Source organism: Megalobrama amblycephala, linkage group LG15 (assembly GCF_018812025.1).
Source record: "Megalobrama amblycephala isolate DHTTF-2021 linkage group LG15, ASM1881202v1, whole genome shotgun sequence".
Lineage (NCBI taxonomy): Eukaryota > Metazoa > Chordata > Actinopteri > Cypriniformes > Xenocyprididae > Megalobrama > Megalobrama amblycephala.
Genome location: NC_063058.1, coordinates 13,529,933 through 13,645,743, shown reverse-complemented (window position 1 = coordinate 13,645,743; position 115,811 = coordinate 13,529,933). Strand labels below are relative to the sequence as shown.

Genomic DNA, 115,811 nt, shown 5'->3' with positions numbered 1-115,811 from the left:
CCACGGGCATCCAATAAAGGTCTTCGGCCTTGTCTCTTACGCACAGAGATTTCTCCAGTTTCTCTGAATCTTTTGATGATATTATGCACTGTAGATGATGAGATTTGCAACATTGATTTTTTTAAATTTTTTTTTTAAGTATTCCACAATCTTTTTACGCACTCTTTCACAGCTCTGCTCATATTTACTCTAAGACATTGGAAAAGTCCCAACTTTTCCGGAATTCGGGTTGTATGTGTGCGTGACGTGATATGTATGCAAGTGATGTGTGTTTAATATAGAACAGTGATTAAACTGACTGGAATTACCCCTGTGCAATAAACAGATTTAATGCACACCTTCCAGCAAATCAGAGTCGAGTATTCAGAGAGACCATGGTATAAATAAATATATGTGCTTCATCTCAATGTTTCATTGATATTAAGTTACAAACAATACAAACAATAAATATTTTCATATTACACAAAAAAACATATCAAAAATATACATGGCCATGATGCCTTTCTGCATAGAGTTTGCATGTTCTCTTCATGTCTGCATGGGTTTCCTCTGGGTGAGCCCTGGACTGGCCATCCATTCAGGGTGTTTCCCCGCCTGTGGCCCAATACGCTGGGCTCCAGCCCCTCGTGAGCCTAATAATGATGGATGGATGGATGGATGAGTTATCTTTGTCTGGTTTAAAATTTAAATTCACTAAAGTTTTTATACATAAAACTAATGATAATTTGAAACTGGCTATATTCTGTTCAATTATTATGTTGAACCAGATATATTTTCTATTTCTCCAGTAGATGGCGTCCCTTTAACATATATTCATCATCATATATTCATAGTCTGTGGATGGCTTCTTGGTGTGAATCTCTTCTTTATCATACTAAATAATGTTTTTACTCTGTAAAATTGCTGCAGTGCCATACATTTAACTATGTTTGTCAACTGTTTAAATAGGTTACACACTCTCCTCTCCTATAATGCCCACTTTCACCACAGTGTCCTATGATGGGACAAACTGAAAAAAAAAAAGTTGTTATACATATTCATTATTCCAATGCTTTAAATTATTTATGTACCAAAATATATTAGTAGGTTAATATATTTTCCTAATATGTCATATTACACAATATATATTCACAAGTGATATCTTGATATTTATATTTTTTATACATTTTAAATTTTTTAAACTCAAGCCCTGACTGTTGTTTCCTTGGTAGCTTTGGAAGAACTTTATTAGGAGCTAAATCATTGGTACACAATTTTAATTGTTATTTTTATTCAAGTTGAGTCAAGAAGATAGTAAATCTTATATTGAACCCAAAAACATTCAGTACTGGTACTGGTAGTCCTATATAGCCTCCATCCTATTTCTGTTGCACCACCCTGCTGGCTGTGGGTCTGAGAGGATATTCTGTTGGTCCTCCGATATATTAGGCAGACTCTTAAAACCATTGCAAGGTGACAAATATCTCAGAAGGGCAAAACAGGAAGTGCACACATTTTCTCTACAGTGTTATTCCCAGTGAAGACATTCAATAACCCATTTCCGCTGCAGCTTATATTTCGGGGATTGCGTTCTTGTCTGCCAATAAGAACCCAACTCAACACTTTCAACTTGAATATGGGGGATATTTAGGTACCATTCTTAAAGGTGCATTCAGTAGTTTTTTTCCCCTTCTGAAAATTAATCATGGTTTTATTATAGTAAAAGTGGTAACACTTTACAATAAGGTTCATTAGTTAAAAATTAGATAATATATTAACTAACATGAACAATACATTTGTTACTGTATTTACTAATCTTTGTTAACGTTAGTTAATGAAAATACAGTTGTTCATTGTTTGTTCATGTTAGTGCACAGTGCATTAACTAATGTTAACAAGATTTTAATAATGTATTAGTAAATGTTAAAATTAACATTAACAAAGATTAATAATGCTGTAGAATTGCAGTTTATTATTAGTTCATGTTAACTAATGTAGTTAACTAACGAACCTTATTATAAAGTGTTACCGTAAAAGTGTAGTAACCATGTTTTTTTGGCGGATTGATTACCTTTTGTATAACCACAGTTTTACTACAAATACCATGGTTAAACTATGGTTAATGTAGCAAAACCATGGTTAATTAGTGGTAACCATGTTGAAATGACGTGACCCGTGGTGTTTAACGTCTGAGAGAATCCTCACACTAATGAGCTGCCACCTCTGCAGATACGCTAGTAGCGTAGTGTTGTTTAGTGATGTGAAGAGCAAAAATTAGACAACGGGACACATTTATTACCGTACTTTACAGCTCCTCAACAACCGTCCATACCGGCATGATGAATACGATCCTCAACTGGATGGAACTGAAATAAATACTTTGAATGTTGCAATTCTATTGGACTTATGATAGCAACCTGAATCGTAACAAAGTAGGCACGTGCACAGGTAGGGCTCAACCTGTGCAGATCACATGCCCTTTTTGTCCTTACACTCCGAAGTGCCCTTTTTTTGGAGGTTTTTTATTTTATTTATTCATTTTCTTCAATAAATCAATGCTATTGGTCACCCTTTAAGCATGTCTGACTGATTTACAAATATATTTAGCCTAATAAAAGGTATTAAAAAGAGCTTGTGACAAAATCGTTTTGGTTCCGCTCAAACTGTCAGTCAAACCTCTTAACTCCGCCCCCTGAGTGCAGCGAACTGAAGTTCCACAGCAGAGCAGCTGAACGTCTTGCAACGTTAAATAAATATCTTGTTGTTTGAATAATTAGGCTACAAGTCGTTGTCTTTACGAAAGAAACATTAGTATGTCTATAAAGTTTCATATTTTATGCATTTGAAGCCTGAGACCGGCGGCGGAGAGAGAGAAAGAGGGGGTTAGCATTTGCCATCTAAGTTAGTCATAGCCAATAGCATACAAATAGCCTTAAATAGCCTGTGTATACAGTAGTATTACATCTTTTATGAATTGAGATTTTGGCCAAACGTATTTTACAACAGGAAAAACTGAGTGCTCATAACCTATTGATGATGACGTAGCCTAATGTGATGATGTTTTTGCACATTGCACATTTCCACACATATAACTGCATTTGACTTTGACACAAAGCGAGTGATCCTCGTCAGCTAGGTAAAATATATTTCTAAGAAATTTCTTATTTGATTTATGATGGCTATCTGCTGATACACTTAATTCATAACATTTAATCATATTATATATGGTCACACAGTATGGTTAATGTTTACGATGTTAAGTATTTGCTCGCTAGATATTTTTTTTAATCTTGTATTGTATACTACTCCCCGCTTGTCTTCACATGTATAAACATAGAAAAACATGGTTTTACTACAGTAATGTTGTAGTAACTAAAAAATATTACAGAATCATCAGGTCACTGTGCTTCTTTATATTTTATCATGCAGAATGTAGTCTGTGTATTAATGTGTGTTGAGAGGGACATCCCAGTGGATCACATTGAAGTCATAAACGTCTTCAAGCACATGGCTCACAGAAGATTGCTGTTGTAATTAGTTTTAAAGAAGCCCTGCAACCCTGTGTGTGTGTATATATATATATATATATATATATATATATATATATATATATATATATATATAATCTATATAACTGTCATTAATAGTGAATAAATATAAAGCTTTTGATACTATTATTTTGTGTTATTTATTGGGGTTGGGGGGGGGGTGCCCTTTTTTAGTTTCGGCACATGCCCCTCAAAAGGTCTGTGCACGGCCCTGTAACAAAGCACTGTTCGCCAGAGGAGAACTGGCCCCCCAACTAAGCCTGGTTTCTCCAAAGGTTTTTTTTCTCCATTTTAACACCTATTTGCCACTTGTTTGCCACCTGATGTAACCTGTTGGAGTTTAGGTTCCTTGCCGCTGTCGCCTTTGGCTTGCTTAGTTGGGGACACTTGACATTTGACTTGACATTTCATAATCAGCAGTGCTTTGATCTGCCTGCATTGACACTATTCTTTAAGAGCTGCTGTGCAGCCAAAATTATGTACCAGTTTTCAACGTAAAGCTGCTTTGACACAATCTACATTGTAAAAAGCGCTATATAAATAAAGGTGACTTGACTTGAAAGACAACTGCAGAATTAGAACCTGTACAGATAAATACACAGAAACACCAAAAAACAACAACAACAACAAAACAAGAGTAACATCGCTACGTGAAGAGCAAGGTGGAAAGATTTGATGTTGAAGAAAATCCTTCAGTGATGCCCAAGTTGCCACTTTTTTGTTAGACAGGTAAAGGAATTAACGGACCTTTTCAATATTTCCAGGGTTCTCAGAAGTCGTCATAGTTTGGTAGTGGTGAACAGGAGATGACAACAAACAATTTTTGTATTCCCATTTGCTCTAATAGCAAAAGAAAAATCCATGATAGCGTTTCCAGGACTTTTCAAAAGAGGAAAAAAAATATCAAGATACTTGATTACAACAGTCAGAAGAGAGAAAGATGTCAAATTTGTATTAGAAACATCCTTGCAGTAGCGTTAATTCGTTTGTCATTGACTGCCAAGGTAATTATAATAAATGTATATTCATTTTTTAAAATGAAAATATGAAAAACTTTACTAGAATTGCGATGTTGATAACTGTGGAAATGCATCATCAGAGTCTGTGAAATGGTCCATTATTGTGTTGACCGCCCTGTCCCAAATGGCACCCTTAACACTCGTGATAGGGAAGAGGAAAAATTGTTGAATAAAGTTATTTTTGTTTTGTTTTTGCATGCAAAAAGTATTCTCGTCGCTTAATAACATTAAGGTTGAACCACTGTATTCACATGGACTATTTTAACAATGTCTTTGCTACTTCTCTGGATCTTGAATGTGGTAATTTCGTTGCTTTTTATGGGAGATAAAAACCTCTCGGATTTCACCAAAAATGTTTTATTTTGTGTTCTGAAGATGAACAAAGGTCTTATGGTTGTGGAACAACATAAAGGTGAGTAATTAATGAAAGAAATTTGTGGGTGATCTAACCCTTTAACCAATGGAGTGAGTTTGGGGGCATGGCTACCTATTTAATTGACCAATGGTTGAAAAAAAAAACTTTTTTACACAAATTTTTACACAAACAACATATAATATTTAATAAAATAAATATATTAAATAAATCATTCAAATAAATAGTAAATGTAACCTTTCTTTGTGTTTGTGTGTGTGGCTTAGTGTGTGGCTATAGTTCCAGAAAAGTCTGTAATGGAATAGGTATAGAATGTGTTTTCCATACGATTCCATTTGCATGCTCTCTCCTACTATAAATAATTTATATTGGGTTTAAGTGGAATTAGTGCAGGTTTTCATCGTCAGCAGAGCCACTGATACTGTGAGAGTGTGGACACTCACTTAAATATCCCAGTGTTTATTGAAGGGTCAGATGGTAGCTACTTCTACAATGACAAAGGTGTGAATTCCAACGCCCTGTCAAACAGATCACATCTCTAAATTGGTGTATTTCTATTTGCATGCAATACACATAGCTACTGCATGCCTATATTATGCATATGGTAAATATGTGTTTGAGACTTAAAGGTAGGGTAGGCAATTTGGGAGAGGTTAGTGTAACCCTTCTACCCAGGTCCTACTCGCCCTGCTCTGTGCGGGCCTCGAACACTGGTCTCCGGCGTGGGAGTCGGACGCTCTAACTAGGAGGCTAAAGGCTACAACCTCTAACGTCAGTCACTAGAGCATCTCTTGAGATCAGAGGAGTGAGGTTTAACCCCACAGTGACTACTAGCTGGCCTCTTTTACACTCAGCCCCCTAAACCTCACTCCCATCCGGGTCATGGCACCAATGTAACCCCTCTACCCAGGTCCTACTCGCCCCAAACCTGGGTCTCCGGTGTGGGAGTCGGACGCTCTAACAAGGAGGCTAAAGGCTGCAACCTCTAACGTCAGTCGCTAGAGCATCTCTTGAAATCAGAGGAGTGAGGTTTACCTGCACAGCGACTACTAGCTGGCCTCTGTTACAATAACAAGCTAGCTTTGAAAGCATGAGATCCCCCCCATCCCTTAAGAGCGTCTCCAAAGCCACGCCTCCTTCAAATCACATGAACACTTACAGCAGAGTCTGCAAAGCACGAGAGACTCTTTAAATGACCTCATGTTTCAAAACACAAAACATTACAATAAAAATGAACATAAACAATTACAGATCTCTAGTTGTACCACCTGACTGCTGCAGATTAATTTCAAAGTTGATATGAGGACGTGAACAGCTCTGGGTAGAACGGCATGGGTTGACATCCCGTAATTATGCTTATGACATGGAGGAACTGTAAAAGGTGTCTTACCAAAAGATTGGACGAACATTTTTTTGGTCCTGGCGCTAGTTCCACAGAAGATATATGTACTTCTATTATTGATTTCTATCAGGATGTGAGGAGAGTTTCAACCAGTAAAACAAAAAGTGTTTAATGAAACAGATTGCTTACCCTACTTTTAAGTGTCACCCCAATATCAATAGAAAAAAATAATACATTTTATTCCGCAATGCTATATTTTCCATTGTGATATTTTCACAGTTAAGCTCATTAACATATTTCATCTGAATGTGTAAATAGCTTACATAATATTTATGTCACGATCACCAGCTGGAGTGCCCTTGAGTTCCACCAGAGGGCACTCCTCTCTTTTTATTTGTCATTCATACATGAAATGAGCCCTATTTGGATGGTATTTTTTTTCTCACGTGGATGTCTGTAAAAATAAATTTGCATGGCACCTCAGTGATAAAACTCATGCGTTCAGATGGCGATTTATTCGTGGAGGAGTGAGTTTTATGATCCTACGAACGTGCTGCTCATGTGGTCGCATGATTGTCTGCTGGAATAATAGAGGGTATGCATCGACGTCACTTTCCCGCCGAAAACGCGCTCCCTCAGCTGGACTGAGTGGCAAAAGAGCCTGCTGCATAACTGGATTAATAGGAGAAACGGCGAAAACGCGAGTAAACGAATTACCCTAAAGGTTGGACTCGAAAGTGTTTCTTACAACTTGTCAAATAAACCTAATCCATGGATATTGACATGCAGCCAGGAGTCGTGTTTCCTGACATTTATATGTGCCTGATTTGACGCCGGGGAAATACGTAAAGCAAATCTGGCTGTGAATAGCCTATTTTATATAACTACAATATCGGTAGGTTTAAATCTGCTTAATCACTTATATCAATGTTATATCGTCATATTGTCCAGCCCTAAAACATATATAGTTTTATAGTATAGTTTTTGACAGTGTTGTTTATTTAAAAACACCCAATTATGCATAATATAAGATGGAAAATATATAATTGATGAGTCGTCAACATAATATATAACAATACAATATATAAGGTATGATTTTACCTCAAAATCCAACAATTCGACACAAAATGGTAACTGCAAATCCATGTTTCTTTGCCTGGAGTCCAGCTGTTTCTGTGACTTGCAGTGATCCATTTGCTTCTTTTTCTGTTGCTTTCTCTAGTTTTTAAATATATACCTCAGGGTTTGTGTCAAATCTATTTGTACAGTCAGCCGCAAAGCTCTTTCCCGTTTTGCATGTGTTTTGTGTGTTTTTCGCGACTTTGAAAACCAATGCTGCTGCTCAGTCTTTTGCCACTCAGCGTGCGTAACCGCAGTCCTAACGGTCGACGGTGACGTCACGTGCATACCCTCTATACGAATAAATTCATATTTCATTTAAGGAAAATAACATCATATTTCATTGTGTGATTATTTAAATCTAGATAGACAGCTGAAATGGTTTTCTGTCTTGCATTTTATCTTTAAAAATCCATTTTAAAAATATGGAAATCAGAAATAAGTTATTGCAGTATTGCAGCTCATTTACATGAGGTAAACATAAAGCTGCCTGATTTATATTTGTATATAATAGCCTACATTTTAAAATTGTATTAATGTAACAGCCCAAATTTTTACTTTTTTCCTCTTTCTTTCGCTGTTGTGGAGATGTGATGAAATATTGTTCATACTTCAGCAATTAAAGTGTACATATTTAAAACGCATGCAAATTACAGTGAAGCAACAGTTATTGTACGGTGTTCCTCAGTGGTCAAAAAGGATTCATACAGTGAATTTTGAATTGATCTCCTCTTGTAAACTCAGAGATGTGGATTCTGACGGCAATTAAATTACCACACGACCTTGGCGTTTGTCAAAAAAATGGCCGGGGATTTTTATGTGGGTGGTGGAAGAAAACACTTACATTCTGGATTCGGAAGGCAATAAAATCACCAACTAGTCCCTGTAATTGCTGAAAATACCTTGCGTCCCACTGAGAAACAATTACTGTCTGAATAGGGCTATGGACTACATTTCCCAGAACTCACTGTACGAACTCCTCATCACTCAGCTGTGTCTCATGAGCCTCATTAGCTCACCCTATATAAGCCTGGTCAATTCAGTCAGTCATGGCTGAAGTCTTGTCTCTTAAGCAGTTCTAAGGCTTTGTGTCTTGGTTTTCAATTCTCTTCCAGTTCCCCTGGTTTTCTCAGTTTTGCCTCCTCCCTGTTTGCCTGTGTTTTGATCTTTGCTTGTTTTGTGGTTTACAATTTTGGATTATCCTTTCAATAAATACTGCGTTTGAATCTTCAACCTTTGTGGCTCAGAGCAGTTCTTGACAATTTGACTTGGGGTTGAATAGGACATGATGTTGACAAGTTTCATAGGATTTAGTCTGCAAACAACAGGCACCTATACCGTAACAAAATGTAAACTTTATTGCAGATTGACATCTCTATTTTTCAGATTAACAGAAGACAGAAAAGTTGAACGGCACAGTCATATGATATATGCAGATTGCTGATTGGGTTGCGGCACCTGATTCCTAAAAAAAAAACTGTCAAAGATTGCTCAGCAGGGAACTTTTCAGAATATCACTTTCATAGCGCAGCATTTTAATATAAAATACAAGCAAAACAAGGCTCCCAAAACACCACTCTATATAAGATCATCACAATTAGTCTCTTCTGTAAATGCTCAACTGAAAAGAGCATCAAGAGATTAAGACATTAACAGTGCGCTGGGGCGTAAGACATTTTCTTTCTTTTGGATTTGATATCTTTGACCTGAGAAACCTGCAGATACAGTAAACAAAATCACAGTGAGGATTAAGAGGACATTCCCAGTAGGCCACACGTATCAGGTGATACTGATCAAGTTCTCCTTCTCTCTCTGCACTGTAGATTCATATGGCGGTGATTGTGATTTAGTGTTTTAGCACGGGGATCAATGCTCCAATGTTGGACCTTGTCAAGGCATGAGAGATTCACAAGCTGAGTAGCAGCAACTCTGTCAAATTATTGTAAAAAATTTTCTGCATTTTGCCAAACTCACTTAAAGTGCCCCTATTATGCTTTTTCAAATATTACCATTCATGCAGTGTGTAATATAACTGTGAATGTAAAAGGTCTCCAAAGGTCCTTAAAGAAAGAATCGATTCTGAAGTGCACTTCAGAATCCCACATTTGCATAACGCCAGCCAGCCTATGGTTTCCATTGGCTGTCTGCAAACAACATCTACTTTGATCGGGCCTCAAACAAGGTAGTTGTAGCTGAGGCCTGGAAAATTTTGACATGTTGAGAAGACGCTGTTTTCTACTTCGCATGTACTTCCAAAAGATGAAGACTCGTCCTGGAATTGATACGGTAAAACCAATGCCATCGTTACTGTTCGTATCACTAGGTGCGTTTACATGTAGCATTGTATTCCAAATACAATCAGGATTGAAAGTCCAATTCGAATGAAAATGCTCCTTGTAAACACCTCAATCGGAACAAAAAAGGGTGTGGGATAAACCTTTTCTAATCCATTCTATAAGATATGTAAACACTTCATCAATCAGAATGTTTTCATTCTGATTGAAACAAAAAGTGTCCACGTAAATGTGGCTATTGTGTATACAAGCCGAAAATTCAGATATGGTAATGGCCGTTTCATTTCTGACATTCGCTGTAAGCTGTAGACTAGTGTTGTCAAAGTACTGACTTCAATACCAAGTTGGTATTGAAATTTTAAAAATGTGGTGGTCTGATTGGTCATTGTGTTCACGCACTCAACAGATATGTCTGTGATTGGCTACAATGATCAACGCGTCATTGATGTCTATTTACAACATGTTTTTGAAGCGTTGATCATTGTAGCCAATTACAGACATATCTGTTGCGCGCGTGAACACAATGGCCAATCAAATCCACTCAACAGCACTCAAAGTGCCACATTTTTAAAATTTCAGTACCGATTTGGTACCGAAGTTAGTACTTTTGACAACACTACGGTAGACTAATCACAACAGACTGGGCCTTTTAGAGCAGAGTTAGCTCTCAGGCCCTGTTTACAGCTGGTATTAAGATGCGTTTTGGTTGATCGGATCACAAGTGGATGACGTTAAATACAGGTGTAAATGGGGTCTAAAACGTTTTTAGCTTGTCCACTTTCGACCACTTCCAAGGTAATTGTCAAAATGAGCATACTGAACTAAATGCATAAACATTATTGGACGCAGGCTAGCCAGATGGGATTTAAACTGTTCAGCTTAAGAACCAGGTTTGGTCTGAAGACGAAAAATGTACTAAGCACAATGTTCTCTCACCATTACTGATTTCTAACACACACTCACAGAGTTCAGCTGGTCTTGCAGCTGTCAGAGCAGAAACGAAAGCTGCTGCTCTCCGTATGTTTTCCCATTGTCTCTGGTTGCGTTTATATGTTTATATGCGTTTCAGACACTAAGAAAAGAGGTGATGCTGCAATGTATATTATGTGAAAATTAAAGTGTTTTTTGACCTTGGATTCATGTAAACCGATTCTAAAGAATTTAGGAGCCTAATAGCATAATAGGAGCGCTTTAAACCACAAACCAAAAAGTGTTGCCCTCAGGCGTCAAAAAAAAAAAAAAAAAACCTACATCTGTTATCCCAAATCATTTGTGATGGTAGAATTCAGCTTTCTAACAATTTGCAACTATATTTCATAAAACTAGGTATTTTAAACTTTGCACAAAATGTACAAATGCCACTACAATCATCAAAGTTTTTCCAAAGTTAAGGCAGACATCGTCAATGAATGATCAAGTTTAGTCTGAATTGATATAAATATAAAACTCTAATTCTACCTTCAATAATATGCAACAGTATGAATTACTTAAGATCTAGAAATACCATATCGGTTAATCTGGTCAATTGTGAGAAGCTAAACAAATTATTAAAATCAGCATAATATCAAAATCTCTCAAAAACGACTATTATGAAATCATTTGTCCTTTGTGTGTTGCTAAGACTGTACAGCTATGAAAAGTTAGTTTGACATTGGCTCATATTCTATTACTATTGACTGATCTTCAATATTATTGTTTTGTAGTAAAAAATAATTGTGCTATTCACATTAAAAGCCCTTAATTTCAGTCTCCTCTATCAATAAGTGCTTCTCTCACAGTCGAAAAATTTGCGTCAAAAAACACCAAGAGAACTTGAGGTACAGTTAAAACATTACAAAGCTACAGCAAATATATTCAGCAAAGTTCAAGTAGAAACCCCGCTGAGATGAGTGATGTTTAAGGTATTTTCATCTTCATCCATTTAGCGCATTGGTTTTTCCTTATAGAGTCTTTCTCAACTTTTTCAATTGTTTGGTCTTTGTAAAATTCCATTGATTGTTTTTAAGCAAAGGGTTTGATTTCTAGCTCCATATCATGATAACAATTTAACTTTAAGAGGCTATAAGAATTTATCAAATGTAAACGGCGTTCTGAAGAAGAAAAAAAATCCCCAAAATATCATGAATTAACAAAACAATAGAGGAGAAAAACAAGAGGGATCTAAAAATCACGAGAATATATAAATCACTTTGATTTTTAAAGTGCAAATGTAAAATTAGCTTCTACCTAATCTCAAGATTCCTTGAGACACAGATAATGGTCTTTATGGAAAGTGCAATTTGAGATCAGCACGAATGAAAATTTCAAAATCAGAAAAAAGTTGTAAGTAAGCCTCAGGATCCCCGTTGTACAAAAACCGGCACGTCCCCAAGTCCGACTGGGTAACTTTCCAGAAACGTCCCTCCATCAAACACTTGAGCATTGTTAGTGTCCTGCCACTGAAAGTCACTCTCGGGCAGGTAAATGTCTCTTTGTAAAGCTCCTTTTTCTGTAACTGGAGCAACAAGAACCTAGAAAAAAAAAACAAAAAAAAAAAAACTTCAAGTATACAATAACAGAGATAACCTTTAAAGACTAATGTAGCTTGGGAGGTATAGCCAAGGATAGACTTGCAGTCGAAAGGTTGTAGGTTCAAACCCCACTAGTGTTTATCTATAAACTATCACTATTGCGCCATTTGGTGATCATGATTTTGCCAGGTAGGTTCATCACCATCCTTGTAGGCCCTGGAACAACATTTGGATTGACTTTGGGTTGGGGTTTAGTAGCTTGAGTCATGATTTTTGTCTTTTGACAAAAATATCCTTTAAATTTAATCAATATTCATCTTGTCAGATTAATTATTTTTAAATGTGCTAAAGTTGTCGTCGACAAGAATAACATTTCAGTGAATGAGAGTGCAATGTGCTAATGTCCTAATTTATCTAAGGCCTAATCCTGGCTTAATCTAAGCCCCGACTGTGAAACCAAGCCTACATATTTTAATTTAAACGTCAAAATTTTACAAAATGTACATAAATTAATCTGAAAATGAAAGCTTTAAAGCTTGAGAATGGGTTTCAAAGCGCAAGTTTTTGAAAATACCGTTATTGTCTCTGTGTAAACTACAAAAACGTGAATTTGTGAAAACGGTGACGTCATGCACATGAATATTATGTGTTATAGGTGCGTAGTGTTTCTTTACAAAGTGACATTGCCATCTACTGGCCTGGCAGGAGTAATACAGCATTTTTAGTCGTTTTCGCAGATATATGAACGGGGGATCATTTTCACAACATTGTCGTCTGTTCATGAAAAACGCAAAGGAAAAACGTTTTTATTTTAGTATATCATTGTCGTGTAAAAGTGAAATGTATCTTTAACCTGCTAGCCAAACTCTTCTTGTTCCTTAACTGTTCAGCTTCAGCTCACACAGCTCTTCCTGTGTTATTTTCTTTTTGTCATATTATCGTCAACACAGTTTTATTTTAACAGTGTGAATCTAGTCTTCATTATCTCAGCTTCTTAAAAACAATTCTTGACTAACATCTCTTCAGAAATTTCGTTGACAGAATTAACCTTGAAAACATATAATCTCCTTCTGATTTTAGGTAAGGGTTGGAGGTTTGGACCATGTTGTTCCAAAACCAACAAATGATCCAGGAACATGTCCTACTGGGTAAAATCATAGTCACTGTCTTTGAGCAAGGCACTTAAAGGGTTAGTTCACCCAAAGATGAAATCTCCGTTATTTATTACTCACCTTCATGTCGTTCCAAACCCATAAGACCTTTGTTCATCTTCGGAACACAAATGTTCACACAATTTCACCAAAAAGATATTTTAGGTGAAATTCGAGAACTTTCTGACCTCCCTATATACAGCAACATTATAACCAATTTCAAGGACCAGAAAGGTACTAAAGACATCGTTAAAATAGTCCATGTGACTACAGTGGTTCAACCTTAATGTTATGAAGCGAGGAAAATACTGGAAAATACTACCAAAACAAAACAAAACAAAAAGAACGACTTTATTCAACAATTTCTTCTCTTCCAGGTCAGTCTCCTACACTGTTAACATAGTAAACACAGTGCAGCACTTCCGAGTTCTACGTAAGAACGCTTGTTATTTTGTTTTGTTTTTGCATACAAAAAGTATTCTCGTCGCTTCATAACTTTAAGGTTGAACCACTGTAGTCACATGGACTATTTTAACGATGTCTTTACTACCTTTCTGGGCCTTGAAAGTGGTAATAACGTTTGTGTTCCAAGATGAACGAAGGTCTTATGGGTTTGGAACGACATGAGGGTGAGTAATTAATGACAGAAATTTATTTTTGGGTGAACTAACCCTTTAAACTCAGGTTACTCCTAAATGGCCCGATTACAAGCAGCTTACCTCATCTCCAATGAGGAACTCGTCATCGATGGTGAACGTGATTGGGTCGTTTGGACTAAGCCACCACAGCGGCCTGTAGATGGGGTTTCCAGCATCTTGCCATTCCTCCGTGTATTTCAGTATCAAAGGAATGACAAAGTCGTGGTGCTTGGCTATGTAGAATCTGGTGAGGTTTAGGACCTAGACGGAAGGTGAGACTGTCAGTGAATGCTTAATAAAACTTATATGAAAGAGGATGTGAGTTTAGTTCGACACTGTTCTCGTCTAGTTCTGCTGTGGTTCGTTTCTAACATTCCTTGAGAGGTCACATCCTTCAGTTAACATCCTAGCCAGCCTCTGGTGACGGAAACAAAGCAAAACCACGTTCATAAAAAATGTATTCTCTAGATGAAAAAAGTTTCATGAGATGAATTTTGAATAACTGCCTGAGTTTGGTTTAATTTTAAATGGGGAAAACAGGCCTGCGGCTTCCATTCCCGTTTTCCTCCTATTTAGACCCAACATAGTCATTGTGTCTCTAATGGGTGTTGGGTAATCGCACAAAAGCTAGTACACACACACACACATACTGCCTGCAGAAGCCAATCAAACAGAATGGAAAATAAAGGCAAGTAAAGCCTTTTAGTATGATCAGCAAATTTAATATTAATACTAATTAATTATGATTTTAAAGGGTTAAGACTGTCCAGATAATATCCATGAGCCAAGATCAAAACCACTGCATTTTCCAATACTATTTTCTCACTGCTGAAATATAAGTCATAAAGTTTTTAAAGGGATTGTTCATCCTAAAATTGTCATCATTTATTCACCCTCATGCCATTCCAAATCCACCTGACTTTTTCAGAATTTTCATTTTCAAAGACCCTCTAGTTTTTGCTAAATTTAACCACATTTTTCCATTTGTAGCAATGAAATCCATTGAAAGATCTACTTCTACCATTGATTATAAAAAAAAGAACCACCCCCTATTCTGTACTGCAAAGTCAAATCACAAATGAAACCTGTAATTGTCTCTGGAAATTTTCTTTTCCTCTTATCCAGCGATTCATTATTCCTGGTGCAGCGGTTCTCATTACAGTTAAGATTGAGAGTCATAAATTTGAAAGAGACACTAATGCAGACCAGATGGACCCTTAACCACAGGTGATGTTGGGGAAAGGCCAAGCAATTACACCCTGAAATGCAAGAAAAATGAGCACCTGGAGGATCCTCTGTGCTGGTCCTAAACTCAAACTGTGCTCTATGGGATCAAATATATCAGTGCTTAAGACTAGATATTCTGGCTTGTATTTAGCTAGTATTTGGAGGAGGGCATTCTCATGATACACCATGGAGTGAATGAGTATTAGGTTCCTAATGTTATGTTAAGAAAAAGAAAAAGAAACCATCTCTCATTCTGAGGCGTTTAACTCTCAATGGTCAACATATTGTACGCTGCTTTTCTATAAGGAAACTTTATTATTTTAAGACCCACTTAGCTCCATGTTATCCCTTCTTCTCTCGTGACCACAACAGGACAAGAACTGAACTGAAAGCTAAACCCGGATGGGGCCAAGGATCCGTCCTTGTTGCACTCACCCATTCCTTCTCAAAGACCCATGGAGGTGTCTGGAAGCTGATGACAGGAAGAAAGGCTGCGATTCCCAGCCAGCGAACGAAGAGCTCGTCGTCGGCAACCAGATCAGCAGAGAGAGAGCCTCCTGCGATTGAGGAATGCAAATGTAAAAAAACTCACATGCAAATATATACACTGATCAGGCATAACATTATGACCACCTTTCTAATATTGTGTTGGTCCCCCTTTTGCTGCCAAAACAGCCCTGACCCGTCGAGGCATGGACTCCACTAGACCCCTGAAGGTGTGCTGTGGTAAGATGTTAGCAGCAGATTTTTTAAGTCCTGTAAGTTGTGAGGTGGAGCCTCCATGGATTGGACTTGTTTGTTCAGCACATCCCACAGATGCTCGATTGGATTGAGATCTGGGGAATTTGGAGGCCAAGTCAACACCTCAAACTCGTTGTTGTGCTCTTCAAACCATTCCTGAACCAGGGAATACCGTTTCCATGAAAGGGTGTACATGGTCTGCAACAATGCTTAGGTAGGTGGTATGTGTCAAAATAACATCCACATGGATGGCAGAACCCAAGGTTTCCCAGCAGAACATTGCCCAAAGCATCACACTGCCTCTGCCGGCTTGCCTTCATACCATAGTGCATCCTGGTGCCATGTGTTCCCCAGGTAAGTGACGCAGATGCACCCGGCCATCCACGTGATGTAAAAGAAAACGTGATTCATCAGACCAGGCCACCTTCTTCTATTGCTCCGTGGTCCAGTTCTGATGCTCACATGCCCACTGTTGGTGCTTTCGGCAGTGGACAGGGGTCAGCTTGGGCACCCTGACTGGTCTGCGGCTATGCAGCCCCATACGCAACAAACTGTGATGCACTGTGTATTCTGACACCTTTCTATCAGAACCACAATTTGGCCCTTGTCAAATTCGCTCAAATCCCTACGCTTGCTCATTTTTCCTGCTTCTAACACATCAACTTTGAGGACAAAATGTTCACTTGCTGCCTAATATATCCCACCCACTAACAGGTGCCGTGATGAAGTGATAATCAGTGTTATTCACGTCACCTGTCAATGGTCATAATGTTATGCCTGATCGGTGTATATATTTAGTGTGTATTCTTAGTGGTGATTCTGACAACTGTAATGCATTTCAAAAAATCTAAATCAATATATTTTATATCTAAAATATTTATACAGTATTCCCAGGTAAAAACAAACAAACAAACAAAAAAAAACCTATACCAAAACCAAAATCTATTTAAAATACATTTATTTCATACTAAGTATACTTCAAATTCATGAACATATTCATTGACATATCACTTAAGACTTACTGATATAAAATTATAATTAAACTTTATTTGGAGCATTTCTTTATTGCACAATGCACATTTCTTAATATTATTCCTAAAAAGTGTTATAAGACCACTATTAATAAGGCTTGTATGATCAGTCTTTAAAAGGCAAGATCTTTAAAGTGTACTTACAGTGCACAGCATAAATGAGTACACCCCCTCTGAACAAATACAAAAGGTGTATTTTCTTTATGATCACTAATACAATTCATGGAAAGATGGCAAAACTAAAATGTATTAAACATATACATAATAAAAACTGAGAAATATATGTCATTAATAGCCATAAAATAAGTAAATTAGCCAATTTTGTTTCAATTAAGGATTGCAGAAATGAGTACACCCTAGATTTAATTCAACAAATGTATAATATTCTAGTACTTAGTATGCCCTCCATAATTTTGAATATACTGCTCTGACCCTTCTTGGCACGGAGTGTACAAGTTCATGACAAATTGTCACATCTGTCCTGTTTAACTCCTGGATGATGCCCTGATCTTTAATGGGGAGTGTTGCTCAACTCGTTTCTACAGAATCCCCCACAGGCGCTCAAGAGTGTTAAGATTGAGTGCAATACATGTCCACAGAAGGTTTTTCACCTTGGGAGAATATATATCCTCATTGTCATGTTGAAAAAACGCCCAACAATGCAGGGAATGAGGAAAGGGTAACATCTTCTGTTTCAAGTTTGTGTATTAAATTACACAGTGGTGCGTGAATTCATGACAGCATTGATAAAGCACAACTCCCTCACACCTTCAGCACTCATACATCCCAATATAAGAGCTTTACTACCACTGAACTTTACTGTGGGAACCAGGCACTTCTCACTGTACTCCTCCTCTAGCAACACCATAACATTTTGGATGCTGTTAGATCCAAAATGATTGATTTGGTCTCATGAGACCAAAGAATTGATTCCCAGAATCTATATTTTTCAAATATGGGCTTTGGAAATGGCTAACTGACTTTATTGTGCTTTGGCTACAGGTAGTTCCCGTGAGAACAACAACCATGCATGTCATTTCTACAGGCTGCATCGTACTCTCTGAGATAAACAGTCACTCTTTTCATAGCTTTTGCTGGTTCTGAGACACTCGCTTGGTATTTCTCCTGCTCATTGTCTAGCAAAAAAAAAAAAAAAAAAAAAAAAAAAAATCCCTCATCACTAAATGAAAGCTTAAAATGAAGGCCTGATTATTTCAGGGACCTTGTCACAAGTCCATTGTTTTTGAATTTTTGTGTTACTTTAGCTATATCTTCAGACTTAAAACAATGATTTGGTAATTCCCTTGTAGCATTGTCCTCTTTTGTGCTAAGAAATAAGTCTCCTGACAGTTTTCTCCCAAGTGGTTCCATTGTTGTCAGCATTAAGCATTCAGTGGGCTGTATAACACTTTTAATTGTCAAGAAATTACTTCTCTTTAAATATTTTGGTTCAACATACTTACCTGTTGATCAAACATTGCCTTAAACCTACACCAGAATTTTTTTATTTCATTTTATTTAGTAACTTTTAGGAGGGTGTACTCATTTTTGCTACACAACATTTTATCACCTTGATAAGAAAATCTTATTTTCCTGAATAATTTTGACATGCTTCTTTGGTAATTGATTAAGCAGACTTGCTGGATCATCATATCTCTAAAGAACCCTCACATGTCTTCTAAGTAATTGAGTAATTGCTGACTTTCAGAAGGGGTGTACTCATTATGCTGTGCACTGTAACGTATACTTGCAATAGTTCCATTTTAGCTCAATACATTTTAGCTATTTGTAAGCATATCTTTAGTTGGACCTCCGCACTACTTCCGCACAGTTAAAGTGCATTAAGTACAAAATTAGCTGTTCCAATTTAGCAGACCTTAATTATACTAGTTTAGTATACCAAAAGTACAATTGCAGGGTATTTATATTTAGCACATAAATATGTAAATTTATTTGTAGTATACTTATCACAAAATAAATGTATTTCAAATACATTTTAGTATATTTTTTGTCACTAGGGTATTATTACAGTAATTTGAGAATTTGTGAGAGAAATGTGCCAAATTGTCAAAGTAAAACAGTCCTAACTGTCCTAAAAACAGGCTTAATCTTCTTTATGCAAAATATAATATTTTTTTCCCTTTGATTTGTAGGTAAAATGTGACCTTGTCAGGTTCTCACACCATACTGTCAACTATAACTGTGTGCCAGTTAGTGGTGAAGATACTCCGTTCAAGCTGATTAAATTATAATGCCTTTATCTATGGTATGCATCATCACAAAAGATAAATGTGTCTAAATGTGTATTTATGTGTGTGTGGGCAGGTATTACCTACTGCATCAGGAATGAAAAAATTATATCCCAGAAGACTGTGATGCAGCAGGGATGGAATGATGCCCTTGAGGCCGGAGTAACTCCAGTCTGACTGTAGTGCGCTCATACGGATGAAGAGCGGCTTCTGGCTGGACCTGTTCAACCAAAATTAGCAGGTTCAAAAACAATTCAACACATTCCAATTTGTTAGAAAAATGCAACAAATATGAGCTGTTAATGTGGAAAGAGGGGATGAAAAACTGGAAATTGTTCCTGTAGTTACACATGGTATATCCACAGTGCTGATAACATGATACATCCTAAATAAAATCTTCCAAAATCCATTTTAATCAGATTTTAAATCACACGTACACACGTGCTTTGGATCAGGTTTGTAAAAATCAGACTTTTTTTGTGAGGTTCAGACAGTAAAACTCCAGATTTGAGACACTCCAAGAATGGATTTTGGTTCTCAGTCTGGACAAAGTCTTTCAATTGTGGTGATCATGACTTTGCCAAATGGGACAAATTTTTTGGATAAACATTTTCGGTTGATCCTTGAACAATGAAACAAACTGAACCCCAGCCCTAAATCTAACTTAAAATCAGATTTTTTTTTAGGACCAACAAGGATATTTATCCATGACCTACTTGGCAAATTCAGTGATTGATCGGGATTATTTAAACAATTACACAAAATACCTTGTTCCTGAGGTTACAATGGTATTGTCCCCTATCTTCTCTGCCAGGTCAGCAAGGAGTCTGATATATTCATCCCCGACCAATGCAAGAGGGGGGCGCAGGGCCTGTTCCTCGAAAGGGTTTCCCTCGCCGCCTTCCAGGATGACATACTCCATGCCCAAATGGCTATGTAAGCTGTCCACTTTGTCCAGAAACCAATTTGTGGCTTCCGGGTTGGTGATGTTGAGCTTCACACTGTACTTTCCTTTCCACTGAGTCAACATTGGCACCTTATGAAAGAGAAATAACGTAATATATGAATAAAAAATAAAAACAAATAATACTAATTGACAGGTAAATTGTAAGTCAATAACAAATAAGAATGTCTAACAAAAAAGAAAAGGAAAGAAATCCTTTGAAAATCTAGTTTAAAACATGCTAAGTTCTTTAAAAAAGTTATGTTGGGGTCATAAGGTTCTGAAAACCATTTTCAAGAAAAGTTTGGGTTAAATGACTCTTAAAATGTCATGTAACCATCAAGTGAAACGTTATAACAGTTTTTTCCCCAATATACCTTCACAAAGTTTTTGAATATATTATTCAGGGTAAAACTATTTTTTGACGGATACCATAAATTAAAATCATGAAAATGTTTTTGAGGAGTTGCACCACATGACATTTTGTAACCTGAACTAACCTTGCCTTCTCAAAACTACTGCCAAACTACTTAATAAAAGAATTAAAAAAGTTCTTTTAATGGGTTTTTTTTTTCTTTATTATTATACCAGGACAGTTGCACCACCCTGACATTTTATTTTATACTGCATGCCCCCTCAAAAATCAAGTAATTGTTTGTCTGAATTTAGTTGTTATTTATTTTTTTTGAATAAATGTATATATCCTGAAAACCACAGGGTTATCGTTAACCACAAAAAAAAAAAAAAAAATTGAAATTGAAATTGAAATTGAAATTGAAATTAAATAAACAATAATAGCAGCTGTAGTTGCTAAGGCACCATTTCTCATTTTGGTTTAGTTTAAGTTCAAGTACTAAATAAATTAGTCACTATGAAATCAAAATGGATAATTCTTTTTTTTTTTTAAGGATTATTGCAGTAAATTCTAAATTATTTGTAGGTGCACATGATAATATTTTTTTAAATTCATGTGCCCTCATAGCCTTAGTAATCAAAATAACTTCCCCTCCCTCTTGCAGCGACATCTTCTCTTCTCTGATGACATGTTTACTGGTGCAAGGGGCGGAGCAACCTGTCACTCACATGAGGTCAACCAATAGCAATCCACAACCAACCAACCAACCCCCAATGGACGGAATCAAGTCCCAATCTACATTTTTCTTGTTCAAGAAGCCATTTCACTAGGATATACGTCACAATACAGAAGAAAAGACTATCGCAACTTTAGTTTCATGCTGACTTTACAACTAATAAATGAAAATTAATAAATAGACAAGTTTTTTATATATATATATATATATATATATATAATTGAAAAAATTACAACTTAATTAACAAAAAAGTTTAATAGCATATCAAATATACTAAAATAACACTGTCTTTACATCATTTACCCATGTACCTCAATGCATAAAGGACAAGACAGACACAGTGCTAAGCAAACAGGCAGTTTTACCATTCGGCCCTGTGGTCCTGAGGGCAGGCTCAGCCAGTAGTCTTCAATGCCTGTTTGAATGGAGGTCTGAAACTGCTGCGAGTCCACGCTCAGGTACGGGGACAGGGTGATGGAAATGTTTAGAAGCTTTACAAAAGGGAGGTCCCTGGTCTGTCTCTTAGACGTCCTTTTCTTTCCATTGAGGTAGCTGTGGTCCTACAAAGGCAAGAAATAATTAGCAAAGATGGCAAAGAGTAGGGGCGGGATCTGTTTGTCTGGTTAAAAACACAGGTCCGGTTCCTGAATCAAATCACTGTGGGTGCTTCTGAAATTACTGAGGGTGCTCTAGTAAAGTACATTCATTTCTACTGCTTCTGTTACACTTTTGCGGGAACCAATCATAGACTGGCTTTATCCACCTTGCTCGCTATTGCCGGGTATAAAACGATGATGATAGAGAAGCACGACCGTCAATCCAATTCCTTTTAACCTCTTGACAATGCTGAAAGACTTCTTTAGTTTAGCAAACAAATCGCTCGAGTAGGTGTAAATACCACTTTCATGTTTTTTTTGCACAACCTGCAAAAATCGCTCGATGCCATTGCTGCTTCTTTAAACTGCTGATCAATGCTATCAACTAAACCTGTCTGCAGTTTTCACGTCGCTCTGCAAAGTACGTCACCTGGATCGTTGACCTGATTGGTTGAAGGACTATCCAATTGCGTGAATAATGCTTGTTGATCATGCCTCTTGTGCAGTAGAAAAAACATAGCAAACTCCTCAGACCATTGTTCAATTTTAAATTGAGCTTGGTCTGGTGATAGAAGGACAACTAGTAAAGTGCAGATGTAGGTTAAGCAATGGCTCCACCATAGGAGATTAGCATGATTATTTAATAACATTTACCAATAATCATAATACTAGAATTTAAAAAAATGTTTTGAATAAAGGCACAATATGTAATTTTTCAAAACAAAGGTGTAGCTTGATGACGCCGAGATTGAGCGCGGAATCTTGGGAGATGTCATCTTCACCTTACAGCCAGAGGAAAAGAATCCCATGGGACTCGGGCAGAAATCATGTTCATGGATGAGATTAATAAAGTTACTGTAGTATGAAGCAGAGCAGGACCGAGTGTTGTGGGATCTGAACGAGGCCGCTGGAGAGATTGATAATGAGAGACGAGCGCGACACACGTCTCGAAAGCAGCGGAACTTTTATTATGCCACAGTCGCCGCTTCCGCTTCTTCCGGTCAAGGGTATGAGGTAACACAGCGCTGTTTATCATATTAGATACATTTGAGTGTGTTGAAAATGATGTTATAACGTTACTCTGTGCGTTCGCTCGGCGACTGCTATGAGACACTTTGATGAGACACATCATTAATAAATGATGGATGGCTTGTATTGATAAATGGCATGCAATTAATTTTAAAACATATTGTATGACAAAGAAAATGCTGTTTTACTGTTACTAAAAATAAAGCTGTGTCTGATTATGCTATGTTAGCTATTTGACAAAATAGTGTTTTCTGTGAGGCATGATAAAAACATGGTACTCATGGAAAATACGATTCAAACAATAAGACTAAACATGTTGAGCTATTTAACAATAATTTGTTTTCTGACTATAAATTTATCCAAACAGTTGTTCCCTTGTCTAATAAAACATATAATATATTAAACTGTCTTTGGTGTTTCCATGGTTTCTACAAAATAAAACCGGAAATCGAGGGTAACTCAGGTGTGATGTCATATATCACTGTTCTAGTGGTTTTTGGATATTTTAATCCAAAAATCTTACATATTGTGCCTTTAATCTATTAGTATGCCTTTACATTGCTGTAATGCGTTACTATTTTAACATAGGCAGAGTGAATCCAGTATTTATATGTAGATGTCACTTCCGATACTTTTCAGCATGCAATTGGCCGTCGGTCCTCTTAGTAGCATGAAAATCAATAATTTTATCCAATGGATTATATAGGCTGTAGCCTCTAAAGCGAGCCAAGACCGCTCCCTTTACAATCACTAAAACGCTTTCGCTCTGTCAGTTCATTGCGATCTCACAAAGTGCCATTGTAATCAATAAAGCTGCAAACAATGCACAAGATAAATCTCTTGCATCTCTTTGTTTGTTAATGAGAGGTTTCACAAGCCTGCATAACTCAGGACTGAAGAAAAATTCAGGTGTTTTGAGAGGTGAGTGGACTCTGATTAACTCAAACACTTCTGATTGGCCATTGCGTTCAAGAGCTCAACAGCTATGTCTGTGATTGGCTACATTGCTCAACGCTGCAAAAACACGTTGTTAATAGATACATTTGACGTTCTCCAGAGCACGAATACAAATATGCACTGGAGCGTTTTCCAAATCTGATTCTCCAATATATTATTACACCCTCCAGCACTCCCCTGGAACCGGGCCTGTAAAAACAGTGGTGCAGAAATTACACATTAAACCTTGCAAATCAAGTTTGATACAGGTGTAAACAGGGCCTATAATACTATGGCAGTTGGCTAACATGACAAGTTTCACTATTGATTTAAAAATGAGTTAAAATCAGGGTCACAATTTGCCAGTAAGTAGCAGTCTGCTTTTGTCAGTTATTACAGAGGTTGGCAGCAGTCAGCATTAACGTCTCGGAATTCTTATTTTGTTGATTATTTTAACAGTACGGAAAATATTATTGTTTTACCATCACTGAAAATAATACTTCAGCCCCTATTAATGTTTTTACCATGACAGTCTCTAAGAGTGCCACGATGTCTGAGAAAATATAACAATAATGTCATTTATATTAATCATATAGGCATAGCGAACGCTGTGCTTATGAGGAATCTGTGCAATAAATAGCGAATACTGGCAAGTGTGTTTATAACCAAATTCATTCCAAGTCAAGCTGTTGGTTTCGCTTATGACTGTGTTATTTCAAGCTAAAATGGAAACTAGCAAAGAAAAAAACACTGCATTGGGATTGTTTCCCAATTGGAGTTTTGTATAACTGTCACACAAAGGAAGGTTTTCCACTGCAATTTAGTGGTAAGACGTTTATTCAGGTTGGGATATGGGAAAGTGTGGTACGTGTATCAGATACACATACAATTATGCGTTACTGACATCTTTGTTATAAAGTCCTTGGGTTTTGTTAGTTTAGGTCATAACATTTGAATTGAATGCATTATAAAACATTTTACAGATAAATCGAGCCTAGCCTATACAGCTACAGTATTTTAAACCTCAAAACGTATAGGTGGAATAGAAGGGAAGACATAATCGTGAAAATGTGGTATTAAAAATTTATAAATATGAAACTAAGAAATTAAAATGAGTAAAACCTCAAAAGTCATGAGTTATTGTTAAAGGGGGGCTGCTCTCAACATTACACTGACGTTAATGTTCTGATAAGCCTTTTAAGTATTTTAGACATAGAGAACATTCTTTTCTTGGCAGAAAGTTCCAATTTTTTCCTCTTTCACCTGCCTCTAATCTTTCTAGAGGAATTCAGCTGTGAAATGAACCACTCAGTGTTATTTATACTGTTTTGAGATCAGTCAAGCATGCATGCTTAAGAACAATGTCTTAGTCAAAAATTTTAAACCAGAATGCGTTTCATAAAACATAATGAACAGACCTAAGACAGACCTAAAATGGAAATTCTTAAGCATTTTTCTGGCTGATACAGATGTCAGTATTTTTATGTTATGGGCGGAAACCAATATGAAGGCCAATACTATTTTACCTATTTTTATTTTTTTTTGTACAGACTCAGCAAGCCTCTCTCTCTCTCTCTCTCTCTCTCTCCTAGTTAAAAATAAATATACTAAAATGTATTTGAAATACATTTATTTTGTGCAAAGTATACTACAAATACAAACCCGATTCCAAAAAAGTTGGGACACTGTACAAATTGTGAATAAAAACAGAATGCAATGATGTGGAAGTTTCAAATTTCAGTATTTTATTCAGAATACAACATAGATGATATATCAAATGTTTAAACTGAGAAAATGTATCATTTTAAGGGAAAAATAAGTTGATTTTAAATTTCATGGCATCAACACATCTCGAAAAAGTTGGGACAAGGCCATGTTTACCACTGTGTGGCATCCCCTCTTCTTTTTATAACAGTCTGCGAACGTCTGGGTACTGAGGAGACAAGTTGCTCAAGTTTAGGAATAGGAATATTGTCCCATTCTTGTCTAATACAGGCTTCTAGTTGCTCAACTGTCTTAGGTCTTCTTTGTGGCATCTTCCTCTTTATGATGCGCCAAATGTTTTCTATGGGTGAAAGATCTGGACTGCAGGCTGGCCATTTCAGTACCCGGATCCTTCTTCTACGCAGCCATGCTGTTGTAATTGATGCAGTATGTGGTCTGGCATTGTCATGTTGGAAAATGATGGGATGGGAGCATATGTTGTTCTAGAACTTGGATATACCTTTCAGCATTGATGGTGCCTTTCCAGATGTGTAAGCTGCCCATGCCACACGCACTCATGCAACCCCATACCATCAGAGATGCAGGCTTCTGAACTGAGCGCTGATAACAACTTGGGTTGTCCTTGTCCTCTTTAGTCCGGATGACATGGCGTCCCAGTTTTCCAAAAAGAATTTTGATTCATCTGACCACAGAACAGTTTTCCACTTTGCCACAGTCCATTTTAAATGAGCCTTGGTCCAGAGAAAACGCCTGTGTTTCTGGATCATGTTTAGATATGGCTTCTTTTTTGACCTATAGAGTTTTAGCCAGCAATGGCGAATGGCACGGTGGATTGTGTTCACTGACAATGTTTTCTGGAAGTATTCCTGAGCCCATGTTGTGATTTCCATTACAGTAGCATTCCTGTATGTGATGCAGTGCCGTCTAAGGGCCCGAAGATCACGGGCATCCAAATTGGTCCTCCAGCTGTTCCTTATATGTACATTTAACTTTTCCGGCCTCTTATTGCTACCTGTCCCAACTTTTTTTGGAATTTGTAGCTCTCATGAAATCCAAAATGAGCCAATATTTGGCATGACATTTCAAAATGTCTCACTTTCTACATTTGATATGTTATCTATATTCTATTGTGAATAAAATATAAGTTTATGAGATTTGTAAATTATTGCATTCCTTTTTTATTCACAATTTGTACAGTGTCCCAACTTTTTTGGAATCGGGTTTGTACATTTACATATTATGTATTTAATAAAAATGTGTGTGAGCAAAAACACGCCATTTTTGTGTGTGTCCTTTTAAATGCAAATGAGCTGCTGCTCCCGGCCCCCTTTCCAGAAGAGGGTGGAGTTTTAACAGCTCATGCTTTGGTTGCTCAACAACAACAAAGCGGGAGAATCTCAAACTCAAAACCTGTATGGACGCCCACAATACATAGCGTACATGTTTGCCAAACAGAGCCATATACACCAGGCTATCCAAGCTAACAAGACTCTAAACAATGTTCTGTGCTCGTCTGTGCAGCCAACGACAGTACCGTTAGCATGCTTTGCTCGAACGTTTGCCATGGCGTTAGAACCGGTACACTGTTTTCAAAATGAAAACAAAATGACAGCGCCGTGGGTAAAAACGTGCAGATTAAGGGGTGGTAATATTATAACATCCCCTTCCTACATCACAAGGGGAGCGAAATCTGAGCGGCTCGTTTTTTTCACATGCTTGCAGAGAAAGGCTTGCCAAAACAAAGTTACTGGGTTGTCCTTTTTCATGTTTTCAGGGTTGGTAGATGCACCAGGGACCCGATTATAGCACTTAAACATGGAAAAAGTCAGATTTTCATGATATAGCCCCTTTAATTCTCTGGACAAAAGCATCTGCCAAATACGTAAAAGTAGCAAAAAGCCATATTATTGTACAAAAGTCTACAGCTAACACAACACAGATGGCCCACACTGGTACACTATATCAGTCTTCATAACAAAGCAAGCATCACATAATTGGAAACCAGTTCCCTGCTGGCATTTCAGTGAACCAGAGATGTGTGTCTTTCTCTCAGGGGATCAGACCCTGCACTTCCCTGACCTCTCCTCCGCGGCTGCAGATCCGCTTAGAAAAATGAAGCCTTTCATGTCCACAACACTGACCAACTCTGACTCTTTTGTTCTGTCAGACTGAACTTAACAGCCCAGCTGGTGGCTTTTAACGTGAGACGTTTCTACTTGAACACAGTGTTCTCGCGTCCCTTGGTAACTCTGCCTGGTATGCGCATCGGTATAAAAACGAAACATGTTCTGCCAGACCCATAGCCTGTGTTTGTGATTATAATGAGTACCTTCAGAAACCTCACGATCAACCGCAAGAAAAGTAATGGCAAAGTGTGTATTTTATACACCACTAGTGGTCACTAGTTTGTTTTGCAGAATAACGCAAGTCATTCAGGTTTGGTACGACATGAGGGTTAGTAAATGATGACAGGTTTTGCTTTCTTTCTTTTTGGTTAAACTATATGTCTAAATAGTTAGGTGAATTATGTTTTATAATTCAGCCTGATAACAACTCAAAATGTGCTTAAACAAAGACCCTAGATCTGTTTTAGTACAAAAATGTTACAAATGCACAGTGCCTAATGCCAAAGAAGGATCTAAATCAGATCTGCATGTACTTTACATAATGGTTGTGCACATTCGCTGACACTGACACTATTTGAACGCAAAGGCGAATTGTAAAATTGAACAATGGCTACATTTAGATGCACTCTCATAATGCGATTATTATGAGATTTAGGGAATAAACTTTACCTCATGTAAACACAATAATCTGATCAAATTGATGTGATTAAGCTCATAATCGTATAGCAACCATAATAGTAATAAAACGTGGTATATACTGATTTTAATCACAAAAACATGCATTGTAAACACTTTAATCGCATCTTTCCACTCTGATCAAAGTTCAGAGTGCTTCTGATGATGCTGTCATGTACAGATTCATAACACAGCGATAAAGAAGGCATCACGTTTTTGAAGAAATGTTTTTGAGCTGCTGAAGAAACTAAATTCATGTTGACAACTTTCCACAATTTGAACATGAATGCAGTATATTGACGAAATGAAGACATTTTAGGCGCATGACCGAAAAAAAATCTAATATGGCCACTTCAGAATACGGTTCCGTCATTAATCAATAACTACACAGAAACAAATGAGTAACACAATATTAACATTCTAGAAACTACTATTAACTAACAAAAAATTCTGATTAATGAAATGCAAATGAGCTGCTGCTCCCGGCTTCCTTTCAAGAAGAGGGCAGAGCTTCAAGAGCTCATGCTCCGGCGTTCTGACAACAACAATACAGGACAATCTCACGCACTTAATGTGTCAGAAACTGTCAGTAGTAGTGTTCGGTTCGAACCGGTGTCAGAGAATGATGCCTATAGAGCCAGAGAATATATGCTGCATGGAGACAGAACAGGCATAGTTTAGTTTAATTACGGTTACAACTCTGATGAACTGTAATAAAGTATGTGCTCTTCCTTTCATTACTGCTGTAACCAGTATCGCTCCGGAGACTATATTCTGGATCACAGACAGTTGGTACTGATCCATCCTTGACTAACAACAAGCTTGTTTGCGCTGTTTGCGAATCTTTGAACTATGTTAGTAACGACGGAACTTGCGATCGTAGTTGGCTAATGATGCTTATGGAAAATGCACCCCAGATTGTGTTTGTGTTTCCATCCAAACATGAAGTGAATCTTTTTAAAAGTTTGCAAAAAAAGAAAACAACAAAAAAACAAACAAACAAACAAACAAATGCAAATTAGGTACGTTTCCATCAAGTTGTTCGGGCGGATGACGGTGATATTGGTAAACTAGTAACCAACATTAAATAAAACACCATGAGCGGAAAAACGTGGGTTTCATTTTTGCTACGTCAGAATTTTTTTGGCAAATGCATTTCCATCTCCAATTATTTGCATTAACTCTTTTTCACACAAGTCAAAAACCACCCCAAGCGAGCGTAAATTTTTTTTGCAAATTAAGGGATTTTTTTTTCTCGAAATTTGGCATTTCCATCACTCATTTCTGATGTGATACTTCAAAATGCGCATAAAAACGGTGATGGAAAATGTTGTTTTAGTATCATTGATTTACTATTATAGTTTTTTATAATATTTTGAATTAGACTGTATTTTTCACTTTAATTTTAGTTAAGGTTTTAGTCATTTTCATTAGTTTTTTACTTGTTAAAATGTGTCTAATTGTCTATATCGTATTTATTAATTTTTATTTATTAGTTTTACTTTATTTAGTTTTAGAAGAACTTAGTAGAACTTTAGTAGAATTTTTTTTTATATTTTATTCTATTTCAGTTAATGTTTATTTTATTTTAAGTAACGAAAATGCTTTCTTATGCATTAGTTTTAGTTAACGACACTGTTACTGATTATTGTTTCTGCTCAACCATATAAAAATATACACATAAAACAAAAAATTAACATATAAATGATCATTTTCAACATGTACACTTGCTTGAAACGGTAGAAAAAGCAGTGCTGTTGGTTCTCTGGACTGTGCGAGCCAGTGGGGTGTTCAGGCGGAAAATGAGGGCCTGAAGGCCCATAGCTACAACAGGTGCAGAGCCTGAGCCGCTGACGGCTGAAGATTAAACTGCCCACACTGAAGGTCAGAGGCGGGGAATATGCTGCAGATCCACACATTCATCAGGGCCAATCTGAGGCTAAATGACTAACTTTCTTACAACCTATTCATTGGGTTTCATTGTTTATTGTTGTTTATTATTATTATTATTATTTATAAGACAATAAAACTATATATATATGTATATATATATAAAATATATTATTATTTTCAGGCTAATAATGTTGATATTTTCAAATATATGCACCATAGTTTAAAAGTAAGATTTTTTTATTCAACAAGGATGCAATTGATCAAAACTGACAATAAAGACATTTATAATGTTACAAAAGATTTCTATTCCAAATAAATTGGTCTTTTGAACTTTCTGTTCATCAAAGACTCTTGAAAAAAAAAAAAGAAAAAATGATCACACTTTCCACAAACACATTTGCCCAGTTTATACCTGGTATTAAGATGCGTTTTGGTCAATCGGATCACAAGTGGATGACACTAAATACAAGAGTAAAACACAATCAGAGTTATATTTAAAAAAATTCTGGCTCTTCCAAGCTTTATAATGAGAGTGAATGGTAACCAATATTTTTAAGCCCAAAAAAAGCACATCTATTCATCCAGCTCCAGGGGGTTAATAAAGGCCTTCTGAAGTGAAGCGATGGGTTTTTTGTAAGAAAAATATCCATATTTATAACTTAATAGACTATAATCACAGCTTCTGGTATAATCTGTCCGCATGTTCACAATAGAGTCGAGTTCTGGCATATGACGTAAGATGTAGGAGTAGCGTAAGCTTAGATGAGAGTAGACACAGAACCTGATTTCACCAAGTGCAACATCTTCCTGGATCAGTATTTTTTGTTCATCCTGGAACAATATTCCAATCAACCAATCAGATTTAAGGTACAAGTTTACAGTTTATATCAAGTTTAGGCTTACAACCAGGGCTAGGTGCTTCTGCTTCAGTGTTATTAACCTATAATTTCCCTCTGATTTTAGGGATAAGTTATGGATAAGGTTAGGTTTGGGAGTAGGGATAGAATTAGGACTAAATTTTCAGACAGGAATGTTGTTCCAGGATTAACAAAATATGTCGACCCGGGAACGTATCTAACTCAGCAAAATCAGAGTAGACGCCTCTTGCGATTCAAACAAATAGGGCTGGGCGACAAACTCAAGCTCCTCCAACATTTCTATTTAAAAGATCTCATTTTAGACTTCTAATTCATGACCAGTGTTTTGTTTTGCTCTATCCTCTGCACTTCCGCATTCGTCAATACATCATGTGTCAGGTTAAACTCGAATACGAAAGCCAGAGATTCTAGTAAATATGGATATTTTTTCTTATAAAAATGCATCACTTTGCTTCAGAAGGCCTTGATTAACCCCCTGGAATCGTATGGATTCCTTTTATGATGGATGGATGTGCTTTTTTGGTCTTCAACATATCAGTTACTATTCACTCCCATTATAAAGCTTGGAAGAGCCAGAATATTTTTTAATATAACTCTGATTGTGTTTGACTGAAAGAAGAAAGTCATATACACCTAGGATGGCTTGAGGGTGAGTAAATGATGGGATAATTTTCATTTTTGGGTGAACTATCTCTTTAAGCAGCACAACTGTTTTCAACATTGATAATAATAAGAAATGTTTCTTGAGCAGCAAATCATATAGACCCCTTAATCGCCTACGTCACTGTGGCATCACCGCTCTAGCTGGAGGCAAAACATAAATAAGAACTCATAGCAGGCGCGCTAAAAGTTTGAGGTTTTGACTTTAAAATGTTGTCTTGTTGTGTTTTTGGCTGCCAGAATAGAAGGAACAGGACTTTTATCTAGTACAAATCAGCAAGTTTCTGTTTTATAGGTGAAAAGTCGCCAACTTTCAGCGCACTTAAATGTTAAACAAACATACAGCGATAGATGTGTGTGCCATCCTTTGAATGGTCTCTTAAAATAATCCACATTGCTAGCCATAATCATAGTTAGCCCAGCGTTAGGTTACATTAGACAATAAGCCTTGACAAAATTCCCGAACCACCCGAAAGTAATTCATATGTTGTCTAGGAAATATCCAAAACTTAAGTTAATTTACAAAAATAGCTGTCACGGTCCCGCAGAGTCAGTGACTGTACATATTCGGACAGTTCTGAACCTTCTTCTGCATCTATGTTTAATAAATCCCTCCTAAAATATGCTAACTTACGCTTGTCAACATTGAGTCCAGCGTCTCTTTTTGCCTCCAGCTAAGCCCCGCCCGCCAGGAAACGTTGCAATGTTTACAAACTTTTAAGGGATCTATTAGAATGATTTCTAAAGGATCATGTGACACTGTAGACTGGAGTAATGATGCTGAATATTGCAGGAATGTTATAATATATTAAAATAGAAAATATTTTTATTTTATTATTTACGATTTTTAATAGTAATAATTGTTCACAACAATACAGTTTTTACTGTACGAGTACAGCCTTGCAAAAACAAAACAAAAAAAAACATAGCGACAATATATGGTACATAACTAGTTTATATACAGAACAGTCCAACTGTAATGTATTGCAGGGATGGAGGCAGAGGGTCATTTTGGTTTGGGAATGAGAGCATCACTCACCATGTTGGCGAGGAGAGCTGTGGAATGTTCGTCGAGGCTGATGACTCCCTCCCCCAGGTGATGCCGCTTCAGCCGGTTTGAGAAGGTTCTCAGTTCTCTCTCTAGCTTGGCCCCAGAGTCCACATTTGCTAGAAGCTTCCAGAAAGGCAGCCTTAAGCAAAATATTGTATTTGTTAGGCTAGAGGTTAAACATCATAGTACATCACGGTCACCGTGATTTTACCAAATGAGACATGTTCCTATCAACATATTTTGTTGATTTTGAAACAACATTCCTGTCCTAACCCTATCCCTACCCCTAAACCGAACCCAGTTATCTCTAAAATGGGTGAATAACACTGATATAGAAGTACCTAACCCTGGTTGTAAGCCTAAACCTGACATAAACTGTAAACTTGTCTCTCAAATCTGATTGGTTGATTGGAATGTTGTTCCAGGATCAACAAAGATGTTTTTAAACTTAATAAACATATTTTATTTCAGCTAGTTGCCAAGACAACATTCCAATTTTCATTTAATTTAAGTTGATGTGTATGTACAGTAAAATCAATGGATCACTTTTTAGCATTTTTGACACTTTGCTTAGAAAAAGTATCTGATTCTAATAATTGGACAGATACTGCTAATAATAATAATAATAATAAAAAACTAGAGATGCACTGATGTATTGGCCAATAATTGGTATTGGCCGATAAAAGCTATTATTTTCACTATTGGCCATCGGTCGATAATCAGGGATGATTATATTCCGTCAATCAAAAGGGGGTGGAAAAACGTGTCAAACTGCGACTCATACTGTGTGTGAAGAAAATCTGTCTAATGCTGAATTTATGGCAAGTTACCACGACAATAACGCATTAACAGTTAAAAAATAGCTGTATAAAAGCAGACTCTATTTGACCCCATGAATCACCCGTAGTTCAAGCCAGGGTTGCCAGGTCCACGGTTTTCCCTACACCAAACATTATTCCATCAAATAATTACAAAGAGCTTTGTGCTTTGTTACTTCTGATAAGAAACAAAGTCTCATTTTTCAAATTCTGTCCATTTTATCATGAACTTCAAACAAAATGCATTTTGACGCTCTTAAATGTGACAAAATCACTGTAAGGCCTCAGTTCAAGCAGCAGCGTGGAGCACAAGTCTTTTCTTCCACATTAATACAAGTTATATCTCAAAAAACGTGCATGAACATCAGAAGGTATGTTGAAAGATACAGTAGAACTTACCAAAATACGTATCATGTCTCATGTAATCTCTCAATCAGTGTTTTAACCGTGGAAAGATGTCAATAAAACAGTGTCAACAATGTCACTTAACGTTGCATTTACCTCAGGAAAGTTATCCGATGTTCACATTTCATTTGTTAGCTATAAAAAAACACTAAAAAGGAGCTTATTTGCTGTTTATTATATATGTATGCTTGAATAAATTAGCCTTCTGAAGTAAATCGATGCATTTATGTTTTAAAAATATCCATATTTAACAAGTTATAAAGTAAAATTATAAAGTTCCGCCGGAAGTTTTCTTCGTAAGTTAAATACGGAAGATGGTATTTTACTGTATAACTTGTTAAATACGGATATTTTTTCTACATAAACACATTGTTTCACTTCAGAAGGCCTTTATTAACCCCCTGGAACCTGTAATTTTTTGAGCTTGTGGTTTCCGTCCATTATGGGAGCATCAGGGTGATTATTAATATAACTCAGATTGTGTTCATCAGAAAGAAGAAAGTCATATACACCTAGGATAGCTTGAGGGTGAGTAAATCATGGGGTAATTTTCATTTTAAAGTGAACTAATCCTTTAATTGTAACCTCTATTATTAAAGTGTACCAAATGAGAGGGTTCCCTGTATAGTTTGCAGCATTATTTGGGAGAGATTTTTTTTCCTTAAGAAAAATCAAGCTATTGGCATCGGCTGATATCATCCTGAATAATCAGCTATTGGTATTGGCAGAGCAATTTAATATCGGTGCATCTCTCTAAAAAAAAAAAAAAAAAAAAGTGCTATTGTGCATACCTAGAAATTCTAAGTTAAAAAAAAGGATGACAAAAAAAAAGGTAGAAAGAAGGTTCGTAAATTTGTGTTACCGTAAGACATCCATGTTTGGCAGCTCTCGTCTGGCTGTGGAGAGCTGTTGCATTGACTCCTGATGGACAGCTTTAATGTTGTGTCCAACACACACAGTGTACTGCAGTGGCATGCGCTCCATACTGGGGGGCGTCTGCAAACAGAAATTCTGTCTGCTTTCCATTCCTACATGTAGTGGGATGTTTGGGGCCACTAGAACTGACACACCTTTAAAAGAAAAAACACAACAACACTGGATTACTAATGGTCAGCTCTGCAAATTTTAAATCCCCAATAAATCAAATTGGGAGTTTTGTTGCTTTTAGTCCATGTTTGTTAGCTGTGAAGACATCTATATGATAGTGTATTCCTAAAAGTTGACGAAATGATTTTTAACAGATACAAACATTTAAAAATATTGATGACATCATCGCGCACTCAGGGGCGTCTAAAAATTTTTGTCAAATCAAATGCTGGTCTCTTGTGCTCACCTAGGCAGCATTTATTTGATCAAAACACAGTAAAAAACAGTAATATTGTGAAATATTATTACAATTTAAAAGAAGTATTTGCTATTAAAGGTGCCCTAGAACTTTTTTTTAAAAGATGTAATATAAGTCTAAGGTGTCCCCTGAATGTGACTGTGAAGTTTCAGCTCAAAGTACCCCATAGATTTTTTTTTAATTCATTTTTTTTAACTGCCTATTTTGAGGCATCATTATAAATGAGCCGATTCAGGGTGTGTGGCTCTTTAATTCTCGTGCTCCACGCCCCAAGAGCTCGCGCTTGCCTTAAACAACATTAAAAAAGTTCACACAGCTAATATAACCCTCAAAATGGATCTTTACAAAGTGTTTGTCATGCAGCCTATCAGATTGTGTAAGTATGGTATTTATTTGGATGTTTACATTTGATTCTGAATGAGTTTGATGGTGCTCCGTGGCTAAAGCTAACATTACACGCTGTTGGAGAGATTTATAAAGAATGAAGTTGTTTATGAATTATACAGACTGCAAGTGTTCAAAAATGAAAATAGCGACGACTCTTGTCTCTGTGAATACAGTAAGAAACGATGGTAACTTTAACCTCATTTAACAGTACATTAGCAACATGCTAACGAAACATTTAGAAAGACAATTTACAAATATCACTAAAAATATCATGATATCATGGATCATGTCAGTTATTATCGCTCCATCTGCCATTTTTCACTGTTGTCCTTGCTTGCTTACCTAGTCTGATGATTCAGCTGTGCACATCCAGACGTTCTGCCCTTGTCTAATGGCTTGATCATGGGCTGGCATATGCAAATATTGGGGCGTACATATTAATGATCCCGACTGTTACGTAACAGTCATTGTTATGTTGAGATTCGCTTGTTCTTCGGAGGTCTTTTAAACAAATGAGATTTATATAAGAAGGAGGAAACAATGGAGTTTGAGACTCAGTGTATGTCTTTTCCATGTACTGAACTCTTGTTATTCAACTATGCCAAGGTAAATTCAATTTTTGAATCTAGGGCACCTTTAAATATATTATAAAATGTAATTTATTTATGTGATGTCAAAGCTGAATGTTTTTTCATCATTACTCCAGTCTTCAGTGTCACATGATCCTTCAGAAATCATTCTAATTTGATGATTTGATACCCAAGAAACATTTTTTCTTACTATCAATGTTGAAAACAGTTGTGCTGCTTAATGTATTTGTGGAAACCATGATAATTTTTTTTCAGGATCCTTTGATGAGTAAAAAGTTCAAAAGATATATATATATCTATCTATTTTCATATATATGAAACCGGATTCTTTGGTTAATTGAAGTAAAAAAAAAAAAAAAAAAAAAAAAAAACAGCATTCTTTTAAAACAGATTTTCTTTTTAATTTTTTTGTAACATTATAAATGTTTTTACTGTCACTTTTGATCAATTTTATGTGTCTTTGGTGAATAAAAGTATTAATTTATTTTTTAAAAATAAGACTTCTGAGTGGTAGTGTGTCCCGCTACAACTTCCTGTTTCAATAGGAAAAATACGTCAATGCAAAAAGAAAAGTTCACTCATAAGTCATTTCATTGGAACTAAAATACTGAACAGACATTTTGAGTTCAATATTCAACACACACATGAGACACTGCTGAGACGTCAGGTGATTTCAGATCACACGTTTACTCCTTTAACTCCATTCGTGACTCTGTGTGAATGGCAGACACAGCATGAACGAAACCAAATACCATCTTTCGACCTACCCCAGTAAAGCAGCCTTTACAGCCTGATGTATCATGGAAATTTTGGGCCTGGGACGTTCGGAACAGGAAACATTGGAATTTATAATTGAATCTTTATATTTTTAAAGCTTTTTGAGAAAGTGGGTGGTATGTGGGGGCTGCTTCTGATGTCTTTCTGCACCTGAAAAGTTGAGATTATGTGAAGCAGATAATTATGTCCGCAGATGTAGCTGCCCTCCCTGGAATTCTTCCTGCTTCTCAGATTTCACCACCATGTCAATGTACCCCAGTGTAGACACACACAGCGCCTTCCATCCAACTGGCCTCTCATCTAACCAAGCCGATTCAACCCACAAACAAACGAAACAATACATCTTAAGAAATATTGTCCTGCGATGTGTACTACATCATTTCAGAAGTTAGCACATTTTTTATTATTCCGATGTGATGTGATTCAAAAGAAATAGACTGATAATCATTTTGACCTGTAATTAATCAGTTATTGATTCTTTAAACTCAGATGCATCGATAAATGGCACCATTTCGTGGGTCTATATAGAAAAGCACCAACAATATTACATTAAGGGGATAGTTCACCCCAAAATAAAAATCACTCAAGGCGAGTAAATCATCCTAGGTGTATATGACTTTCTTCTTTCAGTCAAACACAGTCAGAGTTATATTAAAAAATATTCTGGCTCTTCCAAGCTTTATAATGGGAATGAAGGGGGTGTGAGATTTTGAAGGCAAAAAAAGTATATATAAAATATAAATTCAACGCAAACAAAATATAAAAAAGTAAATACTAAAATACTCTGTTGACTGTAATATTTGATACATCAGGCTTTTACATTAGGGTTTTATTCAGAGGCCCAAAATGAGTAAAAATATGCAATTTGGTGCCGTTGCTGATATTTATATGGCCAAAAAGTAATCTGAAATTCTGATAGCTTGTAATGTAAATTTATCAGTCAGATCTTTATAACAACTTAACAGACATAAAAATGCATATAAATATCAGTTGTCACTCAATATCTTCCAGTAATATCGTCCCCTTGGAATTATAAGGTTCTGTCTGAAATTTTTGTCAAAATTGAGTTATTTACATATTCATATTCTGTGACACCTTATTTACATTATATGATTATATGAGTACATTTTGGTACTTTTTTTAGAAAACAAAAAGGTTCTATCTACAAAGTCACACTCTAACTTGGGCTTTCCGTTTTTTAAACAGAAACGGTGGTCAAGGGTTGCAACTATGGCAGCTGAGAAGGACATTCTTTGTGTTCTTTTTTCGGAGCCTGATGAAGTCGGTATAAAAACGTGTTTAATACTACAAAATATGCTCAATGTTACAGTCACTGATTGCAGTCCACAATAAAAGAGAACATCCCAATCGAGTGAAGGGATTTGTGGAAACTTCTAATTATTGTAATATAACATTTGTCTCGCATTTCAGGATGAAAAGACAAACATTTCAGGTGAAGGATAATCCACTTCTTACTTCAGAGACTGTTTATCTATATTATTTTTATTGTGAGTATTAGGCTTATCATTATTGCTGATCACTGTTGTTGTGCTATTGTAATATTTACCATTATATAATCAGAGGAGTGTAGAAAAGTTTATTAAAGTGTCACTTCACAATACAATAGCAATATATAAAGTGTAGTATTTTTGTTACGTTAAAGGTGCTCTAAGTGATATCATGTGTTTTTAGGTCAAAACATTTTTTGTCACATACAGCAAACATCTCCTCACTATCCGCTAGCTGCCTGTCCCCTGAACACACTGTAAAAAAAACGCGGTCTCTGTAGTCGCCACAAGCTCCGAAAAGGGCAATAAAAACAAACTGGTGCAGCCTGGACCACTAAACATAATAAACATGCTCCAGCCAATAACCGACAAGAATGATTTTAAATGCGCGTTCATGACTGTTTCAGGAAGCACGGAGGGGAGGGGGAGGAGGAGGAGGAGGGAGGGTCTAGCTAGCTTCTGTTTTGTTTGACAACACTTCGAATGTCAACAGGAAGTTACTCCACCCAGGATCACTTAGAGCACCTTTAATACCCATTGTGCGAGCTGTCTCTTTAATACCGCGTGGTTTATATACATCTTGCCACTGATTGGGCTGACATTTCTGATACACCCACCAAACAAGAGAAAACGTATCTCAAACCCGTTGCACACCGTTTCCAGGAAACATGTCGTTTAACCCGGAAAACGTAGCAAAATGTTGCGCACCGGTTTGAGCTTGAACGTGCCCCTTTGGTTCTATAAGGTTCTATCTGCGTGAGCCAATCAGCACTTCGAATGCACACACGAGGACCAATCAGAATCAGCTTTCTTTGTCATGTCGCCGCGGCGCGATAGCGGAAGAGAGCGCAGAAAAACACTAAATCGGTGAAGAGAAGACTAAATAATTTCACACAACGCGATGTTTATTAGAAACCTCATGATGGACTATGTTATTTAGGATCTTGTCAATGACAGCAGCCCAAATTCCAGGGAATTACAGACTTTTTGTGTGTTTTGCTGTATCTGTTTGCTGAGGAGTTGTTTTCAGTTAACGTTAGCCAGCAGCGCTATTAAGAGGTTTTTGTAGTCTATTTGCTTATTTCCAGTCACGTCATTGTCATACGAGTGCAAGTTATGTATAGATTAGGTTATGTTTTAACCTTGATCCATCCTGTGTGCTTGAAGTAAGTTGTATAACGTTAGCTATAAAGCTCTACGCTATGGCACACTGGATTAAAGTGTATACTACATTAAGTGAGATGAAATGTTAAATTTTACATTGTTGGTAAAAACTGAGTTGTTGTATAGTTGAAGTAATTTAAATATTTTAAATGTGAAATATTTTTTAATTATATATAGTCAGTGAAACATTTTTCAGAGTTTATTAAACTTTGTTAAACACCTTTGCTGAGACATTGCCTGTTTTCTTGCAGTTTTTTAGTCTTAAAATGTCTTTTACAATATTAAGCCCCAAAGGTCAACTAGTCAATAATTTAATTGATGGGGTTTTAATTACAACAATAAACATTAGCATGTTATTTCAGAAATACTGATGTCTAGAGAGAAAAAACATTTTACCTGTCTCACTTTCTGTGGAATAAAGTCCTGCTCAGATGTATTACAGTAGCTGTTTTCTGTTTAAACAAAAGGAAAATTAAACTTAAATGGTTCCTGCAATAATGTGTTAAATATTCATATTCCTACCTAAATTTAACATCTGCATTGGACAAAAGATTTAGCACTGCCTTTTATGCTTAAGTTGATCAAGAAAAAATATTCATTTAAAATATGAAATAAATGTCAGAAAAACAATTACATTTAACTTTCTCATGCATGTCAACACATTGTTACAACTAATTTTATGTTTTAAAACAAATTATAAGCAAACTGTTTGTGTTTCTTGAAAATTATTGCTTCAATTAATTTTTTGGCAGATAGAACCTTATAATTCAAAGCAAAAAGGTTTTTTTTTGTTGTTGTTTTGTTTTTTAGAATCAGAAGGTTCTATCTGCATTTGACCCGTTCCAAAAATCCCCATTTACAAATTTGAGAGGATTTTGATATTGTATATTTAGAATACATTTAGGGTCCCTGTCATTTTCATGTTTGAAAGAAACTTGTTCCCCATATAGTTTTTGCTAAATGGAAACTGCTCAGAACGCAGATAGAACCTTATAATTCCAAGGGGACGATATGTCTTAGTAAGATGATATTGATGCTTAGTTGATCAAAACTCTGTAGCTTTAATTGTGGGGGACAAAACATAAAATTCAATGCAAACAATGACTGAAAGACAAACAAATGAGCAGTGTTGGGTACGTTACTTTAAAAAAGTAATTTGTTATAGTTACTAGTTACTTCTCACAAATAGTAACGGAGTTAGTAACCGAGTTACATCATTATAAAAGTAACTAATTACCAGGGAAAGTAACTATTGCGTTACTTAAAAAAAAAAAAAAAGTCAAATAACTTGAATGCTCCCAATATTAAATATAAGTCTAAGAATAAATTATGAACCGACTCGTGACTCATGATCCGCTTTCGCTTATGAAATTTCTCTGTACTGTACAATACGTGTTGGTAGCCATTAAAGAAAATGTAGTTTCATATATATGTTTAAATAGTCCTATGTTATGTTTTAAATTCATTTACTTGATTATGAAAAGTGAACAGCATGAGTAAGATGCATCATAAGATGCGCAATATATCGGGAGACATGGAGTGGGTCAGACATGATTTTGACCACTTCATTAAATTTTGTTTTGTAGAAAGCATTTCTGTAAAGTGAATTTCGTTTTGTAAAAATTGTATCTTAATTTTAATCAATGTTTCATTGACCAGTTGCCTGGATTTAATAAATAAGAAGCAAATATAGCAGACAATATAATCATGGCAGGCGCCGGCGCGATCACTGGCGTGTGAACTGGAGCGCGACTTATAGGCTAAATGAACCGAAACGCAGCGGCTGCTTGCCTCGCAGACATGAGAAATATATCTATAAAAAGCCTGACATATCTAAAAACGAAAAGAAATAGGCTACTCTGATTATGTAGCCTAATCCGAATGAAATGTAGCCAACATTCTCTCTCTAGGCGCGTCCAGTATATGCGGAGATGATGAGAGTCAGCAATGTCAACTTCATCTTCGCAGCCGACACTGATTCAGAAAACATCACTTTATTAATAAACAATTAAAATGTCTCCTTGCTGTTTTGGTCACATTCATAATTATTACTTTTGTCGGTTCTTTATGGCAAGCGTTATGCGTGCGCTTGAGTTACATAAACGCTCATTATTATGGTTTATTCTCTCCAGTATTTAAGAAATTAAATTAATATAAATGTGATTAGTCAACTAATGGCTTAAATGAATTACTACTAGTCGACTAGAAAAACTTATTTCACATATTTTCGATCCAGCATGTCACAAAGGGTATTCTGGTTTGAGCTCACGCTCAGCTCGCATGCTCACAGACACACACAGAGCATCGTTCATTATTATCAGTTTAAAATTAGCCTATATTTGTGTAGGCTATGACTAACCGCAGCACACACCAGAGAAATTTTTTTGTAGGTTTTATGGCTGAGAGAGAGCCTACTCAGATGAAAACCACATCAGTGAGCTCAATTATAGTAACGCGGCATTTTTATTTTTTTATTTTTTTTGCCAGTAAGGTAATGGCGTTGTAACGGGAGAAAAAGTAATTCGTTTGATTACTCGTTACTGAAAAAAGTAACGGCGTTAGTAACGCCACTTAATTATAACGCCTTTATTCCCATCACTGCAAATAAGTGTTCCTCAAAAGCCTAATGTATCACATTTTTATCATGATTTGTCTAAAAAATGATGTATGAATAATCAAGTAAACCTACTTTGCTTGTCCAGTAAGTGTTCATCTTGAAATATTACTATATAATATAAGTTATTCTTATGTTTACTTAAAAATCAGTAAAAAAATTCATAGCTAAAAGACACGTGAGCCACGAGCTGAAGGTGGACATTTTGTAGAATTATACTAAAAGGCCTTTTAACTGCTAAAAAACTATCAATCAGATGACAGAAGGCATGTAGAAAAACAGACTTTATAGGGTTAACAGTTAGACATAGCATGTACAATAATGCTTTATGTAAAATAATTTGATAACTTGACAATGTCTTTTTTCAATGTTTTTTTTTTTGACAATTTAGACTCAATTTAGACATATATACAAAGTTTCCAAGTTTGCATAAATGGTGAAATGTGAAAATGTAAAAAAATGTTTTTTTTGTTTTGTTTTGTTTTTGTACAATAACTTGTCAACAATGTAATATGTGTACAAATTGTGGTAACAGGTTGGCATCAGATACAGCCATTTGATTATGTTTAAAAGTAAATAAAAATTTTAATGCTGTTAATATTTTTTTAATTAATTTCAAATCACTCAGAAATTGCTAGTACATTTCACAAATAACTACAAACTGGCGCTGCGTTCGTTCCGTAAGTTGAATAGGGAAGGCATAGGACATACAGCGCAAGCTTTTTGAAGAATACGGAAAGCGGAAGCATGTACAATGCAAATATTTGTGTTTATAAAGCATATACAGTTGTATTTAATTTTTTTTTTTTTTTTTTTTTTGAAAAATGACTGATCGTTTCTCTAGATAAGACCCTTATTCCTCGTCTGGTATCGTTTAAAGCTCTTTGAAGCTGCACTGAAACTGTAATTTTGACCTTCAACCGTTCGGAGGTTATTGAAGTCCACGATAAGGAGAATAATCCTGGAATGTTTTCATCAAAAACCTTAATTTCTTTTCGACTGAAGAATGAATGACATGGACATCTTGGATGACATGGGGGTGAGTAAATTATCAGGAAAATTTTATTTGAAAGTGAACTAATCCTTTAAGCAGACAGTCTACTAATACACTAATGAAAGTGGACCATCGATATTTTCTTACATACTCCAATAATCTTTGCTTTAATCATAACTTTGAATTTTTTTTTACAGTGTAGTAAATAGTTTATATAACATTTCTAATAGTTCTCACATAAAAACATGGGATTTTTACCCCAAAAGCTTAAATAAAACTAATAAATAAAGCTTGAACAAAACTAAGCGTGTTATGCTTGTTCCTACATTTAATTAGACAAATGAAATCTAAATGGGTTGCCTACCTCAATGTGCACTATTCTCAGATGATTATTTGCACATTAATATTAATATTTCTTTTTGAACTGTGTAAAACTCAGTTACCGACTCCGAACGGAATTTTGTTCTCCATCAAAAGTTATTGTCTCGTTAGTTTCCTTTTCCCTTTTATATTGAGAGACTCAGAGAGAAACATCTCTTAAATAAGATGGATTCTTTGGCAAACTTTACCAGTTCCCTCTATTTATCACTGCAGATTAGACTTGGAGAGATATGAAGGTTGCTGTCGTGGCTAGTGTTTATAAATAATAGCGTGTAAGGGTGTAAGGTCTGCTAAGTATCGTACCTGCCATAGACTTTGCCAAGTGAAGGAAAGAAGCCAGACTGTTCGGCATAAGATTTTGCATATGTTTTCTTAAAGGGCCAGTTCATGCCAGAAATGAAAATTCTGTCATCATTTACTCACCAACATGTCGTTCCAAACCTGTATGGCTTTCTTTCTTCTGTAGAATGCAAAATATTTATGTTTATTTTTTTCATCCTTTCTGTAATTATCCTTCTATCAAGTTATATGATACACTTTTATTATTAATTGACACAATTTATATGAAATAGCACTAAGCATTTGCAAGAATCATTCATTTATTGTTAAAAAATTGTTCCACTCTCTGATCCCATCCAGGCCATATTAGGTGAAAAAAGTGAGATGAGATGCTGTTATTCATCTTTGCTTTAAAGACAGAGTGGAAAATATTTCAGGAAAGCTGGTAGTAGTTACCGTGGGGAATTATTCTAAAAATAAGAGGCTGCTCCCCCTCTTTTTCAACTTCTGTAGAACCCACCTTGCTCATAACTCAAGCCAAAAGTCTCTTAAACGTCAGCAAATGACAGTTATTTATTCCCCTCTGTGCAGATTCCATGTTATACACACCTTAAGAAAGGGGCCTCCAAGCTTTTGAAGAGTAAAACTCAAAGCGTCTGAACTCTGGACGGATACAACATTTTTTACTTTGATTGCCAATCAACATGACTTCAGTCTAGAGCTGCACCATTCTGGATAAATTGAGAATCACTCAATTTATTTATTTTTAAATTAGGGTAAAACTAACCTTGTCTTAAGATGGTCTAATTACAGCTCACATTCCCTATTAGTTAGTGGGTGAACAATCACGATTCTCCCATGATTCTGAACTTCTGAACTAAAAAAAATAACGTTATTTACTAGAGATTTTGACAAAATGTTCATTGCTTCAGTCCATTTAAAAAATAATTAATTAATTTGAATTGATTTTTTTTTTTTTTAAATCAGTTTGAATGAATGATTCAATGACTCACCCATAAAGACTTCACTTGATTTAGCGTTTTTGAACGAATCTCTTGAATGAATGATTCAATGATGAATACTTATTTTAACAATCACTTGTCGCCACCTACTGGTGTAATTATGTAATTGATTCAAGTTACTTTCCAAAGCTGATTTACTCTATTTTGATCGCTACCATAGACATCAGTGTTTATATCCAAACTATAAACTTTTATCCCAGCACTTCTGTGATAACTTAAATGATTGTAATACAGAAATAATGATTCTGTGTGGTTGAAAAGACTGTTTCATACATGTACATGACAACTGCTCTCTCTGGCTCAGCGGCAGTGCCAACGCAGATGTGAATGTTCACTTGATCTTACTTGTCAAAGGTTTAATAGACATAGCCGAATCGTTGTCATTTAGGAATAAGATCGCATGGCTGTTTGAATCGAGATTGCAATTTTTTAACTATTAATCGTGCATCTCTACTTCAGTCTCACATGACACACAACTGTTTATTAGTGGGGTTTTCCAGGTCACGTATCACTATTACTATTGCTTATACTTAAGCTTATACTTAGATTAAAAATCTAATGGACTTAGACCGATGAATATCTATGAAATGTTAAAATGTTGTGTTATTTTTTCTACCCAAGTCCTGGGTTGAGCCTTTTGGGTTATTTTTGGAGGTTATTTTTCCAGTGTTTGGGTAGTTTTTGTGTTACCCAGATCGTGGGTCAGATGTAACAACCCAGTGTTTGAGAGAGCAGTGAAGCGCCGTCAAATTGGTGCATGTCTTTGGTAAAAAACAGGTTTGTGTACATTTTATTTTATCTAAAAATTCGTTATTGTTCTGAATATCGTTTAATTTTATGCAAAGCAACATACAGGGGTGCAATGTGAGTCACCTAAACAAGTGTCGCATCGGTCTTTTCGCATAATAGAAACGCCTGATGCCTTGCATAAAATTTTATGATTTGATTAAAAAAAGATACAGAATATAAATACGTAGGATATTAAAGGTGCCATCGAATGTTTTTTTACAAGATGTAATATAAGTCTAAGGTGGCCCCTGAATGTGTCTGTGAAGTTTCAGCTCAAAATACCCCATAGATTTTTTTTAATTAATTTTTTTTAACTGCCTATTTTGGGTCATCATTAAATATGAGCTGATTTATGCTGTGCGGCCCCCTTTAAATCTCGTGCTCTCCGCCCACGGAGCTCGCGCTTGCCTTGAACAGTGCATAAACACTTTTACACAAGTTTACACAGCTAATATAACCCTCAAATGGATCTTTACAAAGTGTTCGTCATGCATGCTGCATGCATGCGTCGGATTATGTGAGTATAGTATTTATTTGGATGTTTACATTTGATTCTGAATGAATTTGAGGCTGTGCTCCGTGGCTAAAGCTAACATTACACACTGTTGGAGAGATTTATAAAGAATGAAGTTGTGTTTATGAATTATACAGTCTGCTAGTGTTTAAAAATGAAAAGAGCGACGGCTCTTGTCTCCGTGAATACAGTAAGAAACGATGGTAACTTTAACCACATTTAACAGTACATTAGCAACATGCTAACAAAACATTTAGAAAGACAATTCACAAATATCACTAAAAATATCATGATATCATGGATCATGTCAGTTATTATTGCTTCATCTGCCATTTTTCGCTATTGTCCTTGCTTGCTTACCTGCATATAGTCTGATGATTCGGCTGTGCTGCTCCAGACGTTACTGGCTGCCCTTGTCTAATGCCTTTCATAAGTTTGGGAACATGGGCTGGCATATGCAAATATTGGGGGCGTACATATTAATGATCCCGACTGTTACGTATCAGTCAGTGTTATGTTGAGATTCGCCTGTTCTTCAGAGGTCTTTTAAACAAATGAGATTTATATAAGAAGGAGGAAACAATGGAGTTTGAGACTCACTGTATGTCATTTCCATGTCCTGAACTCTTGTTATTTAACTATGCCGAGATAAATTCAATTTTTAATTCTAGGGCACCTTTAAAATATGTTCTCAAAGCCGTGCACTGATTATTTATGGACAGATTATGGAGCCAGTCACAGTATTTTTCGGCTACGAGTGAAACGCAGGACGGCAGTCTGAAGTTATTGGTTTCCCCGACGAACACGAGCCATCTCTGGCATGAGATCCAGTGCCATTATGGTGGAAACAGGACAACAGGGACTGGTCGATTAAACTTCTAAATATTAAATTTTTACTTATAATATTTGTTAAACGAACTTAAATGTAGGCAATTTATATTAAAAACGATTTAAAATATACTATAAAATATGATCAAAAATAAAGGAAATATTATGCAAACCAGTGGTTGTGTGGAGTATTATGCTGGGTTAAATCAACCCATAATGCTGGGTTAAATAAACAACCAAAATTGCTTGGTAAAATTAACCCAACATGTGTTCTGTCCTATATTTACCCAGCCCTTGGGTTAAAAACAACCCAAATTGGGTTGTTTTTAACCCATTGTTTTTTAGAGTGTAAGCTAGCAAGTATCTACATTATCAACCACCCACAAAACCCAAGCAACCGCATAGGCAAAGGCTTGAGCTTTAACCCTATTTTGTTCCATTTTTTTAAGTTATCGAAACTAAAACTGTTGTATCATTCACAAATGTCTGATTTTGATTTGCCAAATACAAAATGTAAACATGTGAGTGTAATTTTGTTGAAAACAATATGTTGCTGCCACCATTTAAAATTCTCTATTTCAACAATGAATAGTAGAAACATATACTGTCTACACACACACATATATACATATGTACAGTATATATGGATCATCATTAGCGTATAGCTGGCCAAGCTAACGCACATGAACAAGGAGTGACAATCATTACTTGGAAACTAGCAAATTCTAAATATGTCCCCGTCTCTTTAAGAGACGATTCGGTCATTATTTTGGACTGGACATAACTTGCCTGGACACTTCAATAATGTCTCTCATCAACAAAGTGGACAAAGCTATTTGACAGACATCGCATGACTGAATCCCCACATCACCAACCTGTTTAAAACCACTATCTGATTTCAAGGCCTAAATGTAAATATACAGTGCTGAAAAGTTTACCTTTGGGTTTGCCTTGGGTCACCGGGGGCTCATTTTACAGGCCTGCACAACAACATGCCTTTTGGCTGCAGAGCGGCAACTCAGGAAAAACAATTATATCCATTATCAACACATCGCCGACCAATAGAAGCTGAGAGCTGCGGCCACAGGCAGCTGCTGGGTCGCCTTACAAATCTGAGCCAACATGACTGTCATTGTTATGCCACTGGGCATTATATACCATGATATGCCTGCGGTAACTTGGCAACGCAAGACAGCTGCATTGGCAGGAAGCTCAACATTTCTGTCTTAAAAGTGAGCCGATTGGAAAGGGGCTTGAGAGGTATCTCCAAAATCAAGGCCGTCCTCAAGCGAGGTGGAAAAGGGATTAAAATCATACGACTGTTTCGGTTAAACTGCTCACGGCGTTACATAACTCTTGCTGGGCCTGTGCAAATAATGATCTAGGAAATCATAAAAGGCCTTTGTTTGTGTCACATGATGAATATTATGTCCTTAGCTGATGGCATGCCCTTTCGCTTTAATCTAATTCTGTTCAGCCGTCTGGGACGCAGATTACCCCTTTCACCTTTCAGCTGCCGAAAGCTCACACACAAAGTTGGAAGACACCGATGTGGGCGCAAACAATGAGCCTGCACGAAAAAAGCAGCGTGACTGTGTTGAGTAAATCGGGTTATTAATTGCTGGATTGTGTGCGGGTGACGAGGTGCTGTGTGAGAGTGTCTCGGCTTTGAGTGGTAACCGTGTTTAGAGACCAGCTGCTCACCCACACAAGCCTCTCATTACAAGAGTGGTGATCCGAAGGGGTCATTGCAACACCCCTTCGCCGACGTTTTTAACCATTTATTGAACATATATCAAACCTAGTACAAAACACAAGAAGTAGTATGTTTGCACCATGAATGTAAGTACAGTGGCAACTGTTTATGTTATTACCAGTGTTGGGGGTAATCCATTACAAGTAATGCGAGTTACGTAATCGGACTAAAAGTAACTAGTAACCCATTACTTTTAAATTTACAAAATATCTGTTACTTTTTCAAATAAGTAACACACGTTACTTTTGTTTTCCCATGGTTTGAACTGCGCCCTCTACTGTACAGGCGTGAATTTGCATTTCTTTCAGCCTGAGGTTTATTTATTTCACTTTTGGTGTGAAAGGGCTTTTACATTTGGCAAAAAATAACTTTTTTTTGTTATTGAAAAACAAACAAGCAAGCCCAGCCCAGGTGAGAAAAAGTAACTCAAAAGTAACGTAACGCATTGCTTTCCATAAAAACTATGTAAAGCGACTAGTTACTTTTTAGGGAGTAAGACAATATTGTAAAGGCACGTTCACACCAAGAACGATAAATATATTTGCGTCCACACCAACGAACAATAACGGTCTGTTTATTCTAAGCCTGTGCGTTGCGGTTTCAAAGTGTGCGCAACATGTTTTTGCTGTTCTTGTTGCATTTACACAGCTTTAACCAGCAGATGTCCTCAGCATGCTATGTTTCGAGTGAATAGCTAGTGTAATCGATCTGATCTAACAGTAAATTTAGCTGACAAAGTCAATATAGCGCGATAAAAACAATGCCTAGTCTTTTTCACTGCAACTTCAAAGGAAGCAAGACAATGTTGTCGAAACTAGCACTAGATATCTGAGGTAATTTTACTTTACACTGTTTGCTAGCCTGGCATAATGATATCATCGTTAATACTTCTCACCATTTATTCAGAGGGTATGACCGATTGTTTTCCATATATTCATTTTCTTTCAAGTACCCTCGAAAAGGGGGGTTGACTTGTCAAACAGTGGTGGCTTTTTCTGGACCTCGGCGATTAAATTCTCCGCAATGTCGCCTGCCATTTTAAATGTGCGAGACCTTAAAATTAGATCGGATACTGATTGTCTCTCAGTGTTTTATCATCCAACAGCTGGAAAAAAAATTATTAGAACTATATCTTTATTGTTATCTTTATAGTTATCATTCTCGGTGTAAACGGGCGTTAATGCATTACTTTTAAAAGTATCTTTCCCCGACACTTGTTTGTGTTTTCTTGGTTTTGTTGGTTTTACCAGCTGTAATTTGCAAAGGTGGGACTGCTACAAAGTACTATTGGGATCCACTGAAATGCTCTGTTTTTGTTTTGTTGTTGTTGTTTCAGTTTAGTTTAAGTTGTTTTTACCAGCAGTTACAGTGCATCTGGAAAGTGTTCACAGCGCTTCACTTTTTCTACATTTTGTTATGTTACAGCCTTATTCCATAAAGGATTAAATTCATTATTTTCCTCAAAATTCTACAAACAGTACCCCCGTAAAGGAATCTTTGTTTTGTTTGAAATCTTTGGAAATGTATTAAAAACAAAAAACAAAACAAAAAATCACATGTACACAAGTATTCACAGCCTTTGCTCAATACTTTGTTGAAGCACCTTTGGCACCAATTACAGCCTCAAGTCTTTTTGAGTATGATGCTACAAGCTTGGCAGACCTATTTTTGGCCAGTTTCTCTTATTCTTCTTTGCAGGACCTCTCAAGCTCCATCAGGATGGATGGGGAGCATCAGTGCTCAGCCATTTTCAGATCTCTCCAGAGATGTTCAATCGGGTTCAAGTCTGGGCTCTGGCTAGGCCACTCAAGGACATTCACAGAGTTGTCCCGTAGCCACTCCTTTGTTATCTTGGCTGTGTGCTTAGAGACATTGTCCTATTGGACGATGAAGCTTCGCACCAGTCTGAGGTCCAGAGCGCTCTGGAGCAGGTTTTCATCAAGGATGTCTCTGTACATTGCTGCATTCATCTTTCCCTCAATCCTGACTAGTCTCCCAGTTCCTGCCGCTGAATAACAGCCCCACAGCATGATGCTGCCACTACCATGCTTCACTGTAGGGATGGTATTGGCCAGGTGATGAGCAGTGCCTGGTTTCCGCCAAACATGATGCTTGCTATTCAGGCCAAAGAGTTCAATCTTTGTTTCATCAGACCAGAGAATTTTGTTTCTCATGGTCTGAGAGTCCTCCAGGCGGGCTGTCATGTGCCTTTTACTGAGGAGTGGCTTCCATCTGGCCACTCTACCATACAGGCCTGATTGGTGGAGTGCTGCAGAAATGGTTGTTCTTCTGGAAGGTTCTTCTTTCTCCACAGAGAAATGCTGGAGCTCTGTCAGAGTGACCATCGGGTTCTTGGTCACCTCCCTGACTAAGGCCCTTGTCCCCCAATCGCTCAGTTTGGCCGGGCGGCCCGCTCTAGGAAGAGTCCTGGTGGTTCCAAACTTCTTCCATTTACGGATGATGGAGGCCACTGTGCTCAATGGGACCTGCAATGCTGCAGAAATTTTTCTGTACCCTTCCCCAGATCTGTGCCTCAATACAACCCTGTCTCGGAGGTCTACAGACAGTTCCTTGGACTTCATGGCTTGGTTTGTGCTCGGACATGCACTGTTAACTGTGGGACCTTATATAGACAGGTGTGTGCCTTTCCAAATCATGTCCAATCAACTGAATTTACCACTCCAAGTAGACTCCAATCAAGTTGTAGAAACATCTCAAGGATGATCAAAGGAAACAGGATGCACCTGAACTCAATTTTGAGTGTCATGGCAAAGGTTGTGAATACTTACGTACATGTGATTTTTTCATTTTTTATTTTTAATAAATTTGCAAAAGTTCAACAAACTTCTTTCACGTTGTCATTATAGGGTATTGTTTGTAGAATTTTGAGGAAAATAATTAATTTAATCCCTTTTGGAATAAGGCTGTAACATAAAATGTGGAAAAAGTGAAGCGCTGTGAATACTTTCCGGATGCACTGTATTTTAAAAACAAATCTTGGGCTTGTTGCAAACTGTATGTCACTGATCATCATGATGCTTTCTAGACCTACAGTAACTATCACATTCCATACTACAACTCTCTGTACAGTGCTTGTGCACTTTAAATATATTCCAAATGCTATACTATGACATTTATGATAAAACAACAACAACAAAAATACATATTAAATTTGTTGGCATCTCTGCCATTTTATTGGTATAAGATGTGACAGGACAAAAAGAGGCAATTTGATCAGGAAATTACATGAGTTGGATTCATTTGGAGCATTTTTAAAAAGAATAATTAAAAAAAACAATAAAAGAAAAATTACAGACCACTCATTTGACATCTGTTTCACCAATCCGGTCTTGAGCTACAGATGCATTATATATAGCTCAAGAATCATTTAATTCATTGTTCAAAGTTGATTCATTAATTGATTAATGCATTATTGATGTCAATTAGAATTATTTTATTTCATTTTTTATTATTCAACTCATGGACCTTACCACTTTACAGAACACAGCTTGGGAACTCCTTCGTCTTAAAGTGATTGACGAAGTGTTGTAGTGATGGGTTGTGACGGGACCACCCATCTTTACAAAGGTAATCTGAGGGTCTTCACAAGGGGCCATGGGGCTCTTCGTCACTTTCTTGACCTTACAGATTCTTAGAATACCACATTTAGCCAGATGGTCAATTCTAGGAAGAGTCCTGGTGGTTTCAAACTTCCTTCACATGTCAATAATGAGACATGCATCTGGGAAGCTTGAATTTTATAGCTTTTTCCAGCTTGAGGCATTGACGCAGTGCTATACTAAAGGTCGACGGTGGTTCTGGTTTCTGCTGTGTGATTGAATATTGTGTCCGGATGTTAATTGTACATATCAGCAACCGGTGATTAACGATAGCGATTTACGTTTCACAAATCTTAAAACACAAAACATGTTTCATTTCGAGACTCTCTGACAGATTCATTGATGATTCGTTAAACTGATTCAAACCAGAAACTATTGTTCAAACAATTGTTCATTAAAGTCATTTCGTCATGAATCGGAGTGCACTATAAATAATAATAATAAGGCAGTGGCTATTTGCAATAAGTGCGAAAAGCAAAATATGCTATTTACACTTTACACATTTACAAGTAAAACTAGTATATTTTCATAGCAAAAATTTATATTGGCAGATATTATTTGCACCTCAGTATTTTTGTACATTAACAGGATGCGATAATATCATAAATTATTCTATTTATTAAAATTATTAAATGGATGCTGCCTTATTGGGAGAATAAAAACCCTCCCTACACCTTCCCCTAACCCTACCCAATAACCACTTTTAATATTAGTAAAAACTCGTTCGTAGTTTATTTCCATGTTTAGAACATTATTTCAATTTTCACTGAAAATAAATGCGAGTTCGGCAAAAGGCAGATTTGAACCTGCGTCGATCGTGTTGAACGGCAGGTTTGCAAGCCTTACTCACTACTGCTGTGCCACTGAAAACATTGAATTCTGTGCATCTTTTTTAAAAGATGAGTGGCCCAACCAGACATTGGTGGGCAGAGCTAGTGTAAATAGACACTCCGTAATAAGAAATTCTGCTTTGGAACTGCAGATCTAAAAACATGCTCAATGAATTTGCCAAATAAGGATCTCAAGAATTATTAAATATATTCAATGAATATGAAAATTAAGTTTATTAATATTATAAATAGGGCTGTCAATGTTAACGTGTTAATGCTTGCGATTAATTCAAATTCTTTAACGCAGTACAATAATTTAATGCAAATAACGTGAATCGCCACATTCCGTTCCTTACATTTAAAGCGGTGCATTTATAGCCCTCCTTTAATGTCCAAATCTTGTAACGTGAGTGTCGTAAAATGCAGTCCATTGCCTGACATGCTGGATATTAAAAAGAGTTATGAAGCAGCGCGTTAACCTGTGAAAAAGAACTTGTGCTGTTCCTCAGGTGGCTTTCTGTACACTTATTTCAAGATGGAGCAAAACACAGACAAGCAAAGTATAGGCTACCTACTTTGGGCATCGGATAAGTGACTAAACAGTCAAATACACACAAAAATATGGCTAGTTTTGTCATAAACACAGTGAGTTAGGTCTTAAGCGAATATAAACAATTGGGAAAGAAATCTGATGCATGTCGTCAGTATATTAGATCTGTGCATTCTCTTAAAGTCTCTTAAAGTTCTCTTAAACAGCCTTATTGCTGTCTGTCATTTAAAATTTTAAATATGGATATTTTTCTTACAAAAAAACAAAAAACATCGATTCACTTCAGAAGACCTTTATTAAACCCCTGGAGCTGTGTGGATTACTTTATGATGGATGGATGCACTTTTTTGGGGCTTCAAAATCTTGAACACCATTCACTACCATTATAAAGCTTGGAACGTCCAGGATATTTTTTTAACCCTTAAATGCATACCTCGGGTCTTTAGTGACCCGGGACGTCATTCACTACCCTCCTCCTCGTTCATTTTTTAAAGTTAGACATCAACCTTCTTGGTATTCCTCAATCAATTCATTATAAAGAATATAACAAGAATAAAAAGAATGCCTATTTTTGTATTAATTTTTTGTAAAAATTGTATAGGGTTGCAAACGACCTGAGGTGTGTATGAGTGTACATATATTTTTTCTGCACAACAATAATTGAATCTTAGTAATAAGTGCAATTCACCTTTATTCCACAAGGTGGCAATGTCTGATACACAATGCTGAAGTGACGACTCATTCAGACAGAAAACGAAATAATAAGAAAAACATGAAATGGCTCAGCGATTTACTGCAGAGCAAGTACTGAACGCAAACAAATATGACTGTAACTGTTACTGGATTGATCTGGTGAAGCTGTTAGCGATCGAAATATTGATTTTGAAGATGTTGAAAATTATATAGTTCTGAGAATATGTTTGAGATCGCGTATGGGCTCCTATTCGTGACCTCAAACATAAAACTAGCCCATTATTTGCTGAATTTACTGGGAAATGAGCTCTGACGAGGATAGTGATGATGGCATAAAACATCTGCTGAAACGGAGCCCTTTCAAGCTCCAAAAGGTAACAAAATATGCTTTATTTTATTCTTCTGTAATTGTTACTCTAATATCAGAGGAGTTTTATATTATCACGACAGGTAGAGATCCTTCAGTGTTAGATATAGATCCGGGTCGATAAAGACCTGAATATGTAAGAATGATTGGCGAAACAGTCATGCATTTAAGGGTTAATATAACTTTGATTGTGTTTGGCTGAAAGAAGATAGTCAAATGGCTTGAGGGTGAGTAAATCATGGGATAATTTTCATTTTTGGGTGAACTATCCCTTTAATGTTAATCAAACAACAAAAGAAAAAGAAAATCACCCACTGCCCTTTAGAATCACCACAGAAATGGTGTGATTAATCACGATTAAAAATGTTAATCTATTGACAGCCCTAATTATAAATATTAATAATTATTATAAATATTATACTTTTTTTTTCTGGATAAAAACAAAACAAAAACTGCATGCACGTTGTCATGGCGCAGTATTTATTGTGAAATAAGTCTTCAACAGTAAAATTTAAAAAATTTGAATTCACTGCATTTGTCTGTAAACATCCCCCACCCTGCCTCAATCAAAATAACAGCCAGACATAAACACAATGGTTATTTAAATCTGCCTCTGAGATTGTTTGCTTAATTAACGCTCTATATAAACATCAAGCATCTGCTGACAAATACCAATGGGTTCAGACTCAAGTCCGATGTCCTTTGTTTGCAATCTTTCACCAAGCAGAAGTAACCATCCGTATTGTGTTACACTCTCTATGTACAGTAGGTCCCCGTGATCTCAGGCCAGAGGCAGTTTTGGATTGTGTACATAGTCACAAGTAAATACATGTTTGGACTGGTCAAAAATGTGTGAAAGGGCAGGGTGGCCAAATTTGGCTGAGGAGGTTAGTGACACGGAGCTCGTCTTTGCTTACCTGAGGATCCCAGGAAGTAGCGCTCTAAAACTGATCCAAAGCCAGAAGGGTTGTCCCTAAGGTCGCTGACTGTGAAGGGCTGCATGGAAATGTTGGCATCGTTTATCGGCCAGTTGAGAGCATGGACACTGGCTCCTCCGTACCACGAAATATTCACCATGGAAAAACAGTCCTGAGAGACAGAATAACTATCCTTAAATGTATCATTACGGTCCATTTATATATAATATCTTGATAGTTTATTGCATGTGAATGTACTATTTATTGATTGAGTTTCTTCATATAGACTGTATAAGGTCTTCATCAGTGAGTGAGCAAAATCTGGATATGCATATCCAGCTAAGAAGCTTTTGGCTCTCATAACACATGAAAACAGGTGCAGAACATCTAAAGTCAAAGGATTGGACTGAACAATGTGTTCTTAGGTTTAAATCTGAAATAACACATGACAGAGCATTACTGATGTAGGAAATGTGGGAAATGAAGGGATTAAACTAGAAAGCTTCCGAACTGTATTAGAACCTTGATGAACAAAGAAAGACTTTGTCTTATCAGATATCTGTGAAATGTATATACATGATACATTATCTTTTCAGTCTGGTGAACTTTAAACCTTGCTTTAAAAATGTATTTGGCAGGTAGGAAGGCAAAGTAATGTTTTTATTAATAGCAATATAAAACCATTAAAAATAATAATAATAAGAGAACCAACTGTACTCTTTAAAATAACATAAAAGCCACTAATTAAATAATACATTTTTAAAAAAGTTCAAAAAGGGGGGGTTTCAAAATAGGGCCTTAAAAGTATTTACATGATTATCCTACTCTAGAACATGTGGAGGTTAAAGCAATTTAGAGAACATATGGGTTATGTAAGCCTATGTTTTAATTAGGATTCAATTTGGAACATTTTAGTATCCACAAAAATTAGATTACATGTTAGTCAGAGCTCGTATTTTCCTCGCGCGATAAATAAACAACCGCGAACAAAAATCGCGTTCGCCGAAGGTAACTATAGCGAACATTATTTAGCAAGGACTGTCATTATCAGTTATTGATTAGCATATTACATATATTTTCACAAAAAATTAGTGTTGTTTCACAGACTTTAAGTTATCGTTTGGTTTCCGTGCGAGATATTTCCTATCGAAGTTTTTAAAAGCCAAACCCCCTTAAAAGTCACTGCACAACAATTTTACCTGGTTCTTGGGTTGGGTAGCCTATAGTTTTTATAGATTTTAAGGAAAGTTATTAAGGTGTTACAAGGTTCTTCAAATCATTTTATAGGTGTGGGGGTTCTTTGCACCAACAGAAACAAATATGATTATTTTGTTTTTAAAAGAGAATGCAAAGTTATTTTTGTGGAGCTCAAAAAAAAAAAAAAAGAGAGAGAGAGAGAGAGAGAGAGAGTTTTCAATGACATCAAGCTATAAAACTCTTTTGGTTCTAATTGTAACACAGCCTATATTTTCAAAAGAGTGAAGTTCTAATGGTATTTTACCTTAAGATCCACATGGCAGTGAATTGGAGTCCAGGTTACACTGTAACACTCAGTATCTGAGTCCTCCTCTGATTCCAAAGATATCCTCACCTCTGCGACCGAATCCCAAGTGTAGCAGAACTCGGTTTTGTTAAGCCAGCACATGTTCCTCACGAACGGAACCTCAATATCAGTGTTCCCCACGTTCTCCACGTCTATCTCTGCAAAAGTCTTGTCCTCAGTCAGTGTCTGTATGACCAGAGTTTGCGTCCGTCTCTCCCAAATAAGCCCACTAAAGCTCCCCTTCAGGATCCAGTTCTTGTTGGGCTGATCCACAACTTGCCAATAAATGATCCCAATTGTCATGACAAAAAAGATAGCAACTCCCAAGCAAGCAATAGCCCCCTTCCAGGTCTCGTTCATCTCTTTCAACCCCGTGTCCCATGTCACCTCTGGGATTGGACTTGGGTTCCTGTTGCGAGTGTGTGGCATGGTGATTTCAGAAAAAAAAAATTTAATCGAAAGTTATGATAAAAAGTAACAATCTTTCTGCTAAAACATGCAGAATCGTCATCATGTCCCGGTCCTTCACGGTAACGCGTGAATGAGATCTAATTGCGTCGTTGCGCGCATCGGCCGCCGGTCATCAACGGATCCAGGTCAAGTTCTCCAAACAGAATCATTCCAGAATAAATCAGAAATGTAATGCATGCTGCTTCTAGTGCAATAGCAAGTTTAAAGCATTGATCGCAGAAGAGTGAGCAGCCTTACCCGGGTTTGGCAGCAATGCCTACAAATAGCTCCTCAGCAGCTTATTTGCTTGGCCTGCACTTTTGCGCGCTGGTGTGACGTAACTCCATACAGCTTCTTCAGGAAGGTAAAAGAGAAAGTGATTAGGCAAGCTTTGCGATTACCGGGGCCCCCGGTCAGGGGCCGGACAGAGCGCAGTGTGTGGTGAATCACCCATTCTCACTATCTGAGTGCACGCGCTTGGAATTTGGAGACGCGCCTGCAGAGTGATTGACTCACATATGCATATGCGCAAGAAACACGCATCAACCGTGCGCACAATGATTTAGCGTCCTGTAACCGTTTAAGCAGGTGCACCAAGTATTACTCGAAAACTTTTGGTCCATTGGAAAGCGGAAAATACATTAATGTTTAATCAGTATTATGTTTTATTTTATTATCCTCAATACAGTTGCACTCCACTTGTGCATTGCACCGTATGTGTACCGTACACTTGTGTTTCTATATATTGTATATCCTGTATATAATATTGTGTGTGTTTGTCGTATTTTGTGCATTCTATGTATGACGCAATGACAAATAAAAATGTAGGCTACTCTCCATGTTGGTTTAATTCAAAAACACTGATACCATTTTATTTAATGATATTAAAATGTCAAGAGGTGTAACCATTAAGTAATAATTATTGGAATTACTTCTTGAGTGTATACACAAAAGATAGTAGATAAATGCAAATTAAAATCAATATTCTTTAAAAAAAAAAAATCATATTTCTAATTGAGTCTTCTCTGTTTACAGTATGTCTTGCCACATGCATATCGATTTCATCACACTGAATTTAGTGGGCAAAATATAAACAAACAAAACAACTTAAAAAAAAAATATATATATATATTAATAAAAGATCATGCTAAACTTACAGGCATAGTTACTGTATGTCAACATTTTTACTATCTTTTAGTAATTTTAATTCAGAAACTGGCTTTCATTAAATAAGATGTGTATTGAAATAAATGTCTGTATGAAGTGCAATTTTAATGTGTGTATATATATATATATAGTATTATAAATTAAGTCAAAAAGAGTGTCAGGGTATACACATACACAGGGACATGAATATAAGCATACACAATGGTGACTTTATTGAACCAATAGCAGGATAAACACAAGGCACGTGACTATTGACATGGATGGCATATCACGGTGTGACCAAACAGAATGATAACTTGAATCTTATCTGTTGCAGGCGGAGATTGGAGCACACACAGGTGTCAAGATTTCCCTGTTTTTTGTGTTCTGTGACTCTTATTTTGAAGTGTGTTTTCTGTTCCTATTGTTCCAGTGTCCTATGTTAAGTTCCTGTTTACCTCTTTTTCTGTAGTTTCCCTTGTTAATTTCCATGGTTATTGATTACGTGCACCTGTGTCTTGTTAGTCTCTTTTATATATACCCCTGTGTTTCAGTTGCTTTTGTCAGTTGTTGACTTTACATGTGTTTTGTAAAGCTTATGCAAATCTGTTTGTTGAATAAACTGCTGCAACTAGATCCTCGCTTCCTCTTCCCTGCACTACCATAACAACACGGAACAGCCAAGATAAGAAGCACAGAAGAGATCACTAGGAGAAGACACGGAGATGACTTGGCATGGATAACGAAGATACAGTATACAGCTTCTGTGACAGTACTCCCCCCTCCTGTACTCCTGATGCTGTGACAGGGGGGACTCGCATAACAGTCCATGGGGGAGTGGAGGGAAGAGATGAAGGAGAAAGGGACCATGGAGTGACCCAAAGCAGACCCAATAGGATGAATGCCCACGGCAGAACCGATGGATGGAGGAGCCAGGATCACGACTGACTGAAGTGGAGCCGGGAGAGGTGGAGATCCAGGTGGAACTGAGTAGAAGAAGACCCAGAGTGACACCGCTGGAGTGGAGGGGCAAGGCGGAACCGCAGGCTTGCGGGGCCGAAATGGAGACGGGGCTCACGAGACCGGGTCGTAGCCAGTGGGAGTGAGGACAATGGTGGAGCTGGAGGGGTGGAGGGAAGAGGTGTAGCTGGAGGGCAGAAGTGATGCCTGACCACGACATCAACCAGGGTGACGCCTGACCAAGGCGAAGCCGGAGGAACGAGCCTGAGGGATAACGGACCATGGTGGAGCATCAAGCACTTAGGTAGTGCTGGTATACGGAAAGCCCAAGGCTTAGCTGGGGAGCCAGGACAGAGGAGGATGTCTTGACTGGACCAGCGAAGGCGGGGCCAAGGAGCTTGAAGGTGAAGTGCAGAGCATTGTGTTTTGCCCAGTGGGAGGCTGGGTGAGAAATGAATCAGTACTGGACTAACTTAGGCTGGACAAGCATTATATAAATGAAAGTGACTTGACTTGACAAAGGAGTGAGGAGATTGAACGGGACCAACGGTAGCAGGCTCTGGCTCTGTGTGTGCAGTGTGCTCATGCTCAATGTCCAATGGTATTTGGATAGCAGTTTCAGGCTCTTGGATGGACAATGGCTCAGGTTCAAGCTCCTGGATGGACATTTGGGCTGACTCACACAACTGGACTGACTCGGTTGGCTTTGGACCTGGGTCTGCAGTAGGCTCTAGCTTTGGGTTCTTGGCAAGCATAGGCACTGGCTCTGGCTCTGCAGCTGATGTAAGGAGGTGTGGGGAAGGACTAGGGAAGAGGTCCAAGGTGGGTTGGGTCACTGGAATGAGGATCGATCATGACTGGATGGTGGTCGTGGGCTGAGGAGGTTGCAGCTGAATGGTGATGTCCTCTTCTTCCATCTCGCTGACAATGAATGGTGAGCCACTCGATCACAGTACATAGTCCTTGTATTGTGCCAGTGCGGCAGTGTTAACTCCCGTTAGTAACAGTTGGAATAGGTGGTTGTCCAGTCCACTCAGGACAACAAGACTTCATCGTTCCACGTACTTCTCCACATAGTCTTCCAGGTGACGGCCATCCTGTGCAAAGGTGAGGAGAATGTCTTCAGGGGAGTGACTGGAAAATTCTGCAGGGTTAATTCTGGTTTGGGTCTGGCCTTCTGTCAGGGTATACACAGATACAGGGATGGAAGAGGCAGAACTGGAGAACACAATGGTGAGTTTATTGAACCAACAGCAGGATAAACAGAAGGCAGGTGAGTAGTGACTTAGATGGCAGATTGTGGAGTCACCAAATAGACTGATAAGATTCAAGTTATCTGTTGTAGGTGGAGAGTGGAGCACAAACACAGGGAGCAGATGAGACAAGGAGCACAGAGGGGATCACCAGGAGAAGACACAGAGACAAGGAGATGACTTGGAGGTTGACACGGCAATGACTTGGTGTGGATATCGAAGATACAGCATGGGGGATCATTCTCACAGGTATATATCCAGGTAAGTGGGTCCTCTTCTCTAGACAAGGCTAGACAAAGACTGTGTGTGTGTGTGTGTTGAGGACTTTTTTACTCATCAAAAAAAAACAAAAAAAAACAAATACAATTCTATTTTATTCTAATACGGTTTACATTAACAATGTTATGATAGTTCTGTTTAATAAACCAAGTAAATATCTCATAAAGTTAGTATTTTTATTGCACAGGATTTATCGCATGAACCAACCATATCCAGTCAAAGCAAGATGGAAGCATTGCCTCCTCTCACGTGTCTTTCCCCCATTTATTCTCAGTTACCCCCAACAAACCCACCACATGCTTTAGGGGATCTGTTTAAACTCAGTGGGCTCAGGGGAGGCAAGAGAGATGCAGACTCCTGCTGTAACTTTACCTGCAGGTGTCGCTGTTGGACAGTGTTACTTTAGAAAAACAAGTGATTTATACACTTTTCACTTTTCATTTTGTAATATTTGTGTTGTTTTATTTTTGTAATATGGATTATTTGCTCACCCATTTTTTTTTACAACTTGTATGTGCAAATAATTGATATTTTGTGAAATGTTTGTTGTGAATATATGGCTTGTTTATTTGGAGCACACCACGTGTAATGTACCACCAAATGTAACTTGGCCAATAAATGTGAATAATTCTGCTAAAAAAAAAAGCCTAGTACATAATTTAATATGCAACATCAAAATCACCACAACTCAGTTTTTAAATAAAACCATTTAAAACCAGTTAAAATAAATATCTGAATAGATCTGAATAACAAATATGATTAATACATATGCATATACACGACTCATTGTTAATTACACTTTAGAACAATAGACAAGACTTTATAGTGGAAGCTATAAAGGATGCCCAGAAAAAAAGCAGCCTTTCCCTTTCAAGGGAACTCCACACTGCGTCTGATGTCGATGCTATGGGAAACGAAATACCCACTGTGCCTCGCTGCTGAGTGGTATGCATTTGTAGGTCTGTATATCTTTGTTTTGAATCTCTATTTACTATCATACCATGTTGTTTATATTGCTAAATATAACTTACTCATCACCATATATCTGATATTGTCTAATATCACATTAATCTGACATCGCATTTTGCTAGCCTGTTAACTTGTCATCCGTTCTTACAGTTCTTACAGCCCTGACATTGAGGTTGAGCTTTGCTAGGCAGGAATCATTCGTCCAAGTGAACCTGGCTGTTCTCATCAAAGAGGGCCAGATGGGAGCGGAACGTTCTCGGTGGAAGACTCTCGTAGTGAGCACAGCCAGCCCCCTCAAGAGCTGACCATGCGCTCCACTCCCATGCAGCTAACACAAAGATTGTTTGTGTCCCCACTCGATCTAAACTGTTTGCTCGCCATGATATAATACTGAATATAATGGCCTACTGGACAAACAAACAAACAACAAATAGGACCTTTTGTCTCGATTCCAACTCTGTTCACTGTGCGCATTCTCTCAAACCACATCATAAGGTACAAACCCGATTCCAAAAAAGTTGGGACACTGTACAAATTGTGAATAAAAACAGAATGCAATGATGTGGAAGTTTCAAATTTCAATATTTTATTCAGAATACAACATAGATGACATATCAAATGTTTAAACTGAGAAAATGTATCATTTTAAGGGAAAAATAAGTTGATTTTAAATTTCATGGCATCAACAAATCTCAAAAAAGTTGGGACAAGGCCATGTTTACCACTGTGTGGCATCCCCTCTTCTTTTTATAACAGTCTGCAAACGTCTGGGGACTGAGGAGACAAGTTGCTCAAGTTTAGGAATAGGAATGTTGTCCCATTCTTGTCTAATACAGGCTTCTAGTTGCTCAACTGTCTTAGGTCTTCTTTGTCGCATCTTCCTCTTTATGATGCGCCAAATGTTTTCTATGGGTGTAAGATCTGGACTGCAGGCTGGCCATTTCAGTACTCGGATCCTTCTTCTACGCAGCCATGATGTTGTAATTGATGCAGTATGTGGCCTGGCATAGTCATGTTGGAAAATGCAAGGTCTTCCCTGAAAGAGACGACGTCTGGATGGGAGCATATGTTGTTTTAGAACTTGGATATACCTTTCAGCATTGATGGTGCCTTTCCAGATGTGTAAGCTCAATGAACTCAGGAACATCAGAGATGCAGGCTTCTGAACTGAGCGCTGATAACAACTTGGGTTGTCCTTGTCCTCTTTAGTCCGGATGACATGGTGTCCTAGTTTTCCAAAAAGAACTTCAAATTTTGATTTGTCTGACACAGAACAGTTTTCCACTTTGCCACAGTCTATTTTAAACGAGCCTTGGCCCAGAGAAAATGCCTGTGTTTCTGGATCATGTTTAGATATGGCTTCTTTTTTGACCTATAGAGTTTTAGCCGGCAACAGCGAATGGCACAGTGGATTGTGTTTTCTGGAAGTATTCCTGAGCCCATGTTGTGATTTCCATTACAGTAGCATTCTTGTATGTGATGCAGTGCCGTCTAAGGGCCCGAAAATCATGGGCATCCAGTATGGTTTTCCGGCCTTGACCCTTACGCACAGAGATTGTTCCAGATTCTCTGAATCTTTGGATGATATTATGCACTGTAGATGATGATAACTTCAAACTCTTTGCAGTTTTTCTCTGAGAAACTCCTTTCTGATATTGCTCCACTATTTTTCGCCGCAGCATTGAGGGAATTGGTGATCCTTTGCCCATCTTGACTTCTGAGAGACACTGCCACTCTGAGAGGCTCTTTTTATACCCAATCATGTTGCCAATTGACCTAATAAGTTGCAAATTGGTCCTCCAGCTGTTCCTTATATGTACATTTAACTTTTCCAGCCTCTTATTGCTACCTGTCCCAACTTTTTTGGAATGTGTAGCTCTCATGAAATCCAAAATGAGCCAATATTTGGCATGACATTTCAAAATGTCTCACTTTCAACATTTGATATGTTATCTATATTCTATTGTGAATAAAAGTTTATGAGATTTGTAAATTATTGCATTCCTTTTTTATTCACAATTTGTACAGTGCCCCAACTTTTTTGGAATCGGGTTTGTACATTTTAAACCGTATTGAGGGACTTAACACATCTATCTATCTATCTATCTATCTATCTATCTATCTATCTATCTATCTATCTATCTATCTATCTATCTATCTATCTATCTATCTATCTATCTATCTATCTATCTATCTATCTATCTATCTATCTATCTATCTATCTATCTATCTATCTATCTATCCCCAGCTTTCCCAGAGCAAGGGAAAGGACTTCTCATAGTAAAGCACCGATGTGTCGAAGAGGCCAATAGCCTAAATGCCTTGAAGATTAGTTGCGACTGGCTCAGATTCTGTAAGTCAGCCCTTTTGCACCTCAGGATTCTGCTGGCAGGGCTGTGGTCATTGGATAAGGCTGTGGGAACCTCACCTTGGCTGTTCAGTCTTCTCCAATAATCACATAACCACTAGACAGCTTCACCTATCAGCTGACTACTGGCTGCCCCCGTTTTCCTTTCACCCATTAGCCTTATTTATTTTGATTAATGTTGAGATTTGGACATAGAAAGTTATTCCAGAATGGCAGCAAAGGGTTGCCAGTTGCATCTTCTTCACTTGTCTGTGGATGTATGTGTGTTCTGTGTGTGTGACTATATGCCAAGTTCAACTTTACAGTGGCCTTGGCTCAGGGTCAGAGTTGAGCGTGCTTTGGGGCCATGTCCAAAGGAAGAGTCTCAATTTACACATCAACTATATGACTCCGTTGAGAAGTGCTATAAATAACAACTTGAATGATTGGTGGCTGGCTCTGCTTTCCACAGACTGTGAGCATGAAGCGTGAAAAATAAACGGTAGTATATATAATAAATGATTCAGTGAATGACAAAATTTTGATTGGTAAATTTGTACAGTCTGGTCCAAAGGCCAGAGACCATCACATTTTAAGATATTTTCAGCAGAAAAATTACTTTGTTTCATTATTTATTTATTTATTTTTACCTCTTAAATAAAGGTAACATTTTAAGGTGACGTAGTTACACGTTAGGCTACTACATGTATTATACACTGCATAATTATAAGTAACTAACCCTAAACCATATCCTAACGTAACTCTATAGTAAGTACATGTAGTTAATTAATATTACTTAGTACTTATTTGAGTAAGTACAATTTTACTACTTCACCTAAAAATAAAGTGTAACCTAAATAAATAATAAATAACAGTTCAATTAAATAATACAACATTTTAAATTATATCAACAGAACATTTTTTATATTTATTTATTTATTTTCCTCTTTTGCACTTAAATAAATAAAAAATAAAATAAATTAAATTAAAATAAACAAATAAATAATACAACTTTTTTCACTTTAAATGATATTATCGGCAGAACAATTATTTTATTTTTTTTCTTCATTGAATTTATTTATTTATTTATTCAAATATATTTTTATTTGTTCAAGTGCAAAAGGGCAATAAATAAATAATTAAGATTTTCAATGTGTTCAGAGATTTATTTTAACCCCACTGTATGTCATTAAAACAGAGAGACAATAAAGTCACAAAGAAAGAGTGCAATATTAAATTATTGAAAGAGTCAGAGCGCTCAACTTTGCATCTGCACATACATCCATCTCTTCTATTCTTATGGAGCAAGTCTTCTGGAATGTTTTGGACCACCTTGAATTTTACAGTTGCAGATCTTTTTCATGTACATTCATGTAACATAATATCCCAGTCAATGCAATAACGGAAAATATGAGTGGCATGGCAGTCCCTCAAGGAAATATAAAATGCTGTTTGACAAAAGAAAAAAAAAAAAAAAAAAACCTACAGACCTTTACAAGCACAAGTATTCACTTTAAGCGAAAAGACTTTTCCATCTTCCTGTCTGGATCTTCAATTTACAATTTCCCTTTGGATATTTAATATAACCCAAGCTGGGAAACTTTCCATAGCTTTTCTCGCGCCTGCACTCCTGGCGTCTCCACCACAGTTAACCCCAATCTTTATTTTTTTATTTATTTTTTTGGTCCACATATTTTATCTTGCTAAACAAATTTCCATTCTGATTGCCTTGACCAATTTTCCATGCGAATAAATGACTATTTTACTACTTTTGTAATAGAATTCTGTTGAACTGTGTGATGGTGGCAGTGCAGTGATACAGAACTGATTAGTTTAGAATTGATTTCTAGTCATTTACTAATTAATTTACAATCGTTTTACACTTTTTTTTTAAATTAAAAATAAAAAGTGTGGACATCATTTATGAATCAATACATTACTGAATCAATTGACTGATCTTTTCTAAAGAGCAAATTAGCAGTGAGTCTAATATTATAAGTACTTTGATTTATAGTAGTAATCTGATCAAGTCCTTATAAATAATAAAGCTAACCATGAGAAATAATCATTTTATATTTTACCCCACCGCAGAACAGGCATCAGTTTCAGTCACAAACAAACTACTTGGTCCAATCTATAAATGGCAGCATTGGAAAACAGTGTGTGAACAGACCTTTGCTTGAAGGTTGAGAGGAGTCAAGTTGCATGAGTATGTCTCCTCTAACCCACCCGAGCCCACCCTTTGCTAAACATTGGCACCTTGACAAGGAGCTCTTGGGCTGTGATTCAATTACAAGAGCCTCAGCCAACTGTCTTAAACCCAAGAGCTCTTTCTAATCTCACTCAGGTACTTGATAAATAATGATATTGAGGACCAGGTAATGTTTGTCTCTGCTGGAAAGAAGATTTTTGATCAATAAAGGTCCCATAAAACAAATGAAAGAACTAGATGTGAAATTACAGGTTGGGGTGAAAATGATCCTGCCATAATAACAGTGAGGAATGTTAGGCTTTGACAAGTGTACTTGTTAGGAGACAGTTATTATAACACCCATAGAAATTTGAGTCAATGTTGGTTCAGGTTTGCAGATCATTGTAGTGTGGAAAGGTTTCCCTCTTTTGTCAGAAAAGGGGATTTACACCACTGACACTCATTTATTGACCTGTTGGAGAAGTCTTCTTCGTGTTGTAAATATTAATAACGTTTTAAATGTGGCATTTTAAACTAAGGTGACCAAATTTAAATTGGAAACACTTTGAAACTGGGGATATTTTCTAATTCAGTGACCAAAATATCACTTGTTAATCTGTGTAAATCTATGAAATTAAATAAAAAAGATAAATTATGTTCTTCAAACATTCCTCTTTAAATACAATAAGTATCAGTTGTTTGAAAAGTCACCCACATTTGGTTTTCAACCATTGAAAATGGGTAAAATTCAACAATTTGCATTGAGATCCCCAAAGGGAATGAACAAAATGGGGCCTTTAAAATTAAGATACCATAATAAAAGTTTCTTAAGAACCAGAATCTAAAAGGATATTGTGATATCTTTAACACTTCTCGAGTTACATGAATGCAAACTTTGGAAAAAGAATGTTTTTGGAACTCAGTTCTGTTGTGAGGATACAAGATTTATTTCTAGTTTCAACATTGTTTGTTCTTCAGACATTCCTCTTTAAGGAAAAAAAGTATCAGCTGTATGGAAAGTTACCCACATTTGGTTTTTGACCGCTGAAAATGTGTACAATTTAACAATTTAATCATGTAGCCACATTGAGATCCCCATATCTCTGGGATTGAACCATAATGGGCCTTTAAAGGTGCCCAAGAATGCTTTTTCACAAGATGTAATATAAGTCTAAGGTGTCCCCTGAATGTGTCTGTGAAGTTTCAGCTCAAAATACCCCATAGATTTTTTTTAATTAATTTTTTTAACTGCCTATCATTAACTATACACTGATTTTTTCAGCACACCGCCCCTTTAAATCGCGTGCTCCCTGCCACACGAGCTCTCAACTATATTACAGCGCATTTACAAAGTTCACACAGCTAATATAACCCTCAAATGGATCTTTACAAGATGTTCGTCATGCATGCTGTGTGCATACATCGAATCATGTGAGTAAACTATTTAGTTTGATGTTTACATTTGATTCTCTATGAGTTTGAGGCTATGCTCTGTGGCTAACGGCTAATGCTACACTGTTGGAGAGATTTATAAAGAATCAAGTTGTGTTTATGAATTATACAGACTGCAAGTGTTTAAAAATGAAAATAGCGACGGCTCTGGTCTCTGTGAATACAGTAAGAAACGATGGTAACTTTAACCACATTTAACAGTACATTAGCAACATGTTAACGAAACATTTAGAAAGAAAATATCATGTTATCATGGATCATGTCAGTTATTATTGCTCCATCTGCCATTTTTCGCTATTGTTCTTGCTTGCTTACCTAGTCTGTGCACAGATCCAGACGTTAATACTGCCTTTCCTTGTCTAATGCTCGAACATGGGCTGGCATATGCAAATATTGGGGGCGTACATATTGATGATCCCGACTGTTACGTAACAGTCAGTGTTATGTTGAGATCCACGTGTTTTCCGGAAGTCTTTTAAACAAATGAGATTTACATAAGAAAGAGGAAGCAATGGAGTTTGAGACTCACTGTATGTCTTTTCCATGTACTGAACTCTTGTTATTCAACTATGTCAAGATAAATTAAATTTTTCATTCGAGGGCACCTTTAAAATGAAGATACCAAAGGAAAGGTTTGTTAACAACCAAAATATAAAATGACATATAATTTATTTATTATTTTTTTGCTCAAGAAACACTATATCTATAAAGGCTAATGTTTTATGTATTTGAAGAGTGGAGAAGAGTCTTTGTCTTATATTTCCTGTGGCCAATATGCTATGCTATAGAGGATGTAAGTTAAATATAGCCTTAATATTAAATGATCAAATTTAACATAGCACAGTTTCATTAGCTCTGGAACAAGTAATAAGACCAAAGATTGCCTGTTTTATGTACCCAAAATGAGTTATATCACATGTTTAACCACTATAAGACACAGCGGCAAATCCCAGAAGCACTGGCTGAGATGAAGCTGTTCTCGGCGGGTACATGAGCACTGAACGCCCGCTGACGGCCTGGGGCTCGCACCTCCAAAAACGTCTAAACAACTACATTCTCAGCTAAAAAACTCTAAAAACTAACAAGTGTAGAACAAGTGTAGTATTTGCAAAAATTACGGAGGATTTGCTCGCTTCAAGCGGAGTGATACAAATGGTGAAAAGGTAGGAGTGCTGTTATCAATAAAATATTGCACGGCTCTCAGCCATACTGTATATATGTAATTTTTTTTTTTTTAAATAGCAGTTGAAAAAAACCATGACATTTGTCTGTAACGTTCTTAAAAAAAATATTCTTAGGTCCTTTGAATTTGTGTTAATGAGGTAGATTACATCTAGAAAACCATCTGGCTTGAAAGTTGCTTAACATTTTAGGCCTATATAAAATATGCAGCATTGTTTAACGGGGACATAAAGTCCAACAAACTGTAGGAATGACCCATCCATTATTTTGTATAGCCTCGATTTGAGCACAAAGTAAGCTACGTGCTTTCCTCAAAAGTAATTGTTGCAAATGAAATTGTTTAGCTGATTATCTTTTAGCATTTATTCATTATTTATTCACCCAGTTCAAAGCCTGTTAAAGGGTTAGTTCATCCAAAAATGAAAATAATGTAATTTATTACTCACCCTCATGTCGTTCTACACCCATAAGACATCTTCGGAACACAAATTAAGATATTTTTTTTTAAATCCAGTGGCTCCGTGAGGCCTGCAGACAGCAATGGTACTTCCTCTCTCAAGATCCATAAAGGTACTAAAAACATATTTAAATCAGTTCATGTGAGTACAGTGATTCTACCTTAATATTATAAAGCGATGAGAATATTTTTTTGTGCAAAAAAACAAAACAAAAAACTACTTTTTAACAATATCTATAGGGGCCGATTTCAAAACACTGCTTCATGAAGCTGCGGAGCTTTACGAATCGAATCAGTGGTTCGGAGCTCCAAAATCACATGATTTCAGCAGTTTGACGGTTTGATTTGTGATCCGAATCACTGATTCGACTCAAAAGATTCATAACGCGCAGTGTTTTGAAATCGGCCATCACTAGATATTGTTAAAAATTTGTTATTTTGTTTTGTTTTTTTGGCACACAAAAAATATTCTCGACACTTTATAATATAAAGGTAGAACCACTGAACTGATTTAAATATGTTTTTAGTACCTTTATGGATCGTGAGAGAGGAAATGTCATTGCTGGCTATGGAGGCCTCACTGAGCCATCGGATTTCATCAAAAATATCTTAATTTGTTGTTCTGAAGATGAACGAAGGTCTTACGGGTGTGGAACGACATGAGGGGGAGTAAGAAATGACATTATTTTCATTTTTGGGTGAACTAACCCTTTAAATAGTATATAAAAACAGTATAAAAAACATTAATAGGCGCATGATCAAGTAATCAGTGTAGTTTGCAGCCCCCTCTGTTGGTGAAAATAATCGCTACACGATTGCTCGGCTAAACAGCATGTTGGTCGGGCTCTTTGCAGTGTTTTCGGGGTGTTTTGAACTGGCTGTAAAACAGGGACATTTCCAGGGACATCTCCAGTCGGGGACAGACACCAAATTATACACAACCAAAATACTTTTAAAAGTGCAATTCCAATAAACAATTTGAACATTTTGAACGCATCTCTATATAGATATGTACAAAAATATTACATGATTCTGGAAATATATTAAATGTCTAAGGAAACTTTCATTATAAGGCGGAAATAGAAAAAAGACATGAAGAAACAGAGAACGGTCAAACGATGACGTCTTGACATTTCAATCAAAATAAAAGTTCCAACAGCATATATATTTTTTAAAGAAAATATAAACGGACATTTATTTTAAAACTACTCTGACTTTTGTCCTTATTTTCATAACCACAATCCACAGTTTGAAATAGATATTAAACATGTATTTATTTTATCCTCTATTATCTATTACAATACTCCACAGTTGTTTATTTACCAGCATTGTTCAATCTATAAACGAGAGCATTGAAACGGTGTTTAAAATAACAGGGCTTTTATTTTGAACATTTTCAGACTCTTGTCATCGCAGTCTTCACAGCACAGCAGTGCTCGAGGACCTTGAGCACATGAAAATAAAATCAAAACAGTACATGTGTTTGTAGACATTTAGGACATTTACAGGACATGGCGAAACGAATATTGTAAGTTTGTTTATTTTATCTAATGGTGTACATCTAAACTGATATTTTATGTATAAAACACAGTAAAATTACATAATGTGTACCTGTGTAGATTTACAGAGCACTTCCATGGTGCCATGGTATTACCATGTTTTGTGGCGTGTACCATGGTAATAATACTATGCTTGTGAAACATGACAATATCATGTTTTGGGACATAACAGGGTAATGACATAATATTTTGGACACGGTATAAGAATTTTGAACACAATATCTTAAAAAAAAAAAAAAAAAAAAAAAAAAAAAAAATATATATATATATATATATATATATATATATATATATATATATACACACTACCGTTCAAAAGTTTGGGATCGGTAAGATTTTTTATGTCTTTAAAAGAAGTTTAGTCTGCTCACCAAGGCTGCATTTATTTAATTAAAAATACAGTAAAATCAGTAATATTGTGAAATATTATTACAATTTAAAATAACTGTTTTCTATTTGAAAATATTTTAAAATGTAATTTATTCTTGTGTTGGCAAAGCTGAATTTTCAGCATCATTACTCCAGTCTTCAGTGTCACATGATCCTTCAGAAATCATTCTAATATGCTGATCTGATGCTCAAGAAACATTTATTGTGTACAGATGTACAAAATATTTGTGTACAATATTTTTTTTTCAGGATTGTTTGATGAATAGAAAGTTCAAAAGAACAGCATTTATTTGAAATATAATCTTTTGTTACATTTTAAATGTCTTTACTGTCACTTTTGATTGATTTAATGCGTCCTTGCTGAAAAAAATATTAATTTCTTTCAATTCTTCTCAAAAAAATAAAAATAAAAATTCTTACTGACCCCAAACTTTTGAACTTTCTATTCATCAAGGAATCCTGAAAAAAAAAAAAGTACACAACTGTTTTCAACATTGATAATAATAATACATGTTTCTTGAGCAGCAAATCATCATATTAAAATGATTTCTGAAGGATCATGTGACACTGAAGACTGGAGAAATGATGCTGAAAGTTCAGCTTTTCCAACACAGAAATAAATTACATTTTATATTATATTCCAATAGAAAACAGTTATTTTAAATTGTAATAATATTTCACAATATTACTGTTTTTACTGTATTTTTAATTAAATAAATGCAATCTTGGTGAGCAGACAAAAAATATCTTTTAATATTTTAAAAACTTTAAAACTTTAGAACCCAAACTTTAGAACGGTAGTATATATATATATATATATATATATATATATATATATATATATATATATATATATATATACTACTGTTCTAAGACTTCAATATATATATATTTTCATGTAATTTGTGTAATTTCTCTTCTGTCATTTCTTCAGATACCCTTTATACCAGCTGGGTAACCCACAGCTGAGAATATTCCGACCCACCTTCAACCTGACCCTGGTCAGACCAGGCAAAGAACAGCCACCTGATACAGTACAGTTTCGCATTCCTATGGAGTAAGTATTTCATGTCACTTACTTCAATAAAACCAACTGTCACTATTGTGTTTTTAATTAGCCTAGTTGATGCATTAAAGGGATCATGAACTTCTTTTTAAATGCTATTATTTATTAGTGTTTCCTGAGGTGCACTTATAATGCTAGTATGATTTTTACATAAAAAATTGTCAAAATTGAGAAATAAATGGCCATTTTCTCCACTGATTTTAGCCATTTCATTTAAACACTCTGTCTGGGGCATGTCTGCTGTGAGACTTCAATGTAAACACCCACTGCTGTGATTGGCTAACATCTTTGCATATGAAATTATTACATGTGGAATATATTTAGACGTACTCCAGTGACATATGAAAGGTTGCAGTGATGAGCATGTATCCCGATGACAGACAGTCTGTTGAGCGCATGAATGCTGTGATCTCCCCAGGTGAAAAAAAAAGTACATTTCTATAATATACTTAAAGTGCTCTATTTTCGTGCACTAATTTTGTACTTAATATACTAAAAATTCTTCTTTAGTACTTCTTAAGATCATCTTAAGAATATCTAAGTGTACTCAACTGTGCTATTTTGAGACAGCATGAAATATGAACTAAAATGTGCTTTTAATATACTATCTCTGTATTTAAAACATATATTTTGCTACCACTTGTAGCACACTATGGGTTCAAATGTACTATAAGTGGTATCTAAATACATTTAACATTTATTCATGGTTTAATGCCATATCAGTAGCAATGGCTATATTCATGGCAATCAGCAGTATCACTTCAATACATTATATGGTATCTAAATACATTTTTTATATATATTTAGCTACCACTTGTAGTACACTATGGGTTCAAATGTACTATAAGTGGTATCTAAATAAATTTTTTAAATACAGAGTATATTAGTATACATAGTATATTAAAAGCACATTTTTTTTTTCACCTGGGTCATTACTGCAACTCAATTTCTGCACTCTCATGAATGCTTTCATCATAAATAACAGTTCAAACATGAGGTAAATAAGAGTGTAGACAGCGTCATTCATTCATTATAACAGGAGTTTTGCCGAAAGTCCAGAACTCAGTCACTGATAAACTCACGCTGTTTGATTGACAGCTCAAGCGATTATAAAGGGAACGTTCGAAAGCCTGCGCCGAAAGAATCTACAGTGAAATGTACCAAACAAACAAATACTGAGACATTCACATAGTTGAAAATAAACAAGCACTTTCCTAGCATTACGATCCTTTTGGAAGGTGATGTTATTTCTAGTCGAGTGATCCTGTATCTCTCATCTCACTAATACGGCAGTGGGCAAAGCCACGGATCTGATGATGTAGAAGTAGGCGTTGATTCGATTCTGCAGAGGCGGTCTTACGTCGCACTATTGCGTCAATGTGAAAAAATCCGAAACGAGTCGTCTTCGGAGTTTGGTTTCAATGAAAGCTGTTTTTGAACTAACTAGGAAGGACTTACAGGATGTTTTTTACAGTACAGTTACCTCTTACATGTCAAAAGATCAAGAAGAATTGGATTTCTCAATTCATTACCCCTTTAATATTATGTAACAAAATTCCAGAATCGACAGTGATGTAGTTGTATTACGTTCCACTAGATGGCAGACAAATCCCACTAATGTATTTCATTCTGACACTGTAAATTGCAGAGTGGGAATCTTATTGCGCATGATGATCACAAAGAATTAAAGCATCTTAAGTGATGCTTAACTATAATTGCAGGCCGGTTAGATGCAACACAGCATTTCGTAACAAAACCTGGGATGACGTTTCCGTGTGCGGTTGCATGGCCGATGATGCCTCGGTGCTCCCTGACTCTCTCAGATTTGTTTACAGCTCTTTCACCTACTTAAAATCCAACATCTCGTGCCCTTTATTGATGACGTTTGTTAAACGTCACTAAAAATACAGCCGTAATTATTGCATTGCTGCGGTGTAATACGAAACAGGCAGTCAGACTGTTAATAATGGGTCTAATCGGAGTCCACACAAGAAAAGAGGACAAAGTCTGCTTTGTTTTCTGTAGAACCTCTGGGCGTACATCTAAGGCAGTGACGGTGGAGCCTCGTTCCTCAGTTATTATTCCGCCAGTATGTGTTCCAAACCACACACGTTTGTAATTGGGCTATATGTTATCACTTGCGCAAGTGCTCAAGGGAAGTTTTTTTGTTATTTACCTGCTCTTACTGCTTTGTTTTTACAGACTGTTTTGTGATCTTAAGCGTCTTAATCTGCACCAGGCATCCTTGTCACCTGAATCTAAACATTTCTTTGCCTGTGCTATCAAAGGAAGAGGGTTTTTTTTCTTGTTTTGTAAGCACTGCTGCCTCGTTGGACATCAAGAACTGTTTTGTCTCCTCTAGAGCTGCGTTTGACACAGTCCCATTGCAAACAGTATGAAAGTAGACAAAGCAACAGAGGTATCATTAAAACATTAAAGACACCCCCTCTTCACTTTCTACTTTTCAAAGATACCCTCCACTTTGGCAAGGAGTTGTTTTGCTTGAAACCAACCTGGTTTGCATAGTGATTATCAGAGCCAAAGAATTTCAAAGCACTTGTTTTTGTGAAAGAGGGCCTCTTTACAAAGTATTTGTACTTGCAGGATTTGTTTAACCTTGTTTATTTACCATCCCATGTGCCTTTTAAGTATTTGATCCATCATCAACATTTGATCTTTTATCTTTTTATTTACTTTTTCTTTTAGATAATTAAATTTTAATGATCTTTTCTTAGTTCATTAAAGCTATTTGTTCGCTCTCTTGCTGCCTTTATAGTCCCAGTGGTGTGAATGTAACCTAGAGGTCACCAGCTAACAAAAGATCCCCCTTTTTTTGGATTTCCTCAAAATTTGGAGTGTTTTGTCCCGCTACCTCTGAGTCACCTACTTGGAAAGCCTTTGAAATGGGCGGTGTGAGCGCACATGTTTAGGGATGAGCGTGGACTGTTTATGTGTGAAGGGTGGGGCGCAGCTCAAACTCACAGTAGGAGGAGAGGATTGAACAACAAGGAGGTCTCTATCTTTATAAGATGTCAGTGCTACAAAAGATAAGCCACAACGGCACAAGACACTGTTTACATCTGCTGAAGGTCATGACCTTGTTGCCCAGTGCTTCATTTAATTGATTCTGTGGAGTAGAACTAATAAACTTCATCCAAATAGACTAAAAGTTTAAGTGATTTATTAAAACTATAATTAAATGGCATGTCACTGTCTTCACAATTTTGCATTTATATGAGGGATTTTTATTTTGATTGTATTTGTAAGAAATTCAAAAGTTCAAATTCAAAAGTTTGGGATCGCTAAGATTTTTAATGTCTTTAAAAGAAAAAAGAAGTCTCTTATTCTCACAAAGGCTGCATTCATTTGATTAAAAATACAAAATAAACTAGGGCTGTTCAATGATTTAATAAAATAAAAGTCTGTTTACACGTAATGTGCGTTTTGTTTATAATTATGTATATATAAAATACACACATACATTAAGAAATATATGCATGCATGTATAAATATAAATAGTTACATATCTATGTAATTTTTAAGTATAAATATTTGATACATAAATATAACATATTTTTCTTGTATATGTTCATATATATAATTATGCACAAAACACACAAATATAATACATTAACACAGACTTTTATTTTGGACACGATTTATCACGATTAATCATTGAACAGCCCTAAAACAAACAGTAATATTGTGAAATATTATTATAATTTAAAAATAACCTTTTTTTTATTTGAATATATTTTAAAAAGTTATTTATTCCTGTGATCAAAGCTTCATTTTCAGCATCGTTACTCCAGTCTTCAGTGTCACATGATCCTTCAGAAATCATTCTAATATGCTGATTTGCTGCTTATGAAATATTTATTATTATTATTATTATTATTAATGTTTAAAGTATGTATTAAGTTATTAAAAGAGTTGTGTACATTTTTTTTTCAGGATTCTTTGATGAATAGAAAGTTCAAAAGAACAGCATTTATCTGAAATAGAATCTTTTGTAACATTATACATGTCTTTACTGTCACTTTTGATCAATTTAATGCATCTTTCCTTAATAATTTCTTTCAAAAAAAAAAAAAAAAAAGATTGACCCCAAACCTTTAAATGGTAGTTTATAATGTTACAAAAGCTTTCTATTTCAGAAAACATTATATCCCCAGTTTGGGAAACTGCTTTATATGATAGATGAAGTAGAACAATTACAAGAAATTATCAAAGAAAAAGGGGGGTGGCCTAGTGTTTAGACTGCATTTTCCAGACACATTGAGCTGTGCTGCTCATGTAGGAGATGTAGGGTGTAACATCAGACCTTAAATCGCTCCAGCCCTATACAGCAATAGAAATGGATAGGGAAGGTCCTTTCTGTTGGCAGTGTGGTGGAGGTCACCAGGGGGGCAAAATTGAAAAAGATCTCAGATTCTCCACTCCAAGATCTCAGAGAGCACTTGGGTCTACTAACTATTCATCTCACTATGGCTCGAGTGCTCTGCTTTCTAGGAACTGCCTCTCTCTTACTTTCACACAGACAAATGTGCGCTTGTGCACTTCTCCTCTCTCACATAAATTACGTGGCCAAAACTCCACTCCACTTCATTGAAATCTGGGCATCATACCCTGGTGCTGACTCTAAGAGACGTGCTTATGATACTCTTTCCGAAGGAGCATCTGTTTGTTGGGTTTCTTGGAAACCCTCTCCTTAACAAAAAAAAAAATTGGTGCTTATTACATGGAGTGACGTGTGGACAAACATCCTTGTTTTTCAAAGCAGTTCAGTATGTTCTGCCTGTTAGCTCCAGCGTCATATTTTCTGAATGGTTCTTGTTGGGATTTTTGGTAACTGAAATCATATTGATACAATTTTGTTTTGTTTGTTCATGAAATGAAAACATGTCACAAATTGCGTTTCACGCCATTTTAGTCCTCGGAAAACAGAACGTTTCAAACTTAAACTAGGGCTTCTCATCCTTGAGGTCATGAGAGATGCAACGTAATTTGCCACTTTTTAATGCATTTCATGTCATTTCAGTCCTTGGAATAACAGAACATTTAAAGTTAAACTAGGGGTTCGCAACCTTGCAGTCACCAGAGATGCAGAGGTGGGGTAGTGTGGGGTTATGGGGTCACAAGAATTTTGTATCTTAAAAAGATTGGGAATCTTTGTATTAAATGTTTCCATATGATGTGCATTCTAGAATTGAACTTTAGAAAGCCATAGAGTTTCATATTTTGTTCTCTTTCTCCATGGCAACTCTGAACCTCTATCCGTTTCAATTTTCTTCAAGAATGACCAAGTTTGATGTCAGAAATTATCTAGAGAAGATCTACAGTGTTCCTGTTGCAGCTGTACGCACAAGGATCCAATACTGTGAGTAAATCTTTGTTTGACATTATATTTGATTACGAATGTTTTATTAATTTACAGAGCTATATATTTTTTTTAAAGCAGATGACAGATGTTCACAGTTTATTCCATCTTTATATAAGCAGACATTTACAAGTAAACCATTTCTTGCTGATGTTTTGAAAATCTTTGAAAATCTTTTTATATTTGGAATATATATAGTCTATATATATATATATATATATATATATATATATATATATATATATATATATATAGTCTATATATATATATATATATATATATATATTATATATATATATAGTCTATATATATATATATATATATATATATATATATATATATATATATATACAATACAGTCCAAAAGTTTGGATCCACTAAGATTTTTAATGCTTTTAAAAGAAGTTTCGTCTGCTCACCAAGGCTACATTTATTTAATTAAAAATACAGTAAAAACAGTAATATTGTGAAATATTATTACAATTTAAAATAACTGTTTTCTATTTGAATATATTTCACAAAGTAATTTATTCCTGTGATGCAAAGCTGAATTTTCAGCATCATTACTCCAGTCTTCAGTGTCACATGATCCTTCAGAAATCATTCTAATATGCTGATCTGCTGCTCAAGAAACATTTAATGTGTACAATTGTACAAAATATTTGTGTACAATATTTTTGTTCAGGATTATTTGATGAATAGAAAGTTCAAAAGAACAGTGTTTATCTGAAATCTAATCTTTTGTAACATTATAAATGTCTTTACTGCCACTTTTGATTGATTTAATGCATCCTTGCTGAATAAAAGTATTCATTTCTTTAATTTCTTTTCAAAAAAATAAAAATAAAAATTCTTACTGACCCCAAACTTTTGAACGGTAGTGTATAATGCTACAGAAGCTTTGTATTTCAGATAAATGCTGTTCTTTTGAACTTTCTATTCATCAAGGAATCCTGAAAAAAAAAGTACACAACTGTTTTCAACATTGAAAATAATCATAAATGTTTATTGAGCAGCAAATCAGCATATTAGAATGATTTCTGAAGGATCATGTGACACTGAAGACTGGAGTAACGATGCTGAAAATTCAGCTTTGCATCACAGGAATAAATTACTTTGTCAAATATATTTAAATAGTATACAGTTATTTTAAATTGTAATAATATTTCACAATATTGCTGTTTTTTACTGTATTTTTAATTAAATAAATGTAGCCTTGGTGAGCAGACGAAACTTCTTTTAAAAACATTAAAAATCTTAGTGGTTCCAAACTTTTGGACTGTACTGTATGTATATATATATATATATATATATATTATGGCTGTTGAGCGATTAAAATGTTTATTCTAATTAATTACATTTTTATTCTAATTAATTACATTTAAATTAATTAATTTAAATTTGGCTGAGAAATTACCCACAAAAGATAATTTAAAGTCATCATTGTGTAAAGCATCAAATAGACATTACAAAAAGTAGCTTCAGAAATGTATATTTTATTTTATTTAAATTTTAGACCATGAGGTTGAGTAAATGATTACTGAATCTTTTTTTTTTTTTTGGGGTGAACTATACCTTTCATGTTTTATTTATTTTAAATCAATATGGAAATCTGAAATTATTTTTTAATTAAATTATATTCTAAATAAGAAACAAAAACTGGCAGTAGGTGGCGGTAAATGTCTTAATGATTAAGTCACTGAGTCATTCATTCATTCAATTCGTTCAAACGGTTGATTCATTCAGGAGCGAAGTAAATGGGTCTTTTTATGAATGGTCGATTGAATTTGTTTAAAACGCGGATTCAGAAATGAAACGGCACTGCAGTTCTGCTCTGGCTTTATATTTTCACTGGCAAAACTGAGTAAAAACAAACAACTGTCTAAAATAACAAATGTATGAAATGTCAGATGACCTACTTAGGTCTGGGGGCGGGGCGAGTGCGTTAAATGCAATTTTTCACTGTGATTAATCAATCTAATTAACGTTTTAAATCGACAGCCCTATATATATATGTGTGTGTATATATATATATATATATATATATATATATATATATATATATATATATATATATATATATATGTGTGTATACATTTGCAATGTTTTATGAAAATACATTTGGAGACACTAGCAGCAACATTTTAAATTGAAAAGACGCACTTACAATTGCATCACATCTCATGTCTTTTTAGCGTCTTGCTCCATAATCGTTACATTTTTAAGACAGCTTGATGAATAAAAAACAAAAAGTGTCAAGACCCCTGCATTCTGTTCCTTTCTCCAGTGTGTTCCAGCCAGCTGTTTTTGAAAGTCCTGTGAGCACCCCCTCACTCTTTTGCACTTCTGCTCACTCTGTTTTGTTGTCTACTCACTTAACAACACATGCTAAACTCAGCTGACAGAGTAAATGCAACAGTGACTGGTCTGTCAACTAGTCTGAACCTCATGAAGCCCTTATACAATAATTCACCAATGTTCTGTGTTTGTCTCTTGTTTTGCGCGCTTGGGGTGGTCGGTCACCTAGATAGGGGTGATACGTATGTTAGTCAATGAGAATGATCAATACTGACAAGATGTTTTGGAGATACTTGACAGCATTTGAATTATATGTATAAACATGCGGCTAACTCAGGGAACTGCGCTTTCGGAGTGGGAGACACTGAGGGAAGGAAGGAGAGGGAAAGGAAGGAGTGGTTTGCGTGATTCCACACACAGCTGCTTATCTCTCTGTCCATTGCTGTAGCGGTCTGATCAACGGTTGTCCTAGGATGCCCTGCCCTGTTTATTTCTTCTCAAAGTTTGCCAGAAGTGTTACACAACCATGTGTTGTTTTTTTTTTTTTTACAGTCATGATTAAAGGAGTAGTTAACCCAAAAATTAAACTTTTGACATTGTTATTCACCATCATGCTATTCCAAAGACAGTTCATAGTGAGCCATGCCTGTCAAGCTCCAAAAATGACCAAGAAAAACCAGAATTCAGAGGCCCCTGGGCACAATGTCTTCTAGGCCTTGACCAATTATCATTATTATAATGATAATATACCAATTATCCAATTATCCAATTATAATATACCAATTATCCAATCATTCTGTTTAGATCATTAAGTGAAAATAGCTTATTTTCTTAGCAATAGATGCTATTTACACTAAGTGAAAATAGTGATATATTCTATTTACACTATATAAAAGTAGCAGTCCTTTACAATAAGTGCAAATACAGTAGTTGTTAGATGCTATTTATACTCATAAATAGTGCCAGATACCATTTGCACCTCAGTATTGTTGTACATTAACAGGATGTAATAATAGTATAGTGTAAATTACTATATTAAAATGATTAAATGGATGCCACCTTATTGGAACAATAAAGCCCTCCCTACACCTACTCCTAACCCTATACAATAAATACTTTATTATTAAACAGTCGTTAGGCACTTTATTTCCACTTTTCAATTTTTTTTTTTTTTTTTTTCATTTTTATTGAAAATAAATGCCATTCCGATCTGATATGTGATAGGAAAAGGGACTCGAGTTGATTGCGTCAAAAGCTTTCATGAGCCATACTCCCTATGGACTATGTCACTGCACACGTTGAGTGGTCCGCGTCTTTTTTAATCTTGTGTGGCATTAAAGGATTAGTTCACTTTAAATTACCCCAAGATTTACTCACACTTAAAGCAGAGCTAAGTAACTTTTTTTACCTTCATAAATAGTTTTCTAAGTCCTTACGATGGTTAATTGACTTGTAGTGGTGTGTTTGAGGCGAGCACTAACCCCCTCTGGCACGTCTACGCCAGAAAACAGCACTTGCAAGTTGAGCTGAATCAACCCGACACAATCTCGCCTCATGTTCACGTTCACGCGAGAGTGACAAAATGCTTTACGGTAATTCAAAAACAATGTATATATTATGACAATTTCGAAAATTACCCACCTCCTCTTTCTTGTACTGTATTTGCAAAACTACTGCGCTGGTGATCGTTGTAGTCCAGAGCTGCGCTTGGAGTATTTATCACAGTGTGATTCACTGAAGGAAACTGTAGGGGGAGCTTCGCAAATCTTACTGAGTTCCGCTTTAAGCCATCCTAGGTGTATATGACTTTCTTCTTTCTGATGAACACAATCGGAGTTATGTTAATAAATATCTTTACGCGTCCAAGCTTTATAATGGCAGTGAATGGGACCAACGAGTATGAAGATCAAGAATGTGCATCCAGCTATTATAAACGTACTCCATATGGCTCCAGGGGGTTAATAAAGGCCTTCTGAAGTGAAGCGATGCATTTGTGTTAGAAAAATATCCATATTTAACAAGTTATAAAAGTAAAATATCTAGCTTCTTCCAGACCGCCTTCAGTATTCAACTTACGAAGAAAGTTCAAAATGCTTACGCTACGTTAGTTACACTTTTTTCATAAGTTGAATACAGAGGGTGGTCTGGTGGAAGCTAGATATTTTACTTCTTAACTTGTTAAATATGGTTATTTTCCTTATAAATCTATCGTTTTGCTTATTAACCCCCCGGAGCCATGTGGAGTTAATTTATGATGGATGCACTTTCTTGAGCTTCAAACTCGTTGCCTCCATTCACTGCCATTATAAAGCTTGGACGTGTAAGGATATATAACTCCGGTTGTGTTCATCAGAAAGAAGAAAGTCATTTACACCTAGGATGGCTTGATGGTGAATAAAGCTTGGTGTACTTTTCATTTTAAAGTGAACTAATCCTTTAACACGCCAATATTGAAAATGTAAAGAAAGAAAAGGAAAAAAAAAAGTTCTTCCCCTCGCTTGCCGCTGGGCCCACGCCCATAATGCCCATTGGGTAATCTGCCACAGCATATGACTTGTGATGTCCCAAAGCCATGTGATGGCTTTGTGAGAGAATCAGACATATGCTGCGTTCACTATGTTTTAACTACCGTAATTTCGAGACGACAACGTGACATTTTACTCTGAGCTGTTCACATCGTCGGACTGGGAATTATGCTTTTTTTTAAGCAACATTATCAACACCTAAATGTACAGCGGTCACGTGAAACAAGTAGGAGCTCTCAGAAAATTCCCAGCTTTCACGTTGAAATTACCAGTTCTATGAGGACGTGAATGCTTTTTACAAGTTGAAATTTTGTAATTACAGTACGACATGGCTAGAACGCACCTTTAAATTTCAAGGCGGCATGAAACTTCACTGTATATTTACTAAATACATGTCATTGATCGTATTGTGAACAATTCATCCTTGCACAGGTTTCATTTACTTTTTTAGTTAACCCTTAAATGCATACCTTGGGTCTTTAGTGACTCGGGACGTCATTCACTATCCTCCTCCTCATTCATTTTTTTTTAAATTAGACATCAACCTTCTTGGTATTCCTCAATCAATTCATTATAAAGAATATAACAAGAAAAAAATCATAAAATTATAAAGAATGCCTAATTTTGTATTCATTATTTGTAAAAATTGTATAGGGTCGCAAACGACCCGAGGTGTGTATGAGTGTACGTATATTTTTTCTGCACAACAATAATTGAATCTTAGATGACGGAATAAGTGCAATTCATCTTTATTCCACAAGATGGCAATGTTTGATACACAATGCTAAAGTGACGACTCATTCAACAGGAAATGAAATAATAAGAGAAACATGAAATGGCTCAGCAGTTTACTGCAGAACAAGTACTGAACGCAATCAAATATGACTGTAACTGTTACAGGATGAACCTGGTGAAGCTGTTAGCAATCTAAATATTGATTTTGAAGATGTTGAAAATTATATAGTTCTGAGAATACGTTTGAGATCGCGAATGGGCTCATATTCGTGACCTCAAACATAAAACTAGCCCATTATTTGCTGAATTTACTGGGAAATGAGCTCTGACGAGGACAGTGATGATGGCATAAAACATCTGCTCAAACTGAACCCTTTCAAGCCCTATTCTTCTGTAATTGTTACTCTAATATCAGAGGAGTTTTATATTATCGCGACAGGTAGAGATCCTTCCGTGTTAGATATAGATCTGGGTCGATAAAGACCCGAATATGTAAGAATGATTGGCGAAACAGTCATGCATTTAAGGGTTAACTTGATCTTCTAGTGAAATGTCAGACCTACAGCGAATTCATTGATTTAATTGATAAAAGTCATTTTATACAACATTACACATTTATTAGGCATAATCAGTGTAAGATCATAGATTTTTTGAGCCTTTTCTTTTCAGTGAACTGGTTGAGCTGGTTCACAAACTGGACAAACAATTAATTCATGAATCTGAGATCTGAACTCAGTGACTCGGTGATCCGTTCGCAAGTTAACAGCCTACTGAGAGGCCTACTTTAGACTTTGTCTGTTCCTCACACAAAGATAATATATGACTTGAGAAAACTTTGAATATAGCGCAATAAGTTGTATCGGCCATGGATTTTTTTTTATTTTTTATTTTTATTTTATTATATATTTTTTTTGAGTTTTGTTTTTGGAGTTTAACATCTGTGGTCACTATGAGTTGTCATTGTAAGGAAAAGGTTTGCAAACAGTTTTTCAAAATCTTAAATTTTTTGTTCCACATAAGAAAGTAAGTCATGGGTTTGGAACAACATGAGATAATATGCTTTTAAAAGTTGAACTATTCCTTCAAAGCATAAAGGTTATGTTAATATATCGAACAATAATGGCAAAGGATAAGTAAATAATGCAGGGGTTATTAAAGGCTTTACCATCTGGTTAACGCAGAGGGAACCACTTTTACGAGCTGCCAGTTGGGTTTACGCCACTGGGATTTTTCCGTGCGGTTTCCACGCCAACGCTGGAGAAGGCCAATAAGCAAAGTGGCCATTTTTACAGCCACAATGTAAAAGCAAAAAAAAAAAAAAAAAAAATGCTGAACACCCATTAGGTGAAATAGACCACGTCAGAGAAGGTGTCCCACTCTGCGTCATGTGTTCCACTCCACTGATGGTTTAAAGGATGTGGAGAAAAGGGGGCGCGGGTGGAACCCCCGGGCTCAAGGCATCTATTCTTTTTCCTACCGAGTATTTTGGAAAGGGGTTTCTATAACTACCCCTCAGGCCTGGGATTTGTAACATAATAGTAGCCAGCCAACACACAACCTCAAAAGAGAGCTTGATTGAATATTTATTTATACTATATAATGTTGGGTGGGAGTACTGGAATGGAAACAGGGTTCGCATACATGAACAAAAGCGCTTCTCACCTGTTTTGCGGGTTGACCGTACTGTTGACCCTAAATGGAGGGAGTGTTTGTGTGTTTAGGATTTCCTTGTACTAGTAAAGGAAGACATTGCAGAACTTTCTTCTGTGGAACAACACACACATAGTGACTACAGCTATTAAAGGGATAGTTCACTCAAAAAATGAGAATTATCCCATGATTTACTCACCCTCAAGCCATCCTAGGTGTATATGACTATCTTCTTTCAGATGAACACAATCAGAGATATATTTAAAAAATATCCTTATTCGTCCTAGGTTTGTAATGGTTGTGAATGGGGGGCCATGTTTTGAAGCCAAAAATAATGCATCCATCCATTAAAAAAAAAAATGTAATCCATACATCTCCAGGGGCTCAATATATGTCTTCTGAAGCAAAGCAATGCGTTTTTGTAAGAAAAATATCCATATTTAAAACTTCATAAATTCAAATAACGAGCTTCCGGCGGACGACCGTACGCAGAATGCGCAAGTCGATTTGTGGCGGAAGAGTATCCTTTGACCTGACGCACAACGTAATGATGAACGCAGAGGATAGAGCAAAACAAATCACCGGCCACAGATTATAAGTCTAAAATGATAATTTTTAAAGAGAAATGTCTGAGGATTTCGAAAGAGGAGCTTTCGAAATCCTCGAAAATTTCGAAATTGCACAGCCCTATTTGTTTGAACCGCGAGAGGCGTCTAAGCTTACAATACTCCAACATCCTGCGTCATACATTGCGTCAGATATTACTCATTTGGCGCAAGTCAACTTGCATGTTCTGTGAATGGTCGTCCCTGGATATTTTTCTTACAAAAACGCATCGCTTTGCTTCAGAAGGCCTTTAGGAAGCCCTGGAGTCGTATGGATTACTTTTTTTTTTTAATGGATGGATGCATTATTTTTGGTTTTATTTTCCTTGGAGGACTAAGGATATTTTTAAATATATCTCTGATTGTGTTTGTCTGAAAGAAGATAGTCATATATAGTCTGATTGAAGATGGCTTGAGGGTGAGTAAATCATGGGATAATTTTCATTTTTGGGTGAACTATCCCTTTAAGATCCAGAATTGACTGTCTGTGAGTCAGTGAATATTCACTTATATTTTGGCCTATTTCTCATACAAAGCCATTGTCTGGGTTCAGGAGACCTGAAATGTAGCACTCAAGTTATATGAACCACTGTTAAAATTGCATTTTGGTGTTAACAGATTTGGTCTGTATGAACTTGTAGTATGAAAACTATTCCTTCAAAGTCTCTGAAGCACCTTTCGAACTTACGTATTGATTAAAAAAATGTCATGTGGTACTGGTAGTCTAATTTAATATCTCCAGTGAAACACATTTTCCAGTGTCCACCGATTATATCCTGTCATGAGTTTTTAGTTATTTAATCCTCATGTCCCCTGTGAACTGTCTTTCATTCTTGGAAGTGACTTTGTTCGAATGAACTTCTTGACATCTTTCTCTGGGTTTTTGTGTATATTACCCTGCAGACTTTGTGCAATTACATCATGGCCAGCTGGGAAAAGGTTAACATGCATTTCACAGTTAACAGGACTAAATACACAGACTTCTTAACTGATAAACACAACCCCTGTAACCCTAAAAGTCATATAATTGATATCTGAGCTGTTGTCCAAAACATAAAAATCTTCTTGTTAAACAATAATATATTATAAAACACATTTGTAGTATTTTCTTTGTAGCAGTATGTTTTGTTAAAAACGTTAAACAAAAATACATTTTGGACAAGTAAAAACAAGTATTAACTGTATTTATGTATGTAATTTGTGCCTCCTCTTGCGCCACCAAAAGATTTATTTCCAAATATGAAATGCTAAATTCAATTTGTATTACGGTATTGAGATTTGGTGCAATTATGCGATTGTTAATTATTGATGTAATAATCTTTTAACTAAATATTAATCACTTCCATTTTTTCTCCTACCAAGGTTCAAACAAGAAAAGAAACCACTTAAACCAGCGGGTGAAGAGGCCAGATTACAAAGTGGCGTACGTTCAGCTGGTGAGTGTTATCCTGTTGAAAACTTGAAAGGTCTGAAATGCATTGTGAAAGTTCCTGTCTGTTCTTGTGGTCTCTTCTGGCCATCTTGATTTTCAGAAAGTGCCCCCATCATTAGCACAAGACAATTCAAAGTGAAGTGCGTCAACTGTAAAATAACCTTTCAAGACTTTTTTTTTGATTAGAGGTGCCTGGATCAGATACATTTTGAGTTGACGTTATTAAACAAAACAAGCCGCCCTTGAGAAATGGGATGCTTGGGCATTTGCATCTTCTTTGTTTTGAGGGCTTGTCACAGCTTATGTTCCCTCAAAAAACCCTGAGGCACAGGTACTCTTTGATGCAAAACCCTCACATTATTGTGGTCGACTCCCCGAGACCTAGCGCTGCTTGTTTAGCTTCTGTCTCTCCCACACATTTGCCCTCCCGAGAAAGATGTTAGTTTGGGTTCTGGCTTCGACCGAGGAGGCAAGAGATCATCTTTGGTTAGATTTTATTTGGCTAGATTTTAAGAGGTTTTATGCAGGAATTATAGTAGAGAGTTAAGTTCCCAGAGAGCTATGGTTATTGTTATGGGCGGATGAGAGAGTTGTTTCTTGGGGCATCAGAACGTTAACGTTGGTCGCGATCCAGTGGCGAACCGCACCGCTGGGTTCACACCTGCATTTGGGCTGAGCCCTGGGCTGTTGATACCAACTGTGTTTGAAGTATGCCGGCATGAAAATACTTGAATCCGATCTTCTTTGATTCATTCGTGAAAGCTTCTTTTGTTTATTTATGGTTTTTAGTTTGCAAATTAGATTTGTTTGCACTTGTTGTACTATTGTTTTTTAGCCATCAATCAAGGCAGGGATAAATAATTAAACTTGTCAAAACCGAGCAGCTTGTAATGGGATACATAACCGAAACACAAATGAATATTTAAAGGTGAACTTCCTCTTGACAAGAGTTGAATGACTTCCTGTGTGGCTTTGCGCCATCAATTTAACCTTCTCATAAACCCAGTCAGGGACTTGGATCTGGAGAATTGCTGCATCCTGTTCCTAACATTTGTCTTCTTTCAGATACATTGCCATATTTCCTTCAACATTTCAGGAAAGAATCACTTCCTTGTTTTCCAATCTTTCAGAAAGTCATGCTTATTTATGTGTGAATAACATGCAAGCTCGAAAATCTCGAGACTGTGGCAAAAAACACTGATATGAAACCAAATTTCCGGCCTTTTTCTTTTCCTCCAGCAGGTCTGCAAAGAGAAAAAACACTGCCCAAGAAAAGCCCTCCTTTCTATTCAGTGGTGGGTAAAAACAAGATTGTTCCTAATTGACACCACATGTGGGGGAGTGTTCTGTGGTTGGATACCCTCAATGGTTCCCCCAGCCGGCCCATCCCCCAACACACTACATCAGCTAATATTCCAGAGGCAATACGGCGAAGAACAACTCCCCTTTCTCTGAACCCCCCAGATTTTACAAACTCCAGGCTCGTAGAAAAAGTTGTGTTAGTACGCTTCCTTGACGGCCACTCTCTCATCAGACCTCCCCACAGTGGGGAGGAGTGTGAAGGAGAGAGAGTTCATCAAGGAGGATGAGGGGGTTGCGGATGGAGTCAACACATGGAGCGAGGTGAGTGAGGGCACCATGGAGCCGTGCCAGAACAGGGAGGTCCAGACAGGGGTCAGGGAAATCTTAAGCAACATACAGTCTTGAGACAATATCAAAGCTTTACGTACGACCGCTTTGCAAGTAACGCTCTAGTTAGATGCAATGATATCCTGTCCTTCTTTTTGCAAGCCCGTGACCTGTTTGGTCCCAGTATAAAGGTTCTGTTTATTGATGTCGCGTCTGTAGTCTCCCTGGCTGGCTGGCACGGTATTGTATAGACGCACCATATCAGAATCACATGCCCCCTGCAACGAAGACTTCACTGTGGTATAAGTTTTCAGACTTTTGACATTTTGCTTTACTACATACCTCATTGAAGCTCTGACTGCCCCACAAAGCCAAGTTTTTGCGGGAGCACTGAAGTTTCCCCGTTTGTTGACAGCAACAGTTTATATTCATCCCCCCTGCTTTTTCCACAAGGGTCTTGTTGCAAGCATCAGTGTTTGGCAAGACAAGGCAACTGTTGTTGGTGCTAATGGATGTTTATTGTTGTTTGAGATCTTGTTGCTGAGTCGTTATTTTTTTCGCGCCATGTTTCGGTCTGGATCAGCTGGTAGCCAGGCTACCTTTCAGATCGGATCGCAATGTTCCACCTGAACTTGTGAGCACACTCTGCTCAATTACCACTGAACAAAACTGACTGAAACTCAACCCTGCTGAAGCATACTATTATTTTCCTATTCAAATGGGTTCCTTCCTGTTACACACATCTCCCTCACTAAATACCCTGCACAAATTAACACCCTTGCAATTTTTGCTGTTTTGAGTTGATGGCTTGTGAAAGTTCACATTGTGATCTTATCAACACTAGATGGCAACGTTTGGCTTCAGTGGTGTTGATTGTAGGACCCTACAATGTTGCCGTCATGTGTTTCTTGCAGTTCAGAATACTGTAAGCCAAAGCAATGAAAGAAGAAAACTGACATGTCTATAAGTAATTCACATGTTGCGTGCCTTCAAACATGTTTTGAAATATTGATTTTGCAGGAGTGAAGTTTAGAATCGTAGAACAGAAAAGGTACAAGGTAAGTTTGCGATTTAGAAAAGGTATGAGGTAAGTTTATCATTGTACTGTAGAATAGAAAAGATACAAGGAAAGTTTGTTATTATAGCAAATGAGGTAAGTTTAATAGTGTACAACAAAAAAGGTGTGATTTATATGTTTGTCATTGTTGATAAAAAGGTACCAGGTAAATTTATCATCGTAAAGTAGAAAAGATAAAATGTTTGATGGCTTTTATTTCGATTGTGGAAAAAAAATGTACCATTTGACTTGCCGGTAGGGCATTTTTAGGAAGAATTTTCTATTTTACTACCATTTTTAATCACAAATGTACAGTATTTCATCCACCACAAGGACTTTCGTAAGGCTGTGTTCAGATGAAAGAAGCACAGCATGAATAATGGAAAGGCCAGCGGGGTCTCTGGCATCCTGTTTGAAGCACACACACACACACACTCAGCTCCCCAGTGTATGTCAACTACGAGACAGCCTCTGTGAGTGCCAGCAGATGCAAGCAAAGGAGATGATATTGAAGTTGTGTGCTGTGTATTTTTTTTTGCATTTCCTTCAAGTCACTCTCATTTAGTATTAATTAAAACACTTACCATCATAAAACCACCTGACCTTTTTCCTCCCCATTACTGTTTTCATCAGTTTGTTAATGTCAGGGCACCACCCAGCTTTATTTCAGTAAAATTATCAAAATAAATTACTCAGATACTAGCAATGCTTTTCCTGTTATGGTACCACCTCCTCAATTTTCCTGCTACTTCTATCTCTGTCTCTGGCTTTCCCTTTCCCACTCTATTTTCTTTTGTGTATTTTGTACACCGGAGATTGAGGGAGAGGTTCAAGACTCGATATGCGAAATTAGGGTTTATCTTTGACTGCTGTTGACAGGGTCCAATATCCCGAGGAACCAAAAAAGTAGCCTGGACTTGGGCAAGTCTCAACAAGTCAAATGGTCGCAACTGTCATCACTGCGAACATGGAATGAGTGACTCAGTGGCTTAAAATGACATAAGGGCTGATACCGCTCTGAATGGAGACTTTGCTGCTCCTTCCTTTAGACTGGCCACTTTATGATTTAACAAGCCAGAGTATGTGCCAGCCGATTGTCTACGCCAATGTGTACGAGAAACAGTTCCCCTGTTGCAGTGGAAACCTGCTTCTGTTTTACAGTAAGGGCACAAAAGCGTCTGGCTTATAGCTGTCCTCATTGAGGAAATATAATATGTTTTGTTTAATTTTTTCCCTCCGCACACTTTTCCTTGGCGTTGAAGATTCATTAGAGTGGTTTTGGGAACAAAGGCTCTGGACCCCCACACATGTTTGGCAGGGTAGCCGTGTCTTGGCATGGAGAACGCATTGCATGAATCATGTTCTCTACTGCTGTGGCCAGTCAGGTTTTGACAGCTGGGCCACTGTACCCATGCCCAAAGGAAGTGTTTATGCACAAACGATGGTCCTCTGCTGGGAGGCAGTCAAGGCGTCAGAGTGAAGCAGGGCAGACAGACAGACTGGCAAAGGCCCAGCTGGGCCTCAGATGGGCCAGATCCTTCATTCTCTCTGAAACACTTTACATTAGCGCCATTGATCCGTGCTGTTTTTCATAGAGGGAGCAACAACTTTGGACACAAAGACTGACCAGTGCTCTTTGTGTTATTTATCCCATTCCATACCTGTAGTAGTCATTGTCTTCAGTTTCCAAGACAAATAATTGCTTCTTTGTTTTGTCATGACTGTCAAGTTTTATTTTTTTTGTGCTCTTATGTTACATTTACGAATTTGGCAGATGGTTTTATCCCAAGCAACTTACATACATTTTTTAAATTCATGTGTTCCATGGAAATCAACGATATGATTTTGGTGTTTCTCTGACATAACATACAACGCAAATTCAGATCAAATATAAAATGCTAGAATAGACCCAAATAGTCCCGTTGTCTATGTTGTCTACGTGTTTCTTGGATTGTACATAGGCTGCATTCCACTTAAACACAATCATACTTTTACATAAACAAACCCATCCACATAGCATTTTGTTGGTCACTGTGGTTTAAAGGTTGCACCAAATTTGCGGGTTTATTGGGAATGAGTAGAGGTCAAGCACTCATTGAGAACATCCGACTCCTCCCTTGTGGTCAAGTCTGGGAGTTTTCCATTTGTTTGTCCCAACCTGGGTCTTCGCTACTCAGACTAGCCTTGGAATTTCTGTCTAGCCATATAACTGCCCTCAACTTACCACTGTGAATCGCAAGACCCATTAAAGCTACAAATCATCTTTTTATCAGGAGCATGTCCCCACTGTCCCACCATCATTGTCTCTTTTGGCTTGATTCACACTTTTTTTTTGTATAGTGTTTGTCAAGACCAAGAGATATGAGGTATCTTAGAGCAGCCAAATATCTGTGGTTCATGAGTATTGGTTGTCAGCTAAGACTGTAGACTCAGAGGAAGTTGCAGTGTGGCCCACCCAGTGAGACTGGCAGAGAGAGCTGTTTACAAGCATCTCCATGTATTTCCTGCTCCCCTGTATGGTAATGAACTTGTTAATAGACTTCCAAAATAATGCAAATATGCTCTCATCATTAAACATCCTAAAAATGCAGTCACATAGATAAAATGGATTTATACATTTTGTCTGGAATTGGTGCAAAAATAAATCACACTTGTCATAGTTTCATTCTTGCATCTGTGATTGGCTGAAGAGAAATATATATAAATGTGAGAAGAAAATTTATCAGGATATAGATATCAGGTCTTGATACTAGTCTGGCAGAAGGATTTTGTTAATGAACTCTATAGTACATTTGAGTATTACAAACTCTTAGTTGATATTCCCTAACCAGTTCATTCTGTTTTATTCTTGTTTGCAGTTTTTTTTTTTCTAGAAGTAACTTGTTCATTTTCTTCTCCTCTCATCTATGGGAATATGAAGAGTACACATTTTGGAAAGCCTGCTTGTAAATTGGAGCTTCTGCTTCTGTCTAATAGCTCAGCCATCATTGTCAAAGAGCAAACAGTGGAGATAAGGCAGTGACTAAAGAGGAGAGGGTGGTGCTTCATGCACGGAAACCCCATCTACTGCTAATCCTTTCAGACTGGCCCAAGTCATGCCAGCTGTTCCTGTTTGACTGATCGTGGAAGTGATTGTGGGATGTGAGTCACTAGAGTTCACCAAGAGTACTAGTGTTAGGGTGGTTACTTACTCTAAGAATCTTTAAAGGTGGGCCATTAATGGTTATATATATATCAGATGAAAGTTGAAGTGTATGATTTCTATGACACTGTCATCACCAAACGGAGTTGCAAAAATAGGGACTGCTTTCAAAGAGGTTTCCTGAACACTCCCCTTCCACCTTAATAATTTCTAATAGGTGTTCTGAGTGGTTCGTAAGTTATTCTGGGACAGGATGATTGCTTGGATGTGGTGTTCTCAGTAATTGCTAGGGCATTATTAGGTAGTTGCTTATGCTTGCAGGCCCAAGCCCACTCCCAAATTTAAATATTTTAGTTGCTAGATTAGACTGAAGTTCCACACTTTAATATAGGTCTAATATTAATAAGGGGCTTTCGCACCAGGTAGTTCTAAGAACTTAGGGTGGTTCCCCTAGCGCCGTTTTCCTAGTTGCATTCCCACCGGCCGTAGGAGCTATGAAGTAATGTAAGCTGCGCTTGTTGTGACTTTTATTTTGACGGAACGGCGGACCTTTATTTTGACAGCGTTGAGAACACCAGAGCTTGAGCACACAGTGCTCACATTCTCAGTTTCATTAGTTTACTATTTGTTTAACAGCCTGTCTAATATCAGGGTATCATCCGCGGGGCATTAAAAAGCATTAAAAGTCATTAAATGGATTTTGCGAAAATTAAGGCCTTAAATGGCATTAAAAAGCACTAAATTTTATTCCGACAGGCATTAAATTGTGTAGTTTTGAAGAAAAAAAGTACTACCAGTTTATTTTGAATATAGCCTTCGTAAGTATTAAAGGTCCCGTTTTTCGTGGTTTTTTGAAGCTTTGATTGTGTTTATAGTGTGCAATATAACATGTGTTCATGTTTCGCGTGTAAAAAAACACAGTATTTTTCACATAATTTACTTATCTGTATACCGCTGTTTCCACTGTCATAAAAACGGGCTGATGACTTCCTTGTTCTATGAAGTCCCTCCTTCAGAAATACGTAACGAGTTCTGATTGTGCCAGCGGTTCCTGTGTTGTGATTCGACAGCTCTGAGCGCACCGTGCCCGGAAAAGTCACGCCTCTTACCATAACGTGGAGATGCACGCGCTCAGTGTTATTGTAAACATGTCTTTAATTTTACCCTATCAATTTGAGCCGGAATCAGACCCGGTGATTGGACTGCGGGATGAAAATAACAGCGTTTCGACAGCATGGCGACAAACACACTCTACAAACGCAACTCTTGTGTATTCCTGTGGGCGGAGGTTAGTCAAAAAACTGTTTTAGTGACGTCATTAAAGAAGGAAGTAGAGGGATGTAGTCCAAACTGGCCGTTCGATGTAGGCGACTTCTGTTAAATAAAATATCTCGCTTGGCATTGAACTTTGAGCTTTAAAATTTTACAGATTTTATTTATACTCTAACAACAACATTACACACTAACTAAAGTTTGAAACATGGGATCACGAAGAACGGAACCTTTAATAACTGAAATCACAGCAAATGTCTTTATCTTATGTGTATGGTAATTTTACAAATCAGGATAATAACATGTCAGGGCTCGACACTAACGCTTGTCAGTTAGTCCGGGATAAGTGGATTTTTTGAAGGGGCAAGTGAAAGAGAATGAGCCTGATTAAATCGTCAATAAAAAAATAAAAATAAATAAATAAATAAATAAATTTAAAAAAACTTGGGAATCAAGTTACATTTAGTGTAAGTGGCGATCGATAGTGGATAATAATAGGCTGTATAATGGACTGACGGTTACAAGGTTGCTCGCGCAGCCTTGTTTTCATTAGCCTACTGAATGATTCAGCGTTTTGAACGAATCGGTTGAGTCAAGCATCCCAATGTGCATATTATCTGCCCTAAATGGTATTGAATATTACTAATGTCACATACTATTTAGGATGGATAGAATGCACATTGAGACTCAGGCAATGACTCATTCATAAACAACTGCCTCATTCTTGAATGAATCCGCTATTGGAATGAATCATTTGAATGAATGACTCACTTATTAAGACAGTTACTTGCCGCCACGTACTGGTGGTTTAGGTTAATTTTTAAAAGTATCACTTCCCCCCCCCAACATTTCTTATTTGAATTTTCAAAAAATATTTAAAAATATTTTTTTTTTTTAATGATTTAATTTGATTGGTAACAGCCCTTAGTGTCTCATTCTAATTGAATTTGAGCAAATTTAATAATTAAAAATAATCATATATTTTACATGGATCATACAGGATTGGGTGGGGGGAAATTGCCCGTTGTAAAGGGAAAAAAATGCCCTCAGTGTAAATATCACAAATATGCAGATTTATATATGTCAAAGCTGGAATATTCTGAAAGGATATTGCTTCAGAATAAATTTATATTTACACCCAAAAAAAAAAAAAAGCACATGACAAGGCTTAATGTCAAGCCCTGTATGTAGTCTTAATGGGCCGCATTTCAGTCACCATTTCATATTGTCTGACAACAAAATAGAAAAATAAGTAGATGAAATAGTTTTATTGTGAATTTGGCTGTATTAAAATACATTATGTGAGCACAAAGGTAGCAGCAGAGAAGCAAACAAATGTAAAGGGCTGACACTTTGCAGAATGCGAATGCAACTTAATGTAATAATGAATATTCTAATTGCCGTATGACTTCATCTATTGACATTTAGCGATATATATATATATATATATATATATATATATATATATATATATATATATATATATATATATATATGTATGTATGTATGTGTCAGTTGGAAGAAAAAGTATGTGAACCACTTGCAGAAAATGTGAATAATTTTAACAAAATAAAGGAGATAATACAAGATGCATGTTATTTTTTTTATTTAGTATTCTCCTGAGTAAGATATTTTACATAAAAGATGTTTACATATAATCCACAAGACAAAAAAAACATAGTTACATTTTTTAAAATAACCCCATTCATAAGTATGTGAACTCTTGATTCTCAATACTGTGTGTGGTTACCTGGATGATCTATGATCTTTTTTGTTGTTGTGTGATGGTTGTTCATGAGTCTCTTGTTTGTCCTGAGCTGTTAAACTGAGCTCTGTTCTTCAGAAAAATCCTCCAGGTCTTGCAGATTCTTCAGTTTTCCAGCATCTTTTGCATATTTGAACCCTTTACAGCAGTGACTGAATGATTTTGAGATCCAATTGAAGGACTCAAACACAACTATTAAAAAAGGTTCAAATATTTACTGATGCTCAGAAGGAAACACGATGCATTAATAGATGGGGGGGTGAAAACATATTATATAATATATATAATGCCATTATATTTAAAAAAAAATTTGCATTAAAAAACTTTAAATTAGATTTGATGAAACCTCTAGAAACCCTGAATATGTTTTGCTTGATCCCCTCAAAGTTGCGTTGGATTTTCTCCTTAACTCGAGAGGTCCATCTATCATTGTTTTCCATGTGGGTAGATTTAGTTTGTAAAATAAATATATATGTTATAAACTGTGTGTACACAGCATTTTTAAAAATGGTGGGTGCCGGTGTTTTGCGTGCATTTGGCCAATCTACATACACTTACGTCACTGGTAGTTCCTATAGAGCTGGTTTAGACCCTACTCTGAAGGAGGTGCTAATGTAGTTCCTCCAAAAGGAGGTCCTAGAACTAAAATCGTTCCTAGTTCCTGCAGTGCGAACACGGCAAAATACAGGTACTTTTGCCAATAGTTCTAGGAACTATGAAAAGGTTCCTCCGGTGTGAAAGCCCCTATACACCTTTATGTCTTCAAACCATGGTGTAAAAGATTAAAATGAAACTCTAATTCAGGGATGGGCAACTGGCAGCCCTGGACCACTTGGAGGATCAATTTTAAAACATTTGAAAAGCAAGTTATGCATTCAGATTATGATAAACGTTAGTGACGAGCAGGGCGGGCGAGAGCCGTGAGAGAACGGTGCGAGGCCGGTGACGCAAGCTGGGCCGCATTAATGCACAGGCTTACCTGGGCTTATAATGTGATGACTGTCCCTTTAACATCGCTTTGCTTTGAATACATGTGCGGTCCTGCACGTGAAGTGCATCAAAACGCACCGCGTCTAGCAGCAAGCAACTCGCAGTAACAGTATCTGGACAACGCGGACAGACCGAGTGGCGCTGCTTGTGTGCGTACACTCATAGGGCTCGTTCACGCAGAACACGTTTTTGCTTCGAAAAACGCGAGATGCGGGCGGTGGAATGGGGGAAACCGCAAGGTCTAGGGACACTTTTTAATTTTTTTTAAAAACTGATTTCAAGCTTAGCTGAACTGATTCATGGCTTTATAACGCCATGTCATGCGTGAGATGCTGCAAGACTCGATCGCAACGTTTCTGCACGTGCTTCTAGCGCATGCTTACATAGAAAAACAAAGAAAAAGTAGCGCATTGCAATGGAAAAGCGCGTTCTGTGTGAACTGCCCCAAAGAAAACAATGTGTTCGAATGTTAAAGACGTGGTGCGGCACTACGCTTCTCGACCGATGTGCGACACTTCACTCACTGAACCCTGCAGTCGTCAGTAGTCCAATAAAAATACAAATCATACAAAAATACAGTTTCTGAAAACGTTCAATGAGGTACTGTACTTAAAATGTTGAAATTAACAATGAACAATACTTTTATTAACCTTACAGATGGAATCTTATTATAAATTGTTACCATTTCATATAAATCCAGTCATTCTTAAAAAGGACTTTAAATATCTATACAAAGGCCATATCATTGACATTAGACACATATTGTATGTATTTGCTTCCATATTACCCTTTATTTGCTTCCATTTTAGAACACTGATTATTATTTAAATAAGATTTGTATTGTATTACAGTGATGATAGAAGAAAACTGAAATCGAATGTATTTCTGATTTGTTTATATATGTCTGCTGCACAACCATACAGTTTGCTTTCTCATGACACTAGTTTTAATTATGCAACTTTGCTGCATAACCCATGAGAATGCGTATCAATAGTATGTGTGTGTAATCTCGTAGAATGTATACGCCAAAATGAGTTTTGCCGTACATATGATACGCACTTTATGGCGCGTATATGACACGCTCTTGGGTAGGATGGGGGTGGGGGGTTCTTGCGTATAATACGCCATAAAGTGCGTATCATATGCACGTGAAAAACTGCGTACCATATGCAAAAACTCATTTTGGCGTACCCATTCCACGAGATTGCACACGCATTTTCGTGTGATCGGGCTCGCATAACGAATCGATAAAAGCGACCAGCTGGATATAAACAAATAGATGCAAATAGATGGTAATTACAATCATGACATTAAACATTTGGGTTGAACTTGCGTGTGTTTTTGTCAATTGTTTTAAAGATCAAAGTGCAGGATAAAAAAGTGATTTTTGCCTTAAAGAATGAATTGATTCTGAACTGCCGAAATGAGTCTTCAGCAATTCCAGTCTCACTTCCTGTTACAAATCTACATAACAATGTAAAAATTTGCGTAATGGCAGCTGGTTGCTCACGAACAACATCTATTTTGACCCGCCTTCAAACACTGAGACTGGAAGACTGAGACTTCAAAAAGCTGAGACTGGAAGAGTTTGGTTTGTGTTGTTGACATGTTGACATGACATCTTTACGGTGTAAAAGCAAATCCACTTTGCATGCACTTCCAAAAGACAAGGACTCTGATACGATAAAACTGACAACATTGTTACTGTTCGAATCTGCGTCTCATTTCAGAGGCTGCGTCCTCCGGAGCTCACATTTGAAGGCTGCATACATCATTAAGGATGTCTTATTTAAGAAAAGTAACCATAATAAAATTGATGGTTATTCCTCGTGAGGTGCAAAATGCTGTTTTTTCTTTCTTGCTTTGCAATCCAACAGTTGTTTTTCTTAAATGAGCCGGCCTCAATGACGTATACAGCCTTCAAATGCGACCTCCGGAGGATGCAGCCTTCAAGATGAGTAGCCTGTACATATAGACTATATGCCAATATATGTGCCAATATTTAGTTCATGCAGTGATATTTATATTTTATAACAGACCTATAGGTTCGGATGTTTTGGTAATGGCATTTATGCAAAATAAAAGGCTGATAATTTGCACTTTGTGATTAAGAAGATTGAGTGAATGTAGGTAATAGTTCTGGTGGATGAAGGGCCCCCTCAAGAGGTAAAGCCCAGGGGCCCCTTGTAGTCTTAATGCGGCCCTGGACGCAAGTGATAATGAGCATCACCTGCGAGGCGCGCCGGCCTCGAGTCTCTCACGGAGGAGCTATGGAGGCATAAAAGGAGGAGCGACGACAGTGAAGAACGAGAGAGGACCAGGCCTGGATATTATTTTATGTTTTATTATGTTTGGGTGGCCAGCAGACATCCGCGAGGGTCTGCCGGCATTACTTTCGTTTTGTTCTTTGTTTATTTTGGAATTTAAGTTTTGTTGAATGTTCGCCGGTTCCCGCCTCCTCCTTCCCGTATCTACGAACTGTTACAATAATACTAAATCAAACCAGAAGAGGTCGCTATTTCCAGCCAATCCCCGTATTAATTACAGCGTAGGATGTGCACGCTAATGTGAAAGTTTACTAAAATTAGCAAAAATAAACGAAAAATCGACAATAAAAATCGTGTTTTCAGTCAGGATGGTTAATGGATTATCTTTTTATCAAGTTCAAGGGGTCATCCATATGTTTGGGTTTTTTTTGGAAACGAAATCTGTAATTAAAGATTTTAATGTGAATTGCCATTTCACCACTGCACTGCTCTCAAAATCCGCTTCTCCACAATCTGGCTGAACGGTTCTAAGAATGGTAAGGAACGGATCCAGTTGTATTTCCACTTGAGTCTGGTACGGCACGGCACGATTACTAACCATTCTCGGCCCTGAATTAGCCAATTGTGCCAAACCGTAGGCTACTGCTAGAATGCTAGTAGTGACGTCGTCGATCAGAAACGGTCACTTGTCTGTTATCTGGCTGCCAGTTTCTCCGTAGCTTGCTAAACATGATATTTGAGCAACATGTACACAAATTAATCATACAATTAAAAGAAATAACTGATCATCCTACATTACGCGGTCACTATTTACATCGCATATCGTATGTAAAATCTTGCGTTACTAAGGCAACGACTTAAGAGCCTGTTATCAGCCCCACAGTGGAAAACAAAACCATATTGGTACGGGCTGAATCGGATCGGCACGGAATGGAACGGGAAAGCAAAGATAACGGTTTGGCCCGACAGTGGAAAAACAGCTAACGAGAAGTAAAAAAAAAAAAAAAAAAAAAAAAAGATACACGACGCCAGAGTTGCATTTGTCTTAGATCTGGTCACTTGGTATGAAGGAGAAAAGTATTACAGTATAACAGAGACAGATTTTGGGTTGAACCCAACAACAACATTTTTGTTCCATGCTTTAGTCTTCCTTTTTTCTGTAACTTTTCTTTTTTACACATTGAGGTTGGGGGCATTTCAATCGATGCTTCCAGCACTTTTCGGGATAATATATTACATTCTATTCCTAAAGACTACTTGTCCACATTTCCGTAATATTACACAATACACATAAATATTGAGCGCTGCGTTAACATTTGAAATGATAATATTAATGCTGTTGTCTTTGTCTCTTTGTTATTCAAAAAAAGAGCTCTGAAAGAGCTCGCCATATCCTAAGAAAAGAGTTCAAACATGCGTGCTGGCCATAAGGCACTTGTTTAAGGTACATTAATGTTATTTTGATCCGAATATGGTGGACAGTCATGTGGTGAGTTGTTTTTGTTAATCCGCCTTCTTTCTGTCAGGGCTAGAACATCCAAGCTTTTGAACTCCACTCTTGGATTGTCATGCGAACGGGTCCCCCTGCCAGTCTTCAGTCACAGTGTCTTTATTTAGTTTTTTTTTTCAAGGAGAGTTTACTACAGGTGAAGGAACAGACATTTTTGGCATCCATTTTAGTACTCCGTTACTAAGGTCCTGTTTTAATAGGTTTGGTTCTTGTACTTTCACTTGGCTGGACTCTGTGTTTATAGTGTGGGGTTTTGCATTTCTAGTTGGTAGGGATGGAGCGCCACTGCAGAGTCTTGGAGGCCAAGCTGTTGATTTTAGTTGGTTCACTTGTTTTTTTCTCTCTTTTTTTTTCTTTCACTATTCTATGGTGATTTTTTTCACACTTAGAAGAATAGGCCAAAATATTTGATCATCCCAATAGAAGCATTTGTTTCAGAAAAGCACTATTTTTCATTAGCTGTTACCTACTGCAATCCCTGTTTACTCCTGCTGTTGCAACATTAATGATCTCTGCTATGAAGGCGGACTAGAGGTATCAGCACATTGTCTATCTGCTGTCATATACGAGGCCTATGCCCCCTTCCTGTCTCCTCAATAAAATTGACATTTGTTCTATAAGGACCAGGCCCCTGGAGTGTTTCAGGGGCAGTGTTGGAGAGCAGATCACCGGAAAAGGTCACAGTGTGCTATCCAGTGAAGTGAAATTGATGAACATTTTCAATTCTTTTCTTCGTACATCATAAGCAATAGTCAAGCACACACCCCCTACCCACTTAAAGGATTAGTTCACTTTCAAATTAAAATTTCCTGATAATTTACTCGCCCCCATGTCATCCAAGATGTTCATGTTTTTCTTTCTTCAGTCAAAAAGAAATGAAGGTTTTTGATGAAAACATTTCAGGATTTTTCTCCATATAGTGGACTTAAATGGCCTCCAAATGGTTGAAGGTCAAAATTACAGTTTCATTGCAGCTTCAAAGTGTTCTACGCAATCCCAGACGAGGAATAAGGGTCTTATCTAGAGATTTTATACATTTTAATCATAAATGCTCATCTTGAACTAGCTCTCTTCTTATTATTATTAGAATTCCAGCAGTGTAGACACTGCTAAGTGTATTACTGCCCTCCTCAGGTCAAAGTTTGAACTAAATTGTCATATACAATATGCTAGTGCAAGTATATAACAATTAGGAGGGCAGTAATACACTTAGCAGCGTCTACACTGCCGGAATTCTAATAGAGAAGAAGAAGAGAGCTAGTTCAATATAAGCATATGTAGAATTTGTTTTGTTTTTTTTTTGTTTGTTTTTTAGAAAATGAAGACCTTTTATTCCTTGTCTGGGATTGCTTTGAAGCTGCAATGAAACTGTAATTTTGACCTTCAACCGTTTGGAGGCCATTGAAGTCCACACTATGGAGAAAAATCCTGGAAAGTTTTCATCAAAAACCTTAATTTCTTGTTCGACTAACGAGAGAAGGACATGGACATATTGGATGACATGAGGGCGAGTAAATTATCAGGAAATGTTTATTTGAAAGTGAACTAATCCTTTAATGTTAATTTCATTCCCTTCCCCCAACACAGTTTGGACAATGAAGCTGAAGTAGCCCATTAAAAAATCAGTGACATTAAAACCTGTTGCAAACCTATGTTTATGACAAACAGACAGTCTTCGTAATCTTCCTTTAAATCTTTTACAATTCCTGTGTTTCTTACAGGCTCAGCAGCAAACTTTCCAATTCCCAGATATCTTTCCTGAGAAGGATAAGAAGCACGAGGAGGGCTCTGCTGAGGAGATGCAGGAGAAGTTCATGGAGGACGAGCGTCAGAGGCAGAAACCAGATCCCAGAAGAGGAGGAGTTACTGAATGGTTTGGCCTCTAGACAGACAAGTGTTGAATGAAGAATGACTTCAGAGAGGCAACAGCTGAATGAAGAATGTTGTGTATTGTAGATTATGTATTTGTGCAGGAAGAGCAATTTACAGTGATCTGACTAATGTCCATAGAGGGCCGTTTGCAGTGATCTGATCTGACTCGATGGAAAGACAGACTGCCTGAGAGAAGGCTTGGAAACCCATTACTCCAATAGAATCATGCGCTCTGTCAGAGAATGCTAATGTCTACAAAGCATACGATCACTCCTGAGCATCTGCCTTGTCATGAAAGTCAGGTTGTTCTCCTCCCACAGGTCTCAGAAACTTGCTTGAACAAAGGTCTTCCTTACAGAGTTCTTGAGCACACACAGTTCCTTTTATTTAAAGTTTGTCCAAATGTTTTTTTTTCCCTTTTCCCCTTGCGGATCTTCAAGACAGTTCATGAACTAGTTGCGGTAAAATTGTCAATCTAATGAAGTGACTCCAGTTCATGCAAAATCATACTGTTAATGTTCCTGATTTTTTAAAAACCTGCATACTTCATTTCCAATAAAACAGTACAACATGACTTGTTTTTGTGTTTTCTTCAACTCCGTTGGCTCTAGAGTTAGCTATTCCCCACAGATGTGTTGGATAACTGCTTGCCAGATTTCATACCAGAGAGGCTTACCTCACCCAGCCAACCTGGTGTTCGCCAGGGAGAATGTCAATATTGATAACATTTGCCCACTGTTTTGTGCTTATACTGAAGTACCCCCTGCATTGCAATAAAGCATTTTGATTTAAGGCAAAAAAAAAAAAAAAAAAAGCCTTGTAAGGGAGCAACTGGACAACAAAGAAAGAACCCTGGATTTTTGTCCAGTATCCTCATTGCTTGAATGAATGAGGAGAGTCCACGTTATATTCGGGAAGTCTTGCAATGGTTGCCAAGGTTGGCCCCCTTCGTCCCAGCATCCCTCCCCTTGACAGCCCAATCAACTCCCCTTCTCTTGCCCAAACCTTATAAAAACCTTGAAACACAATGCATTTAACTGAACTTTACACACACAGCTTGCATGAATTTCCTGATTTGTTAACATAATGTTCCTAACACACTGATTTTGGCATTAATGTTCTGGATTTGGGAAGCCTCGGATCCTTGATCTCAGACCAGCAGTAATAGGAGAAATATGGTTGCTTTCCAGGATTTATGCTTTGTCTTTAAAACGGTGCTCCCCTACTGGTGATAAAAACAAAATGTGACAATAGAATTTAGAGGGTAAGGGAAAAGAATGCCAAACTGAGGGATCATGGGGGATGCATCATTATTGAAAACTAGATGGACCATCCATCCTATGCACACATGCTCTCTTTTCCCTCCTAATCTCCTTTGTAACCTTCTTGGTTCTTTAATGTCTTATGAAATTGACAGTGTGAGCCGTGTTCGCTGTCCATCCATGAAAAGCTAATGGAAGAGGGTTGAATATTTAACACAGACTCTCTTTGCCTTTCCTTTTCATTCAGGCTCTTGTAAGAAAAGTGGGCATGACCCTATTTTTTACGCCAAGTTTGGAACTGACATGACATCATAGGCTTAAGATAGAAGATGACACATACAAAACTTTGTGCACTCCTATTACTAGCTGTAACATGAGATTGACTGTTTGTAAGACCGTTTCTTCCTCCTCAAAATTGCGCAAATGGGCCAGATTTTTGGCTTCATGTGAGTGCATACCTGCAAAGTGTCTTCTGGTAGGGAGTATCTTTAAGCTTTCTCCAAATACGCACTACTCGGATGACCTATTACAAACTCTGTAGCTTGTTTCTCTCAGAGAAGTAGAATTTATATGATCTATCAATAAAGATAAACTAACCTTTTCAACAATATGAATATATCACATTTATTGTCCATTTAATAAAATGTAAGCTTTTGCAAGCATCCTGTGTGGTCTGCTGTTTCATACTGCAATAGGGGCTCCGTCCCCTGATAACAAAATATGTTGTCATTCTTGACTCATGGATGTGGCTGTTTTTCAGTGATACTTAAACCTTGGAGAGACACATCTGGGTCTTTAAAATAAACATCATCTCCCCACAGCTTCAAACCCAGCAGAATTTCTTGCTGACAACACTCATTTTAGTGTTGATCATGAAGCTAATGGGAGAGTTTTTGAATTTGGCAAGCTTCAAGAACTCAAGCAAATATATTGATGCTCCTTTAGTTCCAGGGCATGGTGCCACCTTGAGTGATCTCCAGCAAACGATGGGCCGATAAATACTCTTCCTAAAAATAGCTGCGAAGCAAATCTTGTTGAAAAAAACCCCTGCACACACTACACATTTTAGCGTCTCTGAAAGATGTTCTCTAAGACAACCAGAGCAGGCCCATAGTGAGCGGGAGTATTGGACAGGAGCCATAGACATTCCTGACACCCCCAGGTTGCTGTTGGTTCATTTGAGCTCAGCCAATGCACTCTGTCACCCCACATTTTCTGCCGTGGCCTAGTGCACAAACAGCAGTGTTTTTATCCCAGCTGGAAGCTCTGTTGAAGTGCCCATGTGCACAGATGTGCAGGGGGACAATCCACCATCCCATTTTATTAATATACCGTAGTATACAAATAACAATAGTAAAGGAACTCCCCCCTCCCTTAGGAAGACTATCTAATGTAAACAACTGACTTGTCAGATGAATATCAGTAGCAGTTAGCAGGGGTTTTTTGGTGCCGTACCCTAACAGTTTGCCCAGATGGGTGCAATGTTTTTTGAGAATCAATAGAAGAAACAAAACTCAATTCAACTGTAAACCAAAGGTCCTTAAGATTTGTGACATAAAAACAGCTGTATACATGCTTTCAGCACCTGTTCTCCATTTAGTCAAACCTAAAGTTGATACTGTTTTTTACAAAGGACAGGAAATGATCGGGATTTCAGGAAATGGCCAAAACTAGATTCAAATTCAGATCAACAGCACATAAACTCTACTGAAGCCAGTTGCTACATCTGAGCAACTTCCCATTATGCCACATCTACGACAATTATGTCTAACTTTGTGTAGCAATGTCAGATCTTCTCAATGAAATTGTTGATCAGGTTCACAAAACCAGTCTGAATGATTCTTTCACATCAACTCTCATTCGGATCAACTCTCAATGGTCTATTTTTAGTGGTTCTCAAGTTAATTATTAGTGAATAACGACTTTTGAGGTGTTCCTTACACAAAGCTATCGTATGACTTCAGAAGACTTGAATTGTAGTACACACAAGCTTGAATGTATCAGTCCCCATTCATTGTAATTGCACGAAAAAGAATGATCAGCATATTATTCAAAATATCTATAGGTTTAGAATGACATGAGAGTAAATTATGACAAAATCTTTGGTTCTATAAGTACTATATAAATTTAACAAAAATTTGGTTGTACAGTGTGGCTGTCCCTTCTGTAAATAAAAGAACTCGTGAATAAGCAATAGTGATAACTGCATTAAACAGGAGTGTGTACATGGCCAGTTGATTAAACACATCCTGCATTGATTTATTTCTTGGAAAAAAGCCTTCCAACCAGAGCTAGCAAATCCCAAACATCAGCTAATCTGTCAAATCTTAGAACTGTATATTTGTTGCACATTTCAACACAGAAAACGATGTCTGGACAAACGGATGTCATGTCAAATGGGGACACTATTTTATTGTCTTTTTACCAGTGATGTATTTGTAAGTCTCCTGCATAGTGATGTGCTTTAGAGGGGCAAATAATTTCGCTCGGCACCCCATTCCTGCTTATCTGCAATCAACAATGCCTTATACCTACTGGGTGGTCTTTGTCTAAAGCAGCTTTTCAAGAAATGCATTTGCATTTTAAACAAGCTAATAATCATAATGAAACTCAAAGAATAGGGGTGGGGGCTGTTTTGATTTGCTGAATGTGACAGAAATGGGTTTTAGACTAGAGTTTTAGTCTTGACAGTACGTGGCCACCCAACCTGCTCCTTTGAAATACATAATCAATCATTCTTCTTGCAGTGACTGACAAAAGTCCTACTGTAGGTTCTCCTAATCCAAATTTATGCCAAATATAAGCTTGATTCTGTTGGGTTTAAAACTAGAAGTCTCAATATTCCACCTAAACAGCAGGACAACGATAAGAGTTTAGCCAGTTAGGGAACCTGAAAGGTTAATTGAATTACATAACTTGATATATTAGAGTCTAATTAAGTGATATCAGGTGGGAAATACAATAAATGTTTAAAGATTTATTTTAGAGATTCTTAAACGTCTGAGAATGCTGTGGTTTTTGATTTAATGGAAATGTGACGCCCCCCTGGCCTTACTCAAACAGATTGCTGGGAATAGTTTAAGCAGCACTGCATTGTTAATCACTGAAAGAACACCCGAACACACACACACACACACACACATCCTCTGATCTCATTCAAGCGGGACCAATAGGTGATTGGAATGCAAAACCCCTCAAGAGAATTTCACATGTTTTTGTAAGGAAGGTGTATGAACTGTACACTTTTGGAAATCCCAGCCAACCTTTTGCTCAGAGGGAAACCTTGTGATGTGTCCTGGTTTTCATTTGCGTCCACTTCCGTTAGCTCAGCAGTGAAGATTGGTGCCTACCCTGGACTGATCCAAATGTGTGGCCTCAACCCACAGTGATCTTTAAGGACATATTTGTTTCTCAGGGAGGCATGTGAGGCAATGGCAAGGCCTTGCCCCCAGCCAGTGGGATGGGGGGAGGTAGTGCCAAAACAAACTTCTTTGATTGCTTAGGGTCTGACCTTTCAACCCATTTTTCAAATGTCAAGCAGGCTGGAAGGGCAGGCGTGGGGGGTCATGTGGTCCTCCGAGGCAAAATCTCAAAGGTTTGGCACCAGGCCTCACACAGATCCTGGATAATTAAACACAATAAGATACAGATCATTACTGACTCCAGAACTCCTGGTTTGTGGGCAGGGGAGTCTCGAAAAAAAGACCTCCTGATTCAAATTGGTGCTTCTAATCAAGAGCTGCCATTCCTCAATCTCTAGTCTGCATAAACTTGATCCACAATTGCCTTTTTGTTTAAAACAATTGTGTGTTTGTTGATAAGATGCAGACAAAAGAGAGTGGGAGAAGAAGAGGAGATTTGCGTGTGTTGGATGAAGTAAGTACAAGAATGAGAGATGGGATGGTGAGAAAAAACGACTGCGATAGGGAGGGAGCGGGGAAAAGAGAAAGGGGTTCTGTCCTCAGACCACTGGCGGTGTGGTATGGTTTGGGTTATTTTGCGGCTGAAGCCTTGAAAGAGGGAGGCGTAGCGGCTCGCACATACCCGCGGCACTCAAATGGATCTTCCATTGGGAGGTTTTAGGCTTCAAAATGGTTTCCTGTGACGTCGATTGTATGTTTGATTTGCGCTTTGCAGGGTTAGAGTTATTCTCCGGGGGGCAGAATCTAGCACGCTTTCATTTCCGCTCACCCAACAGCCAGCACAAAGTTGGCAGTGAGAAGCCTAGGGATTGTAAAGACAGATTTTCCCTTACTGTTAGAAGCACATTTTTTGTTTTTCTGTAGCTGTCGCCGTTCCAAGACTTGTGCTTGCAACTTGATGAATTGTTCCTTATAATTGGACTGTTTTTTTGGCGGCTGGGGGGTTTGGTATGGTTAAAAAAATAGAGGGAAAAAAATTCACAATTCTTGGCCAGGGTGAAACGCCTCAGTACTAATTGCGCACAGTGGATACTGGATGGGAAATGGTTACAGGAGAATTGAATCCAGGTTATGTTAGTTCAGCTGGCACTTTGTTGTGTGAGAAGCCACGCAGTCCCTGGTGTAGACGCACGGTGCCAGGGAGTTAGCGTCAATTCTGTTGTCGTTGGAGTGAATGGGCTTCTCTTTTGTAGAACTGTCTCGTTTTCTTTGAAAACCATCTCATTTATTGTCTTCTCCACACGCAAAGTGAGATGTCAGACTTGGACGACACACTGAGGTCTCATCTTTCTAGCTTGACATCTTCAGACAGATGCTTTGCTGGGACTATGTGAGCCATAATAACCTCGGAAAGGTGAAATAAAGTAACAACAATGAAGAAATGTAAAAACACATCTTAAAGGAGATTTATTCTCCTTCAACAAATGTATAAGAAACCCATAGGAAAGAAAAATGTATTTGTTTCTCTTATCAATCAATAAGATTAAATGGAGATTGGAGATGGAGATTTTTTCTTAATCCCATGTTTGTGTAAATGTAAAAGTAATTAGTTACTGTACTTAAGTATCTTTTGGATACTTTGTAGTTTTACTGAATATCAAAGATATTTGACACTTCTAAACTCTACTTGACTACATTTTTGAATAAATATATGTACTCTTTACTTTAATAAATTTATTATTAGTAATGCGATTGTTTGTTACATTTTTCATGGCACCTAACTTTGTCTGGAGCAGTTTATTTCTGCTACAAAAGAAGCGATATCACCATCTACAGGGCATTGGTACTATATCTTGTGCATTTTGCCCTTACTCACCCAAACTTGTCAGCAGGGCTACTTTACGCAAATGCATTAGCAGATAGTTGTGAATAGCAGGTGTTTATCCAATAGACGAGGACATGGCTGCAGCCGAAACCAGCGTGCCAAGTTACTTGTTTTTCACTGACATACCTCTTAGATGTTGAGGACTAGTGCAACATTAAGCTTACATTTAGTATGAGTAAAATACTTAAGTACTGTTAAAATCAGATACACTAAGGCCTGGTTTCACAGAGAGGGCTTAGGCTAAGCCAGGATTAGGCCTTATTTCATTTATGGCATTTAAGTAGCTTTTATAAACGTGCCCTAGAAAAAACATTACTGGTGTGTCTTGAGACAAAACAATGGCTCTGACATATTTTAAGATATGTCAGTGCAAGTTGCTTTCAATTAAAACAGCTCAAAAATGCATTTAGTCTAGGACTAGCTTAAGTCTGTGAAACCGGGGGTAAGACTTTTACTCAAGTCGTATTGGAGTCGTATTGGTACTTGAAACTTGTAATGGAGTAATTTTCACTGTATGGTATCTGTACTTTTAATCAAGTATGGTTTTCGGGTACTCTGAGAAAACCTGAGAAATCTCCGCTTCAGTGGTTTCACAAGAGATCCCGACAATGTCGTAAACTGTGCTTAGATTGTATTAGTTTACCCTAAAATGACAACTCACTCAATCCTTATGCTGTTTCAAGCCTGTATGACTTTCTCTTTTGAAGAACACATAATAAGACATTTTGAAGGTTTAAATTGTGTTTGCCTATACAATAAAATTCCAATGTTGTTTTGGACCCCAATGGCGTTCCTTTGAAAAAAAATAAAAAAATAAAAATAAAATCTAAATATTTTCTTTTGGCGAATGCAACAATTGTCTCTGTTGTCTCCTTTTTTATTTCTCCGCTGAATTTTTTGGAAAAATATTAAAAATTTTAATACAGTTATGCACATGCTACATCTGTATATTTATGGCTTTTACATGTTTGTTTTGTAGGAATGCAATGTCTGTATTAAATTTTTTTAAGGGGAAATAGTTTCCAAAGAACCAATAATATCCTCTTTTTTAGCTTTAATGTGATGAACTGATGTCACAATGTGTAAAAACACCAACAGCAGGTCTACACTGGATTGTAAACAGAGAGGATGTTTATTTTGAAGCTTTCCAGGGGTTAAAAAGTCAAGATGGTGAGCTACACCACAATCTAATGCTATTATATAAAAACTACACAGGAGATAATCAAAATGTACTGTTATTGCATTTTATGCATTTAGAAGGATGATTGTAATCTTTTAAAGTTCTTGTGCAGGTTAAGTTATAAAATTTCACTGGCCCTCTTCCCATACTGTAAATATGTTTCACGCTGTTATTGTCAGACAATGAGACATTTTTTTGGTAAAGCCAGTGAGATCAAAAACAGCGGCCTATTATTTAATGTTATTGTAAGTGAATCCTTGACTTTTGGGCTTAGTAACAAGAAAAGGAAAAACAATGTTAGCTACGCTAATCTGAGGCCAGAACAAGGCATGTGACCAAACATTTTCTGCCCCTGGGGTGTCCTGAGTTTGGTGTTCTGTACAAACATTGGCCTGGCCCTGTGTATGTCTGTTTTTTTGGAGGGTAGACAAAGAGAACAGCTCCATCTAGTCTCAGAGCAAATCTCTGGTGTTTACAAAAAGACCACACAACATCATAGCAGCCAATCTATTTGTAATTAAATTGTTTTTCCTTTTTCGGCCTCATAATGTCTTAATTCAGACATCAAATCCATCTGTTTTCACTGAAAGTTGAAAGCCTCTGAAATGATTTTACCTCAGTTAAGGACACATTGAGGCTGGGAACTTACTACATTGCAGCAGTAATCATGATTTATGATGACTTTATCATGCAAATCATATTGCAGTTACAATATCATTGTTACAAAATGAAGACGAAGGTAAACAGGATCCAATACAAAGTGATTTAAATACAATAAACACAGGAACAGACAGAAGGTTAAACAGTGTGTGTGTGAAACAGGTAAACCCACACAACACGCAAGTGTTGACCATCAACTGAAGGGAAACAGAGTAACTTAAATACATAGTGATAATGAGGTGATAACGAACAGGTGTGATGATTAGATGAGTGTCCATGACAACTGATGACTGGCAGGAAACTAAGACAAAGAAACACATCTGACTGATGAAAACAAACTGAAAGACCATGAAAGTGAAACTAAAGATGAATGAGTCCAGATAACCATGACAGAGCGCTCCCTCCCAGTAGGCGTGACTTCGCTCTGTAGTAGCAGAAGTAAGGGATGGACAGAGGGAGCTTAGGAGGTGGCTAAGGCGATGACACAGTGAAGACAAGAGATAAGGGGATGGTGCAATCTGGACAACGAGACCCCGGTGGCAATGATGAAGGGCGTCCGAATGCACAGACCCAGAGCCCAGAGAAGCCCACGGTGGAGTCGAGGGAGGGAGGAGCCAAGGTGGCGTGGAGGCTGACGTCAACTGGGGGACGGCCGATGGAGGCGGAGCCGGTGGATCCAAGGGAGCAGATGGAGAAGAGCAATAGCGCTGGCACAGTAGGCCTGGGCAAGGCCTGGGCGATGATCATCTGAGGTAAAGCCAGACTGTCCAAGGACTGAGGCGACTCTGGTGTGATGGAGGACCGAGGTAAACACAAAGGTAAAAAGGAGCCCTCTGCAGAAGTAGGGGTGGAAGAACAGAGCGTAGCAGTAGATCTGCAAGTCTGTGGTGTGGAGTGACAACTGACCAAGGGGGAACCTGTGGGATGTGGGAACCCAGTGGAGCCGAAAGGCTGAGGGTTTCTGGTAGAGCTGAAGGTGGGAGGAGCCAAGGTGGAGCTGACAGGCCTAGACAGAGCAAGATGATCTGAGGCTGGAGGCAGAGCTACTGGATCTATCCAGTCAGGCACTGATAGTGGTTGTAGGACCTGAGGCTCGACGTAACTGCTTGGCATCGTAGGAGATGGTGAAGGGCTGACAACCTCCAGCAGAGATGGGGCTGGAGGACTGGCTGAGCAGGGCGGTGATGGAGGCAGATGAAGGCTAGACAGGGTTGAAGGTAACAACATTGTCCATGCAGGTGTTTGTGCTGTCTAAAAACAACGATGAAGTTTCAAAAGGAGCAAATAAAAAGTTCCAAACAATCCATGGTGCTGTCTAGGAACAGCGATGAAAAACTTGAAATGGGAGACAATACCTCCGCGCTCAAGTCAATCAGCCAGTCCTCAGTCTCAAAATCCACCAAAATACCCTGAGCAACTGATGTTCACACCCCTGGTCAGACTCACTGGGGGCTCCTCTTCCAGGGCGAAGGCCACACTGACTTTTTATCTTCAGGCACTGTCTGACTCGTCACAGAAGGTGGTAGTTCTCCATCTGCGGGGGGCTCATACGTTTCCTCCATGGTCAATGGTGATGGAACAGGCTCTGTTCTGGACCGGGGATAAACACTCTCCAGACACTGGGTGAAAGCATCCCTCCAGTTTAGTCCAGAGGTGTCTGGGAGGTCTATGGGATGATGGTAGTTCGCCCCGATCCAGAACAAAGATTTCAGGGTCTCGTCGTCAGAGGGGCTGGTGATGGCAAGACGACAGATTTTTTCAGTTTCAGATTTTTAAAAAAATAAATAAAATAAAAATCAATGCCCTGCTAGGCAATTACAGAAAACTTGGCTGTGTAATCCATCTTTTGGGGCAGTCGATCTGTCACAAGATGAAGAAGATGAAGACGAAGGTAGACAGGGTCCAATATGAAGTGATTTTAATAATACAATAAACATGGGTTAAACAGTGCATGTGAGAAACAGGGGTAAACCCACACAACACGCAAACTTTGACTGGCAACTGAAAGGTGAAACAGAGCAACTTAAATACACAGTGATAATGAGGTAATAATGAACAGGTGTGATGATTAGATGAGTGTCCATGACAACTGATCACTGGCAGGAAACTAAGACAAAGAAACACATGTGACTGATGAACACAAACTGAAAGTTCCAATAAAATGAAAATAAAGATTAATGAGTCCAGATAACCAAGACAATTATCAAATCTTTTTTTCATTTTATCCATCTATCTTAGGTTCTGAGTATGTATTTCCTGATCATTTCCCAACTTCTGGCAACCCCTCAGTCTCTGTACTGCACTAAAACACTGTTTCAAAACCTACTGAGAAGGCAGTCCCATAATGAATTACTACTGTAAAATTTTGATTAAAATAGTTTAGTATAATTAAAAAATACTTTTATTTGTATCTGCTTATAATTGCGTTAATTGCTTTCAACACGCTAACACCAAATTATGTAAAAATTAATAGTGAGCCATGCCTTATGTTGTCTTATGTGTAATTCACATGCTATTTATGTAGCACAAGGATTTGCTGACTATCTAGAATGTTCCCAGTCAGTCACCTATGAAGTTCCATTTCAGTTACAATTGAGGTCACATTAAAATTTTTGGAGACAAAAAATGTTCACTGTCCATTGTCAATAGTTTAGCCCTCCTGTTATGTTATCTGACCCCAAAGCAACTGAATCATCTCTGAATAATGTACTAATTGCTTCTTTTGCAGAATTTATTACAATTCATAAACATGCCCATCTTGGACAATCGGTGATGTCTGGGGTCATTTTGACCCCACATATTAAAAACATTGCTGAAATTTCCACATAACAGGAGTGTTAGATGTCACCAACCAAGCATCCTTCTTTTGGTCAATGCAGTGAATCCACTTGACCAACCTGAACCTGTAGCAAAATCTGTGTGTGGAATTCTTTTTCCGTAACACAAAATTCCTGATTTCAAGCATTTCTATTGAAACAAATGGATTTTGCCCATGAAAATTTGCGAACAACAGTAAATGGACCTCACGGGTGCTGTCATATTAACAAAAACAATAAATGTCCATTGTTAATAGTGTAGCGATGTTTAAAGCTCACAGAGAAGTCACTTTAAAACCAAGCAGCTTTCTGTTGGTCAACACGGCAAATTCGCTTGACCAACTTGAGCTTGATTCAAAATCTGTGTGGGAAAATCTTTTGTCATGAAATCCTCAATTGTATGGATTCCTATTGAAATGACTGGACTTTGCCTGCAAAAACTCGCAGAACTACGTTAAAATGTCATCGCACCTTTAGAAGCTGCCTATATGGAAAGTAGACAAGGCATTCCACTAGGTCAACTAAATCTATCTTAGATTGTCAAGTTTGGAGGCTTGCGGTCATCTTTTCTGTTCACGTGTCACGTTTTACACTCGTGCTGAATCTACGTGTCATATGTGGACTCAGGTTGGAGTCAGATGATTCAGCTTTCCCTTGTAAGCAGATTGAAGAGTGCTTTTAAACCTCTCGCCCCCCTACTTTTACAAGAACATTAAACATTTAATGGGGGCAAAAACAATGTAAAATAGTTCTTCCTGTACCGCAATGTTTTGCACACCATTAAATGTGAAGTCATATAATTGTGAATTGGCAAATGGGTTTGCTTTTCTCCAAGTGGAGCATAACCTTACTGTGAATATAAAAATCACTCGTACAAACTTCTACCAACATCTCTAACCGTAGCTTCCAGATCATGCATTACAAATAGAAGTAAATGATTCATGTGTGCTGTTTACTGGCAACAAGCCTTTTTTGTATCACGATGAGGAAAAACTGATGTAAAGGAGCACAGCAGAGAGCACTTGAACTTTTGAAAGGGTTGACATTCATAAAACAGCATTTCTACCTCTGAACGCACAGCATTATTATGTTCAAAATACGTGGGGAAAATCACGTAAAGGATTAGTTTAACCCCAAAATTAAAAGTCATCATTATTCACCCTATTATTGCTACAAAACTGTATAATTTCCATAATTTCTGATGTTAGCACAATGTATATTTTGGCAAAAACCACAGAAATGTATGTTTTTGTTGTAACATTTTAATGACATAAAGTCTTCAAACTCCCTCCAGGGGACGG

At 37.1% G+C, this 115,811-nt stretch overlaps 2 protein-coding genes across 3 annotated transcripts; one reads left to right on the top strand and one right to left on the bottom strand.

The window, feature by feature from the left end:
- Positions 1-10,196: 10,196 nt before the first annotated feature.
- Positions 10,197-58,492, bottom strand: si:ch211-236l14.4 (SITS-binding protein). Of its 2 annotated transcripts, XM_048158735.1 has the most exons (10): positions 57,474-58,491; positions 55,973-56,144; positions 34,910-35,117; positions 32,813-32,963; positions 21,621-21,815; positions 19,989-20,257; positions 19,305-19,441; positions 15,636-15,757; positions 14,055-14,234; positions 10,197-12,184 (listed from the first exon to the last, which is right to left on the bottom strand). In XM_048158735.1, exons 1-10 carry the CDS (start codon positions 57,942-57,944, stop codon positions 12,008-12,010), a joined length of 2,082 nt encoding a protein of 693 aa, XP_048014692.1. In that variant the 5' UTR covers positions 57,945-58,491; the 3' UTR covers positions 10,197-12,007. The 2 variants fall into 2 exon arrangements, with proteins under 2 accessions (XP_048014692.1, XP_048014693.1); XM_048158736.1 differs by lacking the exon at positions 10,197-12,184 and having other exon boundaries at positions 14,092-14,234; positions 19,309-19,441; positions 57,474-58,492.
- Positions 58,493-71,570: 13,078 nt separating this feature from the next.
- mrpl23 (mitochondrial ribosomal protein L23) lies at positions 71,571-103,919 on the top strand. Its single transcript, XM_048158460.1, has 5 exons — positions 71,571-71,729; positions 73,085-73,207; positions 78,514-78,596; positions 87,772-87,845; positions 103,195-103,919. The coding sequence occupies exons 1-5, from the start codon at positions 71,713-71,715 to the stop codon at positions 103,357-103,359; spliced, it is 462 nt and encodes a 153-aa protein (XP_048014417.1). The 5' UTR covers positions 71,571-71,712; the 3' UTR covers positions 103,360-103,919.
- Positions 103,920-115,811: the final 11,892 nt, after the last annotated feature.

What these genes read in the sequence shown, in the direction of transcription:
- si:ch211-236l14.4 (XM_048158735.1), bottom strand. Translation starts at nt 57,944, where the DNA reads ATGCCACACACTCGCAACAGGAACCCAAGTCCAATCCCAGAGGTGACA. An exon ending in ATTGTAACCTCAGGAACAAG is followed by an intron (nt 19,442 to 19,988) that starts GTATTTTGTGTA and finishes TTGGTTGAACAG; the next exon opens with GTCCAGCCAGAAGCCGCTCT. An exon ending in TTTCATTCCTGATGCAGTAG is followed by an intron (nt 15,758 to 19,304) that starts GTAATACCTGCC and finishes CCTCAATCGCAG; the next exon opens with GAGGCTCTCTCTCTGCTGAT.
- mrpl23 (XM_048158460.1), top strand. An exon ending in CAGTTTCGCATTCCTATGGA is followed by an intron (nt 73,208 to 78,513) that starts GTAAGTATTTCA and finishes ATTTTCTTCAAG; the next exon opens with AATGACCAAGTTTGATGTCA. An exon ending in ACGCACAAGGATCCAATACT is followed by an intron (nt 78,597 to 87,771) that starts GTGAGTAAATCT and finishes TCTCCTACCAAG; the next exon opens with GTTCAAACAAGAAAAGAAAC.